Source organism: Phyllobates terribilis, unplaced genomic scaffold, assembly GCF_046119375.1.
Source record: "Phyllobates terribilis strain yellow unplaced genomic scaffold, ASM4611937v1 Scaffold_2__4_contigs__length_985480577, whole genome shotgun sequence".
Lineage (NCBI taxonomy): Eukaryota > Metazoa > Chordata > Amphibia > Anura > Dendrobatidae > Phyllobates > Phyllobates terribilis.
Window position 1 is genome coordinate 927,561,197 of NW_027362762.1, and position 144,179 is coordinate 927,705,375.

General features: G+C 45.2%; 2 protein-coding genes across 8 annotated transcripts; both read left to right on the plus strand.

Moving 5' to 3' along the window:
* The first annotated feature begins 34,823 nt into the window (after positions 1-34,823).
* SYNJ1 (synaptojanin 1) lies at positions 34,824-115,830 on the plus strand. Of its 7 annotated transcripts, none has more exons than XM_073668306.1 (32): positions 34,824-34,955; positions 38,327-38,476; positions 54,592-54,678; positions 55,947-56,214; positions 57,504-57,729; positions 59,155-59,238; positions 61,312-61,373; positions 61,823-61,919; positions 61,998-62,170; positions 62,603-62,684; positions 65,371-65,523; positions 73,621-73,786; positions 76,088-76,111; positions 76,376-76,567; positions 81,455-81,539; positions 82,404-82,544; positions 82,622-82,814; positions 82,912-83,070; positions 85,250-85,406; positions 85,637-85,754; positions 85,834-86,049; positions 87,290-87,368; positions 87,650-87,812; positions 88,481-88,696; positions 89,657-89,794; positions 91,160-91,198; positions 93,940-93,987; positions 99,024-99,088; positions 100,736-100,838; positions 102,465-102,691; positions 104,450-104,473; positions 110,315-110,450. In XM_073668306.1, exons 2-31 carry the CDS (start codon positions 38,353-38,355, stop codon positions 104,468-104,470), a joined length of 3,906 nt encoding a protein of 1,301 aa, XP_073524407.1. In that variant the 5' UTR covers positions 34,824-34,955; positions 38,327-38,352; the 3' UTR covers positions 104,471-104,473; positions 110,315-110,450. The 7 variants fall into 7 exon arrangements, with proteins under 7 accessions (XP_073524407.1, XP_073524408.1, XP_073524401.1 ...); XM_073668307.1 differs by having other exon boundaries at positions 104,453-104,473; XM_073668300.1 differs by lacking the exon at positions 104,450-104,473 and having other exon boundaries at positions 110,315-115,830.
* A 12,091-nt stretch (positions 115,831-127,921) lies between these two features.
* CFAP298 (cilia and flagella associated protein 298) lies at positions 127,922-140,824 on the plus strand. Its single transcript, XM_073670823.1, has 8 exons — positions 127,922-128,035; positions 128,979-129,125; positions 132,204-132,371; positions 136,176-136,243; positions 137,895-138,053; positions 138,280-138,411; positions 139,402-139,497; positions 140,639-140,824. Exons 1-8 carry the CDS (start codon positions 127,951-127,953, stop codon positions 140,747-140,749), a joined length of 966 nt encoding a protein of 321 aa, XP_073526924.1. The 5' UTR covers positions 127,922-127,950; the 3' UTR covers positions 140,750-140,824.
* The last annotated feature ends 3,355 nt before the right edge of the window (positions 140,825-144,179 follow it).

A 144,179-nucleotide genomic window follows, 5' to 3' on the forward strand; every position in this document is an offset into this window, starting at 1 on the left:
CATTTGTTGGCCCTTTTGCCTTCACTCTGCGGTCCAGCTCACCCCAAACCATCTCGATTGGGTTCAGGTCTGGTGACTGTGGAGGCCAGGTCATCTGGCGTAGCACCCCATCACACTCCTTCTTGGTCAAATAGCCCTTACACAGCCTGGAGGTGTGTTTGGGGTCATTGTCCTGTTGAAAAATAAATGATGGTCCAACTAAACGCAAACCGGATGGAGTAGCATGCCGCTGCAAGATGCTGTGGTAGCCATGCTGGTTCAGTATGCCTTCAATTTTGAATAAATCCCCAACAGTGTCACCAGCAAAGCACCCCCACACCATCACACCTCCTCCTCCATGCTTCACGGTGGGAACCAGGCATGTAGAGTCCATCCGTTCACCTTTTCTGCGTCGCACAAAGACACGGTGGTTGGAAACAAAGATCTCAAATGTGCACTCATCAGACCAAAGCACAAATTTCCACTGGTCTAATGTCCATTCCTTGTGTTCTTTAGCCCAAGCAAGTCTCTTCTGCTTGTTGCCTTTCCTTAGCACTGGTTTCCTAGCAGTTATTTTACCATGAAGGCCTGCTGCACAAAGTCTCCTCTTAACAGTTGTTGTAGAGATGTGTCTGCTGCTAGAACTCTGTGTGGCATTGACCTGGTCTCTAATCTGAGCTGCTGTTAACCTGCGATTTCTGAGGCTGGTGACTCGGATAAACTTATCCTCAGAAGCAAAGGTGACTCTTGGTCTTCCTTTCCTGGGGCGGTCCTCATGTGAGACAGTTTCTTTGTAGCGCTTAATGGTTTTTGCAACTGCACTTGGAGACACTTTCAAAGTTTTCCCAATTTTTCGCACTGACTGACCTTCATTTCTTAAAGTAATGATGGCCACTCATTTTTCTTTACTTAGCTGCTTTTTTCTTGCCATAATACAAATTCTTACAGTCTGTTCAGTAGGACTATCAGTTGTGTATCCACCAGACTTCTGCACAACACAACTGATGGTCCCAACCCCATTTATAAGGCAAGAAATCCCACTTATTAAACCTGACCGGGCACACCTGTGAAGTGAAAACCATTTCCAGTGACTACCTCTTGAAGCTCATCAAGAGAATGCCAAGAGTGTGCAAAGCAGTCATCAAAGCAAAAGGTGGCTACTTTGAAGAACCTAGAATATAAGACATATTTTCAGTTGTTTCACTCATTAAAAGCTACAGGAAGCGACTAGAGGCTGTTATTTTTGCAAAAGGAGGATCTACTAAATATTAATGTCACTTTTCTGGTGAGGTGCCCATACTTATGCACCTGTCAAATTTTGTTTGAATGCAGATTGCACATTTTCTGTTAGTACAATAAACCTCATTTCAAGGCAGAAACATTACTGTGTCCAACAGTTATTACATATATCAAACTGAAATAGCTGTTGCAAAAACACCAATTTTTATAAAACATTAAGCTTAAGATTAATAGGGGTGCCCAAACTTTTTCATATAACTGTATATATATATATATATATATATATATATATATATATATATATATTGTACCAATATATAAATAATCTTATGAAAAAAAAAAAATACACCAATAAAAGTACACATATTTGGTATCGCCGCGTCCGGAACGACCTGACCTATAAAACTGTCCCACTAGTTAACCCCTTTAGTGAACACGGTATAAAAAATAAATAAAAAAACGAAACATAAAACAATGTTTTATCATCATACCGCCAAACAATAAATGGAATAAAACACGATCAAAAAGACGAATGTAAATAAAAATGGTACCGCTGAAAACATCATCTTGTCCCGCAAAAAAAAAGCCACCATACAGCTACATCAGCCAAAAAATAAAAAAAATTATAGCTCTCAGAATAAAGCAATGCAAAAACAATTCTTTTTTCTATAAAATAGTTTTTATTGTGTAAAAGCGCCAAAATATTAAAAAAATATATATATATTATCGCTGTGAACGTACTGACCCGAAGAATAAAGCTGCCTTATCAATTTTACCACCCGCAGATCGGCATAAAAAAAGGCAAAAAAAAACAATTCCTGAATTGTTGTTTTTTGTTTATTCTGCCTTCTAAAAATCATAATAAAAAGCGATCAAAAAATGTTACGTGCCTGAAAATGGTACCAATAAAAAAGTCAACTTGTCCCACAAAAAACAAGCCGTCACATGACTCTGTCAGTCGAAATATGGAAAAGTTATAGCTCTCAAAATATGGCGATGCAAAAACTAGTCTTTGCAAAAAAATTTTTTTTTTAGTGTGTGACAGCTGTCAATCATAAAAACCCGATATGAATCTGGCATCACTGTAATTGCACCGACCCGAAGAATAAAGACGTCTAATCACTTATACCGCACGAGGAACGGCGTAAAAAATAAACTTTAGGGTTAGGGTTGTGCTAGGGTTAGGGTTGTGTTAGGGTTAAGGTTGCGTTAGGGTTAGGGTTGGGCTAGGGTTAGGGTAGGGTTGGGTTAGGGTTGGGCTAGGGTTAGGGTTGGGCTAGAGTTAGGGTTGGGCTAGGGTTAGGGTTGGGTTAGGGTTGGGCTAGGGTTAGACTAGGGTTAGGCTAGGGTTAGGTTAGGGTTAGGTTACGGTTAGAGTTGGACAAGGGTTGGGCTAGGGTTAGGGTTGGGCTAAGGTTAGGGTTGTGCTAGGGTTAGGGTTGTGATGCGCCCCTGGGCCTGCTGTGTCGTGCGGCATCGCGCGCACGGGGGCTTACCCGGAGCCGGATCAGATGGGGGTAGTAGTCTCGTGGCGGTGACCCGGTCCGTGCCCAGGGAGTCAAACTGAGCGGCAGTCTTTAGCAGTAGATGTTAGAATGTTCGACTACGCCACCCGTTGAATGCGGCTATGAAGCCGCCGCTGTAGGACAGTCCGCTGAGGCCGGTGGTACGGATGTGCAGCGTGGATGGTATAACCCCCAACGGGAGGGGTATGGCCTCAGGGCAGCAGAAGTGGATGATAGTGGTAGTGATGGTGCAGCAAGGAAGCTCAGAGGCGTGTGGTGCAGTTTCAAGGCTTTTACTCACAGGTGTTGCTCCGGTCACTTCGGCCAAGAGTGACCACCCGAGCCGTGCTGCGTCCACCAGGTGCGGGACTCGGCCAACTCCCAGGCAGTTCCAGAGCGTGGTCCTGAGCTCCCCTCTCTTCCTTCCTACTGGCCGTCCTCACCAGGGACCCACCTATGTCCGGCTTCCTCGGGCCTTATGGGGCAAAACCTCTCTCCGGTTTTCCTGACCCTATGTGGCGTGCCTTCCTGGTGGATGTGGCGAGGGGTCATGCCAAAGCTTGACCACGACCTCCGGTTCCTGGCTAAGGATGATTTGCCTCCACCAGCTTGGGATCCGGTACCCTTCTCTGCCAACCCTTCACCCGTTCTTGTTCTCTTGTGGGATCTCAGGGTTCCCTCTACTCATGCGTCTCTGGGCTTCTCTTGGTGTTCCTGTTCCTTCTTCTCCTTCCTCTCTCTGCCTCAGGCCTTCACTCCAGGCCTGGCTCTGGAGCTGGGCCCAGCCGGAGCCACAGCTCCCTGTCAGCCCTCTCTGGCTGAACTCTCTCTCAGAACCGACCCTGTCTCAAGATGGTGCCCACCTTATATACTCCCTCTGACACCCGAGCCCAGGTCACAATGCAACCAATGGGCTCCTCCTATGCCCAGAGTCCCTCCCCTGACTGCTCCTACACTACTGGGATGTTCCTACCCCCCTCCCACTCCAGCCAGGGACAGACGCTGTCGTACCTGCACATCTATCTGGTGGGAGTACCGTTGTTCTGTCCCCCGGAAATGGGATGAGTGTAGTGCATGCAACAAGCTGAGCTCAGTCCCACCCTCCATCCTTACCCGGGAGTGGAATACCACACCTCTGGTCTGAGGTGCAATACCCCTGTAGCAGCCGAGTCCTCGGGGTGCTACAGTTGTGCTAGGGTTAGGGTTGTGCTAGGGTTAGGGTTGTGTTAGGGTTAGGGTTGCGTTAGGGGTAGGGTTGGGTTAGGGTTGGGGTAAGGTTAGGGTTGTGCTAGGGTTAGACTAGGGTTAGGCTAAGTTTAGGGTTAGGTTAGGGTTAGGTTAGGGTTGGGCTAAGGTTAGGGTTGGGATTTTTTCAGAAGTAAAGAAAAATAAATGATGATATGGCGACTAATGTTGAGCGCAAATGCTCGCTACTTGAGTTTGCATCGGGTGCTCGGGTATGCACCGAGTATAGCGGGTGCTCGAGTAACATGCTCGAGTCTCCGCCCCAAATGTTTTGCAGCTGTTATACAGCCAAAAAAAACTTGCGGGGATTGCCTGCCATGCACGAGCGATCCCCACATGTTTTTTTTTGGGTGTCTAATAACCGTGAAACATGCGGGGCAGGGACTCGAGCATGTCACTTGAGCACCCGGGATACTTGGTGCATACCCGAGCACCCGATGCAAACTCAAATAGCGAGCACTTGCACTCAAGACTAATGACAACTTATTCAATATGATGACCTAATGTTATCAAATTCTGTGTCGTACCTCTGGGTTCAAAATGTTCACTATACTCCTTGATAAAATCTTGGAGGGGTGTAGTTTCCAAAATGGAGTCACTGGGGGGAAGGGGGGGTTGTTTCCACTATTTAGGCACATCAGGGGCTCTCCAAACGCAACATGGCGTCCGCTAATTATTCAAGCAAATTTTACATTCAAAAAGTCAAATGGTGCTCCTTCCCTTCCGAGCCCTGCCGTGCGCCCAAACAGTGGTTTTTCCTCACATATGGGATATCTGCGTGCTCAGGGGAAATTGCACAACAAATTTTTGGGTCCATTTTTTCCTATTAACCCTGCAAAAATAAAAAAAATTGGGTCTAAATAACATTTTTGTGAAAAAAAGTTAAATGTTCATTTTTTTCTTCCACATTCCAAAAATTCCTGTGAAGCACTTGAAGGCTTAATAAAGTTCTTGAATGTGGTTTTGAGCACCTTGAGGGGTGCAGTTTTTAGAATGGTGTCACTTTTGGGTATTTTCTGTCATAAAGGCCCCTCAAAGTCACGTCAAATGTGATGTGGTCCCTAAAAAAATGGTTTTGTAAATTTTGTTGTAAAAATGAGAAATCGCTGGTCAACTTTTAACCCTTATAGCTCCCTACTAAAAAAAAAATTTGGTTCCAAAATTGTGCTGATGTAAAGTAGACATGTGGGAAATGTTATTTATTAACTATTTTGTGTTATATATCTCTCTGATTTAAGGGCATAAAAATTAAAATTTTGAAAATTGCAAGATTTTCAAAATTTTTGCCAAATTTGCGTTTTTTTCACAAATAGACGCAAGTGATATCGAAGAAATTTTACTCTCAGAATCAGCGGGATCCATTGAAGCGTACCAGAGTAATTACCTCATAAAGTGACAGTGGTCAGAATTGTAAAAATTGGCCCGGTCATTAACGTGCAAACCACCCTCGGGGGTAAAGGGGTTAAAGTACACTCTGCACCCCATCTTGACTGAAAAAAAAACAGAAATGTAGAATTTTTTGCAAATTTATTAAAAAAGAAAAACTGAAATATCACATGGTCATAAGTATTCATACCCTTTGCTCAGACACTCATATTTAAGTCACATGCTGTCCATGTCCTTGTGATCCTCCTTGAGATGGTTCTACTCCTACATTGGAGTCCAGCTGTGTTTAATTAAACTGATAGGACTTAATTTGGAAAGGCCCACACCTGTCTATATAAGACCTCACAGCTCACAGTGCATGTCAGACCAAAAGAGAATCACGAGCTCAAAGGAACTGTCCAAGGAGCTCAGAGACAGAATTGTGGCAAGGCACAGATCTGGCCAAGGTTACAAAAGAATTTCTGCATTACTCAAGGTTCCTAAGAGCACAGTGGCCTCCATAATCCTTAAATGGAAGAAGTTTGGGACCACCAGAAGTCTTCCTAGACCTGGCCGTCCAGCCAAACTGAGCAATCGTGGGAGAAGAGGCTTGGTGAGAGAGGTAAAGAAGAACCCCAAGATTACTGTGGCTGAGCTCCAGAGATGCAGTAGGGAGATGGGAGAAAGTTCCACAAAGTCAACTATCACTGCAGCCCTACACCAGTCGGGCCTTTATGGCAGAGTGGCCCGACGAAAGCCTCTCCTCAGTGCAAGACATATGAAAGCCCGCATAGAGTTTGCTCAAAAACACATGAAGAACTTCCCGACTATGAGAAATAAGATTCTCTGGTCTGATGAGATGAAGATGGAACTTTTTGGTGATGATTCTAAGCAGTATGTGTGGAGAAAACCAGGCACTGCTCATCACCTGCCCAATACAATCCCAACAGTGAAACATGGTAGTGGCAGCATCATGCTATGGGGGTGTTTTTCAGCTGCAGGGACAGGACGACTGGTTGCAATTGAAGGAAACATGATTGCGGCCAAGTACAGAGATATCCTGGATGAAACCTCATACTTGACCGAAGGTTCACCTTCCAACAAGACAATGACCCTAAGCACACAGCTAAAATAACAAAGGAGTCGCTTTCAGAACAACTCTGTGACCATTCTTGACTGGCCCAGCCAGAGCCCTGACCTAAACCCAATTGAGCATCTCTGGAGAGACCTGAAAATGGCTGTCCACCAACGTTCACCATCCAACCTGACGGAACTGGAGAGGATCTGCATGGAAGAATGGCAGAGGATCCCCAAATCCAGGTGTGAAAAACTTGTTGCATCATTCCCAAGAAGACTCATGGCTGTACTAGCTCAAAAGGGTGCTTCTACTCAATACTGAGCAAAGGGTCTGAATACTTATGAAAAATTTCTACATTTCTGTTTTTTTCAGTAAAGATGGGTGTAATGCACATGCCCGGACTGACTGGCGTGTGCGTGTTTAGTGGTTCCACTGTGCCATGAACCGGAGAGTGCCTGGAGGGGCGTAACTAAGTATCTGCCTGATCCGACCAAGGTCGCACGACGGAATACGATGCCAGTGCACCAGGGAGGAGCCGAGAAGAGGAACCAGGGTCTACTCCAGGTCAGTCTCCGGACACGGCTGTTGCCCCACACCGGGGAATACAGGAACAGGCAGACTAGAGCGCAGGCTGGGTAGGGTCCAGTACAGACTGGGAGACAAATTCGAAGCCGCAGGTGCGGTAGTCAAGGCCGAGCACAGCAGAACCGCAGACGCGGTAGACAAAGCAGAGCAGAGCAGAACCGCAGACGCGGTAGACAAGGCCGAGCAGAGCGGAACCGCAGACGCGGCGGACAAAGCCGAGCAAAGCGAAACCGCAGACGCGGCGGACAGGGCTGAGCAAAGCGAAACCGCAGACGCGGTGGACAGGGCTGAGCAAAGCGAAACCGCAGACGCAGTGGACAGGGCTGAGCAAAGCGAAACCGCAGACGCGGTGGACAGGGCTGAGCAAAGCGAAACCGCAGACGCGGTGGACAGGGCTGAGCAAAGCGAAACCGCAGACGCGGTGGACAGGGCTGAGCAAAGCGAAACCGCAGACGCGGTGGACAGGGCTGCGCAAAGCGAAACCGCAGATGCGGTGGACAGGGCTGCGCAAAGCGAAACCGCAGATGCGGTGGACAGGGCTGAGCAAAGCGAAACCGCAGACGCGGTGGACAGGGCTGAGCAAAGCGAAACCGCAGACGCGGTGGACAGGGCTGAGCAAAGCGAAACCGCAGACGCGGTGGACAGGGCTGAGCAAAGCGAAACCGCAGACGCGGTGGACAGGGCTGAGCAAAGCGAAACGGCAGACGTGGTGGACAGGGCTGAGCAAAGCGAAACCGCAGACGCGGTGGACAGGGCTGAGCAAAGCGAAACCGCAGACGCGGTGGACATGGCTGAGCATAGCGAAACCGCAGACGCGGTGGACAGGGCTGAGCAAAGCGAAACCGCAGACGCGGTGGACAGGGCTGAGCAAAGCGAAACCGCAGACGCGGTGGACAGGGCTGAGCAAAGCGAAACCGCAGACGCGGTGGACAGGGCTGAGCAAAGCGAAACCGCAGACGCGGTGGACAGGGCTGAGCAAAGCGAAACCGCAGACGCGGTGGACAGGGCTGAGCAAAGCGAAACCGCACACGCGGTGGACAGGGCTGAGCAAAGCGAAACCGCAGACGCGGTGGACAGGGCTGAGCAAAGCGAAACCGCAGACGCGCTGGACAGGGCTGAGCAAAGCGAAACCGCAGACGCGGTGGACAGGGCTGAGCAAAGCGAAACCGCAGACGCGGTGGACAGGGCTGAGCAAAGCGAAACCGCAGACGCGGTGGACAGGGCTGAGCAAAGCGAAACCGCAGACGCGGTGGACAGGGCTGAGCAAAGCGAAACCGCAGATGCGGTGGACAGGGCTGAGCAGGCAAGAACCGCCAAAGCGGCAAGCAAGGCAGAGCGGAGTGGTCAGGGCTCTGTTCACACGGAACAGACTGGAAGGGAAAGGCAGAACCAGGTACACACAGGATACTTGCAATGAAGTAGCGAGTGGACTCTAAACTCACAAACGGGAGTACAGAGACAACGAGTAGGAGATAGGTAAGGGATCAGATTCTGCAAGAAAAGGGAAGGTACGGACATGGAGAAAAACAGGTAACAGGCTAGGAGAGTATACAGACAAGAACAGGCAAGATACAGGAACAGGTCTAGGTATGCGGCCCCTAGAAGGCAGAAAGAACAGGCTAGGAGCGTGTTCACACTGGCCTGGAAATACAGCCTCCAGGATAGGCAGAAGACAACAGGCTAGAGAGCGTGTACAGACTGCAGGTTAGAGTACACAGATAGGACACAATACAGACACGGGAACAGATACTGCAAGACAGGTAACATACACAGGACCTGGCATGTCAGAGACAAGAAGCCAACTGACAGGGCAAGATGCTCAGGCATGGGTTAATTGGAGCAGCTGGTTTAAATACCAGGTGACAGACAGCAATAGGCTGAGGACGCACAAGGGGTGTGCCTGCAGCAGGTACAAGAAACAGGAAGTGATCGGGCGCCGCCCTTAAGCCGCAAAAACAGAGGCAAACATACAGCATAGAGGGAAGCCAGAGAGACATTCTAGATTGGAGATCAAGTGTGCGCTCTTGCACAGTGGGAGATGGACCACTATGCAAGGACGCCGCCAGGTATGTTACAATGGGGTGCAGAGTGTACTTTAATGAGAAAAAAATATGGACTTTTTAGAATTTATCAAATGGCTGCAATGAAACAAAGAGTGAAACATTTAAAGGGGTCTGAATACTTTCCGCACCCACTGTATATATACACACATATAGGTATAAGGGGGTGAGTATGATCAGATGATTAACATCTTATTCTCCTGCAGGATTTCTACAAGATTGTTTCAGGAACATGTAGAAACTCCTGCAACATTGAGGGGCAAGATGCTCTCCTCTTTACTCATCTATTTCCTTTACATTTGAGTCCTTTATATAGAATGTTCCATACAACGCGCTAAGTGTAACGGTCACATGACCTCATCCTCCAATACACCGGACTAGTCACTTTGACGATGATGTCATATGACATCACATCATTGAGGCAAGGCCAGCAGTCGTTAGGCTCACATGGCGGGGTGGGTTCTCTAACCCCCGGGTCTGTATGGGCACATGGACCCCAGGCGTCAATGCAGCAAACAGGAAGGCAGGTGGGCAGAATAAGAGTCTCAATCCCAAGACACAGCTGTGTGACTAAATGGGTCTTAAACATATCCAGGAAGATGACATCATAGATCCCTACTGGGTAACCTGCAAAGCCGACATGGAGCACAGCAGAGGGCAGCGAACCAAGGGGAAGGGAGTGGAGCCCAGATACCCAGGACAGGGGTGTAACAGCAATACTGAATTGTTAATCACTATATATTGCTACTTAGCCATTTATTTCTATAAGCAGAACATTTCTAACTTAAAAAAATAAATCTTTGAACCCTTCACACTCCGTGATGTATATATCCATCATGAAGTGGGTGTGGGTTTAAAAAGCAAGCTCAGGAGCTGAGCGTGCACCACGCAGGGGTGGTGCCTCCGATCTCTGCTGTATTTAAGAGACACAACACCCGGGGGGGGTGGCGTCTGTCCTGTGGCACATTGATCCCAATTGCAGGGTGTAGGTGGACTAATATGGCAGCCAGGGGTCTGCGGAAAGCCCCCATTACTGCCATCTCCGTCCTCTTGTGAAGCTCAGCTACAGGTCGTAAGTAGCGTTGAGCATTCCGATACTGAAATATCGGGTATCGGCCGATATTCGCGGTATCGGAGTTCCGATACTTTTAGAATATTGAATACCGGAATCGGAAATTCCCATAATGCAATGAGCCAGTTTCATTTTATTCAGCCAATGAGGATCCTAAGAAGTGTGGGCACATCCTGTTAGGCATGTTAACTAATGGCATGGCTGTGATTGGCTGCTGAAATGATGTCATGATGCACTATAAAAGCCGCCGCCGCCATTTTGGGTTCACTCTGCTGTGAATTCAGTTGCGGACAGGACGCTGCTGTTCTGAGGGACAGTTTTAGCTACCTATTTGCTTTATTGTGCTTTACCCAGGCTACTTTATAAAGCTTTCTTTTGCCTTGCAGCGCTAGTGCACAGTTCTCTGCACTATTCACGGCTGTCTGCGAGGTCTCTGTGTGTGAGTGCAGCTCACCCTGTAGTGTGTTCTGCAGCCACGTCCGGTTGTAGTCCGCTCAGCGTGCGTCACTGCCTCATACATTGTGCTTTTTTGCATTAATCCTGCTCATTTTTCCTGATTTCTCCTATTAGTGTGGTTCCATCCGTATCCAGCTACATTGCTTCCAAACACACTATATAGGAGTAGATAGAGGAGCCTTTCTGCAGCCTTGTGCCCTGCAGCCCCAGCCAGATTAGTATTAGCCTATTTTTTGTAGCCTCATCTATTGCATTGTAGGTTACCTTCCTGCATTGTAATAGCTACAAAAAGTTTGTGATACTATCGGTATTACATCTTTGGGCACATCCAGTGTCTTTTTGTGACAAAAAAAAACTAAATAAAGTTGACCAAACACTCCACTTTACAGTTGTGTAGGCCACATTAGCTCATATTAAAGTCTAGTCCACACTTTATAAAATTAGTGTTTCTTATACCTGTTAGCAGCTGTTCAGGAATAAGCACACTAAGCCCTTAGTACTTTTCTGCCTATCTTTATCAGTCTACCAAGATGAAGAAGGCAGGGAGTAAGGCATGTGGTCGTGGGCGTGGGCGTGGGCGTGGAGTTTCTGCAGGGAGACGACGTGAGGATTCTGTGCCTGCAGGGAGAGGACGTGGGGATTCTGTGCCTGCTGCGGGCACCAGTGACTCAGCATCCCCCAGTTTTACCAGGGAATAGTCCTTTATGCGCAGCTTTGTAGGAGCTCGCCATACCCCACTGTTGCGGGAGGACCAAATTGAAGCCGTTGTCGGATGGATGGCAGCTAACGCATCAACTTCAATTAGTTCCAGATCCTCTCAGGTCCTGAGCACTGAAGAGCACCCATCTGTCTCTTCACCACCTGCCAAATTGCCCAGGCAGTAGGAGAGCCCTGGACCGGAGCCATTTCCCTCACTGCCCATTGGGTAAATGTTGTGGAGCCGGGTACAGATCTTGAGAGTGGCGCTGTACATGTTCTGCCAACTCCAAGGATTGCAGGAATCCAGTCTGTACACATTGACTCCTCTTCTTACTCCAGTTCCTCTGAATCAGCGCTGCAGGAGCCGTCATGGTCTTCCTCCACATCGACCCATGAACGGTTGATATGAGCACAGCCATGGCCAAACGTCTTGAAATTAATTTCTTTGGGTAATCGAAGCCACACAGCGCAGGAGCTCTGGAATGCCATCAAGCAGCAGAGCGACGTGTGGTTTGTGCCAGCGAATCTCCAGCCAGGCATGGTAGTGTGTGACAATGGCCGAAATCTGGTGGCAGCTCTGGGCCTAGGCAACCTCACTCACATCCCATGTCTGGCACATGTGCTCAACTTGGTCGTGCAGAGTTTTTTGAGGGACTATCCGGATCTTGATGCACTGCTGCACAAGGTCCGTATAGAGTGCGCTCACTTGCGGCGTTCCAGCATCGCAAGATCGCGCATTGCAGCTCTGCAGCGCCGATTACGCCTTCTGGAACATCGCATCATATGTGACCTACCCACCAGGTGGAATTCAACGTTACATATGTTGGAGAGGTTGTGTGAGCAGCAGGCAGCAGTAATGGAGTACCAGCTGCAGCAGGAGCAAACAAGACGCACTGCGCGCCGTTCACACTTCACCACCACTGAGTGGGCCTCTATGAAGGACATCTGCCACGTTTTGCGTGCCTTCGATCATTCCACGTGGATGGCGAGTGCAGATGATGCACTAGTCAGCATGACTATCCCCCTTATCTGCCTGCTTGAAAAAACACTGCAAGCACTAAGGGAGGAGGTTTTGGAAGAGGTGGAGGATGAGGAGTCACAAATGCCATCTGCTTCTGTACAGTCTGCGCAACGTGGTTCCTCACAAAGGCCTAGGCAGGGGACACTCTGACTCCTCCTCATCATCCTCACAATGGAGGAGGAAGACATCTGTCCAGAGGACAGTAGTCAGTATCTAGAGCGAGGGTGGGGTGATGCAGAGCAGGCAGAGATCACGCCTCAAGCAGGGGACAGCATTTCTTAGCCAGTTGGCAGTCTGCAGCACATGGTTGATTTCATGCTGCAGTGCCTGAGAAACGACCGCCGCATTGCCCACATTCTCAACACGGCTGATTATTGGGTGTCCACCCTCCTAGATCCTCGCTACCGGGACAACTTACAAACCCTCATAACACCGTTGAACCGGGAGCGTAAAATGCGGGAGTACCAAGACACACTGGTGCATTCCATCATGTTCTCCATTCCACCCGAGAGCACTGCTGCTAGTGCTTTACAAAACAGCTCAGTGCGTCGAGGCAGCTCTGCACAAAGAGGGAGCAGAAGCAGCGCCTCAGCACAAGGCAAGACCAGTATGGCCCAAATGTGGCAAAGTTTTGTGTCCCCGCCACAATGTCTGCACCATCACAGACGGCTCCAGTCAGCAGGAGGCAACGTTTCCGTCAGATGGTGACATACTACATGTCTTGCCCTGTCAGTGTACTCCCAGACGGCTCTTCCCCCTTTAAGTTTTGGGTTTCTAAGCTGGATACATGACCAGAGCTTAGCCAGTATGCATTGGAGGTGCTGGCTTGCCCTGCTGCTAGTGTATTATCGGAACCCGTCTGTAGTGCCGCAGGTGGTGTACTAACAGACCGTCGCATCCGACTATCCTCCGATAACGTTGACCGGCTTACTTTTCTGAAAATGAACAAGGCCTGGATCTCTCATGAATTTGCCAGTCCTCTTCCAGATTAAATAATTGGTGGCAACAGTATTCAGGTCTACTGTTGTGTTCATGTTTCTACCACCTGAACTGTAATCCCTGGGCTCCAACACCGCCAGTTGCTGCTCAGAAGTGCCGTCTGCACAGTCAACACTTGCTCCAGTGTTATTGGGGTTCAGTAACGTCAGCTGATCCCCTGCTGTGTGTCGGGCAATTTCTCCTGCTCTGTCCACATTCACACTACTACTGATTTTAAACTTGCTCCAATTAGGCCTCTGGCTCCTCTCTGTTTTCAGTATTTACCCTGGGCTCCAACACCGCCAGTTGCTGCTCAGAAGTGCCGTCTGCACAGTCAACACTTGCTCCAGTGTTGTTGGGGTTCAGTAACGTCAGCTGTTCCCCTGCTATGTGTCCGGCAATTTCTCCTGCTCTGTCCACATTCACACTACTACTGATTTTAAACTTGCTCCAATTAGGCCTCTGGCTCCACTCTGTTTTTAGTATTTACCCTGGGTTCCAGCACCGCCAGCTGTTTCCCAGCAGTGTCTTTGGCATGGGTACTCCCTCCTGCCCAGCCTGGTTCCAACACGCCAGCTGTTTCCGGGTAGTGTCAACGTCACTTTGCCTCCAATACGTTGTCCTGTCGTGTTGCGGTCGGGTTAGCCGACTCTATGGTGCCTGCAGTTTAGGTGACTCCTATATGTGCTGCGGGATCTGGCAATGAAGGCTGGTTCTATAGTGCCAATAGGACAAGCACCCCCTGTAGGACTGTGGGTTTCGGTAACTCCGGCCGGCTCGCGGCTTTGCAACTTTTTTTTTCATGTGTACCTTCTGCCACCCATCCGGGTTCCAGTACCGTCAGCTGGTTCTCGGCAGTGCCTTTAGCTTAGGTGCCTCCTTCTCGGTATCCGAGTTCCACCAACGTCTGCTGGTCCTTTGTAGTGCTTTCTGGCACAGGTACCTCCTGCTTAGTAACCGGGTTCCAGTACCATCAGCTGGTCCTCGGTAGTTCCATTGGCTCTTGTACCTTCTGCAACCCATCTGGGTTCCAGTACTGTCAGCTGGTTCTCGGCAGTGTTTTTGGCACGGGTACTCCCTCCAGCCCAGCCTGGTTCCAGCACGCCAGCTGTTTCCGGGTAGTGTCAACGTCACTTTGCCTCCAATACGTTGTCCTGTCGTGTTGCGGTCGGGTTAGCCGACTCTATGGTGCCTGCAGTTTAGGTGACTCCTATGTGGGCAGCGGGATCTGGCAATGAAGGCTGGTTCCATAGTGGCAATAGGACAAGCACCCCCTGTAGGACTGTGGGTTTCGGTAACTCCGGCCGGCTCACGGCCTTGCAACTTTTTTTTTCATGTGTACCTTCTGCTACCCATCTGGGTTCCAATACCGCCAGCTGGTTCTCAGCAGTGCCTTTGGCTTAGGTGCCTCCTTCTCGGTATCCGAGTTCCACCAACGTCTGCTGGTCCTTTGTAGTGCTTTCTGGCACAGGTACCTCCTGCTTAGTAACCGGGTTCCAGTACCATCAGTTGGTCCTCGGTAGTTGCATTGGCTCTTGTACCTTCTGCTACCCATCCGAGTTCCAGTACCGTCAGCTGGTTCTCGGCAGTGCCTTTGGCTTAGGTGCCTCCCTCTCGGTATCCGAGTTCCACCAACGTCTGCTGGTCCTTGGTAGTGCTTTCTGGCACAGGTACCTCCTGCTTAGTAACCAGGTTCCAGTACCATCAGCTGGTCCTCGGTAGTTCCATTGGCTCTTGTACCTTCTGCTACCCATCCAGGTTCCAGTACCGTCAGCTGGTTCTCGGCAGTGCCTTTGGCTTAGGTGCCTCCTTCTCGGTATCCGAGTTCCACCAACGTCTGCTGGTCCTTGGTAGTGCTTTCTGGCACAGGTACCTCCTGCTTAGTAACCGGGTTCCAGTACCATCAGCTGGTCCTCGGTAGTTCCATTAGCTCTTGTACCTTCTGCTACCCATCCGGGTTCCAGTATCGTCAGCTGGTTCTCGGCTGTGTCTTTGGCACAGGTACTCCCTCCTGCCCAGCCTGGTTCCAGCACGCCAGCTGTTTCCGGGTAGTGTCAACGTCACTTTGCCTCCAATACGTTGTCCTGTCGTGTTGCAGTCGGGTTAGCCGAGTCTATGGTGCCTACAGTTTAGGTGACTCCTATGTGGGCTGCGGGATCTGGCAATGAAGGCTGGTTCCATAGTGGCAATAGGACAAGCACCCCCTGTAGGACTGTGGGTTTTGGTAACTCCGGCCGGCTCGCGGCCTTGCAACTTTTTTTTTCATGTGTACCTTCTGCTACCCATCTGGGTTCCAGTACCGTCAGCTGGTTCTCGGCAGTGCCTTTGGCTTAGGTGCCTCCTTCTCGGTATCCGAGTTCCACCAACGTCTGCTGGTCCTTGGTAGTGCTTTCTGGCACAGGTACCTCCTGCTTAGTAACCGGGTTCCAGTACCATCAGCTGGTCCTCGGTAGTTCCATTGGCTCTTGTACCTTCTGCTACCCATCCGAGTTCCAGTACCGTCAGCTGGTTCTCGGCAGTGCCTTTGGCTTAGGTGCCTCCTTCTCGGTATCCGAGTTCCACCAACGTCTGCTGGTCCTTGGTAGTGCTTTCTGGCACAGGTACCTCCTGCTTAGTAACCGGGTTCCAGTACCATCAGCTGGTCCTCGGTAGTTCCATTGGCTCTTGTACCTTCTGCTACCCATCCGGGTTCCAGTACCGTCAGCTGGTTCTCGGCAGTGCCTTTAGCTTAGGTGCATCCTTCTCGGTATCCGAGTTCCACCAACGTCTGCTGCTCCTTGGTAGTGCTTTCTGGCACAGGTACCTCCTGCTTAGTAACCGGGTTCCAGTACCATCAGCTGGTCCTCGGTAGTTCCATTAGCTCTTTTAACTTCTGCTACCCATCCGGGTTCCAGTACAGTCAGCTGGTTCTCGGCTGTGTCTTTGGCACGGGTACTCCCTCCTGCCCAGCCTGGTTCCAGCACGCCAGCTGCTTCCGGGTAGTGTCAACGTCACTTTGCCTCCAATACGTTGTCCTGTCGTGTTGCGGTCGGGTTAGCCGACTCTATGGTGCCCACAGTTTAGGTGACTCCTATGTGGGCAGCGGGATCAGGCAATGAAGGCTGGTTCCATAGTGGCAATAGGACAAGCACCCCTTGTAGGACTGTGGGTTTTGGTAACTCCGGCCGGCTCGCGGCCTTGCAACTTTTTTTTTCATGTGTACCTTCTGCTACCCATCTGGGTTCCAGTACCGTCAGCTGGTTCTCGGCAGTGCCTTTGGCTTAGGTGCCTCCTTCTCGGTATCCGAGTTCCACCAACGTCTGCTGGTCCTTGGTAGTGCTTTCTGGCACAGGTACCTCCTGCTTAGTAACCGGGTTCCAGTACCATCAGTTGGTCCTCGGTAGTTCCATTGGCTCTTGTACCTTCTGCTACCCATCCGAGTTCCAGTACCGTCAGCTGGTTCTCGGCAGTGCCTTTGGCTTAGGTGCCTCCTTCTCGGTATCCGAGTTCCACCAACGTCTGCTGGTCCTTGGTAGTGCTTTCTGGCACAGGTACCTCCTGCTTAGTAACCGGGTTCCAGTACCATCAGCTGGTCCTCGGTAGTTCCATTGGCTCTTGTACCTTCTGCTAACCATGCGGGTTCCAGTACCGTCAGCTGGATCTCGGCAGTGCCTTTGGCTTATGCAATCATAGAATCATAGAATGGTAGAGTTGGAAGGGACCTCCTGGGTCATCTGGTCCAACCCCCTGCTCAAAGCAGGTTTCACTAGATCATCTCAGACAGATGTCTGTCCAGCCTCTGTTTGAAGACGTCCATTGAAGGAGAACTCACCACCTCTCGTGGCAGCCTGTTCCACTCATTAATCACCCTAACTGTCAAAAAGTTTTTTCTAATATCTAATCTGTGTCTCCTCCCATTTAGTTTCATCCCATTGCTTCTAGTCTTTCCTTGTGCAAATGAGAATAAAGATGATCCTTCTACAATGTGACAGCCCTTGACATATTTGTAGACAGCTATTAAGTCTCCTCTCAGTCTTCTTTTTTGCAAGCTAAACATTCCCAAATCCTGCAACCGTTCCTCATAGGACATGGTTTGCAGACCAGTCACCATTCTGGTCGCTCTTCTCTGAACTTGCTCCAGTTTGTCTATGTCTTTTTTAAAATGTGGTGCCCAAAACTGTACACAGTATTCCAGATGAGGTCTGACCAAAGAGGAGTAAAGACCGATAATGACTTCACGTGATCTAGACTGTATGCTTCTGTTAATACATCCCAGAATTGTATTTGCCTTTTTTGCTGCTGCATCACACTGTTGACTCATGTTCAGTCTATGATCTATTAGTATACCTGTCTTTTTCACATGTACTGTTGCTTAGCTCTATTCCTCCCATTCTGTATATGCTTTTTTCATTTTTATTGCCCAGATGTAGTACTTTGCATTTTTCCCTGTTAAAAACCATTCTGTTGGTTGCTGCCCACTGCTCCAGTTTATTTAGGTCTTTTTGAATCCTCTCTCTCTCTTCTCTAGTATTAGCTATCCCTCCTAGCTTTGTGTCATCAGCAAATTTAATCAGTTTACCCTCAATTCCTTCATCTAAATCATTGATAAAGATGTTGAACAATACAGGTCCCAGGACGGAGCCCTGTGGTACCCCACTTGAGACATTCATCCAGCTGGATGTGAAGCCATTTACAACCACCCTTTGAGTCCGATCACTAAGCCAGTTATGAATCCACCTAACAGTTGCCTGGTCCATTGCATACTTGGTCATTTTTTCAATAAGAATGGTGTGAGATACTTTGTCAAATGCTTTGCTGAAGTCAAGATATACTATATCTACAGCATTTCCCTGATCCACCCAGTCAGTGATTCTGTCATAGAAGGAAATTAAGTTAGTCTGACATGACTTGTTAGTTACAAACCCATGCTGACTCTGGTTAATCACTTCATTCTTATCCATGTACTTACATACATGTTGTTTAATAATTTGTTCAAATATCTTTCCTGGTATAGAAGTCAGACTCACCGGCCTATAGTTCCCTGGGTCCACCTTCTTCCCCTTTTTGAAGATAGGAACAACATTTGCTCTTCTCCAGTCTTCTGGGACTTCTCCTGTTCTCCAAGAATTTTCAAAGATTATGGAGAGTGGTTCTAAAATTTCTTCTACGATCTCCTTCAGTACTCTGGGGTGTAATTCATCTGGACCTGGAGACTTGAACTCATTTATGTTAGCTAAATATTCCCTCACAATCTTTCTGTTTACAGATAACTTGGATTCCTCTATTCCTTTAAAAGGACAGTGAAGATCAGTTGATGTTACATTTTCTTTCTGAGAGAAAACAGATGCAAAATAGGAATTAAAAAGTTCGGCCTTCTCAACATCCTCTCTTACCATTTCTCCATTTTCATCCTGTAAAAATCCTATAGCATCTTTGACTTTTCTTTTACTTTTGACATACCCCCAAAATCCATTTTTATTGCTTTTGACATCTCTTGCAAGCCTTAATTCATTGTCAGCTTTAGCTAACCTGATACGTGCCCTACAGGATCTGCAGACTGCATTATAATCTTCTTTAGATATGCCTCCCTCTTTCCATTTAATAAACATTTCTTTCTTTCTTTTTAGCATGTGTTTAAGTTCTGTGTTCATCCATCCTGGTTTCCTTAAATGCTTCCCATTCTTCCTACTTTTCGGGATTGTTAACGATTGTGCTTTGAGAATCTCATTTTTAAAAATTTCCCATCCTTCCTGGACATTTTTGTCCTTAAGGACATCCAGCCATTGGATCCCTCCTATTCTCTTTCTGAGTCTCTTAAAATCTGCCTTTCTAAAATCTAACCTTGAAGTCTGAGTCTTCACATGTCTTCCTCCTCTAGTTATCCAAAATTCTATAATAGCATGATCGCTGCCTCCTAGGGTCCCAACCACCTTTACCTCCTCAACCATTTCCTCCGTGTTTATAAGGATTAGATCCAAAGTAGCAGATCCCCTTGTTTTCTCCCCTACCTTTTGGAAGATAAAGTTGTCAGCAAGAGAGGATAAGAATTTGCTTGACCTGTTAGTTTTACTTGAGAGAGATTCCCAACAAATGTCTGGATAGTTGAAATCTCCCATGACCACTACGTCATATTTTTTTGGAGAACTTGGTCATTTGATACATAAAGAGTTCATCCATATCTTCAGCTTGCCCAGGTGGCCTGTAGTAAATGCCTACAATGGTGTCCTTTCCGTTGTTCTCTCCTTGTATTCTTACCCAAACAATTTCCACAGAACTCCCAGTCTCTGAAGCTTCAATCTCTGTGCAGATATACGCTTTTCTAACATACAATGCAACACCTCCTCCTCGTTTATCAAGTCTGTTTCTTGCAAATAAGTTGTATCCTTTTAGCCTTTTATTCCAATCATGTGTATCGTCCCACCAAGTTTCAGTGATTCCAATGACATCATATTCCTTTTCCTGCATTAGTAGTTCCAATTCTCCTTGTTTGTTGCCCATGCTTTGTGCATTTGTATAAAAACATTTTAGTTTGTGATTGGTTTCTCTTCCTCCCATATTTTTATTATTTAAATTGTTTTGTCTTTGTTCTTCCTTTCCACTTCCAGTAGCAGAGATCTCAATAGTATTTGTCAGCTGTATGGCTTTTTCTGGCCTTTTGCTTCCCTTCCCACATTGTTCTAGTTTAAAGCTCTTCTGATGAGTGTAGCAAGGCGACTTCCAAATACATGTTTTCCAGTCTTCGTAAGGTGCACCCCATCTCTAGCAAGTAGTCCATCATATAGGTAATTCATTCCGTGATCCAGAAATCCAAATCCTTGTTGACGGCACCATCGACGTAGCCAGTTGTTCACCTGTAGAATCTTATTCCACCTCATTGTTCCATGGCCATCCACTGGGAGGATGGATGAGAAGACCACCTGCGCTCCCAATTCTTTCACTTTCTTGCCTAAGTCTTCAAAGTCACTGCAGATGGTTTCCAGGTCCTTTCTTGCGGTGTCATTTGTCCCCACATGTATTAGCAGGAATGGGTAGTGATCTGTAGGTCTGAAGAGTCTTGATATCCTGTCAGACACATCTTTAATTTTTGCTCATGGAAGACAGCACATTTCTCTTGAGGTTATGTCTGGTCTGCAGATAGCGGCCTCTGTTCCTCTTAACAGGGAATCCCCCATGACCACCACTCTCCGTTTTTTCTTCACAACATTCTTCTTTCTCCATCCAGGAGGATTCTGAGGGCTTACAAGGTTATTCATTGCTGGCAAAGTCTTATTTTGCTGTATTTCTTCATGGTTCTCCTGCGTGAGAGCCTGGTACTGGTTCCTGAGCAGTATGGGTGCTGACTGCCTCTCGATCCTCCTGCTTCTGTGGGTCACAGGCTTCCATTCCTCTGTTTCGTCAGGTGCAGTTCGAATTTCTTCTCTTTCTGAATCATGAAGAGATAATTCTGCTCTGTCTAAGAACTCTTCACCTTCCTTAATGATTTTCAAGGTAGTTAACCTCTCTTCTAGATTTCGCAACTTTTCCTCCAACAGGGACACAAGCTTGCATTTCTGGCATGTGAAGTTTGGCTTTTCCACTGGCAAGTCTGTGAACATGTAGCAGGATATGCAGCTCACCAAATGGCTCCTGGACTCTTCCATGTTCTTATTGTTAATGTTCTGAAAACAGTGAAAAAAGCGTAAGAAAAAAAGCTTCAAAATGCGCGCGCCGGTAGGCGCGCGGTTTACCGATGTCCTCTTTTCAGCTCCAACAGCCAAACTCCAGTGTTCTTTGAGCTCGCGGAGACTCTTCACTTACCCCAAAATGCAGTGGGAATATGCAAATTATCTCCTCAGGACTCCTCCCCTGGTTTACCGATGTCCTCTTTTCAGCTCCAACAGCCAAAATCCAGTGTTCTTTGAGCTTGCGGAGACTCTTCACTTACCCCAAAATGCAGTGGGAATATGCAAATTATCTCCTCAGGACTCCTCCCCTGGTTTACCGATGTCCTCTTTTCAGCTCCAACAGCCAAACTCCAGTGTTCTTTGAGCTCGCGGAGACTCTTCACTTACCCCAAAATGCAGTGGGAATATGCAAATTATCTCCTCAGGACTCCTCCCCTGGTTTACCGATGTCCTCTTTTCAGCTCCAACAGCCAAACTCCAGTGTTCTTTGAGCTCGCGGAGACTCTTCACTTACCCCAAAATGCAGTGGGAATATGCAAATTATCTCCTCAGGACTCCTCCCCTGGTTTACCGATGTCCTCTTTTCAGCTCCAACAGCCAAAATCCAGTGTTCTTTGAGCTTGCGGAGACTCTTCACTTACCCCAAAATGCAGTGGGAATATGCAAATTATCTCCTCAGGACTCCTCCCCTGGTTTACCGATGTCCTCTTTTCAGCTCCAACAGCCAAACTCCAGTGTTCTTTGAGCTCGCGGAGACTCTTCACTTACCCCAAAATGCAGTGGGAATATGCAAATTATCTCCTCAGGACTCCTCCCCTGGTTTACCGATGTCCTCTTTTCAGCTCCAACAGCCAAACTCCAGTGTTCTTTGAGCTCGCGGAGACTCTTCACTTACCCCAAAATGCAGTGGGAATATGCAAATTATCTCCTCAGGACTCCTCCCCTGGTTTACCGATGTCCTCTTTTCAGCTCCAACAGCCAAACTCCAGTGTTCTTTGAGCTTGCGGAGACTCTTCACTTACCCCAAAATGCAGTGGGAATATGCAAATTATCTCCTCAGGACTCCTCCCCTGGTTTACCGATGTCCTCTTTTCAGCTCCAACAGCCAAACTCCAGTGTTCTTTGAGCTCGCGGAGACTCTTCACTTACCCCAAAATGCAGTGGGAATATGCAAATTATCTCCTCAGGACTCCTCCCCTGGTTTACCGATGTCCTCTTTTCAGCTCCAACAGCCAAACTCCAGTGTTCTTTGAGCTCGCGGAGACTCTTCACTTACCCCAAAATGCAGTGGGAATATGCAAATTATCTCCTCAGGACTCCTCCCCTGGTTTACCGATGTCCTCTTTTCAGCTCCAACAGCCAAACTCCAGTGTTCTTTGAGCTCGCGGAGACTCTTCACTTACCCCAAAATGCAGTGGGAATATGCAAATTATCTCCTCAGGACTCCTCCCCTGGTTTCCCGATGTCCTCTTTTCAGCTCCAACAGCCAAACTCCAGTGTTCTTTGAGCTCGCGGAGACTCTTCACTTACCCCAAAATGCAGTGGGAATATGCAAATTATCTCCTCAGGACTCCTCCCCTGGTTTCCCGATGTCCTCTTTTCAGCTCCAACAGCCAAACTCCAGTGTTCTTTGAGCTCGCGGAGACTCTTCACTTACCCCAAAATGCAGTGGGAATATGCAAATTATCTCCTCAGGACTCCTCCCCTGGTTTACCGATGTCCTCTTTTCAGCTCCAACAGCCAAACTCTAGTGTTCTTTGAGCTCGCGGAGACTCTTCACTTACCCCAAAATGCAGTGGGAATATGCAAATTATCTCCTCAGGACTCCTCCCCTGGTTTCCCGATGTCCTCTTTTCAGCTCCAACAGCCAAACTCCAGTGTTCTTTGAGCTCGCGGAGACTCTTCACTTACCCCAAAATGCAGTGGGAATATGCAAATTATCTCCTCAGGACTCCTCCCCCGGTTTCCCGATGTCCTCTTTTCAGCTCCAACAGCCAAACTCCAGTGTTCTTTGAGCTCGCGGAGACTCTTCACTTACCCCAAAATGCAGTGGGAATATGCAAATTATCTCCTCAGGACTCCTCCCCCGGTTTCCCGATGTCCTCTTTTCAGCTCCAACAGCCAAACTCCAGTGTTCTTTGAGCTCGCGGAGACTCTTCACTTACCCCAAAATGCAGTGGGAATATGCAAATTATCTCCTCAGGACTCCTCCCCTGGTTTACCGATGTCCTCTTTTCAGCTCCAACAGCCAAACTCCAGTGTTCTTTGAGCTCGCGGAGACTCTTCACTTACCCCAAAATGCAGTGGGAATATGCAAATTATCTCCTCAGGACTCCTCCCCTGGTTTCCCGATGTCCTCTTTTCAGCTCCAACAGCCAAACTCCAGTGTTCTTTGAGCTCGCGGAGACTCTTCACTTACCCCAAAATGCAGTGGGAATATGCAAATTATCTCCTCAGGACTCCTCCCCTGGTTTCCCAATGTCCTCTTTTTCAGCTCCAACAGCCAAACTCCAGTGTTCTTTGAGCTCGCGGAGACTCTTCACTTACCCCAAAATGCAGTGGGAATATGCAAATTATCTCCTCAGGACTCCTCCCCTGGTTTCCCGATGTCCTCTTTTCAGCTCCAACAGCCAAACTCCAGTGTTCTTTGAGCTCGCGGAGACTCTTCACTTACCCCAAAATGCAGTGGGAATATGCAAATTATCTCCTCAGGACTCCTCCCCTGGTTTCCCGATGTCCTCTTTTCAGCTCCAACAGCCAAACTCCAGTGTTCTTTGAGCTCGCGGAGACTCTTCACTTACCCCAAAATGCAGTGGGAATATGCAAATTATCTCCTCAGGACTCCTCCCCTGGTTTTGGTGCCTCCTTAGGTGCCTCCTTCTCGGTATCCGAGTTCCACCAACATCTGCTGGTCCTTGGTAGTGCTTTCTGGCACAGGTACTTCCTGCTTAGTAACCGGGTTCTAGTACCATCAGCTGGTCCTCGGTAGTTCCATTGGCTCTTGTACCTTCTGCTACCCCTCCGGGTTCCAGTACCGTCAGCTGGTTCTCGGCAGTGTCTTTGGCACGGGTACTCCATCCTGCCCAGCCTGGTTCCAGCATGCCAGCTGTTTCCGGGTAGTGTCAACGTCACTTTGCCTCCAATACGTTGTCCTGTCGTGTTGCGATCGGGTTAGCCGACTCTATGGTGCCTGCAGTTTAGGTGACTCCTATGTGGGCTGCGGGATCTGGCAATGAAGGCTGGTTCCATAGTGGCAATAGGACAAGCACCCCCTGTAGGACTGTGGGTTTCGGTAACTCCGGCCGGCTCGCGGCCTTGCAACTTTTTTTTTCATTGGCACCTTCTGCTACCCATCCGGGTTCCAGTACCGTCAGATGGTTATCGGCAGTGCCTTTGGCTTAGGTGCCTCCTTCTCGGTATCCGAGTTCCACCAACGTCTGCTGGTCCTTGGTAGTGCTTTCTGGCACAGGTACCTCCTGCTTAGTAACCGGGTTCCAGTACCATCAGCTGGTCCTCGGTAGTTCCATTAGCTCTTGTACCTTCTGCTACCCATCCGGGTTCCAGTACCGTCAGCTGGTTCTCGGCTGTGTCTTTGGCATGGGTACTCCCTCCTGCCCAGCCTGGTTCCAGCACGCCAGCTGTTTCCGGGTAGTGTCAACGTCACTTTGCCTCCAATACGTTGTACTGTCGTGTTGCGGTCGGGTTAGCCGACTCTATGGTGCCTGCAGTTTAGGTGACTCCTATGTGGGCAGCGGGATCTGGCAATGAAGGCTGGTTCCATAGTGGCAATAGGACAAGCACCCCCTGTAGGACTGTGGGTTTCGGTAACTCCGGCCGGCTCGCGGCCTTGCAACTTTTTTTTTCATGTGCACCTTCTGCTACCCATCCGGGTTCCAGTACCGTCAGCTGGTTCTCGGCAGTGCCTTTGGCTTAGGTGCCTCCTTCTCGGTATCCGAGTTCCACCAACGTCTGCTGGTCCTTGGTAGTGCTTTCTGGCACAGGTACCTCCTGCTTAGTAACCGGGTTCCAGTACCATCAGCTGATCCTCGGTAGTTCCATTGGCTCTTGTACCTTCTGCTACCCATCCGAGTTCCAGTACCGTCAGCTGGTTCTTGGCAGTGCCTTTGACTTAGGTGCCTCCCTCTCGGTATCCGAGTTCCACCAACGTCTGCTGGTCCTTGGTAGTGTTTTCTGGCACAGGTACCTCCTGCTTAGTAACCGGGTTCCAGTACCATCAGCTGGTCCTCGGTAGTTCCATTGGCTCCTGTACCTTCTGCTACCCATCCAGGTTCCAGTACCGTCAGCTGGTTCTCGGCAGTGCCTTTGGCTTAGGTGCCTCCTTCTCGGTATCCGAGTTCCACCAACGTCTGCTGGTCCTTGGTAGTGCTTTCTGGCACAGGTACCTCCTGCTTAGTAACCGGGTTCCAGTACCATCAGCTGGTCCTCGGTAGTTCCATTGGCTCTTGTACCTTCTGCTACCCATCCGAGTTCCAGTACCGTCAGCTGGTTCTTGGCAGTGCCTTTGGCTTAGGTGCCTCCCTCTCGGTATCCGAGTTCCACCAACGTCTGCTGGTCCTTGGTAGTGTTTTCTGGCACAGGTACCTCCTGCTTAGTAACCGGGTTCCAGTACCATCAGCTGGTCCTCGGTAGTTCCATTGGCTCCTGTACCTTCTGCTACCCATCCAGGTTCCAGTACCGTCAGCTGGTTCTCGGCAGTGCCTTTGGCTTAGGTGCCTCCTTCTCGGTATCCGAGTTCCACCAACGTCTGCTGGTCCTTGGTAGTGATTTCTGGCACAGGTACCTCCTGCTTAGTAACCGGGTTCCAGTTCCATCAGCTGGTCCTCGGTAGTTCCATTAGTTCTTGTACGTTCTGCTAACCATCCGGGTTCCAGTATCGTCAGCTGGTTCTCGGCTGTGTCTTTGGCACGGGTACTCCCTCCTGCCCAGCCTGGTTCCAGCACGCCAGCTGTTTCCGGGAAGTGTCAACGTCACTTTGCCTCCAATACGTTGTCCTGTCGTGTTGCGGTCGGGTTAGCCGAGTCTATGGTGCCTACAGTTTAGGTGACTCCTATGTGGGCTGCGGGATTTGGCAATGAAGTCTGGTTCCATAGTGGCAATAGGACAAGCACCCCCTGTAGGACTGTGGGTTTTGGTAACTCCGGCCGGCTCGCGGCCTTGCAACTTTTTTTTTCATGTGTACCTTCTGCTACCCATCTGGGTTCCAGTACCGTCAGCTGGTTCTCGGCAGTGCCTTTGGCTTAGGTGCCTCCTTCTCGGTATCCGAGTTCCACCAACGTCTGCTGGTCCTTGGTAGTGCTTTCTGGCACAGGTACCTCCTGCTTAGTAACCGGGTTCCAGTACCATCAGCTGGTCCTCGGTAGTTCCATTAGTTCTTGTACGTTCTGCTAACCATCCGGGTTCCAGTATCGTCAGCTGGTTCTCGGCTGTGTCTTTGGCACGGGTACTCCCTCCTGCCCAGCCTGGTTCCAGCACGCCAGCTGTTTCCGGGTAGTGTCAACGTCACTTTGCCTCCAATACGTTGTCCTGTCGTGTTGCGGTCGGGTTAGCCGAGTCTATGGTGCCTACAGTTTAGGTGACTCCTATGTGGGCTGCGGGATTTGGCAATGAAGTCTGGTTCCATAGTGGCAATAGGACAAGCACCCCCTGTAGGACTGTGGGTTTTGGTAACTCCGGCCGGCTCGCGGCCTTGCAACTTTTTTTTTCATGTGTACCTTCTGCTACCCATCTGGGTTCCAGTACCGTCAGCTGGTTCTCGGCAGTGCCTTTGGCTTAGGTGCCTCCTTCTCGGTATCCGAGTTCCACCAACGTCTGCTGGTCCTTGGTAGTGCTTTCTGGCACAGGTACCTCCTGCTTAGTAACCGGGTTCCAGTACCATCAGCTGGTCCTCGGTAGTTCCATTGTCTCTTGTACCTTCTGCTACCCATCCGAGTTCCAGTACTGTCAGCTGGTTCTCGGCAGTGCCTTTGGCTTAGGTGCCTCCCTCTCGGTATCCGAGTTCCACCAACGTCTGCTGGTCCTTGGTAGTGCTTTCTGGCACAGGTACCTCCTGCTTAGTAACCGGGTTCCAGTACCATCAGCTGGTCCTCGGTAGTTCCATTGGCTCTTGTACCTTCTGCTACCCATCCGGGTTCCAGTACCGTCAGATGGTTCTCGGCAGTGCCTTTGGCTTAGGTGCATCCTTCTCGGTATCCGAGTTCCACCAACGTCTGCTGGTCCTTGGTAGTGCTTTCTGGCACAGGTACCTCCTGCTTAGTAACCGGGTTCCAGTACCATCAGCTGGTCCTCGGTAGTTCCATTAGCTGTTGTACCTTCTGCTACCCATCCGGGTTCCAGTATCGTCAGCTGGTTCTCGGCTGTGTCTTTCCACGGGTACTCCCTCCTGCCCAGCCTGGTTCCAGCATGCCAGCTGTTTCCGGGTAGTGTCAACGTCACTTTGCCTCCAATACGTTGTCCTGTCGTGTTGCGGTCGGGTTAGCCGACTCTATGGTGCCTACAGTTTAGGTGACTCCTATGTGGGCAGCGGGATCAGGCAATGAAGGCTGGTTCCATAGTGGCAATAGGACAAGCACCCCCTGTAGGACTGTGGGTTTTGGTAACTCCGGCCGGCTCGCGGCCTTGCAACTTTTTTTTTCATGTGTACCTTCTGCTACCCATCTGGGTTCCAGTACCGTCAGCTGGTTCTCGGCAGTGCCTTTGGCTTAGGTGCCTCCCTCTCGGTATCCGAGTTCCACCAACGTCTGCTGGTCCTTGGTAGTGCTTTCTGGCACAGGTACCTCCTGCTTAGTAACCGGGTTACAGTACCATCAGCTGGTCCTCGGTAGTTCCCTTGGCTCTTGTACCTTCTGTTACCCATCCGAGTTCCAGTACCGTCAGCTGGTTCTCGGCAGTGCCTTTGGCTTAGGTGCCTCCTTCTCGGTATCCGAGTTCCACCAACGTCTGCTGGTCCTTGGTAGTGCTTTCTGGCACAGGTACCTCCTGCTTAGTAACCAGGTTCCAGTACCATCAGCTGGTCCTCGGTAGTTCCATTGGCTCTTGTACCTTCTGCTAACCATGCGGGTTCCAGTACCGTCAGCTGGTTCTCGGCAGTGCCTTTGGCTTAGGTGCCTCCTTCTCGGTATCCGAGTTCCACCAACGTCTGCTGGTCCTTGGTAGTGCTTTCTGGCACAGGTACCTCCTGCTTAGTAACCGGGTTCTAGTACCATCAGCTGGTCCTCGGTAGTTCCATTGGCTCTTGTACCTTCTGCTAACCATGCGGGTTCCAGTACCGTCAGCTGGTTCTCGGCAGTGCCTTTGGCTTAGGTGCCTCCTTCTCGGTATCCGAGTTCCACCAATGTCTGCTGGTCCTTGGTAGTGCTTTCTGGCACAGGTACCTCCTGCTTAGTAACCGGGTTCCAGTACCAACAGCTGGTCCTCGGTAGTTCCATTGGCTCTTGTACCTTCTGCTACCCCTCCGGGTTCCAGTACCATCAGCTGGTTCTCGGCAGTGTCTTTGGCACGGGTACTCCATCCTGCCCAGCCTCGTTCCAGCATGCCAGCTGTTTCCGGGTAGTGTCACCGTCACTTTGCCTCCAATACGTTGTCCTGTCGTGTTGCGGTCGGGTTAGCCGACTCTATGGTGCCTGCAGTTTAGGTGACTCCTATGTGGGCTGCGGGATCTGGCAATGAAGGCTGGTTCCATAGTGCAAATAGGACAAGCACCCCGTGTAGGACTGTGGGTTTCGGTAACTCCGGCCGGCTCGCGGCCTTGCAACTTTTTTTTTCATGTGTACCTTCTGCTACCCATCCGGGTTCCAGTACTGTCAGCTGGTTCTCGGCAGTGCCTTTGGCTTAGGTGGCTCCTTCTCGGTATCCGAGTTCCACCAACGTCTGCTGGTCCTTGGTAGTGCTTTCTGGCACAGGTACCTCCTGCTTAGTAACCGGGTTCCAGTACCATTAGCTGGTCCTCGGTAGTTCCATTGGCTTTTGTACCTTCTGCTACCCATCCGGGTTCCAGTACCGTCAGCTGGTTCTCGGCAGTGTCTTTGGCACGGGTACTCCCTCCTGCCCAGCCTGGTTCCAGCTGTTTCCTGGTAGTGTCAACGTCACTTTGCCTCCAATACGTTGTCCTGTCGTGTTGCGATCGGGTTAGCCGTCTCTATTGTGTCTGCAGTTTAGGTGACTCCTATGTGGACTGCGGGATCTGGCAATGAAGGCTGGTTCCATAGTGGCAATAGGACAAGCACCCCCTGTAGGACTGTGGGTTTCGGTAACTCCGGCCGGCTCGCGGCCTTGCAACTTTTTTTTTCATGTGCACCTTCTGCTACCCATCCGGGTTCCAGTACCGTCAGATGGTTATCGGCAGTGCCTTTGGCTTAGGTGCCTCCTTCTCGGTACCCGAGTTCCACCAACGTCTTCTGGTCCTTGGTAGTGCTTTCTGGCACAGGTACCTCCTGCTTAGTAACCGGGTTCCAGTACCATCAGCTGGTCCTCGGTAGTTCCATTGGCTCTTGTACCTTTTGCTACCCATCCGGGTTCCAGTAACGTCAGCTGGTTCTCGGCAGTTCCTCAGCCTTCTTGTAACTTCTGCTACATTTCCAAGTTCAAGCTTTTTGAAATGGTTTTTGGTAATCACTCTGGATCTCCCTGGCGACAACCCTGAAGACGACGACCCTGAAGACCACCCCGAAGAAGACGAGGACCCCGAAGATGACGACCCTGAAGTCTATCCCGAAGAAGACGAGGACCCCGAAGACGACGACCCTGAAGACGACGACCCTGAAGACCACCCCGAAGAAGACGAGGACCCCGAAGATGATGACCCTGAAGACGAAGACCACCCGAAGAAGACGAGGGCCCCGAAGACGACCCTGAAGACCACCCCGAAGAAGACGAGGACCCCGAAGACGAGGACCCCGAAGACCACACCGAAGAAGACGAGGCCCCACGAAGACGACGACCCTGAAGACGACGACCCTGAAGACCACCCCGAAGAAGACGACCCTGAAGACCACCCCAAAGAAGACCAAGAAGATGACCCAGAAGATGACCAAGAGGACAAAGAACAATAAGACAACCACCAAGATACAGAAGAACAAGAGACAGAAGACCAAGAAGCAGAAGAACAAGAAGCTGCAGAACAAAAAGCAGAAGAACATTAAGCATAAGACTAAAAATCAGAGCAAAAGATATTATCTAAATTCTAAGCAGAAGAAGACTAAGCAGTGTATGGGGGTGAGTCCGTTTCTCCTCGTGGTGCCCCTGAAAAATACCTCCCGCTGCTGCAGGCCAAACTGAACGCGGACAATTCCTGTTGTAAATCTTTTGTGATGGGCAGAACGAAAGGTGTAATCTTCAAACTTTTATAGATAACAACTACAGGAATGCCTGTCACAAATAAGAATATGATGAAGAAGAAGAATATGAAGAAGATGAAGAAGTAGAATATGAAGAAGAATAATAGTTGAATAAGAAGAATAGGAAGAATGTAAAAAAAAAGAATAATAGGAAGAAGGTGAAGAAGAAGAAGATGAATAAGGTGAAGAAGAAGTTGATGAAAAAGATGATGCTGCTGAGGATGATGAAGGAGAAAGTGTGGGAGAAGTAAAAAAGAAGGTGAAGAGCATGGAAGTAGTGAAACATAAATATCTGACCAAATATAAAAAAGCTTAACATAGTCAATATCTTTGGAACTCCAAACGTCTTAAAAAAAATATTAATTCCTGCTATTCCATTTGATTGGGCTAAACCTCTATGCCTTTATTGTCTCCCCCACCTCCCTCAATACATTCTACATTATTCTTAGTTGTTTTCCTTCATGTAGAATTAACCTACAAGGAAAGAAAGAGTTTATTTTCATTCCGATATTTCTGTCCCATTGACTTGCATTGGTTTCCGGTATCGGAATCGGCGATATCCGATATTTCTTGGGTATCGGTCCGATCCAATATTTCCCGATATCGGAAGGTATCGCCTAATCAACATTAACAGAAATAAACACTTGAAATAGATCCCTCTGCGTGTAATGACTCTATATAATAGATCCCTCTGCGTGTAATGACTCTATATAATAGATCCCTCTGTGTGTAATGACTCTATATAATAGATCCCTCTGCGTGTAATGACTCTATATAATAGATCCCTCTGCGTGTAATGACTCTATATAATAGATCCCTCTGTGTGTAATGACTCTATATAATAGATCCCTCTGCGTGTAATGACTCTATATAATAGATCCCTCTGTGTGCAATGACTCTATATAATAGATCCCTCTGTGTGTAATGACTCTATATAATAGATCCCTCTGTGTGTAATGACTCTATATAATAGATCCCTCTGCGTGTAATGACTCTATATAATAGATCCCTCTGCGTGTAATGACTCTATATAATAGATCCCTCTGCGTGTAATGACTCTATATAATAGATCCCTCTGTGTGTAATGACTCTATATAATAGATCCCTCTGCGTGTAATGACTCTATATAATAGATCCCTGTGTGTAATGACTCTATATAATAGATCCCTCTGCGTGTAATGACTCTATATAATAGATCCCTCTGTGTGTAATGACTCTATATAATAGATCCCTCTGTGTGTAATGACTCTATATAATAGATCCCTCTGTGTGTAATGACTCTATATAATAGATCCCTGTGTGTAATGACTCTATATAATAGATCCCTCTGCGTGTAATGACTCTATATAATAGATCCCTCTGCGTGTAATGACTCTATATAATAGATCCCTCTGCGTGTAATGACTCTATATAATAGATCCCTCTGCGTGTAATGACTCTATATAATAGATCCCTCTGTGTGTAATGACTCTATATAATAGATCCCTTTGTGTAATGACTCTATATAATAGATCCTTTTGTGTGTAATGACTCTATATAATAGATCCCTCTATGTGTAATGACTCTATATAATAGATCCCTCTGTGTGTAATGACTCTATATAATAGATCCCTCTGTGTGTAATGACTCTATATAATAGATCCCTTTGTGTGTAATGACTCTATATAATAGATCCCTCTATGTGTAATGACTATATAATAGATCACTCTGTGTGTAATGACTCTATATAATAGATCCCTCTGTGTGTAACGACTCTATAATAGATCCCTCTGTGTGTAATGACTCTATATAATAGATCCCTCTGTGTGTAATGACTCTATATAATAGATCCCTCTGCGTGTAATGACTCTATATAATAGATCCCTCTGCGTGTAATGACTCTATATAATAGATCCCTCTGTGTGTAATGACTCTATATAATAGATCCCTCTGTGTGTAATGACTCTATATAATAGATCCCTCTGCGTGTAATGACTCTATATAATAGATCCCTCTGCGTGTAATGACTCTATATAATAGATCCCTCTGCGTGTAATGACTCTATATAATAGATCCCTCTGTGTGTAATGACTCTATATAATAGATCCCTCTGCGTGTAATGACTCTATATAATAGATCCCTCTGTGTGTAATGACTCTATATAATAGATCCCTCTGAGTGTAATGACTCTATATAATAGATCCCTCTGTGTGTAATGACTCTATATAATAGATCCCTCTGTGTGTAATGACTCTATAAAATAGATCCCTCTGTGTGGAATGACTCTATATAATAGATCCCTCTGTGTGGAATGACTCTATATAATAGATCCCTCTGTGTGGAATGACTCTATATAATAGATCCCTCTGTGTGGAATGACTCTATATAATAGATCCCTCTGTATAATGACTCTATATAATAGATCACTCTGTGTGTAATGACTCTATATAATAGATCCCTCTGTGTGTAATGACTCTATATAATAGATCCCTCTGTGTGTAATGACTCTATATAATAGATCCCTCTGTGTGTAATGACTCTATATAATAGATCCCTTTGTGTGTAATGACTCTATATAATAGATCCCTCTATGTGTAATGACTATATAATAGATCACTCTGTGTGTAATGACTCTATATAATAGATCCCTCTATGTGTAACGACTCTATAATAGATCCCTCTGTGTGTAATGACTCTATATAATAGATCCCTCTGTGTGTAATGACTCTATATAATAGATCCCTCTGTGTGTAATGACTCTATATAATAGATCCCTCTGTGTGTAATGACTCTATATAATAGATCCCTCTGCGTGTAATGACTCTATATAATAGATCCCTCTGCGTGTAATGACTCTATAATAGATCCCTCTGTGTGTAATGACTCTATATAATAGATCCCTCTGTGTGTAATGACTCTATATAATAGATCCCTCTGCGTGTAATGACTCTATATAATAGATCCCTCTGCGTGTAATGACTCTATATAATAGATCCCTCTGTGTGTAATGACTCTATATAATAGATCCCTCTGCGTGTAATGACTCTATATAATAGATCCCTCTGTGTGTAATGACTCTATATAATAGATCCCTCTGCGTGTAATGACTCTATATAATAGATCCCTCTGCGTGTAATGACTCTAAATAATAGATCCCTCTGCGTGTAATGACTCTATATAATAGATCCCTCTGTGTGTAATGACTCTATATAATAGATCCCTCTGTGTGCAATGACTCCATATAATAGATCCCTCTGTGTGCAATGACTCTATATAATAGATCCCTCTGTGTGCAATGACTCCATATAATAGATCCCTCTGTGTGCAATGACTCTATATAATAGATCCCTCTGTGTGCAATGACTCCATATAATAGATCCCTCTGTGTGCAATGACTCCATATAATAGATCCCTCTGTGTGCAATGACTCCATATAATAGATCCCTCTGTGTGCAATGACTCCATATAATAGATCCCTCTGTGTGCAATGACTCTATATAATAGATCCCTCTGTGTGCAATGACTCTATATAATATAGGAGTTTCACATTTTGTATTGAAGAACTGAAATAAATTAACTTTTTATTGATATTCTAATTAAGTGAGAAACATCCGTAGAACAGCTCAGATGTCGCCCTATCTCTGCCCCGGTTGTGGAGCGCTGACCGCCGGCTGCTGCGCTGTGACCGCCGGCTGCTGTTCTGTGACCGCCGGCTGCTGCTCTGTGACCGCCGGCTGCTGCTCTGTGACCGCCGGCTGCTGCGCTGTGACCGCCGGCTGCTGTTCTGTGACCGCCGGCTGCTGCTCTGTGACCGCCGGCTGCTGCTCTGTGACCGCCGGCTGCTGCGCTGTGACCGCCGGCTGCTGTTCTGTGACCGCCGGCTGCTGCTCTGTGACCGCCGGCTGCTGCTCTGTGACCGCCGGCTGCTGCGCTGTGACCGCCGGCTGCTGCGCTGTGACCGCCGGCTGCTGTTCTGTGACCGCCGGCTGCTGCGCTGTGACCGCCGGCTGCTGCGCTGTGACCGCCGGCTGCTGTTCTGTGACCGCCGGCTGCTGCGCTGTGACCGCCGGCTGCTGCGCTGTGACCGCCGGCTGCTGCGCTGTGACCGCCGGCTGCTGCTCTGTGACCGCCGGCTGCTGTTCTGTGACCGCCGGCTGCTGCTCTGTGACCGCCGGCTGCTGCGCTGTGACCGCCGGCTGCTGCGCTGTGACCGCCGGCTGCTGTTCTGTGACCGCCGGCTGCTGCGCTGTGACCGCCGGCTGCTGCGCTGTGACCGCCGGCTGCTGCTCTGTGACCGCCGGCTGCTGCTCTGTGACCGCCGGCTGCTGCTCTGTGACCGCCGGCTGCTGCTCTGTGACCGCCGGCTGCTGCTCTGTGACCGCCGGCTGCTGCGCTGTGACTGGCCGGAGATATCCGCCTAGCGAGGACAGAACATGTGGTCCCCGATCCGGCAGCATTACTGCCCTTTTTAAAGATGGCGGCTCATGCTGCATGACGTCATTACGAACGTTTGCCTACACCGACACGTGGGGCGTGGTTACAGGACGTAGGTTGTCTGAAGGGGGCGTGTTTTTCGTTGGACGGGGGCGTGGTCAGGGCGGGGTAAGCGCGCCCGTGCGTCTGATACCTTGCGAGCGCAGGCCCGCGGCAGAGGAGCCGTCAGTACGCGGTGATCTCCGGCTGCGGAAGACGTCTCCGGTAGGTACCGAGCCGAGCGTCCCGCCCTCCCCGGTGTATCAGCACAGACATCCGCCGCCTTCCTTCCATTACACGTCTGACAGCTGTCAGCTCAGGACTAATGTGTAGCCGGAGCATTAGCAGGCCCCTTCACCCCGCTGTCACGACATCCTGACCTGTATCGTGACAGCCACAGCCGGGCTCTGCGCGCCTCCTGACCCGTCATCGTGATCATCACAGACGTGAGATAGATATTGGGCGATTTTGGTCGTTGACCGTTGCTGGGGGATCTCATTCACCATCTGCCCATTATTATTCTTGTATTATTCTCCTCCCGCCCCCTGCCTGTCACCATCACTGACTGCACCGCTCATCTGCAACCTGTGGTTCCTGATAGGGGAACACTACAGCTCCCAGCATGCCACAACAACAGCTGCTGCTGTAGTGCTGGCAGGAGCATGCTGGGAGTTGTAGTTTTGCAACTGTACAAGGTCACAGCTGTTTATGGGCCTCAGCTGTTGCAAAACTACATCTCCGAGCATGCTCCAATAGCCCTGAGCTGCCATGGCATGCTGGGAGTTGTAGTTTCTCCCCATCTGAAGAGCCGCAGGTGGCAGATCACTGGTGTACCGGGTTATAGCTGTGTGGCTGTCACCAGCCAGACAGTCCTGATCTAGCAGGCGGCTGATGTACGGTGTGATCGCAGGCGCTCCTGATATTTTAAGGAGAATGCAGCTGAGATGTATATTGTGGGGCTCTGCGGGCAGCCGACGCGCTTGTGGCGGGGGCTCTGCGGGCAGCCGACGCGCTTGTGGCGGGGGCTCTGCGGGCAGCCGACGCGCTTGTGGCGGGGGCTCTGCGGGCAGCCGACGCGCTTGTGGCGGGGGCTCTGCGGGCAGCTGTCGCGCTTGTGGCGGGGGCTCTGCGGGCAGCTGTCGCGCTTGTGGCGGGGGCTCTGCGGGCAGCCGTCGCGCTTGTGGCGGGGGCTCTGCGGGCAGCTGTCGCGCTTGTGGCGGGGGCTCTGCGGGCAGCCGTCGCGCTTGTGGCGGGGGCTCTGCGGGCAGCCGTCGCGCTTGTGGCGGGGGCTCTGCGGGCAGCCGTCGCGCTTGTGGCGGGGGCTCTGCGGGCAGCCGTCGCGCTTGTGGCGGGGGCTCTGCGGGCAGCCGACGCGCTTGTGGCGGGGGCTCTGCGGGCAGCCGACGCTGAGGTGTGTGACATGAGGTTCTGCAGCAGCTGATATACTACACACTGCAGCTGCTGAAGAACCTCCACATGCCAGATGATTGGTTCATACTGGAGATGTCCTGTGAGAGCTATGCGCGACCGACTACAGGAGATCTGGGCTGTGCGCGAGGCTCCCCCCGCTGTGCGCTTGTGGCCAGAACGTGGCTCTTGTACAGGTGTTGTATCCCCTGATACAGGCTGATCTCCAGCAATAATTGGGGGTCCCTGACAGGCAGAGCAGGGGGGGCTGGAAATGTATCAGCTGCTGATATTTTGCTGTTCTCATTGTTGCAAAGTGTCCGATGATTACAAGGAAGTGATCCCGGACCCACATATCCTGCTGGCAGCCGCTGCCTGTAAGAGGGCGATTCACTCTAAGCCAGCAGAGATCTAACAGGGTTGAATGTGCTAATTTAGCTGGATATCTTCTGCTTGTGCCTATTGCACCCCCTCCCATTTCTCCCTCTTCTCTCTATTCTGTGTGATGCTGATGGACGGATATATACAGTTGAAACCAGAAGTTTCCATACACTATATAAAAAGACACATCTGCATGTTTTTCTCAATATCTGACATGAAATCAGAATAAATCTTTCCAGTTTTAGGTCAATTAGGATTACCATAATTTTTAATATTTGCCAAGTGGCAGAATAATGAGAGAGATAATGTTTTAAGGCATTTTTATTACTTACTGCAGAGTCAAAAGTTTACATACACTAAGATTACTATGCATTTAAACAACCCTGGACTGCCCATATGATGTGTTTGGAAGCTTCTGAAAGTTGTTTTTTTTTACATCTGAGTTAGAGACACACCTGTGGATGTCTTTTAATGCACACCTGGAACACACTGCTCCTTTGTGTAGCATCATGGGAAAGTCTAAAGAAATCAGCCAAGATATCAGAAAGAGAATTGTGGACTTGCGCAAGCCTGGCTCATCCTTGGGCACAATTTCAAGATACCTGTATGTGCCTCGTTCATCTGTACAAACAATTATATGCAAGTACAAACAAGATGGGAATGTCCAGCCATCATACCGCTCAGGAAGGAGACGGGTTCTGTGCCCCAGAGATGAACGTGCTTTGGTCCGACATGTGCATATCAACCCAAGGACAAAAGCAAAAGACCTTGTGAAGATGATTGCGGAAGCTGGTAAGATCGTGTCAATATCCACAGTGAAACGAGTACTGTATCTACATGGGCTGAAAGGCCACTCTGCCAGGAAGAAGCCATTACTCTAAAGGAAACATAAAAAAGCCAGATTAATGTTTGCAAGTGCACACAGGAACAGAGAGCTTAATTTTTGGAGACATGTTCTGTGGTCTAATGAAACTAAAATTGAACTTTTTGGGCATAATGACCATCATTACGTTTGGAGGAAAAAGGAAGAAGCTTGGAAGCCTAAAAACACCATCCCAACTGTGAAACATGAGGGTGGCAGCATCATGCTGTGGGGTTGTTTTGCTGCAGGAGGGACTGGTGCCCTTCACAAAATAGATGGCATCATGAGAAAAGAAGATTGTGGCAATACTGAAGCAACATCTCAAGACATCAGCCAGGAAGTTAAAGCTTGGGCGGAAATGGGTCTTCCAAATGGACAACTACCCAAAGCATACTGCCAAAAATGGTGGTAAAGTGGCTGAAGGATAACAAAGTCAATGTTTTGGAGTGGCCCTCACAAAGCCCTGATCTCAATCCTATTGAAAATTTATGGGCAAAGCTGAAAAGGCTGTGAGCAAGGCGACCTACAAACCTGGATCAGTTATACCAGTTTTGTCAGGAGGAATGGGCCCAAATTTCGACCAACTATTGTGAGAAGCTTGTGGAAGGATATCCCAAATATTTGACTCAGTTTAAGGGCAATGGTACAAAATACTAATGAAATGTATGTAAACTTTTGACTTTGCAGTAAGTAATAAAAATGCCTTAAAACATTCTCTCTCTCATTATTCTGCCATTTGGCAAATATTAAAAATGATGGTAATCCTAATTGACCTAAAACGGGAAGGGTTTATTCTGATTTCATGTCAGATATTGAGATAAACATGCAGATGTGTCTTTATATATAGTGTATGTAAACTTCTGGTTTCACCTGTATATAATATTACTATTTTGTTCCCTTTAGTGTTCTTACAGCAGTGTGACTGACGTCTCGTTGTCTCCTTCAGGTCGTGTTTTCCCGTCTTGCAGAACCATGGCTTTCAGTAAAGGATATAGGATTTTCCACAAGCTGGACCCCCCTCCGTACAGCCTGATGGTTGAGGCTCGAAACAAGGAGGAATGTCTGATGTTCGAGTCCGGAGCGGTGGCCGTTCTCTGTGAGTCACCAGTCATAGATCATTGCAGATGCAGCAGAGTTTGTGGTTACATGCAATAGAGCAGAGTTGTGTGGTATCTCTGGTTTTACACAGGACTGCAGGTATGGATGAACACTTTGTTAGATGTGGAACTTGCCGTCCTGGAGATAAGGGGGTCTTGGATTCATTCATATGGTTCCTGCATCTCCAGGCTATTAGATCCTATAGTGCGATAAATGGACTGCAAATAACTTTATTTCTAAATTTACAATGTTTTAAAACACACACACACACACACACACACACACACACACACACACACACACACACACACACACACACACCAAAGTGCCAGCACTTCTCTGTAATTTGCTGTCAGGTGTTAGACCCAGAGACAGATTACAGAAATTGGAGGTAAAGTGGGGGCCAGTCCGGGTCTCGCAACAGGATACCGGGGGGCCAATCTTTGTATGTCTCTGCTGCTTTCTGTCTGACAACTGTACATGGTCATATCAGAGAGCTATTGGACAGTGACAGGCGCAGTGGTTGCTTAGATGGAAGGAAAAGGAAGTTCCAGCACCTATAATGCTGGCAGAATGCTGATGAAAATGGATGACAGTTCCTGGATACATTAGACTAGTGTGTGCATTAAAAGCAGATTTACCTTGTTGAGGATGAGGCCAGAAAGACGTCTGCGGGGTTAATGTTAATAAATCCAAGAAAAGGAAAGCAGATGAATCTTTATTGAAATCAATAAATAAAATAGAATCAATAAAAAAGGGGAAAGTGATGTCAGAGTAAAGCCTGGGCAGGTACAATATTTATAAGTAGATAGTGTAGATCACAGATAAGTACAAATACTCCGTGCCGGAACACAGGGACGTGTATAATGAGTCGCCCACAAAATATCTATGTATGTCTATGCACAATAATATCCAATAAAGCCATTTAGTGGGCACACTTCTCTTTAAGCAAGTTTATATACGTGATGCAGCCGCTGCTTTTACTCTTCAAGGCCGACAAAAGATATGCGCAACTGGGAATCCCACAAATATATATAAATAATATATATATAATAATATTTTATTTATTCAACACATGATCTAAACAAGCAACAGAAGCATATTAAAAAAACAATTAAAAGGACGCATGATTACAAAGCAGACTTCAATTGTAGCGTCATGGTAATACCGATACTAACACTGCTGATATCAAATGATTGTACATACAAAGAGCTCATAAACATGATATAGACACTATAATGGCTTCTTTCGTACAGTCAGGCCACCAGCTTGAACTTTGATCAGGGAAAGTTATCCTGTTGTACGGATAAGATGTTAAATACACCAAAATTAAAGTGCAAATGCATGTAAAGCTAATAATTAGTATACCTTAAATGCCAAGAACTAGTATCAAAAAGGCAAACTCGCCTATAGTACAAGCCATACGCTGAAGAAAAAGATGGTAAGCTTAGTGCAAAGAACAATAAAGGCAAATGCCATATAGAAAGGACCCATAATTCAAGAGATGCCAAAATGTATAAACATATGAACTTAAGTATCCATAGCGTGATGTCATACAGCACCTGCAGAATGATGGTAGGGAGGGTATTGGTAACCCCACGCGTATCGCTACAGCAAGTGTAGCTTCCTCAGGGGAAAAAGCACCAAGAGAGCCACAAAATCGCTAAACTCAACCTAAAATACATCCTCAAGGTTCACAAAATAGACGACACTCAGCCCCCATAGCCATCCAGTGTTATTACTGCTCTTGTGCTTTGCCAAACTTTGTACCTCTGACCTATTGTCTTATACCACTGAGCTTAAAGGGAATCAGTCACCCCCTGGCACTTATCTGACCTGTAATATGGGCCTACAGGTCATAGAAGTGTGAATCTATACTTACCTGTATGTCTCATATTAGAGGTCTTGTTGCTGTGAAATGTCTTTTTATTCCTACAAGTTTCTGATGCTTGCGGGCCAGGAGACGGGAAGAAATCCTGCCTCCTGTGGTAATTGTAATGTTTCCCCCCTCCCCTGCACGTCACAGTGCCCTGTGATGTGCAGGTGCAGCAGCCAAATCCTGGCACTGTGACATGCAGGGGAGGGGGGAAGCATTATAATTCACACAGAAGGCAGGGATTTCTTCCCATCCCCCGGCCTGCAAGCATCAGAAACTTGTAGGAATAAAAAGACATTTCACAGCAACAAGACCTCTAATATGAGGCATACAGGTAGGTATAGATTTACATTTCTGTCACCTGTAGGCCCATATTAGAGGTCTGATAAGTCCCAGGGGGTGACCGATTCCCTTTAATATTAGGCTGATACTTCTGTTATGTTAACGATCAATTTGTCTCATTATCATCACAGGCATTATGGAATGACTGATCACACCTCTATATACAGTAAATAACACAGGATCCACCATTCACTATAGATATCACAGCTCATCTCCTCCTCCTGTACAATGACTGATCACACCTCTATATACAGTAGATAACACAGGATCCACCATTTACAATAGGCGGTGTCACAGCTCACCTCCTCCCCCTTGTGAACAATAACCTCTGCACATATCACAGAGCATGCCCACAACACTCTCCCATAGAAGTGAATGGGTCCTCTCTGGCCTGTTGCTCTCTATGTAGCTGCAGTTGTACAGATGTGACACGTTGATCAGTTTTCTCCGATTGTTCCTGTTCCGGTGAATTATTACTGACACTTTCCCGTCCGCTGACGTTTTCTTTCTCTGCTTGGTGTGGACAGGACATTACACAATCGCCCTTCGCTGAATGATCATATGTCTGTGACTTTCCACAGAAACCTCTTACAGAGGACTGAAGTGCTGTGGGGTCTCCGATTCCTGCAGTAGATGTACGCTGGCGGCTGTCCTCCTCCTCCTGTGTCACTATGACAAGGTGGAGGTTTCTTTCCTATGTATACACACTGGCTGTTATATAATGCGAGACTCTTATAAAAAAAAATAATCCTCTCCGTTCTCAAGAGCAGGGCTGTGTTTTAATAATTTTTTACAGCTGGTTGCCAAGTTTACCGGCCACCGCTGCAGGAGATCAGAGGTAGCCGGTCTCCTTGGATGCAGTCGCACTCTTTGCCTTCAGGGTTCTCTGCTTGACGCAATGGAGAGTTTACAGTTCGGACCATTGGCTCCACCATCATCAGAAGCGCACCCAGTCCCAGCTAGGGAGAGGCTGGGGAGAAGTGCGCTCTTGAAGCACCATTTTGCTGGGACCCTCCTAACCAATACCAAGAGTGGGGTTCTGTGAATGAAGCAGTGGTGCAGACAGACCTCCAGCGATCGGATTGAATAAGCTTATAAATGATGCCGAACTTCAGAGCACATTAGTAATAGATGTATAGTTATATTTTAGTCAGTTTCCAACCCCTTACATTAGACTGGCTGCTTGCAATTCTATTTTCTCTCTGTAGTGGCCGCTGCGCAGGGAATATGCACCAGCTTGGAAGCCTGATCGGTGACGATCCCCTGATCGCTGTGATGGAACAAGAACTAGTCCCATTTGTCATGTACCGTGTGGACTTTAACCCTAGGAAATGTACACAGATGTGTTCAGACTTTCCAGGAACCTTATTGAGAATGACACGAACACCTGCCCCCAGAGCAGCGCTCGGCTCGGGCTGCTCTATACGGTGTATATGTTATTAGTGGGTATACACAAGGACCAGGGTTACGTCTCCTGTCGGCACTTACAATAATATTTCCATTGTAGGGATTAGCTGGTGACATATTCATGCCAGTCCTTACACGCACAGCAGCCTGGGGCTGGGGGGGGGGTGGCACAACAGCCTGGGGGGGGGGGCGGCACAGCAGCTGGGGGGGTGGCACAGCAGCCTGGGGCTGGGGGGGGGGGGGCGGCACAGCAGCGTCACCGGGAGCAGTGTCACAGAATCAATGTTGGACCTGGGGAGGGGGAGTAAAGTCAGGTTTATAAAAAAAAATTTTTTTTTGCAAACAGACTGCAGTCAGGGGACTGGGATTTACTGAAACTGGATTCTCCCTCCCCCATGTAAAGATCGGTATCATTAAAGGGAACGAAGCACAGTTGCAATACCACAAACAATCTGTAGACTTAATGTCACTTTTTTTCATGTATTTCTAATGATATAACAGCCCTTTTAAGACTCTTCTTTGGCTGGCAGATATTCCCCCCCCCCCCCCCCCAAGAAAAAAAGCCTCTGCCAGACCCATCTGGCTGCATCTTTCCACCTCGCTGTGCACAGAGGATCAGACATGTTGAAATCTAACATGCCTGATCCTTCTTTTGAATCCAACCATCTGCTGGTTGTGGGGAAAGGTTCGCTGGTTCGGACTATGTCCATCCAGCACAGATCGTCCACTTCTCGGCTCATGTCCATGATGGCGGGGACTATAATAATATAATTATAAACTATAAGCTATAATCATTAAGATGATGAGGAGTCGGCACACCTACACGGAGGGAAGTGAGTGGGAGGAAGCTCATTGAGCAGAGAGGCAATCACTTGTGGATATGGATCTTACTAATAGAAATAATTATTATTGCCTCCCGGAGACCCTCCATGGGAAGTGCATAACTATGCAGAGTGCCAGCTCCTCCAGAGCTGCGCTCGCCTGCTTTATATAAGATTATGTGCAGCCTGAGGCCAGGTGCAGAGCGCTCACCGCCATAATGGCTCGTAATAATGTAATGTGCTGTAATCACTCTGCAATTACTCATCATATCCAGCCGTTTCTACTGGAGACTTATTTACTGTACAGAATGGGAAAGGAGATCAGACCGCCAAACCCTCTCCCCCCGTCCACACAACCGCAGTGCTGACGCCCGGAAAATGCTGCCACAATGGAAAAAGCTTTGCCTCGGATATCCATTGGCGTGGAAGCGCAAACTCAACCTTCAGCCGAGCTTCATTGTATACTCCATACAGGGAAGGGAATAAGCGGCTGCCAAACGTCTGATCCTGCAGGAATAAAGGATCTTGCATATTACCATCCAACATGCCTGATCTTTATTTTTTGTCAATATCTGTCAATATCTTGTGTTATGAGAAATGTAGTGTAGGATCCATATCTAAATCAGGCTGGAAGTGCAGTAGGGGTGTGTCAGTAGAAGCAGCTCAAGTTCATGACACGCCCTTAGTGCGCTTTTAACCTGATTTGCATACGGCTTCTACACTAATTTTTCATATCTGGCTCATTGGATCACCACAAAAAAAAATAATAATAATGTGTTTTGGAGGAGAAGCACCTATACAAGCATACCAGTACTTCCATATGTAAAAACATGCTGATAGGTTCACTTTAATCACCACTGATTTATATAAAAACAACAAAAAACAAATTTTATTTTCCTCACTTAGGCTATGTTCACACGTTGCATTTTTGCTGCAAGCTAAAATCTACTTTTTACAGTACCAACAAAAACGAGATTTCAGAAATCTTATGCCTACACTTTTTTTTTTTCTCTGACTGAATTGAAAAACTGGTTTTTTTTTGTTTTTGTTTTGATTTTTACCCATAGAAAGCAATGAGTAAATGCAAAAATGTTGCCATCCGTTTTTGCAGCGTTTTTGGTGAGGAAAAAATTCAGGTACAGGAAGATGTGAAATCCATTTAGTTTTGTAATCCCCCCCCAAGTTTGAACCATAATGTCTTGGCATCCGTGGTCATGGTTGTTAGTATTAGTACAGTTTAATTAAATTAGTGATATGTGTGAAAGTAAGCAAAGCCCAACCAACTCCATGCCCTACCAATGTGTGAAAGTAAACCGTGCCCTACCAACTCAATGCTCTGCCAATGTCTTAGGTAAACTATTCCTGACCAATTCACCTTTTCCCCCGCTGTTTTTACATTTGCAATTGTGTATTTTTTCATGAGCTTTTTTTGTTCAGAATAGTGACTATTTTTTTCAGACATGAAAAATTTATTCCACTAAATAATTTGATCAAATTGTCCTTTTTTTTCAAATAGTTTTACAGTTTCACATACGTCTTGCATTGGTGGCTTGTATTGTTCATGCTTGCATGGTAGAAGCAAAGCTGAACTTTGGGATCCTGAAAAATGTACCGAAACTTCCCATCAAAACCTGCTTTTTGTCTGTCTGCAGCGTTTCTACTGCCAAGAGATCAGGTTTTGGCTACAGCAAAAAAGCAACGTGTGAATATAGCCTTATGCAGCCCTTTGCAGACACCATTGCTGTCCCCATCGGGGCTCACAATCTTCAAACTTCTATTTTCTGTTTTTTTTGTGTGTTTTTTATACTTTTGCAAACTTTTCACTTTCTTTGAGTTCCCCTAGGGAACTTGTACCTGCGATTGTTTGATAGCTTGTATTACATTTGTGCACACTGACATTGAGCCTCTTAAATGCTGCTGTCAGTGACTGACGGAGGTATTTATTTATCAGCTGCCTCTGATCGCTGCTGTCAGGGGCAGGTGCCGCCTGCAGTCTGCACCTGCTCTGTATGAAGGGGCACCGGCTCCCGAGCTCGACCCGTACACCCGCACCCACTCCATTGCATAAAAGAAGGCAGTAACTGGTTGAATGGGTTGTCTGACCACAACGTTTTCAGGAGAGGTAATAAGTTGCTGATTTCTGGGGGTCCCATCAATCACTAGAACGAGGGCCCTGTGTCCCTTGTTTGAATGAAAAGATGGCAGAGTATGAGTTTGGTCACCTTTGTCATCTTCACATACAATGAATGGAGAACAAAGGACCCCGGTGGTCAAGATGTTCCATCTATCCCATTAGAAACAATGGGATTAATTAATCCTGTCCAATATACAAGCAGTGTAAAGATGCACAGAATGTATCACCGGGGCTCCTATCATTTCTGGTCAGGAGTATGGAGTCGCACATGGAATAGGTCCTCCAGATTCATTAAGTGACGTGTGCCTTTTAATAAATTGGGCGCATCATACTCCAGTGTATGCTCCAACGGTCTTAAAATTTGGTCCCTATGTATATGGGATGTAAGGTATAGATGCCAGTTTTTTTTTTTCAGTTTGCTTGTAAATGTACTCCAATATTTCCAGTTAAAAATATGATGTCTCAGTTCACACAGGCACGATAAGGGAGCACATTGGGCGCCTATTGGTCCATAAAACAGCCTTAAAGAGGACCTGTCACTTGCCATAAATGTGTAATTTTTATTTATTTTTTTACCTGGTAAAAATCCCACTGTTCTCCTGAATCCGGCGATGTTTTTCTTTTGTTCCTGCTCCTCTCCGTTCCTGACATATGGTGCTTTCTTTCCTGTATGTAAATATAGTTGTTGTTTTTTTTGCCAGTTGGGCGTGGCCATTCTATATTGGCACCTTGAGGATGACACACCTAGTTGGCTAACAAGACTAAATTTATATACAGAGAAGAGGGGCCATATCTCCGAAACGGAGAGACTCATGAACAGAAGAAAGACATCGCCGGATTCAGGGGAACAGCGGCATTTACATATTTATGGCAAATGACTGGACCTCTTTAAAGATACTCCATATAGCACTCAACAGGGCCTGTGCATTGTAATATTGTCACATACAGTGGCATGTAAAAGTTCGGGCATCCCTGATCAAAATTACTGTTGTGAACAGTTAAACAAGTTGAAGGCGAAATGATCTCTGAAAGGCCTGAAGTTACAGATGACACATTTCCATTGTATTTTAGGCAAAAACAAAATATATATTTTCATCTTTTACATTTTAAAAACTGCAAAAAGGGAAATGGTCCAATGCAAAAGTTTGGACACCCTTGGAGATTTGTGTGCTCAGATAGCAAAGCGTTTTCAAGTTGCCCTTTCCTCAGTTTGAAATGTAATTAAGAAATGACAGTTACCAGGAACAGTGGAGGTCAAGATAAGGTTTGGAAGGCCAAGCAAAATTTGAGTGATAGCTGCTCATAGGATTGTTAGAGAGGCAAATCAGAACCCCTTCTTGACTGCAAAAGACCTTCAGAAAGATTTTGCAGACTCTGGAGTTGTGGTACATTGTTCTACTGTTCAGAGACACCTGCACAAATATGGCCTTCATGGAAGAGTCATCAGAAGAAAACCTCTCCTGCGTCCTCACCATAAACTTCAGCGTCAGAAGTCTGCTAAAGAACATCTACACAAGCTTGATGTGTTTTCGAAACAAGTACTGTGGACGAGGAGGTTAAAATAGAACTCTATGGCCACAATGATCACAGGTATGTGTGGAGAAAAAAAGGGCACAGGATTTCAGGAAAAGAACATCTCACCAACCATTAAGCATGGGGGTGGATCAATCATTCTTTGAGGTTGTGTTGCAGGCAGTGGCACGGGGAATATTTCACGGGTAGAGGAAAGAATGGATTCAATGAAATTTCAACAAATTCTTGATGCAAACATAACACCATCTGTAAATAAGCTGGAGTTGAAAAGAGGATGGCTTCTACAAATGGATAATGGTCCTAAACACACATCACAATCCACAATAGACTACCTCAAAAGGTGCAAGCTGAAGGTTTTACAATGCCCCTCACAGTCCCCTGATCTGAACATCATTGAAAATCGAGCATGCACGACGACCCAGGAATCTCACAGAACTGGAGGAATTCTCCAAGGAAGAATGGATGAAAATCCTTCAAACAAGAATTGAAAGACTCTTGGCTGGCTACAAAAAGCGTCCGGCTTGTCCTGTCCTGCATTATGGAGCCGCTGTATACGTGATATCTGCTCCGAGAATCACAGATCGTTGTACATCACCACTCAGGAGCAGATGGCGGAGAAGCAATGCCAGGCGCTGTATACCCACCCAGCGAGCTGCACTGTCTGCTGATCACCCGCCTGCACAGTCTCTGCTGCCAGTCTCTGCGTCATGTACTCTTGTCATCCCCAGACGGATACTGCGGGAATATTCCCCCTTGATATGTTGCTGGCCACAACATCACATGTGAACCACAACTAAGAGCATGTCCTGACAGCACGCTGCTATATTGTAAAGCATCATGCTATGGAAAACTTAGGGTACATTCTCTCTGCAGACTTTTTTTTTTTTTTTGTCGCCATTCTCTGTGTTCTTCGTGCAAAAAACACTTCAATAAATGACATGTGGCCTTTTGAAGAGGCTTTAAAATCCACAGCTGTCTGGACGGTCGCGCAGGTTCCCATCTGACATAATTGCAGGCTCTTTTCTCATTTGGATTTTGCAGGAGAAAACTCTGTGCCCCAAAGCCATCTTTTTATAGATTTATACAGAAAAAAACTGCTATGTAATGAATTCTTCTGCAAGTTTCTTATTTTCTTTGGGTTTCAGTTCCTTGTTTTTCTGTGATTTCTTTTTGCTGTTAGTGAATGGAAATATTACTATTTACAGGAAAAAGAAGAAAAAAACTTTTCCTGATCAGGTTGCACAGATGCGGGACTTGTTTGATTTGGGAATAACCCTATACATTTGTGAAATCACAAATCATCAAATGCCTCTTGGAGGGGGTCACATATATACAAAAGGGAGTCACATACACCGCGTGCAGAATTATTAGGCAAATGCGTATTTTGATCACATGATACTTCTTATACATGTCGTCCTACTCCAAGCTGCATAGGCTTGAGAGCCAACTACCAATTAAGTAAATCTGGTGATGTGCATCTCTGTAATGAGGAGGGGTGTTGACTAATGACATCAACACCCTATATAAGGTGTGCTTAATTATTAGGCAACTTCCTTTCCTTTGGCAAAATGGGTCAGAAGAGAGATTTGACGGGCTCTGAAAAGTCCAAAATTGTGAGATGTCTTGCAGAGGGATGCAGCAGTCTCGAACTTTCCAAACTTTTGAAGCTTCATCACCGAACAATCAAGCGTTTCATGGCAAATAGCCAACAGGATCGCAAGAAGCATGTTGGCCAAAAAAGGTGCAAAATAACTGCCCATGAATTGAGGAAAATCAAGCGTGAAGCTGCCAAGATGCCATTCGCCACCAGTTTTGCCATATTTCAGAGCTGCAACATTACTGGAGTATCAAAAAGCACAAGGTGTGCGATACTCAGGGACATGGCCAAGGTATGGAAGGCTGAAAAACGACCACCTTTGAACAAGAAACATAAGATAAAACGTCAAGAATGGGTCAAGAAATATCTTAAGACTGATTTTTCAAAGGTTTTATGGACTGATGAAATGAGAGTGACTCTTGATGGGCCAGATGGATGGGCCAGAGGCTGGATCAGTAAAGGGCAGAGAGCTCCACTCCGACTCAGACGCCAGCAAGGTGGAGGTGGGGTACTGGTATGGGCTGGTATCATCAAAGATGAACTTGTGGGACCTTTTCGGGTTGAGGATGGAGTGAAGCTCAACTCCCAGACCTACTGCCTGTCTCTGGAAGACAACTTCTTCAAGCAGTGGTACAGGAAGAAGTCGGTATCGTTCAAGAAAAACATGATTTTCATGCAGAACAATGCTCCATCACTTGCATCCAACTACTGCACAGCGTGGCTGGCTAGTAAAGGTCTAAAACAAGAAAAAATAATGACATGGCCCCCTTGTTCACCTGATCTGAACCCCATAGAGAACCTGTGGTCCATCATAAAATGTGAGTTCTACAGGGAGGGAAAACAGTACACCTCTCGGACAGTGTCTGGGAGGCTGTGATGGCTGCTGCACGCAATGTTGATCGAAAACAGATCAAGCAACTGAGAGAATCTATGGATGGAAGGCTGTTGAGTGTTATCATAAAGAAAGGTGGCTATATTGATCACTAATTTTTTTGTTTTTGCATGTCATAAATGTTTATTTCTACATTTTGTGCACTGATATTGGTTTACCTGGTGAAAATAAACATGTGAGATGGGATATTTGGTTTTTATTAAGTTGCCTAATAATTCTGCACAGTAATAGTTACCTGCACAAACAGATATCCTCCTAAGATAGCCTAATCTAGAAAAACCCCACTCCAACTTCCAAAAATATTAAGCTTGGATATTTGAGTCTTTTGGGTTGATTGAGAACATAGTTGTTGATCAATAATAAAAAATAATCCTCTAAAATATAACTTGCCTAATAATTCTGCACGCAGTGTACAGTGCATTGTGAAAGTATTTGGCCCCCTTGAACTTTTCTACCTTTTGCCACATTTCTTGCTTCAAACATAAAGATATCAAATTCTAATTTTTTTGAGGGGGAGAATCAACAAGTGGGACACAATCGTGAAGTGGAACAAAATTTATTGGATATTTTTAAACTTTTTTAACAAATTAAAAACTGAAAAGTGGGGCGTGGAATATTATTCGGCCCCCTTGAGTTAATATTTTGTAGCGCCACCTTTTGCTGCGATTATAGCGGAAAGTTGCTTGGGGTATGTCTCTATCAGTTTTGCACATCGAGAGGCTGAAATTCTTGCCCATTCTTCCTTGCAAAACAGCTCGAGCTCATTGAGGTTGGATGGAGGGCGTTTGTGAACAGTCGTTTTCAGCTCTTTCCACAGATTCTCGATTTGGATTCAGGTCTGGACTTTTATTTGGCCATTGTAACATCTGGATACGTTTATTTTTGAACCATTCCATTGTAGATTTTGCTTTAAGTTTGGGATCATTGTCTTGTTGGAAGATAAATCTCCGTCCCAGTCTCAGGTCTTTTGCAAACTCCAACAGGTTTTCTTCCAGAAAGGTCCTGTATTTGGCTCCGTCCATCTTCCCATCAATTTTAACCATCTTCCCTGTCCCTGTTGAAGAAAAGCAGGCCCAAACCATGATGCTGCCACCACCCTGTTTGACAGTGGGGATGGTGTTTTGAGGGTGATGAGCTGTGTTGCTTTTACGCTAAACATATTGTTTTGCATTGTGGCCAAAAAGTTCGATTTTTGTTTCATCTGACCAGAGCACCTTATTCCACATGTTTGGTGTGTCTCCCAGGTGGCTTGTGGCAAACTTCAAACGAGTCTTTTTATGGATATCTTTGAGAAATGGCTTTTATCTTGCCACTCTTCCATAAAGGCCAGATTTGTGCAGTGTACGACTGATTGTTGTCCTATGAGCAGACTCTCCCACCTCAGCTGTAGATCTCTGCAGTTCATCCAGAGTGATCATGGGCCTCTTGGCTGCATCTCTGATCAGTCTTCTCCTTGTTCGAGATGAAAGTTTAGAGGGACGGCCGGGTCTTGGTAGATTTGCAGTGGTCTGATACTCCTTCCATTTCAATATGATCGCTTGCACAGTGCTCCTTGAGATGTTTAAAACTTGGGAAATCTTTTTGTATCCAAATCCGGCTTTAAACTTCGCCACAACAGTATCTCGGACCTGCCTGGTGTGTTCCTTGGTCTTCATGATGCTCTCTGCACTTGAAACAGAACCCTAAGGCTGCGTGCCCACGTTGTGGATTACAAGCGTTTTTTATGCGGAATTTCCGCAGCGGAAACGCTTGTAAAACGCTTGGTAAGCCGCACCCCATGGTCCCCAATGAGAATCCGCAAGTTCTATGCCCGCAGTTTATGCTGCGTTCAAAAATCCGCAGTATGTTCATTAATTTTGCGTTTCTGCATGGGGAATTGCCTTATTTAATGCATGAAAAAACGCAAGGCAATTCCGCATGTCAAAAACGCGCGATAAACGCTTGCGGAATTCCGCATGCGTTTTTCCGGGAGAGGACATGCGGAAATGAAGCAGAAATTTTCTGCTTCATTTCCGCAACGTGGGCACATAGCCTTAGGCTATCACAGAGCAGGTGCATTTATATGAGACTTGATTACACACAGGTGGATTCTAGTTATCATTACCAGTCATTTAGGACAACATTGGATCATTCAGAGATCCTCACTGAACTTCTGCACTGAAAGTAAAGGGGCCGAATAATATTGCACGCCTCACTTTTCAGTTTTTAATTTGTTAAAGTTTAAAATATCCAATAAATTTGTTCCACTTCACGACTGTGTCCCACTTGTTGTTGATTCTTCCCAAAAAAATTAGAATTTTATATCTTTGTTTGAAGCCAGAAATGTGGCAAAAAGTAGAAAGTTCAAGGGGGCCAAATACTTTCCCAATGCACTGTATATATGAAAGGGACGCCAGTGGAGATCTCCGTGGCCGTCTCGCCTCCGTCATGCAGCTCCCAAGGGCAATCTGCTGATCTGGAAAGGGTTTTCCATTCGCTGACTGCAAGTACTAGTAATTGAAATACACAAATGGTAGAAAATTGCATAAATATCAATTCCTTAATGTCAGGGCAGATTCTGATCTGCAAGCAAAGATGTACACAAATGAGAGGTCATGTTGCTTCCTGCAGGACCTGTTCTGACACAGCCCGACTATTTGGTTGCTATTTCTTCTTTACATAAGTGTGTACAAGCGATATCTTGGCATTGCTTCGCTTGCAGTCTTGGCTGCCGTTCGGCTTTTATAGAAAGAACTGATGAGACCCTCACTAAGTGATTCGTATGTAGCAGCAAGGTCGCGGTGTAATCCCATATAAATGGCGGCACAGGTCGGGGACCGATCACCGCGCTCTGCCTTTCCCTTGAGGGTTTTCTTCAGAGGTTCTCCATAAATCTTATGAATTCCTTAGGTACGCACAGCTGCCATGCACCTCGCCTTACGTCCGGGATTATTTATTCTGCGCCACATACTCAAGGTCATGTCAACTTTTTTTTGCCTTCTAGAATTGGCACCAGCCTGGGTGTGTAAATGCACTTATGGTAGTCGGATACAACTGTAAGCAGTCGCCTAGTTGGTGCAGATCTCTAAACTAAAATCCACAGCATTTCTGCATCTAAAATCCGCACTTATTTTTTTCTCCATAATTATTATTTTTTTTTTTTTTATTCAATTGCCAAAATGCAACCCAAAAAAAAATAAATGCCTGGCCCGTTTTTAACCTATAGATTTATGGTCCCCATTGAGATGATTGGGTAAGATTCATACCAAAAAAAGGTGCGTTTTCAGATCACGTATTGTCGTGCTGTGGATTTAAAAACCTCAATAAAATTTTCACGCTGATTCTTCACCCCACAAAAAAAAAAAAAAAAAATTGCAGAATGTGTAATGAGAGTTAAACCTCATCCAATTTACTGGTAATGTAACATGTAGTGGGTTTTATGTGCAGAAAATCTGCGCCAAATACTTGACCCAGCGTAAGGGGGGGGATTCACACACTGCAGATTTTTTTGCAGAAATTTCAGAGAAAATAAATATAAAAAAAATCTAGACTCTTAAATCTTCCCTGCCTTTTACTAATAAGAAAATATTAAAATGTTAGAAAAATTATTTAATGTTTGGTTTTGTCGTTTAGATCTATTGGAACATAGAATTTAATTATAAAAAGGGAAAAAAATAAACCTTTTTAATTTACTTATGGTTTTTTTTTTGTTGTTTTTTGTATTAATTTCAGTGGTCGCAATTCATCCAGAAAAAGTATTGTCAATGCAAAGAAGTTCACCATTCATAATAATAAATGGCTTAATTGTGTATTTTTCACATCACTTGGAATTTTTTTTCCCCTGCTTTCAGTACATTTATATGGTAAAGTCAACGGTGTCATTCAGAACTACAACTTGTAACGCAGAAAGAAAAAAAAAAAGCCCTAATACAGCTATGTCTATAGAAAAATTAAAAAAGATAAGGCTCTGGGAAGAAGTGTAGGAAAAACAAAGTACAAAAACAAAAAATGACTGTGTAGATGGGGTTAAAGACACTTTCCAAAATGAAAGCGTCACCCTGATGAGAGTAGCTGTGTATAATAACCAGCACGCTTCTCCTGTGCCATTTTTGGTGAATCTCCTCCTTGTGGTCACCAGTATTTCCTATACGTACTCTTTGGCTCAGGACATTACTGCTCGGTTGCCATGGCAGCACAGGCCTCAGCTGCGGCCTAGCGCAACTCAGTGAAGCCTTTCAGATTTTAAGTAGTGACTGTCAAGATTTAGGACAGCGTCAATTGCAAAACTACTACTCCCAGCATGTCCTAATGGAGTTTGCAGTTATAGAGCGAGTAGTGTGTGTTTTACTGCAATGTCTTCTCCTAGACGTCAGAATGAATGTGTCATATCATCTATGTGCTTCCATGTTGTCCTGTCGGGAACAGTGATCTCCGACCTTTGGTGTAACCTGGATATACGTGTGCGAAGCTCCAAGGTGTAACACAACCCGCCAATAGATAATGTATTTAGGCTTCCCGGGTTACTTAACGCCGTTCCCACAGCGGACTGGAGCGTCTATCATTACCATTCTGCCAAATGCTCTTAGGAAGATGCATAAACTACATGCGTAAAATGGCCACTTACCCGCTGTTATTTTACAACAAATACATTTTTTCTGGCAGTGTTAGTAAAAGCTAGCTGAAGAAAGTGTAATAAAAGAAGTAAAATGTAGATGGGCGCCGATGGTGCATATGTCAGAATTCAAGCTGACGGTTCAATGTTCAGCAGACCCCTACGAATGTACATGTGAAACTATCCCTGGAGGAGCACCGGGCGTCTGACAGCCCCGTACCCTACGACATGCCCGGCTACTCCTGCGCTTATATTCTTCAAAAAGGACTTGTATGTAGGTTGCATAAAACAAAGCGTCATACAGCCGCATCAATGGGAAGAAAATAAAATAAGGCTGTCAACATACGGAATAAGGCAAAAACTGGGGAGGGGGGAGGAATTGGCTGGTTAGAATATTGTGCAAGAAATTGTATGACTGCAGATAATCAGACACTGGCCATTCGCAACTAATGTATAGCACGGTGCACATAATGCTGGCAGCGTACAGTGTCTTCCTATAATTATTTTCACAGCCGCCGTTGCATATTTGTAACAGTCCAGATTGATAATCGCGGCAGGGTGATCCTGGAAAATCCATGTGTTGTGTCTGCCCCGATAATAGTCATCTTCTGTCACCGGTAAGTAATTTTTAGTGTAACAGCGCAAACATCACATTGTGTATTTAGGTAAGAGCCGTGCGTTGGGTTTACGTTGTGGTCCTGTAGCATTCCTTCCCGTTCTGGAGGCAGAGGGCGATGTATATACAGGAGAGCCGGGTTACATTTGGCTCTGGGATTGTCATATGGCTGGAATAAAAGTGCTGTTGTGTGGAATTGCTATTCAAGCGATTCTCTGATGTATTCTGTAAGCCTTCTGTAGCAGTTTATTGGTTTCCTTTACACATTCTTAACTCCTTTGATTTCTATTCTTGACTTTTGCAGCCTCTGCAGAAAAGGAGGCCATTAAGAGCACGTACAGTAAAGTCATGGACGCGTACGGCCTCCTGGGAGTTCTTCGGTTAAATCTCGGTAAGAGATACTGGACTTGGCTTGAAGACTTTATTTCTGGCTCACATCTATGATAAAGCTATGCCTTTCTCCGTATAAGTGCTGTATTAACCACTTCCCAATTTTCGTTTTTGTTCTATTCTTCGCTTTTTCTAAGCGTCATAACTTTATTTTTCCATCTACCTAGTAGTTTTTTTTTTTATTTTCAGGATTAGCTCTAGTTTTGAAAACGACAAATTTCATTTTCCGATCTATTTTACTGTTAAAAAAAAGTTCCAAAACACAACTTTATTTTCTTTTTACATTTTTCCATTGATGTGTGAGGACTTGTTTTACTCTTGGCAAGGTATAGCTTTTGCAGAGATAGGTAACATTTTGATCGCTTTTTATTCTATTTTTTTTTTTCTGGGTGCAATGTGTCCAAAAAAATACCCATTCTTGCATTTAATTTTCTTTCTTTACAGCGTTTACCATAGGGCTGAATTAACTTTAAAAATTCATAGAACGGTGACGGACCGTTAAGGACACGACTTTATCAAATTTTGTTTTCTTAGCAGGGAGCTTGAATGTGTAATCCTGTGATCATATAATACACGACATTATTTCTGCATTGCTGGACCTAATAGGCATTTAAACATTTTGTTATACCCCCACCCTCCCCCGGGTGCTGATTGCATGATGAAGAGCTCACACCCTTTGTCTAATCTCTTACATGCTGCGGCCGGCATTGGCTTCTAAGGGGTTAAACTACTAGACTTAAAGGAGTATTCCCATCTCAAAGATCCTATCCCCAATATGTAGTATGTGTAATAATAATTATTAAATACCTCCATTTTAGAAAGGTTATCAGGATAACTATACTACATTTGTCGTTTACCCCATGTGCAGGGCATTGCGGTAACTTAGGTATTCATGGTTACGACCACTCATATAGTGACAGTTTGTTAGTTGCTAGTGGCTGTAACCATGGATACGTAAGCTACTGCAATGCCCTGGACATGAGATAAGCAACATAGGTTATCAGGATAATTATACTACATTTTTAATTGGAGGTATGTTATTATTACATTATTTATTATTACACATACTACATATTGGGATATGATCTTGGAGATGGGAATACTGCTTTAAACTACTAGAACCTGATATAAAGGGATTCCCTAGGCCTCAGAGGGTGGGATACGTTGCCCCACGAGTCCTTTTCTGGCCTGCAGGTAGTTCGGTGAGTGATGCCCCCAGCATAGCGACATCAGTACATGTTACTAACGAGTCCTTCTTGTCCCTTTCAGGGGAAACTATGTCCCATTACGTGGTGGTGGTCACCGGGTGCATGTCCGTAGGAAAGATTCAGGACTCGGAGGTGTTCCGGGTCACCTCCACTGAGTTCATCACATTAAGAATGGACCCAACAGATGAAGATCGAATATCAGAAGTCCGAAAGGTCCTAAACTCAGGCAGCTTCTACTTCGCATGGTCGTCCACTGGGGTCAGCATGGACCTTAGCCTCAATGCTCACCGGAGTACACAGGAGCAAAGAACGGACAACCGCTTTTTCTGGTGGGTCTGTCTTTATATGGGTGGGTGGGTGTGACCCTCACATTATACACCATACCAAGAAACCTGATAAGGAATTGTGTGTACTAAACATATCTATCCTGTAGATGGGTGATATACGTATATGATAGCTGGGGGTCCGGTTTCTGACGGTCATGAGAATTGGGTTCTCAAAATTCCCTGTGTGATTGGAGCAGTAATGAGCATGTGCGACCACCGCTCTTCTCATTTTGTATAGAAGTGAAGGTCGCACATGCTCACTATTACTTCATTCACCCCGGGGACTTTAGGACCCCTGCTCCCAGGATTGGTAGGGTTCGCAGCAGCTGTGGACCCCCAAGCGCTCATACATTTTTCCTGTCGATGTTATTTATGGGGCAAACTCTTTTAAAATATAGGAATCAAGCATGCACCTAGGTGGGCTGCAGGGGAATGTGTCCGGGGGTCACCAATAAGCCACACTGCGTATTCAGGAAGGCAGATGTTTTTTTTTCTCTGTCCCTTTAATGGCAGCAGGGGGATTTCTCACCGGTTGAACCAGTTTATTGCCGCCACTGGATGCGAGGATGTGTCCTCCTGTGTTACTGAGAGGAGATCCACTTACTATTCCCAGCGGAGCCCGAGGATATGAGCGGGGGAAGGTTATGTGCGGTGGTTCCTGCCGAGGGCCTGGATTTGGCTTGTGCTGTAAATTTGGCTCTTGCTGTCTCACAAAACAAAGGGGAAAAAAAGGGACACTGCTTGAGACGTCTTCAGAGGATTTTCAGTAATGGAAGCTTTTTTTTTTGGTATTTTTTTTTCCTTGTTAAAAAAATGAACACGGTGCCAAACTCATTCATTGGCTGTGTCTGGTGTTGCAAGTGCACTCTTATTATGTGAGCGGTGCAATATTAGGTACAGACAAGTGGCGTAACTAGAGTCAGATGCACCCTGGTGTAAGATTTAGACCTGGGCCCCCCCCTGTGCCACAATACACTTCTGCTGAATGTGTGTCCAAGGACGCTCATCCAGCTGAAGTGTGCGTTGGCATCGGCGAGCCCCTCACCCCCGCAGGCGATGCCTTGACCTCTGCGACTGTGATTGTTGCGCCCCTGCTAGAACCAATGTACAAGGATATGCCATCAATATATAAATAATGGTCAACCCCTTTAAGTGGCTTCCTATTAATATGTGTACCACAGTGTGGGATATGTTGACGCGATAGAAGGAAATAAGTAACGCCTGTTTGTAGGTTGCATTAGTGCTGGATGATACGGTTATGACCAACCAGGATTTCTTTCCTCCTTCCCCAGGAACCAGTCTCTGCACCTCCACCTGAAGCACTACGGGGTGAATTGCGACGACTGGCTGCTGCGTCTTATGTGCGGGGGAGTCGAGATTAGGACTATTTATGCCGCTCACAAGCAGGCCAAGGCTTGCATCATTTCTCGGCTCAGCTGCGAGCGAGCCGGGACCAGGTTTAATGTGCGCGGCACAAATGACAACGGCCAAGTGGCAAATTTTGTTGAAACTGAGCAGGTGAGTCAGATCTTGGATGTCCGTATCCGTACGGTATAGATGAAGCAGAGCTCAATTTGTAAACTACACTGTATTAGGGCTCAACTCTACTGTACCGTAATATGGCAACCATTAAAATCTGCGGCCCCACTGTTGTATCATCACTTATCCACAAGAAGAAAAAGTGCCCTGTTTTATCACATGCTGTATTCTGGAGATCATCTCCTCTAGGAGGGTGCGTCCTTTTAATGCCGCACCATATGGCGGCACATGAAGGGTTTCTATATGGGCTTTGTGCACGTAACCCTCAAACCTTAGTCTGTACCTGATACTGATGCAAAACAGATATGCCGGTGCAAACTCACTGTGACACCGTATGGGTGCTAAGATGTATGCAGACATTGAATCTATTAATCATTTTACTGCTGTATTAACGTACATAACGGATTTTAGTTTGGTTCTAGAGTAACTGAGGGGCGAATATTTTCTGATGCAAAATTGCGGAGACTATACAGATAATAGTTTGATCAAGAAAATAATGCACTGGATCCCCTTTCAATAGATGTCAATATGTTGTGGATGAAAGGGATCAGAGAAGGAAGTGAGGAATCGACCGGACACAATGCACAACTTGCCATTCCTTAGCACGGTGGGCTACACAGCAGAGGACGAGCCTTTCTGTCCCCTTTATACAGGAAGAACTGAACTGGGCAAAGAGCGCAAATCTAATGGGAGGGTCCAAATTTGGCACAAGCGGCATGAATCGATGAAGCCTTCCTGGTGGGCATCAGCAATTCAGGCTGGAGATGGTGGAGAAATGGTTTCGGGAATGTATGCATGGATGTCCAGACTGGAGGTTTTACCTGACCATTGTGGCTGACCAAGTTCTTTCATTCATGGCAGTTGTTAGCACTATGGCAGAATGACAAAGCACCATGACAGAAGGACAAAGCACCATGCCAGAAGGGTCATATAGTCATGGATTGCTTCCAAGAAAATCACAGCCAGTCTTCCTTGCTTCCCCATTCCCCAAATTTTTGGGATGGCGTAAAACGGGACTATTCAAAGCATGTCAGGACCTCCAGCTAAACTTTCGCATAGGCCAGTATTCCCACACAGCAATCTAAACAATGGAATGTAAGCCACGAGGAACCTCTATGAAGGCCTAAGATGCTAAGAGATGGGTGGCCATTAGGGTGTATAAGTAATGCAACTTACAATCCTTCATATATGACACCATTTCAGCAGTTTCTGTCTGGATGTTTATGGTTATTCAATAGTTGCTGATTTGTGATGTTTATTACCTATTAGTAGGGTACATTCAGCCCCCACAACCCTTCTCATTACCTGTATACCTTTTATTGCTTGCTCTGGAGGAGCGCTGTCAGCAGCTCGTTATATTCTAGTGTTAGTGATCGCGCTGACGGACGTCTTGTTCTTCCGCAGGTGATATACCTCGATGACTGCGTGTCGTCATTTATACAAATACGAGGGTCCATCCCACTGTTTTGGGAGCAGCCAGGTTTGCAGGTGAGTTTTTATCATATGCTCAGTTGCAGTCAAACCTTTAGGGTAATAATAACTTAGTAAGGCTGAGTTCACACGATGCGTTTTTCATGCGTTTCCGCGGCGTTTTTGCAGTTGCGTAAACGCCGCGGAAACGCATGAAAAACGCATGGTAGAAGGGCAGCAATGTTCCCCAATGGAAATCCGCATGTGCTGTGCCCATGATGCGGATTTTTCCGCAGCGTAAACGCTGCGGTCAAAAATCCGCAGCATGTCAATTAATTTTGCGGAAACGCTGCTCTTTTGCCGCCATTGACTTGCATTAGACCGCATGGAATCCGCATCACTGTATATGTTGATGCGCTTTTCATGCGGTCTAATGTGCGGATGGTACCCGGGTGTGGATGAGAGGACTCTCATCCAGACCTAGGTACCATTAAAAAAAAAAGAATAAAATAAAAAATATATATATTCTCACCTTCTGACGGCCCGCGCTGCGTCCTGCCGGCTTCCCGCGCACTTCGCGGTTGAATGAAGGACCTTCGCTGATGTCAGAGTCATGTGACGGGTCACGTGACGCTGACGTCGGAAGGTCCTACAGTCTTCACTGCCGGCAGCCGGGACCGATGAAGCAGGACACCGGGGGCCATCAGAGGGTAAAGTATAGATTTATTTTTTATTTTTTGACATTCACACACTATATAAATCCATGCCGGCTGCATGGATTTATATAGTGTGAAGTTGACAAGCACTTTCCAAGTGATGCTAAAATCGCTTGGGAAGCGCTTGTCAACCCGCATGCGGAAATGAAAGTGAAGACCGCTTCATTTCCGCATGTCCCTGGCAGGAAACCGCATGTACAATCCGCATGCGTTTTTTCCTGCCAGAGAGATGCAGAAACGCTCAGGAAAAAATCCTGAGCATTTCTGCATCGTGTGCACATACCCTAAATCTGTGAGTTTCTGTATAAGGCAGAGTACTAGTTTTCCAGTATTATTTAATGAGGACTTATTACTTCCAGGGGAAACTTCATACACATATTTAATCTGTAAAATTGTATTTTTCATTTTATAATTTTTTTTTTTTATTTCATAATTAGGAAAAGTAAAACAAAAAAATTTGCCTAATTTAGTGATGAAAGCTTTGGCCCCTTAAGAGGGCATGCTTGGAGTCAGCTACCTATTGACAGCTGCGTGAACCGCTTCTGAGCTGGGAGATACCACTGTGTGTGTGTTTTGGATAGAGACAGGGATTATGCAGCATGTAAACACAGCGGAGATCTGTGCTGCGTCTGTTTATGCTGAATGGTATTGTTAGAGAAGCCCCATTTACTCCAAATGATCCATATCACCAAAAAGAGCCAGATTGCCCATTACTAAGTCCCAGAGTCAGCATTTTTATTTTTTTATAGATGACATATTGTATCAAGCATAGATTATCAGATTAATGTATTAACTCTAAAGCCTGGCCATACACCTCATTCGGCTACCAGCCATCTCAGCTGGCTCTGCCATACACGGGAGCGCTTGTTCAGCCGAGTGCTTCTGTATTCTCTGAGAGAGCAATCACCAGACATGTCTGGTGGCTTCATATCTCTGGAAGACAATATGATCGGCAGTCCAAAATCGGACATGCTGGATCGATATTTCGCCTGACTTTAAACTGTCCTTGGCTCCCATACACATTAGACTGTCTGCCGAACCCTTCGATTTTCACTGACTTTAGCCTAACGTGTTTTGGGGGGGGACTTATCAGTATTATATAAGCAGTAATGTAAGATGGATTCCTGTGTATTGTTGACCAGGAGGAGTAGACTACAAATAGCAGGTCAAGTATATCCAGTCACATCCTGCTCTTCATTGTGGTTTTTGTTGACTCTGTCTGTATTCTCCTATGGGTAGGCTTTCTTGCTTTTGCAGATTCACTCTTTAGAAGCAGTTATGATCTCTTCTTGCAGATTAACCCTTTAGAAGCAGCTATGTTCACCGCCTTTACCTGGGCTGCATAATACACAGGGACCTCTTATCACAAGGCTGCTAAATATTTAGCGTGATTCCTTGAATAATGAAACTTAATCTAATAATCCTTTTCTGGAAGGTTGGGTCTCACCGGGTGAGGATGTCCAGAGGGTTTGAGGCCAACGCACCAGCGTTTGACAGGTAGGTGTAATCATTTGGCGATCTATTACCTTACTACGGACACTTTTGTCTCTTTTATTGTATTGTTTTATATTTATTCTAAAAGGTGTATGAACTTTGGCTACAAGCCACTGTTTGCATTATTTCATTCACTATATTCAAGATCTCTGTTTGGGGTCTGTGAATGCTACTATTTACATCCAGGGGCAGAAAAAAACGGGCTGCTTGAGTGAATTATCCCTAGCTGATACATTGTTGGTCTGTGCTGCTGCTCAAAGCCACCGAATTTTGGCCCCCATTCAATATACCATATAGTTGCATACAAAATCCATTTTCTTTCAAAAAGAGTACACTTAAATATAGATGTGCAAATGTATATACATGTTTGGTGTATGTGTAGGAAAGGATATAAAATGCACATTGGGGGTTTAAATCCCAAATTCCCCCCCCCCCCGGTATCTTCCTTCCAGGCATTTCCAGACACTGAAGAGACTTTATGGAAGACAAGTGGTTGTCAATCTTCTTGGGTCCAAGGAAGGAGAAGCAATGCTAAGCAAAGCCTTCCAGGTATGGGGGTAGCGCCTGGGGCATTTCTTTGATGATTTGAATGTGATTTTAATACTCTGCACACTGTCTTTTCCACAGAGTCACTTGAAGGCATCTGAGCATGTGTCTGATATCTTGATGGTGAATTTTGACTACCATCAGATGGTTCGAGGTGGCAAAGCTGAGAAACTCCTCAGCGTCCTGAAGCCTAAAGTAGTCAGTTTCTTGGAGGAATGCGGGTTCTTTTCCATGGATAAAGATGGAGTTCACAGGTCTGATCTCCCTCTCTACATGTGTTTTCTGCTTGTAAATTAGTTATTTCTGATGGCATGTCGCTAGGATCTTTGGGGGTTGATGTTGTGGACCCCCAATGATTCTGAGAACAATAGGCTTAGTTATTGGTGTAGTGCTGCACCCCCTACACTGATGGTCTCCAATCTGTGGCTTTCCAGCTGTTGCAAAACTACAACTCCTAGTATGCCCTTACTGTCGCAAGCATGCTGGAAGTCAGTTTTGCAACAGCTGTAGAGCCATAGGTTAAAGACTCTAGCTCTAAAGCAAGGGCCTCCCTGACATCTTTTATTTTTTTTATATTTATGGCCATGCCAGAGTTACACTACCACAGTTTCTCCAGCACTTTGTGTTGTCGGACCCCAGGATGATGAATTCTAATGACGTCTGTGCGTTTCTTCTTCTTGTCGTAGAGCACAGAGCGGCAGCATAAGGACCAACTGTTTAGACTGTCTGGACAGGACTAACAGCGTCCAGGCTTTCCTAGGACTTGAGGTGAGGAGAACCTCACACTTCACTTGGCTCAGGTTACTCCAGATGCTGAGGTGGGAGAAGAGCTAAAAAGTGATTTATCTGATCAGCTACATGATATAGCCCGCCAGGGTAGCATAATGTCAAGAGTGTGGGGTAATAATGTGTGAAGGGTGGGAATCAAGTTATGAGAAACGATGGGGTGTCTAAGAGCAAGAGTCAAATTATCAAATGTGAAAAGCCTGCCTAAATGGTTGTGTTTTATAGATGAAGCTTAAAAATGTGTGTTTTTGGAATTCATCTGATTATCCAGGTTAGTGCATTCCAGAGAACTGGTGCAGCACAAGAATAATCATGAGTAGTGGGTAGGGTGGTAGCCAAAGAGGAAGGAGATGTAAGGCAGTGCAGAAGAAAGTTAGGTTGGTGGACAGTGATGAGGGAGGAGATGTAAGGTGGTACAGTACTATGGAGAGCTTTGGGGGGGGGGGGGGGGGGGAGTCTGATAAATATATATTGTATTCTGTAGTGGATGGACAGCCAGTGCAGAGACTGGAGGGGGAGGCATCGGTGTAGCAGCTGGACAGGGAAAAGTAAGGTTAGTAGAGATGAGGGAGCAGATGTAAGATGTATTATGGAGAGCTTTGTGGGGGGAGTCTGATAAATATATATTGTATTCTGTAGTGGATGGACAGCCAGTGCAGAGACTGGAGGGGGGAGGCATCGGTGTAGCAGCTGGACAGAAATATGACCCTGGATGCTGCATTCGGGGTAGATCTGAGGCAGAGCAGCATCAGCAGCATTTCTGCCTTTCCCCTCTCTTTAGTTATTGAAGTCCTTCTTTTTGGTAACTGGAAAGGTTTCTGAATATATACTAAGAGCCTAAAGGAAGAAAAAGGGGGGGGGGGGGGAGTAAGATGACATCTTCTGCATCAGATATATTGCATCTCTTTCCCTATTCGCACATATCAATGATACATGCAAAATTAATTCTAATGATCGTTATGGTTGAAGTCCGAGCTACGGGAAAATCTCTGACCGTGACCAAACGTCCAGTGTAATCTGTCCAGACCTCCTCCTGCCCTACGCTCAGAGATCTGCAGGTAGGAGTCATGTTTTCCAGGACATCAGCATTAAGTACAGTAACAAGACGGAGGGGAATTAAAAGGAAGGCACTGAACATATATACGGGGTACACGGAGGAAGGACGCCACTGAATGAGACTGATTTAATATAGCTTGGATTAGAGGATGATTTACAGCCAACGTCCTGTGTCTAAAGCAGCTGCAGGTTGTAAAATATCACTAGTGTAAAGCAATTACCTCCAGTGTACAAAGCCAAGGCAAGGATTACTCCTGATCTAATGATCGGCATAATGAGATCCACTACTTTATTTGGCTTGAATGGGTTCTGTGTCTTCCACGTTTCCTGCATCATGGACCTATCACCATCACATAGAGAGGAACTATATCTTATCAGATAAATCTGTTGTTGAGCCACTTCTTCCCCTTAACCCCCGGCTTCCTGATCTCAAAATGTATTAAAAAACAAACGAAAAACATCCTGGTCAAAACAAGAGGACACCAGCTCTCTGGGAGATTGGGTTATAGCTGCTTATTGAAGTCCATGGAGAGGGGAGGGAGACAATGAGGTTGTGTTTCAGCTTTCTGGTATGCAAACTGTCTCTTCAGAGAGGAAGAGACACAATGTTTCGGGGTGTTGCCCCTCATCAGTGCAAAGTATGTGATCTGATTTGGATAGGTGAGGCTTTGGACTGGAGTCCTTGTGGAGAGTGACAAGCCAAGCCGAGTGAGGAGACTTATAAGCCATGCATGCTCCTCTGGGAAATTAAATATGCAAATTGTCCCTTCACCTAGCCGAATAAGATATCATACTTTGCACTGATGAGGGGCAACACCCCGAAACAGTGTCTGCAAATTCAGATTCTGATTTGGCTTTTATGCTAGGTCATATTGCAAGGCTCGTTAAAGAGTCGATATTGACTTTTAGGATTGCTACTTCCAATAGGTGGCGCTAGAGATCAAGTCTTCTTCCTCTCTAAAGAAGATGCATGGCGTAGAAGTCTCCTCACTCTGACATGCCAGGCCTTGCTTTTCACTCTCCACAAGGAGAAACGTTACCTGTTAGACCCCAGCTTTCTAGTATGTGTTTTATCTTCCCCCGGAGCTGGATGCCACTTCCATGCAGACAATTATTGGAGAGGTGGCAGCCTATTTACACGGATTTCTCCTTCCTTCGCTTCTTGTTTGGTGGTTTCTGTGACTCCCATAAAAGTGAATAGAGATCTGTGCAAATTTTTCTGCCACTTTTCCTTTAGTAAATTTTGTTCCTCGAGGGAAGCCGTCCTCAGGATGGAAATTTGAGCTGCGATGGTGCCGCGCGTGTTATTGTCATTGACGCTAATCTGCGTGCCGCTCACTGACACTTAATGAAGCAGTTTTACAAATCGCTGCAGAAAATTCTGTTTGGTAATGCGGATTTCCCATTGAGAACAATGGGAGGCTTTTAAGGCAGTTTTTCTTGTGGATTTGGGTGCAGAATTCACGCCAAAATATTCCTGATAAAAGAACTACGCATGTACCCTTTTTTCCTTAATTCATACAACCCTTTTACATTTTTTTGGAACCACTCCTCTGTCAAGTCTTTAATTTCCAAAATTGCTAAATGATTTATTGCTTCTCATTATTCTCAGATGCTGCTAAAACAGCTGGAAATCCTCGGCCTGGCAGAGAAGCCGCAGCTGGTCACCCGCTTCCAGGAAGTTTTCCGCTCCATGTGGTCCACAAATGGAGACTCCATTAGTAAAATCTACGCCGGCACTGGGGCTCTGGAGGGAAAAGCCAAGGTGAGGTACATAAGGAGGCGTTGGGGGGGATCCGATAAATTGCCCCCTTCTCCAGTCTACTAGGAAATGTTTCATTGGCTGCAATTCACAAGGGCAGGCTGCACGGTGGATTTACAGAATTTAGCTGGCTTGTATTCCTGTGATACTGTGATCCTTTGTTTTGCTATTTTGGAGATTCAAGCTGTAAAATATCTAATTGTAAACTTATTTCCAGATGGAGCCTCATCGTTCGAGTAGTTGTTCACGTTGCACACATTTAGCTCAGATTATACAGGATGGCTATCGCACCGCTAGGCAAAACCCAACCTTTCTATTTTCCACTGGCAGCACCTGAGACCAGGGTCATGTGTTAGAAAGATCATGTTGGCAATGGGGTTGGGTTGCAACCTACTGCTGCGTGACCTTCCCAAAAAAACGTTAGATTATATGTCGCAAGTCACTTGGAACTTTGCCTCCACAAACTTATATACAAGTGGGGCGTAAATAGTTCTAGTTGTGCTACTTTCCGTTCCTCACAGATAAGGGTCCCCCACAGGGGACCCCACTTGACTCCTTAAAATACATAAGCCTATGTGACCTTACATGACCAGAGCAGATTTTTAGCTTTTAAAAGAAAGCAACAAGGCTATGTTCACACATGTTGTTTTTTTCAGCGTTTTTTTGCTGCTGATTTTTATGCAAATTTTCAGCTGCGTTTTGCAGTACCAGCAAAGTCTATGAGAAACCAGAATTCTCTGTTCACACATATTGTTTTTTGTTTTTTTTTGCTGCGTATTTTGTGCCTTGTTTGGGTTTTTGGAAAATACAGCATGTCACTTCTTTCAGTTTTGAAAAAAAAAAAAACGCTGAAAAAAACATGATGTGTGAACATAGCTGTCATGTTTTGCTGTGTTTTTAGTGAAAATAAGTACAGCAGTATGTGAAACTCCATTTATTTTTACCATCTTGTCTTGGTCACTGAGATGGTTGTTTGTATTAGGAGAGTTTAATTAAATTAGTGATGTGTAAACATTGGCTGAGCTACATGTGAGATTGAACAATGCCTGTGGCCTAGAGAGGTGTGAAATTGAACAATACCTGTGCAACTGAATGGTAGTCCCCATAGTGTGAAAGTAAATAATGTTATACAAACTCAATGCACTGCCAGTGTCTAAACTATTCCTGAACAATTCACCCCCCCCACTCACTGAACTTTATGTACTTGGGTAAAGAGACAAAAGGACAGTGAAAAAAACGCCCACAAAATGCAGCAAAACCTGCGTTTTTGACACAGCTGATTTCCTGCCAGAGTTGGGTTTTGCTGCAGATTTGTGACACTGAAAAAACCTAACATGTGTGAACATAGCCTAAAAAAAGTTCCCAAATGAATGACAACAAGCAGAGGTCTTGAAAACCCTGAGGATTTAAAAAAAAAAAAAAAAAAGTGCATTGGAAAACTTTGTATATTCTCAGTGTAAAAGCTTATATTTGATTTTGCTAAAACTTGTTACCCCTGATAATATCTATTACCAAAACCTGAACAACAGGATGAAGAAGGTTAATAAATATCCAATAACTTTCTGACGTCATATTTTTTTTTGATTTAGTGATTGGTCTGTCTTGATATAATTTACAAAAATTGTGAGCAATATTCTCCAGATTTCCCGGTCTCTGGTATGTTTTATGCCCGGTGTATCCTTCATATCAGACACATCAGAACTGGCCATTCTCGGCTCAGGATGATGCCATGAACTTTTCTCTATCAGTCACATCGGCCCCAAAACATGGTCCTTTTTTTAGGCGCCTGAGTCTGCACGTTCCTGGAGTGTTCCTTGCTCTTCTTCCTAGCTTTTACCTAATGTTTAAAGGGGTTTTCTGGGTTCATCTACATTTTTGCAGTCAGCTTTTGTACCTGCAGATTGCCATAACCTGGCGGCCTGCAATGGGCACACTGTCAGGATTTCTATCTGTTTCCAGCTCGGACTATCGTCTTGTGACCGCGAGTATGCGATGTGCCGACTAGCCTTTCATCCTATTCTCTCAATATGACATTATTTAGTGTCATTTCTGTGATCATAACAATATTACATTGAGAGAATCGGGAACCGCTGCTAGTCTGCACGTGACCACCAATGTGCAAAATCTCTTCTTGCTGTGACACTAGAGAGAAATCCTTACTGTGTGCACATTGCTGACTTTGGCAATCTGCAGTCACTCTACCTAAATTTAAATGGAGCCTGGAAAACCCCTTTAAGGCTGACCAGCATTCATGTGGTGGGTTTACATCACCTCTACTAACCACTTAAAGGGACTCTCCACTTTTTGCTTTGGGTGTCCCCACTTGTTGGATGTGTGCGCACCCTGGACATTTGTTTGGGCAGCCCAGATTGCCCAGAATGAGCGCCATCTGTCATAATACAGGGAGGCAGCGAGGCATGCTAATTGAATGGGAGTGAATTCTTGAGTGCCTAACTCCAGTAGGTGACACAATGGAGGAAGCTTTTCTTCATCCGGCAGAGAGATCATTCATAGAGGGGAGAGAAGCCGGGGATGCCGGCAGGTAGGAGGACTTTCTCCAGGCTCCCAGCCCAATACTGACCTGCCGGCTGGACCTGCGTCCTGAGAATCCATTCGCTCATCCTTAATAAATTGCATATTTTGTTACCCATGGAACATTGCCCTTAAAGGGGTATTCCCATCAAGAAGATCCTATCCCAATATGTAGTAGGTGTAATAATAGCAAATACCTCCAATTAGAAATGTAGTATAGTTCTTCTGATTCACTTTGACCATTCACACACAGTTGACATGCGGGGGGAGATGCCTGCTCATCTCACTATGGAGGAATCTAAGGCACCATTCACACTGAAACATAATGGTGAATGAGAGTTCTTGAAAGATTATCGTGAAATGTAGTTTCAACATAATCTTCCAGTGTAAACAGGCTGCCGATCACCCAACGAACGAGCAAAAATGCTCACTCATCGGTGAAATGAACTTTTGTGCAGCACAGAACATGATCGTACTCGGCGGCACATTGTTCTGTCATGCTGCCGAGAATCATGACGGCCTACAGGAACTGTATTACAAATCGCTCACTACCATCTGCCTATCGGTAACTCTTTCCTGCTCGGCGGTGGTTTGGTGCCGCCAGCCGTTTGGTGAGCTCCTGACTGCTCATCTTTGCCTCCTGTACCTTCTGCTCCTCACTTTTACCTTTATACTAACATGATTTTTTTTTTCTTCTCCTTTCCGCTTATGCATCAGGTCTATGGCCACATTAACTCCTTGCATGCCACAGAAAAGATTTCTGATTTACATTTTTCTCTTCTCCTCATTGTAAAGTCCATGTTCCTATAGTCTAACTTCTCGCCTGCTTTTCTCCTGCTCCCTCTCGGTTCTTCACCTCCTGATTCTATCAATGAACGGTGAGTATTTCTTATAAGATAACACTCAGGTTTTGGGAAGTGTGATTAAGCTAAGGGGGTATCCCAAAGGCAATGTACAGTGCCTACAAGTAGTATTCAACCCTCTGCAGATTTAGCTGGTTTGATAAGATGCAAATAAGTTAGAGCCTTCAAACTGCAAACGAGAGTAGGTTTTATGAACAGAAGCATAAATCTTACAAACCAAAAAGTTATGTTGCTCAGTTGAATTTTATTAAATTTTAAACATAAAAGTGTGGGTCAATTATTATACAACCCCTATGTTTAATATTTTGTGGAATAACCCTTGTTTGCAATTACAGCTAATAATCGTCTTTTATAAGACCTGATCAGGCCGGCACAGGTCTGTTGAGTTATCTTGGCCCACTCCTCCATGCAGATCTTCTCCAAGTTATCTAGGTTCTTTGGGTGTCTCATGTGGACTTTATTCTTGAGCTCCTTCCACAAGTTTTCAATTGGGTTAAGGTCAGGAGACTGACTAGGCCACTCCAACACCTTGACTTTTTCCCTCTTGAACCAGGCCTTGGTTTTCTTGGCTGTGTGATTTGGGTCGTTGTCTTGTTGGAAGATGAAATTACGACCCATCTTAAGATCCTTGATGGAGGAGCGGAGGTTCTTGGCCAAAATCTCCAGGTAGGCCGTGCTATCCATCTTCCCATGGATGCGGACCAGATGGCCAGGCCCCTTGGCAGAGAAACAGCCCCACAGCATGATGCTGCCACCACCATGCTTGACTGTAGGGATGGTATTCTTGGGGTCGTATGCAGTGCCATCCAGTCTCCAAACGTCACGTGTGTGGTTGGCACCAAAGATCTCGATCTTGGTCTCATCAGACCATAGAACCTTGAACCAGTCTGTCTCAGAGTCCTCCAAGTGATCATGAGCAAACTGTAGACGAGCCTTGACATGACGCTTTGAAAGTAAAGGTACCTTACGGGCTCGTCTGGAACGGAGGCCATTGCGGTGGAGTACGTTACTTAATGTATTGACTGAAACCAATGTCCCCACTGCCATGAGATCTTCCCGGAGCTCCTTCCTTGTTGTCCTTGGGTTAGCCTTGACTCTTCGGACAAGCCTGGCCTTGGCACGGGAGGACACTTTCAAAGGCTGTCCTGGCCGTGGAAGGCTAACAGTAGTTCGATAAGCCTTCCACTTACGGATGATGCTCCCAACAGTGGAGACAGGTAGGCCCAACTCCTTGGAAAGGGTTTTGTACCTCTTGCCAGCCTTGTGACCCTCCACGATCTTGTCTCTGATGGCCTTGGAATGCTCCTTTGTCTTTCCCATGTTGACCATGTCTGAGTGCTGTTCAGAAGTTTGGGGAGGGTCTTAAATAGTCAGAAAAGGCTGGTAAAAGAGATCTTTAATCCACACATGTGAAGCTCATTATTCTTGGTGCCTGAACTACTTCTTAATACTTTTGGGGGACCAAACAGAATTCATGTGGTTTGAGGGGTTGAATAATAAATGACACTCTGAATTAACGTTTTTAAAAAAAAAAAAAAAAATTGCTGCAGTGCATTTCCCACTTCCAGGCTGATCTACAGTACAAATGTCACAATGCCAAGTTAATTCCACATGTGTCAACCAGCTAAATCTGCAGGGGGTTGAATACTACTTGTAGGCACTGTATATCTCATTTATCCGTAGAAGAACGGAGGTCCCAAAGTCCCCTGTGTGGGTGGAGCAGTAGTGAGCATGTGCGACCACTGCTTATGTCACAGTGGTCGCACATGCTCAGTACTGCTAAGTGGAAATCTACCCAGCCAGACCACCAGCGATCATCTGTCATCTCGTGGATAAGTGATATTATTAATGGGACAACCCCTCTAACTTACCGATCCCCAGTACTGATGCTGATGAGGGTGTAATACTACCTGGCCATGTGCCCGCCCTGTTCCAGCTGATGTAGCTTGCATGTTCAACTACTTGACTAGTTCCCTTTAATTAATGGTTCCTTGACCTGATGAGAATGGTGCATTTACTTTTTTAGGTCCTGTCAGAATTGCTGTATAATCCTCAAAGTAAATGAGCAAGCATTTTAGGAGTCCAGCTCGAGGTATACTAGAAAAGTTGCAAAATCTTGCAAAAGATCTTAAGATTATGTTAGGAAACGCCACACAGGAAACGAGTGACTTAACCTAATATAAGCAGCGTATATTGCATCCTGTCCCTGATTAGATCTACCCTATACACCCTCTTATAAGAACGAGGCTTTGCCTCTACTGAGAGTCTCCATACGGTCTTAGTTTTTCCACTATTTAATTAGATTTGTCAGTTTCACCATTAACTGTGTTATTTATCTGCACTGTGGAGAGGTCATCGGTGTTCTGGGCTCCGGGTAATGTATGTGGTTTAGTCTCCAGTCTGTCACGTATTCATTACACTTCTCAGGGAGTCTGTACATTGGCTCATGGCCTCAAATGGTACAAAGAGTACGTGACAGCTTGTGGATGTGGATTTTCAGCTAGAGATGAGGATAATTCGGTCACACGCAGGGAAGTATCTTTTTGGCTGGAAATTGAACTTTCTCTACAATGGAATATCCCTTTGAATCTTTTATAAGGCTGCTAGTGCCTGGAGGGGATGGTGGGCCAGTTCGAGGCTTGTGCCTCTTGGGGGATGGTTGGCCGGTTCGGGGCTGGTGCCTCTTGGGGGATGGTTGGCCGGTTCGGGGCTGGTGCCTCTTGGGGGATGGTTGGCCGGTTCGGGGCTGGTGCCTCTTGGGGGATGGTTGGCCGGTTCGGGGCTGGTGCCTCTTGGGGGATGGTTGGCCGGTTCGGGGCTGGTGCCTCTTGGGGGATGGTTGGCCGGTTCGGGGCTGGTGCCTCTTGGGGGATGGTTGGCCGGTTCGGGGCTGGTGCCTCTTGGGGGATGGTTGGCCGGTTCGGGGCTGGTGCCTCTTGGGGGATGGTTGGCCGGTTCGGGGCTGGTGCCTCTTGGGGGATGGTTGGCCGGTTCGGGGCTGGTGCCTCTTGGGGGATGGTTGGCCGGTTCGGGGCTGGTGCCTCTTGGGGGATGGTTGGCCGGTTCGGGGCTGGTGCCTCTTGGGGGATGGTTGGCCGGTTCGGGGCTGGTGCCTCTTGGGGGATGGTTGGCCGGTTCGGGGCTGGTGCCTCTTGGGGGATGGTTGGCCGGTTCGGGGCTGGTGCCTCTTGGGGGATGGTTGGCCGGTTCGGGGCTGGTGCCTCTTGGGGGATGGTTGGCCGGTTCGGGGCTGGTGCCTCTTGGGGGATGGTTGGCCGGTTCGGGGCTGGTGCCTCTTGGGGGATGGTTGGCCGGTTCGGGGCTGGTGCCTCTTGGGGGATGGTTGGCCGGTTCGGGGCTGGTGCCTCTTGGGGGATGGTTGGCCGGTTCGGGGCTGGTGCCTCTTGGGGGATGGTTGGCCGGTTCGGGGCTGGTGCCTCTTGGGGGATGGTTGGCCGGTTCGGGGCTGGTGCCTCTTGGGGGATGGTTGGCCGGTTCGGGGCTGGTGCCTCTTGGGGGATGGTTGGCCGGTTCGGGGCTGGTGCCTCTTGGGGGATGGTTGGCCGGTTTGGGGCTGGTGCCTCTTGGGGGATGGTTGGCCGGTTCGGGGCTGGTGCCTCTTGGGGGATGGTTGGCCGGTTCGGGGCTGGTGCCTCTTGGGGGATGGTCGGCCGGTTCGGGGCTGGTGCCTCTTGGGGGATGGTCGGCCGGTTCGGGGCTGGTGCCTCTTGGGGGATGGTCGGCCGGTTCGGGGCTGGTGCCTCTTGGGGGATGGTCGGCCGGTTCGGGGCTGGTGCCTCTTGGGGATGGGGGGAGGTGGGCCGGTTCAAGGCTGGTGCCTCTTGGGGGTGGGGGGAGGTGGGCCGGTTCAAGGCTGGTGCCTCTTGGGGGTGGGGGGAGGCGGGCCGGTTCAAGGCTGGTGCCTCTTGGGGGTGGGGGGAGGTTGGGTGGGGGGAGGTGGGCCGGTTCAAGGCTGGTGCCTCTTGGGGGTGGGGGGAGGCGGGCCGGTGCCTCTTGGGGGTGGGGGGAGGCGGGCCGGTGCCTCTTGGGGGTGGGGGGAGGCGGGCCGGTTCGGGGCTGGTGCCTCTTGGGGGTGGGGGGAGGCGGGCCGGTTCGGGGCTGGTGCCTCTTGGGGGTGGGGGGAGGCGGGCCGGTTCGGGGCTGGTGCCTCTTGGGGGTGGGGGGAGGCGGGCCGGTTCGGGGCTGGTGCCTCTTGGGGGTGGGGGGAGGTGGGGAGGCGGGCCGGTTCGGGGCTGGTGCCTCTTGGGAGTGGAGAGGCGGGCCTTCCTTAGCGCCACACCCATGCGCTTGATTCAGTAGTAAAATCAGGAATAAATCAAGTCCATAGGAGTAGCTTTGAGGGTGGGACAATACACAACTAGATCCCCCATCTGCCAGATTATTCCCATCCTCACCTTTTGTGACCAGTCAGGTCTGTGTGAAGTTATCTTCTGCCACCCTACCCAGCAATATGATTAATATGGTGACCCTAAAACTCCGGGCAGGTTCCCTTTAAGTAGGGGAAACCACAAGATGTCGCTCTGTGACTTTCTGGATTCCACTGATTACTTGGAGGTCCAACATTCTTTATAGATCACGTAGACCAAACCTTTTCATCTTGGTTAGACCGATACTTGTATTTAAAATAAAGTTTCTTTGATGTATAGAAAACCAGTCGGCATTATTAACGTAGTCATTTTTGCAGGGTGGGAAGTTGAAGGACGGTGCGCGGTCGGTGACTAGGACGATACAGAACAATTTTTTTGATGGCTCGAAACAAGAAGCAATTGATGTATTACTGCTGGGGAACACACTAAACAGTGACCTGGCTGATAAAGCGCGAGCTCTTCTGACCACTGGAAGTCTACATGGTAAGTATTACTAATCCGAAGGCAAAACGCCGACCAGGAACGTCACCTAGTATTTCTACATTGCAGACCTGATCTTGTTCTTGGCTGTTGGGCTGCAGTTCCCCTGCGCAGTAGGGGTCCGGGCACCTCTGTGCATGGAAACGCTGCAGCTGATCATAGTGATGGCACCTCCTAGTGCAGACTATGATGTAATGAAACATCTGAGGGTGATCTTGTCTGCACTAATCTTCTTAAGCTCTTAAGGACGCGATCAATTTTAATTTTTACTCTCACTTTTTATTAACTTTTATTCTAAGAGCCATAACTTTTTTTTATTCTTCCGTCGACATCGCCATACGGGGGGCTTATCTTTTACTGGGTGAATTATAGTTTTGATTGACACCATTTGTATACCATATAATGTATTGAAAAACAGGAAAAAATATTCCAATTGGTGCTTCAAAAATAAATAATATGAATAAATTGCAAAAGAAAAACCTCTGTAATGTCACCATTGTTTTTCAGCATTTTGCTGTAAAAATGATGTGTCTGTATGATTCACCAGGTCAGTGTGATTACAGCGATATCAAACATGTTGCTGTTGTCATTATTTATTATGTTTTTATTATTTAAAATTTTTATTTATTATTTTGTAGTATTTTTTAAATTTTATATTATCATTTTTATTTATTTATTTTTTTAAGTAGTGAAAAACAATCAGAAATTCATTTAATTCTTCAGCGATTTGCCGAGACCTGTGACTTTTTTTATTTTTTATTTTTCTATAGATTGAGCTATGCTAGTGTTTTTGTATTTTTCCGTGATAAGCTGACATTTTCATGGATACTATTTTGGGGTAAATATGATGTTTTAATAACTTTATTGCATTTTTGGCAGAGTTGCAGGGACGAAAAAAAACAATTTTTATTTTTTATATATTTTACTGTAAAGATTAATCTTTTATTTTGATCAGATTCTTACAGACATGCAGATACATTAATTGAGTTATTTTTTTTTATTCTTAAATTTCTTCATTTTTAACTGTAAAAAAAGAGGAAAGGTTGCACGACTCGTTGAAGGGTTGATTGTGACTTGTAGGATTGCTGCTTCCAATAGGTGGCGCTATAGAGTACAAGTCCTCTTTTTCTCTGAAAAGGCAATTTGCATACTTTTTTTTTATGTATTATGAGTCCAAGACCCAAGAGGTAAAAAGTGACATCTGTACTGGTGCGATTATATGGAGATCATAGTGGTTGTCTTTCTTCCTGCAGCACATGGAAGCCCCTAGCATAGGAGGTGGCTGTGGGCCCCCTAGCATAGGAGGTGGCTGTGGGCCCCCTAGCATAGGAGGTGGCTGTGGGCCCCCTAGCATAGGAGGTGGCTGCGGGCCCCCTAGCATAGGAGGTGGCTGCGGGCCCCCTAGCATAGGAGGTGGCTGCGGGCCCCCTAGCATAGGAGGTGGCTGTGGGCCCCCTAGCATAGGAGGTGGCTGTGGGCCCCCTAGCATAGGAGGTGGCTGTGGGCCCCCTAGCATAGGAGGTGGCTGTGGGCCCCCTAGCATAGGAGGTGGCTGTGGGCCCCCTAGCATAGGAGGTGGCTGTGGGCCCCCTAGCATAGGAGGTGGCTGTGGGCCCCCTAGCATAGGAGGTGGCTGTGGGCCCCCTAGCATAGGAGGTGGCTGCGGGCCCCCTAGCATAGGAGGTGGCTGCGGGCCCCCTAGCATAGGAGGTGGCTGCGGGCCCCCTAGCATAGGAGGTGGCTGCAGGCCCCCTAGCATAGGAGGTGGCTGCGGGCCCCCTAGCATAGGAGGTGGCTGCGGGCCCCCTAGCATAGGAGGTGGCTGCGGGCCCCCTAGCATAGGAGGTGGCTGCGGGCCCCCTAGCATAGGAGGTGGCTGCGGGCCCCCTAGCATAGGAGGTGGCTGCGGGCCCCCTAGCATAGGAGGTGGCTGTGGGCCCCCTAGCATAGGAGGTGGCTGTGGGCCCCCTAGCATAGGAGGTGGCTGTGGGCCCCCTAGCATAGGAGGTGGCTGTGGGCCCCCTAGCATAGGAGGTGGCTGCGGGCCCCCTAGCATAGGAGGTGGCTGCGGGCCCCCTAGCATAGGAGGTGGCTGCGGGCCCCCTAGCATAGGAGGTGGCTGCGGGCCCCCTAGCATAGGAGGTGGCAGCAGCCCCGACAGTCGACCTCCTCTGTCCAATTTCACTTATATTTAATCATGAAATTCTCATCTTCCTGAAACTTCTGGATGTTTTTGTCTTTTTTCCCCCTCCATTTTCTGCCATTAACCTGCTGTCTGTTCCTTCCCTCCTGCCGCACGCTCAGTATCTGAGCTCATGTTACAATCAGGTACGGTTATCTACATTGTCTATTGTGTTTCTCCCAAATTTCACTTAACAGATTTACTTGAAACATTGCAAAATTTAGGGCATTGAACAGAAATGTTTGTCCTTCTCTTTGGCATGATATACTACATCAATTTCTTCCTTTTGTAAATTAATTCACCTGGGGGGTGGGGTTGTAATACTTTTCAATTCTAGAGTCACCCCCCGCCCCTCCCCCAACCTTTTTCTATTGAGACTGACTGACTATATTTTGCCTTGTTTCTTGCAGCGTCACCGAGAGTATTACGGAGCATGTGTGAGAACTATTACAGGTACGCCAAGCCGAGAAAAATCCGCATCTGCGCAGGGACCTGGAACGTGAATGGCGGGAAGCAGTTCCGAAGCATCGCGTTTAAGAATCAGACGCTGACGGACTGGCTGCTCGATGCGCCCAAAATTGCCGGGATCCAGGAGTTCCAAGGTAACCAAGGTCTTGTACTGTGCAATGTCACCCGCATGGTCCGACTCTTACAGCCACATGTGATGGGTTCCCGCGACGTACATGCTCAGCAGAGCAGAGAGGAGTAAGCAGCTGCCCGACGTGTCTGGGGTCAGCCTTCTTCTTTAAAGGGTTATTCCCATCTCCACGATCCTATCCCAATATGTTGTAGATGTAATAATAATGTTCGTATATTCCTCCAATTAGAAATGTAGTATAGTTCTTCTGATTCGCTATGTTGCTTACCCCATGTGCTGGGCATTGCAGTGGCTTAGGTATCCATGGTTCTGATCACTCGTATAGTGACAGTTATCTAGTTGCTAGTGGTCGTAACCATGGATACCTAAACTACTGCAATGCCCTTCACATGAGGTAAGCGACATAGTGAATCAGAAGACTTTTATTTAATGTGTATGGAAATCTTAAAGGGTGGTTCCCAATATCTAAAGGTTATGTACTCCTTCGCACAGAATTTATTTTTATTCGTTGCCTTAATGCAAATTTAAGCAACTTTCTAAAGAGTCTACAGTAAAAATGATCTACTGTTCTGCCGTTGCAGAGTGTCTGTCTTTTATCTAGTCGAGTGTTGTGCGAAAAAAAAGAAAAAATGCAAATCTGTCAGGTGTGCTTCCAACAGCTCTGCTCTCCAGTAGCCCTCTCTGTGTTAATGGTAGTCAGAGGGAGAGGGGTATGGGTTGTACACAGATATGCAGTGGAGGGAGAGGAAAGGTTTATAAAGTTTTACAGAGAGCAGAGAAAAAAAAGGAGGAAATAAGTTCAGGATAGAAGCTGTGCTGATACATAATATCAAGCGAGACAGTAGCACCATAAATACATACAGAGTTCACATCCAGCCTATATTACTGGGAGAGACACTCTTGCGAGAGAAAAATCAGAAATTTAGATCCAGCTGCAAACTGCATATTAGAGGGACATGACCATATGAGGGCTTCTGCAGAACGAGTTGATGTTTTGAACGACATCATTCTTTTACAATTTAAAGTGATGAAAAAACAAAGTACAAAAAGTATGGTGAAAATATAAAACCTAATTCTACCATTTTTTCTTTTTTCACTTTTTTTTTAAAAAATGCGTCGTGTTCAATCTGATTCTTCTGGTCAGTATGATTACAGCCATACCAAACTTGTATAGGTTTTTTTTTTACCAGTAAAAATAACCCGTGTGTGTGTATATGGTATATAATTTTACTAGTAAAAAAGCCTAAGACTATACAAGTTTGGTATCGTTGTAATTGTATCGAAAAGAAGAAATAGATATAGATAGAGCATAGGTGCATCTCACAATATTAGAATATCATCAAAAAGTTAATTTATTTCAGTTCTTCAATACAAAAAGTGAAGCTCATATATTATATAGAGTCATTACAAACAGTGATCTATTTCACGTGTTTATTTCTGTTAATGTTGATGATTATGGCTTACAGCCAGTGAGAACACAAGAGTCATTATCTCAGTAAATTAAAATAATTAACAAAAAACACCTGCAAAGGCTTCCTAAGCGTTTAAAAAGGTCCCTTAGTCTGTTTCAGTAGGCTCCACAATCATGGGCAAGACTGCTGACTTAACAGATGTCCAGAAGGCAGTCATTGACACACTCCACAAGGTCCCAGAGTCTGGAGGAAGAGTGGAGAGGCCACAATCCAAGCTGCTTGAGGTATAGTGTGAAGTTTCCACAATCAGTGATGGTTTGGGGAGCCATGTCATCTGCTGGTGTAGGTCCACTGTGTTTTATCAAGACCAAAGTCAGCGCAGTCGTCTACCAGGACATTTTAGAGCACTTCATGCTTCCCTCTGCCAACAGGCTTTTTGGAGATGGAAATGTCATTCTCCAGCAGGACTTGGTCCCTGTCCACACTGCCAAAAGTACCAATACCTGGTTTACAAACAACAGTATCACTGTGCTTGATTGGCAGCAAACTCTCCTGACCTTAACCCCATAGAGAATCTATTATAGAGAATCTATGGGGTATTGTCAAGAGGAAGATGAGACACCAGACCCAACAATGCAGATGAGCTGAAGGCTGCTATCAAAGCAACCTGGGCTTCCAGAACACCTCAGCAGTGCCACAGGCTGATCGCCTCCATGCCACGCCGCATTGATGCAGTAATTGATGCAAAAAGAGCCCCGACCAAGTATTGAGGGCATTTACTGAACATACATTTCAGTAGGCCAACATTTTGGATTTTAAAAACATCTTTCAAGCTGTTATAAAGTATTCTAATTTACTGAGATAATGACTTTTGTGTTTTCATTGGCTGTAAGCCATAATCATCAACATTAACAGAAATAAACAGTTGAAATAGATCACTCTGTCTGTAATGACTCTATATAATATGAGTTTCACCTTTTGTATTGAAGAACTGAAATTAACTTTTTGATGATATTCTAACTTAGTGAGAAGTGTGTGTGTGTATATAGTACAGACTAAAAGTTTGGACACACCTTCTCATTTAAAGATTTTTCTGTATTTTCTTGACTATGAAAATTGTACATTCACACTGAAGGCATCAAAACTATGAATTAACACATGTGGAATTATATACTTAACAAAAAAGTGTGAAACAACTGAAAATATGTCTTATATTCTAGGTTCTTCAAAGTAGCCACCTTTTGCTTTGATGACTGCTTTGCACACTCTTTGCATTCTCTTGATGAGCTTCAAGAGGTAGTCACCGGAAATGGTTTTCACTTCACAGGTGTGCCCTGTCAGGTTTAATAAGTGGGATTTCTTGCCTTAGAAATGGGGTTGGGACCATCAGTTGTGTTGTGCAAAAGTCTGGTGGATACACAGCTGATAGTCCTACTGAATAGACTGTTAGAATTTGTATTATGGCAAGAAAAACAGCAGCTAAGTAAAGAAAAACGTGTGGCCATCATTACTTTAAGAAATGAAGGTCAGTAAGTGCGAAAAATTGGGAAAACTTTGAAAGTATCCCCAAGTGCAGTTGCAAAAACGATCAAGTGCTACAAAGAAACTGGCTCACATGAGGACCGCCCCAGAAAAGGAAGACCAAGAGTCACCTCTGCTTCTGAGGATAAGTTTATCCGAGTCACCAGGCTCAGAAATCGCAGGTTAACAGCAGCTCAGATTAGAGACCAGGTCAATGCCACACAGAGTTCTAGCTGCAGACACATCTCTTCAACAACTGTTAAGAGGAGACTTTGTGCAGCAGGCCTTCATGGCAAAATAGCTGCTAGGAAACCACTGCTAAGGACAGGCAACAAGCAGAAGAGACTTGTTTGGGCTAAAGAACACAAGGAATGGACATTAGACCAGTGGAAATCTGTGCTTTGGTCTGATGAGTCCAAATTTGAGATCTTTGGTTCCAACCACCGTGTCTTTGTGCGACGCAGAAAAGGTGAACGGATGGACTCTACATGCCTGGTTCCCACCGTGAAGCATGGAGGAGGAGGTGTGATGGTGTGGGGGGGCTTTGCTGGTGACACTGTCAGGGATTTATTCAAAATTGAAGGCATACTGAACCAGCATGGCTACCACAGCATCTTGCAGCGGCATGCTATTCCATCCGGTTTGCGTTTAGTTGGACCATCATTTATTTTTCAACAGGACAATGACCCCAAACACACCTCCAGGCTGTGTAAGGGCTATTTGACCAAGAGGGAGAGTGATGGGGTGCTACGCCAGATGACCTGGCCTCCACAGTCACCAGACCTGAACTCAATCGAGATAGTTTGGGGTGAGCTGGACCGCAGAGTGAAAGCAAAAGGGCCAACAAGTGCTAAGCATCTCTGGGAACTCCTTCAAGATTGTTGGAAGACCATTTCCGGTGACTACCTCTTGAAGCTCATCAAGAGAATGCCAAGAGTGTGCAAAGCAGTCATCAAAGCAAAAGGTGGCTACTTTGAAGAACCTAGAATATAAGACATATTTTCAGTTGTTTCACACTTTTTTGTAAAGTATATAATTCCACATGTGTTAATTCATAGTTTTGATGCCTTCAGTGTGAATGTACAATTTTCATAGTCATGAAAATACAGAAAAATCTTTAAATGAGAAGGTGTGTCCAAACTTTTGGTCTGTAGTGTGTGTGTGTGTGTGTATATATTATTTATTATAAATGGGTTCATTCCTTTATTTCCACAGAACTGAGTTTTTGTTTGTCTCATATCTGGAAAAATTCAATAATTTTGTTTTTTGGCCCAGCGTTTCTGTAGACTTTTGATGAGGTAATAATTCGGTGCTGTACTGAATGTTGTGTGAGATGTCTCATGTCCGGGGTCGTAGTACGCCCTTCTGATGACTTACTATCTGTGGCCAGTCCTGCAGTGTGTCTCAACATCCGATCTATTCCCTCATGGGGATTGTATTGGGAAAAAATAGTTTTATGGGGTTTCCCTGGCGTCTCCTCTTATGGCTGCTGGAACCTGCACTATTCTATACTGCCGAGGAGCTTTTTGCTTTGCCGACTTGCTCCTCATATCTTGAGCTTTAGCGTTGTCTGTTCAAAAATAGTGAGACCTAGCTATAAAGGAAGACACCCTTTTTTTTTTTTTCCTTCCCTTTTGTTATTGGCTACTGTAGCTTTAACCCCCCCACCCCCATGCTTTACACTGCTGCTCCTTGAGCTGTGTATCAGTACAAGATCTAGAAGTGAAAATCGTTCTGAAATTGGTGATAAATGTGAGGTGTAATAAGTATGTGTCGACATATACCTCGGATGCATGCCAGGGTATATCTATAAAGTGGAATCTCCATCCAGATATTTTGCGCCTTTTTGTTAGTTTTTTTTTGTGGTGGTCTCATGTTCAGCGAAGTAACAAAGCCGATCTGTCTGGTATGTATTGGCCTCATAATAACAGCAATTTTTATTTTCCTTCCCTGTTTAGATAGAAGAAGCAAGCCGACCGATATATTCGCCATCGGGTTTGAGGAGATGGTGGAATTGAATGCAGGAAACATTGTCAATGCCAGGTGAGGCCCAACCCTTGTACAGGAGCCTTATAGAAAGGCTGGACTTGTGCAGACGTGTGAAGTCCCTTTCATCAGGCACTTTATAACCCAGAAAAGTCTAATCTACTATTTTTTAATATTTTATTATATAATCTGGAACATGGGAACCAACTATTGGGGTTGGCCCAAGATCGACACTTGCATCACCTACTCTTTTTAGATAGGTTGTTTCTGATTGATTGCTGGGAGACTGACCCCTGGGGCCAGCGATCACCAACTTCCTGGCCCTCCCCCAGGCTCCAATCATTAAACACCCACCCCCCCCAGGACCAGCTATTGCCAACCCTTACACTTCCCCAGGGCCAGTGATCGCCAAACCTTCCCCCCACCACCAGAGCCATCAATCGCCAAACTTCCCTCCCCTACCCTCTGGGGCCAGTGATGGAAAACCTACCACCATCCTGGGGCCAGTGATTGCCAACCCTTCCAGTCCCCTGGGGCCAGCAATCGCCAACCCCTCCCCCAAGGCCAGCAATCGAAAAACTTAACCCCCCAACTCTCAGGACCAGTGATCAGTATCCCTTCCAGTCCCATAGGTCCTGCGATCACCGACCCTTTCCCCACCACCAGAACGAACAATCCCCAACCCTTCCCCCAAGGCTGGCAATCGAAAAACTACTCCTCCCCCCAACACTCAGGACCAGTGATTGCCAACCCTTCCACTTCGCCGGGGCCTGTGATTGCCAATACTTCCTCCCCACCCTCCCCTAGAGCTAACCATTCCCAACCCTCTTCCCCCCCCCCCCCACCATAACCCTTCCCCTCCATCCCCCCAGGGCAAGTGATCAGCAACTTCCAGGCCATTAACTACATATGTCTCTACAGCACAACCAACCAGAAGCTTTGGGCAGCGGAGCTTCAGAAGACCATCTCCAGGGACAATAAGTACGTCCTCTTGGCCTCAGAGCAGCTGGTCGGCGTCTGTCTCTTCGTATTCATAAGACCCCAACATGCCCCTTTTATCAGGTCAGTCACCATTTTCGGCATCACCTGTCAGTAGTCACCCACTTCTTCATTACTGAGTGTTTGTCTTTCTATTCCAGAGATGTAGCTGTAGATACGGTGAAGACCGGCATGGGGGGAGCCACTGGAAACAAAGGTGCAGTGGCCATCAGGATGCTGTTCCACACCACCAGCCTCTGCTTCGTCTGCAGTCACTTTGCTGCTGGGCAGTCCCAAGTAAAAGAGAGGAATGAGGATTATCATGAAATCGCCCGCAAGCTTAGCTTCCCCATGGTAAGAGGGCAGCATGGTTACCTTCTTCTTCTGAAGGTCCTATCCACACTGCTGAATATTTTGGGCTTGATTGGTGCTTTCTTGTGGTTTCCACCAGGGCAGGATGCTATTTTCTCACGACTACGTCTTCTGGTGTGGAGATTTTAACTATCGCATTGACATGGCTAATGAAGAAGTCAAAGAGCTGATCAGGAATCAGAACTGGGACTCTCTCATAGTGGGAGATCAGCTGATCAACCAGAAGAATGGTGGACAGGTATTATGGCCATTCAATAGGCTTAGATGGATGGTGCAGTATTGTAACGGGTGGTTGAATTCCCAGACAAGAAGCGGAGATCTCAAAAGTAGAAAAAAAATGTATAACACTTAAACCCGGGTTTATCTAAACGTTTTCGATACATCTCACTCCAACGCTGCCTTTCAAGAATATTGTGGTTCAAGACTCTTAATTGAGGCCATAATGAACGCAAAGATTACAGCATTACAGAACGCCTAAAAAAATTGCTAAGGGTCGGGCATCTGAAACCTGAGCGGGATGAAGTGATAATGGTGGTGATACTTGGCTGTGCTGAATCCTCCGACGCAGCAGCCACTCAGTACAGTGGCTAGGACCCCTCCGTCTTAGTCTATGAAGTCCTGAGGACTTTATTTCTCAGACTAATGGCATGTGTGTGCAGGTGCTTCCATACTGATTAAATGCATTTTGCAGTTTCTGAGAAATCCAGCGTTGAATCGGTCTGCTTATGGGCCTGACATACTCTGGGATGGGGCAATGCACTTGCAGCTCTCCATTTCCTGCTCCTCCTGACTTAGATCTAGCACAAGCGCAGTCAGCGCCTGGGCCGATGCACGCACAGTAAGGCTCATGATGTTGCCCCAGGCACTGACTGCGCTTGTGCAAGATATCGATCGGGAAGAGGGAGGTCACTGAATATAGAGCGACCCGTCATTCAGACACAGGAGGCAAGTGAGAAATAGGAAGGGAGGGCAGGGGAGCTGCAAGTGCAGTGCCACACCCCGAAGCGCTTGCAGACTATTTCATCACTTTATTTCACAAACCGCACATTTGATTTCTACAATGCAGGAATGGATTTTATCAGCCTCAAAGCGCCTGTAGATGATATAAAATCAGGATCCCTTTTTAAGTTTTAGTTCCGTATTTTGTATCTCATCATCTGATCTGTTCCCAGTATCCTTTAAGCTCAGCCCTATGTGCGTAGGACTCCTGACCTGTACATTATACGGACTGTGACCGATGTACCAGCAGCATCTGTCATCCATAGAATAGGATGAGATCTGCTTAGCGGAGGCCGCCGCTGAGTATCGTCTAACGGATCTATAACCCAATGAATAGATAATGAGAAGCTCACAACGCATCCATTTATTGGATGCCGTACAGTGACAATGGGCAGAAGTGCATCTGACATGTTTCTTCACTGGACCACATGGGATAAAACTGAGCAATTGACTAACTTTTTTAGGCCTATGGACAAGAGCACACTGAACATAATTAAAGGGATTGTCAAGTGGGGTCTGGGTGTTGGGTGCCGCACCGATAATGCAGAATGGGGCGGTACTGCGGATGCTCCACCTCCACTTCATTCCTTCCCTATGGGGGGCTGCCACTTACTGCGCTTGTGTTTTTTTTCGGGAGCCCCATAAAGAGTGAATAGATTGGGGATCGGGTGTGTGACCTGCCGCTCCAATTTGTGATGGGGTTTAAAGTTCCCCCGATCTCTCATTTGGTGCAGGTCCCAGGGGTTGGACCCCCACCGATCAGCAAGCTATCACCTATCCTGTGGATTGGCGATAACTTGTTTTAACTGGACAACCCCCTGTTAAATGGGTATTCCCATCTCCAAGATCCTTTCCCAATATGTAGTAAGTGCAATAACAATAATGTTAGAAAATACCTCCAATTAGAAATGTAGTGTAGTTCTTCTGATTAGCTATATCGCTTACTCCATGTGCAGGGCATTGCAGTAACTTAGGTACCCATGGTTCCGACCATTCATATAATGACAGTTAATTAGCGGTTAGTTTTTGTAACATAACCATGGATACCTAAGCTACTGTAATGCCCTGCACATGCGGTAAGCGACATAGTGAATCAGAAGAACTATACTACATTTCTAATTGGAGGTATTTGGTATTATTATTATTATTATTCCTACTACATATTAGGATAGGATCTTGGAGATGGGAATACCCCTTCAATGATTTGTACGGTGACTAACCCTGGTCCTTCATCTCGGACGTTATGGTAGGATGTCCATATGCTTACCTTGGGTGCACCCACTGTCTTCAGTCTACCGAATTGCTCAATTGTCTTTCTCAAGATGCTTTTTTAAAAAAAAAAAAAAAAAAAAAAAAAAAAAATCATATTTTTGGGTAAGTCTTGGCATATATCCTGTTGTTTTTTTCCCCACTCTCAGGTATTCCGGGGTTTCTTAGAAGGAAAAGTTAATTTTGCCCCCACCTATAAATATGACTTATTCTCTGACGATTATGACACAAGTGAAAAGTGTCGGACCCCCGCGTGGACTGATCGCATTCTCTGGAGGAGAAGAAAATGGCCGTTCGACAGATCAGGTATTATTAGTGCGTTTCTTCTATACGAACCGAAGCTTCTGCCCCTTTTCTCAGGAGATCCATGAGAGCAGCGGCTCAAAACTTTTAGTCGTGTCACTGTGACAAGTCAGAACTTTAGTAATGTGACGGTAGCCTTTAATTTGAATTATTTAGTTTTGCAAAATTTGCAATTTTTAGTTTTATAATAGTTTTTTTATTTCTAATTTTTTTATTTTCTTTATTTTTTCCAGCTGAAGATTTAGATCTCCTGAATTCAAGTTTACAAGAAGGTAGAAACATTCCTTATACCTGGAATCCAGGTTCATTGCTGCACTATGGCCGGGCGGAGCTGAAAACCTCCGATCACAGGTAATGGTTGGCGCGGATTATTAATATCCGGTATATGTGTATTATCGACACTGACGCACTTTGTATCCTCGTTATGAAGGCCGGTTGTTGCGCTGATCGATATAGATATATTTGAGACTGAGGCCGAAGAGAGACAGAAGATCTATAAAGAAGTGATCGCGACCCAGGGGCCGCCGGATGGGACCATCATGGTCTCCATACAAAGCATGTCACCGCAGGAGAACTATTTTGATGACTGTCTAATTGATGAATTGCTGCAGCAGTTTGCAGGCTACGGAGAGGTCATACTGATAAGGTTAGACTTCTCGCTTACACATAATTCAAGCCACAAAAAAGGGAAAAGTTCAGCTTTGATCGCCCACATTGGAAAATGTTTTTTTTGTCTCTGAGGTTTCTATAACCGAAAAGACCTGCTCCAGACTCCTACACCCGACATGTGGCAGATTCCTATCCTCTAAGACTTCCCCCGTTGTAGGAGATCAATGCAAATTTGTGCCAAGTATGGAGTTTCAGGTTGAAGTTGAATTTCCCCTAAACCACAGAGCTCAGATCATGAAGAAAAGATGGCCATATTAACCCATTAAAGGGTTTGTGACTTTAGCATCAGGAAGCACACATACCTGACAGGACAGGGCCACGTTTGCAGATGGTGCATGGTGGGCAATGGTCCGGGCAGGTATGTGTAGATATGACGCCATCTGTTCTGCTCCCATGGCGGAGTGGGAAAAAATGCAGTATCTGTATTGCTTTTTGCATGCGGTAAAAATATATTGGGTTATATTTCGAAACCAAATGTGAGTTTTGAAGATTTTTTTGGCCTTTGCCTGACAGGCAATGGAAACCCATTGAAGGAGTGAGGAACACTTGGTACAGTGAGAGACAGGCAGACACCAGCAGATTGAGCTGGACTTTTTTTTTTTTTTTTTTAACATATCAGTGCTGGTTTCACAGCCACGCTGCTCAGTAGTGCTGTAGAATATCCTCCATGCTGCTGCTTCTATCTCTGTGCTACATAGAGACAAGGGAGCAGGAATCCCTCATGTTTGTGTGCGGTGTATGACAGCCAGCTGCAATGGAAACCCATTGGAGGAGTGAGGATCACTCGATACAGTGAGGGACGGGCAGATTTAGCTGAACTTCTAGCAACTTTTTTTTTTTTTTTTTACATATCAGTGCTGGTTTCACAGCCACGCTGCTCAGTATTGCTGTAGAATATCCTCCATGCTGCTGCTTCTATCTCTGTGCTACATAGAGACAGGAGAGCAGGAATCCCTCATGTCTGTGTGCTGTGTATGAGAGACGACATAGCAGGTAGCCTAAACACAGTAGTTCAGAGACTGGAAATTAGAGCGAGATTCTGCAGAAGAGAAATTGCAGGATACAAGTCATATAATGGCCAGAAATGGGTTTATTCCTCATGATCGCACACTGGACAGAATGTACTGACAATAAATTATTTATTAAAATTTATAACTACTATAAATTCTCATATTTGGCCAGGATACATGGGGTAACTATTTTATTAATCCGTGCAGGTTTGTCGAGGATAAAATGTGGGTCACGTTCCTTGAAGGAAGTTCTGCTCTTGCTGCTCTAAGCCTTAATGGTGTGGAGGTAAGTGCAAGTTTTCTGTACTAAAAGTCACATACACATCATTTTTAATTTATTTCCAGCAGGATGATTAAATCGCAAGGTGCTAACACTCCATCACTGCGCCGCAATACTGAACATCTCCTTTGTCACGTCGAAGCAGTGATTACTTCCCGTAGCCGCGGGGAGAGTCCTCTACTATGGATAAGAAATGAGCCTCTAGCCATTGTAATAAGCTCTGAACCAAATGAAGATTTCTTCTTATAACTCCAGCTGTTATAGATGATTCCTTGTTGTACCTGCAGGTGTTGGGGAAGACTATGAATATTCAGCTGAAGAACCCGGACTGGATCGCTCAGGTGGAGGAGGAGATGAGTTTGGAGAGGATAACCGTAGCACTGCCATGTTCTACAAGCTCCACACTGCTGGGAGAAGATGCAGACGTTGCTGCCGACTTCGACATGGAAGGTGCTCGGTCAAAGATCACTGCAGCTTCAATTATCATATACCTCACTAGATGGGGTCTGACATCCATACCATTCTGCTATCACTAGGGGGAGATGTAGAGGCAGTGAGGCTGTGAAAAGGACGGGGTTCTGAGTGGGAGCTCCTAATTCTTTGAAGTTCAAATACCTGACATTCCTCTTAAAAGCCATGGACAGATTTGCACAGAAAGTTCTTTTGCTTCCTAAATGCTAAATTAGGCAACTAAACAGTCTAAAAACATTCTAGTATTCTGCTGTTGTAGAGTCTGTGTAACTGCTACATATCACTGGTTGTCCTGCTGAATCGACACCGATTTGACTAGTCAGCTCTTTCTGCTCTGCCACCTTTAATCTATCAGTTTGAGCGATAAGGATGTACAAAGCAGATCATAAATTAAACTGTGGGAAGCATCAAAAGTCTTCAGGGAGGACAATGACAGCCTTTATTTAGGGAGGAACGCACACAAGGCAGTTTGCAGGAGGGGGAAAGGTGAATTGAATAGACTTTGTACATATGTACAAAAATAAGATCACACACGGCAAACTGCAACCGGGAAATTGAATCAAGCTGCTTTATTTAACCCTTTTGTTGAAGTAACCCTATATTTTCAGACATGTGACCAGGTATCCATCCATCCATCCATCCCACAGGTGACGTGGATGACTATAGCGCGGAAGTAGAGGAAATCCTCCCTCAGCATTTACAGCCATCGTCATTCTCCACTATGGGGTCATCCCCGAGCTCTTCTCCTCGTTCAAGCCCATGTCCTTCACCCACCATGCCAGAGGGACCACCTCCTGCTCTACCTGTACGTCCAAGTCGTGCTCCTGCAAAGACCCCAGGACCCCCAGTAACTTCATCGCAAGGTACATACCCTCAATATCCACAACAGTTTGGTATTGTAAACCGACATATAATGTACCGCGACACAGCACGGGCTAATAACCAGCACACCGTACAGGTTACCCTATGCTATACTATCACTTCTAAAAACTTAAAGGGGTATCTGGATATATTTTTCATTATAAAAATGGTCCTATAGGGTTATTAAAACAAAAAGCAGCATGCTCTCTTCCCGCACTCCCCTGGCCTCCTGGCTTCCACTTCTTGACGGAGACATCTCATGACCGCTGAAGCCAAATAAGTCTCCTGGATCGGCGCCATCAATATGATATTCTGGGAATAGTCCATAAAGCACCGAGTGCTACAACACCTGCTCCTAAGTACAGAGTCTTGGAATTCATGTTCCAGGGAATCCAGCAAACCACGTGTAAAGGGGAACCTTGGGCAGTACTGGGATTAGCACAAAAGGTGGATATCCATGAGTTATTGGGTAGGAAGTCCCCCCTGAACAGCCATCCACGATAAGTTCTTGTGCCCATGTGTCTGTAGAGTCTATACATTGTTAGCATGGAGATCTTCAACTGACTCTATCAAGTCCTTGGCTCTCATGAGCTTATGGATCATCTTAGGGGCGGACTTGTAGAAACCTGTTTCGGATCACGTACAAATTTGGGCAGCCATCCCATACACCCAGTGATTGTGCCAATTTTACGGTAGGAGTTCTCACTTGTCCCAGCCAAGCCCCCGCCGTAGGTGTAGGAGAAAGAAACAAGATTGGGGATATGTTTCAGAGACTCCCTACACCATTTGGACTTTGTCATGTGCTGGTTACACGGATGCAGGGCTTGTTACAGTAGCAGTGCAGTTTGTAGTGTTGTGTCCTTTTACGAGCTAGTGACTACATCACCCAGCATGCTCTGCTCGTGAACAGTGTCTCCGTCTAGTGTAGCACATGATGCAGATCACTCCTATGTTTATTATAGGGTCTCCGGTGGACTTCCAGCCTGTAATACTAAAAGAAGCTCCATCTTTGACACTGGAACCTAAACGAGCACCGCCTCCAAGACCTGGTGCCCCACCAGCACGTCCAGCGCCCCCTCAGCGTCCTCCTCCTCCATCAGGTAAGCTAATAGAAGTACCTGTGAGATGTGCAATATGTCACTACAGTATTGATCATCCTGTTACTTAGCAGTGATAACGTGCTATGTACCCCAAAACATGATTTTACTAAAAATTCCTATACGCTCCTTCCTTTGTACTTGTGACTCCCTTGATTGGTCCCTGCCTTATGCAATTTTGTCTGCGGTCACACGGGACAAGACGTCATTGTAGGAGGCTGGGAATTTGCGGCTGGAGATCACACTTTGGTTTCTGGGGGAATTTTGGCACAAATAATACCTTTTCAGGTGAAGTACTGGTTCTCCATGGAGACCTGCTGAGTATGGAGTCTTACAGGCAAGACTTCATGGGAGTAAAGTGTGCGAAGTGGCTCTGCCGCAAAATGCAAAAAAAACGAATCTCACAAGTACCACCCATGAGAGGCAACCCTTTAAGTCAACTCTTTCACGAGACTTGCAACAAGACTCTATATTCAGCTGGTCTGTTCAAGGAGAAGCATTATTTCCTCCTCTTTGCTTCAAGAGTGTTTCATTCCACCAGCCAGAACTGTTTCAGGGTGTTTGCCCCTCATCAGTGTAAAATAGTGTAGAGTCTACACTACTCTACGCTGATGAGGGGCAAACACCCTGAAACAGTCTGTCTGTAAATTAGTTTTTGGCATTTCATTTATTCCTGGTCATGTGGCAAGGCTTGCTAACCTCTTCGCACATCTATTACCAGCTAGGAAATATTAAAATTTTCTTTTTTCTGATCAGTGAAAGTTCAATATATAAAATTATTTAAACTGTGCATTAAATTCTGGCAAAAAAATAAAAACACCCAGATTGTCATTTTTCAGTTGCTGCATTTTTTTTTTTTTTATAGATTTGATATCTCTGAAATTGTACTTATCTGGAGAATAGTGTCGCTAGGCCATTTTGTACCGTGAACTGAATGCCGCAAAAACTCAAAAATCAATGGCGGAATTGCATTTTTTATTTTTTTTTAACCATTTTTCCTAACTTTGAATTTCTTCCCTTTTTCTGTTGCATTATATGATAAAGTGAATGGGGTCAATCAAAACTACAACTTGACCCGCTAGAAAAAAATAAATAAATTTGGCCTCGAGTTAAATAAGAATGTCAAGAACGATCAGGCATATCGATCCTGTATATTGACTGATGCTTGGCAAGGAATGATCATTATGTGACATGTATGACGTGACTGGCGATGATTGTGTGCTCCGCGGGGTGTATCGCACACGGTGGGCAGATCGGTGTGTCTCCTATGCCCGCAGTGCTGCCAGATATACAACCCGCTGATCACTCTGCTGATTCACTCTCTATTCTGCTCCCTGCTGCTGCTGTTCTCCAATGCGCCATGTTAAGGTGCTAGAAGCCCTGCGCCCGCTAGGAAAGAGATCGGAGGTAATGGTGGCATCCCATTGTCTCCTGTGCTGAATGGAAATTGGGCAGCTGCCCGGTTTACGTTTCCACTCCCTTTCCTGCATCATTCATGTAGTGTTGTTACTGTGTGCCATCCACCATGTCTCGTCAGGTCTACAACACATATAGTCAGCGCTGTACACAACCCACAGCATTATGGATGACCTAGTCAATCTGGTATGCTATTAACATCATCATACCTCAAAATGCCGTGCAATGGTGATCTTACCCATCAAGCGGTGCTCCAGCTCCAATATCCTATCCAATATGTAGTGGAAGTAATAATAATGTTAGCAAATACCTCCAATTAGAAACGTAGTATAGTTCTTCTGATTAGCTATGTCACTTACCTCATGTGCAGGCATTGCAGTATTTTAGGTATCCATGGCTATGACCGCTTACTTACTGTCACTATATCAGTGGCCGTAACCATGGATACCTACAGTAAGCTACTGCAATGCCCTGCACATGGGATAAGCTACATAGCGAATCAGAAGAACTAGACTACATTTCTAATTGGAGGTATTTGCTATTATTATTTATTATTAATAATATTATTCCTAACTACATATTGGGATAGGATCATGAAGAGAATACACAAATTCAGTTGTTCCACAGCAAAATCCCCACATGAGTCCTAAGTGGCCAAGTTCACCCTCTATGCATTGAAAGGGGAAAAATATGCCATCAAAATCCACAGAATTTCCACAAGAGAATAAGCACGGCACAGATCTTTCCTTTCTGTACATGGACATCACATTGGCTCAGTGGTTAGCATGTTCTTCTTGCTGTCCTCTGTTCAACTCCAAAGTCAACACCTATACAGTGGAGATGTAAAGTCTACACACCCCTGTTAAAATGACAGTTTTTTGTCATGTAAATAAAAATCATAACAAGAGGAAACATTTCACGGCTTTTCCACATTTTAATGTTACCTAAAATCTGTACAAATACATTTAAAACTTTTCAGGACTAAAAATAAACTAAAATAATGTGGTTGCATAAATATGCACACCCTTAATCTAACAATTTGTTAAAGTTCCCTTTTAATATATGACATCATTCAGTGTTTTTGGGTAAGTCTATCAGCGTGGCACATCTAGAGTTGGTGATCTTTGCCCACTCTTCCTTCCAGTAGCTCCAAATCTGTCAGGTTACGGGAGCATCTCCTGTGTACAGCGCCCTCTTCAGGTCAACCACAGATTTTCAGTTGGATTCAGGTCTGGGTTTTTGTTGGGCCATTCCAACACTCTGAACTTTTTCTGGTGAATCCATTCTTTTGTTGGTTTGGAGGTCGTTGTCGTGCTAAAAGGGGAAATTCCTCTTTATCTTCAGCTTTTTAGCAGAGGCCCGAAGAATTTGTTGCAAAATTGACTGATATTTACAACTGTTCAGATATAAGTTCACCTTGACTAAAGCCCCAGTTCCAGCTGCTGAAAGACAGCCCCAAATCTGCCTCCGCCATGCTTCACTGTGGATATGGTGTTTTTTTTTGTGATGCGCGTATTGGTTTTGCACCATACATAACTTTTGGCATTTTTGGATGAAAAATTCAATATTGGCCTCCTGAGACCATAATGTGTTTTTCCACATGCTTTTGTCAGACTTCATGTAGGTTTTGGCAAAATCATAACTGTGCTTGGATGTTTTACAAAGACTTTTGTCTTGCCACCTTACCCCACAGGCCAGACATTTGCAGAATATGGGAGATTGTTGACACATGCAGTACACAACCAGTACTAGCCAAAGACGCCTTCCACGCCTTATGTTGCTGTAACCATTTTGGCAGCCTCCTGGCCAATTTTCTTATTGTCTTTACATCAATTTTTGAGGGACGTCCAGTTATAGGTAATGTCACTTCTGTGGCAAATTTGAGCAACTTCTTGATGATCATCTTCACAGCGTTCAATGGTATATCTCCTTGGAATTTTTTTTGTACCCTTGTCGTGACTGATCTCTTTTAACAATGGGATCCTTTTGCTGTGTTGTAAGCTGTGACGGATCATGGCTTTTGCTGTGTTGTCAACTGTTTACAGCTTTTGCTATAAAACGCAACTAAGAAAATGTCAGGAAAATCCTTATGGAAAAGTTAAACATAATATGGGGTTAATCAGAATCACTGTAAAGAATGGCATCTGTATACTGACTACTATGTAATGTGAGTGTAAATGTGATTGGCTAATTCTGAACACAAACACATCCCCAATTATAAGGGGGAGTTCACACTTATGCAACCACATTATTTTAGTTTTATGGTCTTCCTCAAAATTAATTACATTTTTCTCACTTGAATTGAACAGATTATGGGTGAAAGTAAAGGTGGAAAAAATGCCGATATAATTCTTCTTGGTGTGATTTTAGTTATTTTTTTTCGATCACAAAAACCTGGTATTTTAACAGGGGTGTGTAGACTTTTTAGATTTACAGTATATACAGTTTCTCATTTTTGGGCTGCTTTTGCAGAACATGTTGGCGCCATATACGCAACAAAAATAAATACTGTAATTTGCTGTTGATAATCTGCACATCTGGACTCGCCTCCCCCCATCCTAGGAATGACATACCGTCCCAATACACCGCACACAGTAGGACACTCCCATTAGGACTTTAGTTAATGTCTGTCTCTATGTGATGCCGTCTTTCCCTGTGACCTGTCTCTGTGACGCTCCAGATATTATGATCTGTCTCTAAAATCTTTAGTGTCTTTTCTCTCTTTTAACAAGGTGCGGGTGCTCCTCCCAGCCCGGGGGCAGCTCGCAGAGATGCAGAAGGTAACTGTGCCGCCATACTGTGAACCGCATGAGCGTGCCAAGCATGTGACATAGAAATGCTCTGCACTAATATTATTTAGATCGGAAGGGTTTTCCAGGCAAATGATGCTGATCATTTATCCTTTGGATAGGTCGTTGGCATCAGATCTGTGGGGGTCCTATTTGGTGGGTGTTGGACCCCGCATGGACCTGATACTGATAACCTAGCCATAGAAAGGTCATCAACATCATTATACCAGGCAACTAATAGTTTAGCTTAACAATAATTTACCCCCTAAAATAATAATTTCCTTATGAATCTGTGCATCTAAAATGCAAAAAATGTGTAACTTTTTCCTGCAGGCCTTGGCAAAAAAAAAAAAAAAAGTTCTGCCGTTTTGTGTCTGCAGCTCCATGCTCACAGACCACATAAAGCCTGTGTAATCCAGTCCTGCAGTCATACTATCAGTTTGCCGGTGAAGGGGTATATGATTACAGGATCAGACTACACAGTTTGTGTGTAGTCTGTTACCATGGAAACACAAAGTTGGCCTGGAGCAGCATACACAAAATGATAGCTTAGTTTTAAGCATGAATTACTGCATGATCGCTTAATGTCCATCTGAAATGCATTGATGGCATGGATCTATTTAAGTGGAAGTGTTTTATTATTTTACTTATTTGGCGCTATTTTCTCTTACTTTCTTCCATTGCTTAGTTACTTATTAATACTAGGATTCATGGCAGCAGGGAACCAATAATCCGATCTGCTGAGCACTGGTACCAGCTAGACCGCCAACGTAAATGTGCATTGGCATACAATACACTAATCACTAATTTTGGATACTCAGGAGAAGGCTAAAGGGTTATTGGCATTCTGTGCCTAGAAGAAAAATAAATTCTTACATGCACATTTCAATTATGTCAAAAATGGAGGGATGGACGTTGGCAGAAATCTCTGCAATATCTGAATAATTGGATCTGCTTGATCTCTTATGGCCTATAAAGGTTTGCGATGGAACAACTTGTTTAAAATGTGGCACAGCCTCATTTGTCAAAACTGTCTAATGGCGGGGGACTCTTTGGCTGCCCGGGGGTCTCTTTGGCTGCCCGGGGGTCTCTTTGGCTGCCCGGGCGTCTCTTTGGCTGCCCGGGCGTCTCTTTGGCTGCCCGGGGGTCTCTTTGGCTGCCCGGGGGTCTCTTTGGCTGCCCGGGGGTCTCTTTGGCTGCCCGGGGGTCTCTTTGGCTGCCCGGGGGTCTCTTTGGCTGCCCGGGGGTCTCTTTGGCTGCCCGGGGGTCTCTTTGGCTGCCCGGGAGTCTCTTTGGCTGCCCGGGAGTCTCTTTGGCTGCCCGGGAGTCTCTTTGGCTGCCCGGGAGTCTCTTTGGCTGCCCGGGAGTCTCTTTGGCTGCCCGGGAGTCTCTTTGGCTGCCCGGGAGTCTCTTTGGCTGCCCGGGAGTCTCTTTGGCTGCCCGGGAGTCTCTTTGGCTGCCCGGGAGTCTCTTTGGCTGCCCGGGAGTCTCTTTGGCTGCCCGGGAGTCTCTTTGGCTGCCCGGGAGTCTCTTTGGCTGCCCGGGAGTCTCTTTGGCTGCCCGGGAGTCTCTTTGGCTGCCCGGGAGTCTCTTTGGCTGCCCGGGAGTCTCTTTGGCTGCCCGGGAGTCTCTTTGGCTGCCCGGGAGTCTCTTTGGCTGCCCGGGAGTCTCTTTGGCTGCCCGGGAGTCTCCTTGCCATGTTATGGTATGTTGGGTCAATACTAGGAGGAAGAGAATTGACCGACGTAATATGTGGAATTCATTATTTTGTAGAATTTTATTGCAGATTCTGTTCATTGCGTTGCAGTGAATGGAATCGGTGGTGAAAGTCCGCAGCGTGTCTACAATCCATAGCAGAATTTTCTTTTATACTGTGAGCAGATAAGGGTTTACATTTTACTGTAGTTAGTTGAGCAATTTTAGTGTAAATTCCAAGAGCAAAATTCTGCAACAATTGTCCGCAAGAATAAAGCCTTAAAGGGTACCCATCTGTTTATTTAATATCTAGGGGTTAGTTTGTTTTTTCAAGAAGTGCAGCTGATCGTTGGGGGTCTGGTCCTAACATTGCTCAAATAAACCCTCTAGTCTGCAAGTCTGTACACAGATTGGAGCCCTTCTGCATGCTGAGCGACTAGTGATGAGCTAAGGACCTGGACTTGCGGTTCATGTTAGGAATGGACTAGATGTTAAATAGGAAGTGTATTTTCAACAAACTCTGCATAAATCAGTAGTGCAGGCGAATATAAGAAACTTTGTAATACAGGTGCATCTCACTAAATTATAATATCATCAAAAAGTTAATTTATTTCAGTTCTTAAATACAAAAAGTGGAACTCGTATATTATATAGAGTCATTATAAACAGAGTGATCTATTTCAAGTGTTTATTTCTGTTAATGTTGATTATAGTTTACAACCAAAGTAAACAAAAAGTCATTATCTCAGTAAATTAGAATAATTTATAACAAGAGCTTGAAAAATGTTCTTAAAATCCGAAATGTTGGCCTACTGAAATGTCTGTTCAGTAAATGTCCTCAATACTTGGTCGGGCTCCTTTTGCATCAATTACTGCATCAATGCGGCAATGTGGCATGGAGGCGATCAGCCTGTGGCACTGCTGAGGTGTTATGGAAGCCCAGGTTGCTTTGATGGCAGCCTTCAGCTCGTCTGCATTGTTGGGTCTGGTGTCACGCCAGGTGTGGGAAAGACTTAGCGCAACACAGAGGGAAAAGGGAAAGGGAGCACAGACACTAGGGGAAGTGGAGACCTCCTAGTCTGATCTGGCGTCACCCTGTCTCAACTATCGTCCCTATATTGCCTCTTCAGCAATCGCCGGACGCATGCCTAGCCCTACTTTCCCTGGCGTATGGCTACGGCTAGGAATGGGAGGAGATGGCAGTCAACCTCTGCTAAACTCTATAGACAACAAGGGTGGACAAAACAGAGGAAAAACGGCTTAGCTTTAGATGAACTCCAAATAAGCACTAGGCCTCAAGCTCCAGAGAGGACGAAGTACTGCTCCTGCTAAGCTTCACAAGTAGAAATGAGTATAACCGGCGACTCCCTCTCAGACACACCAGGTATATATACACCCAGGCCAGAGAGCTAATTAGCAAGGGAGAGGTAGCTGCTCGGTTCTAAAGACAGCCTCTTATCTAAGGAGCTGTCTGCAATGCCAAATGTAGAGATCTCCTGCAACCCACTGCAGGGCGATTGTCTGTCACCTGTGACACATCTGTGACATCTGGTGTCTCCTCTTCCTCTTGATAATACCTTATAAATCTATGGGGTTAAGGTCAGGCGGCGAGTTTGGTGGCCAATCAAGCACAGTGATACTGTTGTGTGTAAACCAGGTATTGGTACTTTTGGCAGTGTGGACAGATGCCCAGTCCTGCTGGTGAATGACATTTCCATCTCCAAAAAGCTTGTCGGCAGAGGGAAGCATGAAGTGCTCTAAACTGTCCTGGTAGACGGCTGCGCTCACTTTGTTCTTGATAAAACACAGTGGACCTACACCAGCAGATGACATGGCTCCCCAAACCATCACTGATTGTGGAAACTTCACACTAGACCTCCAGCAGCTTGGATTGTGGCCTCTCCGCTCTTCGCGACCTTGATTTCCAAATGAAGATTGGAACTCTGGGATCTTGTGGAGTGTGTCAGTGACTGCCTTCTGGACATCTGTCAAGTCAGCAGTCTTCCCCATGATTGTGGAGCCTACTGAAACAGACTAAGGGACCTTTTTAAATGCGTAGGAAGCCTTTGCAGGTGTTTTTTGTTAATTATTCTAATTTACTGAGATAATGACTTTTGTGTTTTCATTGGCTGTAAGCCATAATCATCAACATTAACAGAAATAAACACTTGAAATAGATCACTCTGTTTGTAATGACGCTAGATAATATAGGAGTTTCACTTTTTGTATTGAACTGAAATTAACTTTTTGATGATATTCTAATTTAGTGAGCTGCACGTGTATATCTTGGCAAAGAAATCAGCTTCTTTCTTCACTTTCCCATCCCACTGCCTCCTGAATATGTCACCTTGTCCACCAGATCACTGTGGTGTCAGTTAACCCCTTCTATTATACTGTATGAAGAGGGAAGGAGGAGGAGAAAAGAAGAGCATAGTGAGAACCTGCAGAGGCGGACACAAAGATCTGAGCTTTTACCTCACCCCAGAGCTAGATTCACATCTACACTGCTCAGGACTGCTGTATAAATTTTCTCCATGCAGCTGTTGCTTTTGTCTGTGTGCTGAATTTAAAGCAGAGTTACTTATTCTGCAGCTATGAATTCTGCTATATGCTATTATGCATTAACCGCCCAGATTTATGCACAGAATACCTATATTCATGAAAGGTATAAAATGAACAAACACTCCTTTTAAATATTGGAGATTGTTGGAAATCACAAACTCTGTATTTCTTATTCTCACTGGCCCGGAAACGTCTTGGTTGGAGTTAGGACTGCTCTAACACTCGTGTACACACATTGCAGATTATTCTGAAAAGTTTCTTTGAAAGCACAATTTCCTTTTAAATACATTTAAAAAAAGTTTTCTTTAAAGGGGTTGTCTTGTTTCATTGCATAACAAAGCGATGACGCCAAAGGCTGCAGCTTTGTCTACAAAGATCGGTGTCTTGGTCATAATCTGGGAAACAAAGAAACTGATGCAAACATCCCTGCATAAGATGAGGTTGTGTTTCCTGGGGAAGAAACGGTTACACAACCTCTGATTCTTACCAGTGTAGTGCAGTGGTAAAGCGAGGCCGTCATACACGCTGTATAGTGTCCCATGTGGCCTGCACATAATCCAGATCTAGCTTTGTAATAATGTCCATGGCGTCTATGCTGGCACCTGCAGTGTCTTACTATACATAAACTACTAATATAGTAACTTACCCAACTTTTATACTACTTTTGCATCATTAATGCCTTGTTGCTTCTTAGTCCCGTGCCATTAGTCTGTATACAGATATATTTACTTGTATGGAAGCTGATTTTGAGTTTTTGATTTGTCTTTCAGTTCGTGCACAACCTCCTCCCCAGTTTGGAGCCCCCACGGCTGCCGCCTGCTCTTCAGTGAGGCCGGTGAGCAACTTCTGACTGTTTCCTCTATTATTCACCAATGCAGTGGGTATACATGTATTTATACAGAACAGCGGTAAATGTGGTAGTATGAGATGGAAGCAGACGACATGTACATCACAATAAGGAGCTGTTCACATCGTGCTAATAGGTCAGAAAATCTCCACACACCAAACATAAATCATTGTCATATGCATCTGTGTGGCACACCCTTACACACATCCTCTATCGGGTGACAAATCTTATACAGCTGGAAAAAAAAAATAGCGATGTGTTCCTGCCTGATGGATAGCAGAAGGAGGCTGCTTTGGCATCCATCAGGTGTGTAGGAATCTAGGGACTCGTTCAGCATATACGTCATGAGCGGATAATGTTACATATATCACACGTATTGATAGGGTTAAGAAGCGCACCCAGCTAATATTTTTGCCTAATTCCATCTAAATCTGTGTATTGTACTACAAGTGCAATAAACACTTACCAATTGCTGCCTTCTTCAGTTGCCAGCGCTACTCCGTTCCTCCACTAGACAGATTGCCTCCTTCTCCTCCAGTTTCTAGCGCTGCTCTGTTCCTCTTCTAGATAGATTGCAGTCTTCTCCAGCTTCTAACGCTGCTCCATTCCTCTTCTAGATTACTGTCTTCTCCAGCTTCTAGCGCTGCTCCGTTCCTCTTCTAGATAGATTGCAGTCTTCTCCAGCTTCTAGCGCTGCTCCGTTCCTCTTCTAGATTGCAGTCTTCTCCAGCTTCTAGCGCTGCTCCGTTCCTCTTCTAGATTGCAGTCTTCTCCAGCTTCTAGCGCTGCTCCGTTCCTTTTCTAGATAGATTGCAGTCTTCTCCAGCTTCTAGCACTGCTCCGTTCCTCTTCTAGATTGCAGTCTTCTCCAGCTTCTAGCGCTGCTCCATTCCTCTTCTAGATTGCAGTCTTCTCCAGCTTCTAGCGCTGCTTCGTTCCTCTTCTAGATAGATTGCAGTCTTCTCCAGCTTCTAGCGCTGCTCCGTTCCTCTTCTAGATTGCAGTCTTCTCCAGCTTCTAGCGCTGCTCCGTTCCTTTTCTAGATAGATTGCAGTCTTCTCCAGCTTCTAGCGCTGCTTCGTTCCTCTTCTGGACCATGTGACCGCTCTGCAGCTTTGCCGTCTAACAGAGTATCTACTATTTGGAACCGTGCCACTTTTCCAAATGTTGGTCTTTGCAACTAAAAACGAGGATCCATAGACTTGCATTGATAAAGAGACCTCCAGTCCACACATAGACCCCTGTATGATCTCATTGATATGATTTGAGGTCACGTGCCTAGTAGCGGCGATGGAAACCGAGGACGACTGTGATTAGTAAGTATTTCAATGCTCTTAAACTACGTTACCTACAAATGTAGAAGGGATCAGGAAATAGTAATTTAGCTTGGCAAGCTTTTTTAAGAGGGCTAATGAGAACGGTGGGGAAGGGACCTATGTGGCGCAGTGGACACACACAATCGCTGATGCGTCATTCACCCTATGGGGTCCCCGTTCTTAGGATTAGTGAAGGTCAAGAGCAATCGCACATTTTATCGTTTATACTGTAGATACGTGATAAATGTTATATGCGGCATAACAGTTAGACGTGTGGCCTGTGTGAAGTTCACTGTATGACTGCTATTATTTCCCCTAGATCATACCTCCGCGTGCTGGAGTTATTAGTGTCCCCCAAACCCGACAAGCACAGACCAGACCAAATACTGAGGCGCCAGTGAAAGCTGCAGAACCAGCCAAAGGTACGTGTGTGCATCTGAGGAATGAAATGGTTCAGCTGTCCAAGTGTATTCAGGCTCCTCTGACAGACAGCTGCAGCTTGTACTGAACAGTGTGAAATTTTGGCAGCAGCGGAAAGGAGGGACACTGAGGAACTGTCAATCAGGCAAAGTGGGCAGAAATTAAGTTTACACTTTCAGAGAGGATTGTGCAGCCATTCTAACATAAATTTTCAAAGTAAGTATAGCAGCCCCATCAGGTCTAAAAGATCTGTTTATTAAAGCATGCAATTTGTATTGTGAAATATGGTGACAGATCTGCTTTAATGTTCTGGTTCATCAGGTTTTGGTTTTACCCTGATAACCAGGGAAGCGTAGTGCACTATTCTGCTTAGTGAAGAAATGGAAACCTTAGCGAACTCATAACTCCTAGGTGGAATTGGACGTAACTTTATGTCCACTCTTGGGTCCATTAGTATGGAACTCAGTAGCTGGGTAAGCTCCAAGCGCAGTAGTGCCGGTTGTGTTACACTGCCAGCATCTGTCTGTAACCGCAGCTCATATTGCGCCTGTTAACCATTTAGTTGCCGCTGTCAAACGCTGCATTTGGTTGGGCTTCATAGTGATAGGGCGGCAAGGTGGCGCAGTGGTTAGCACAGTACGGTGGCTCAGTGGTTAGCACTGCAGCCTTGCAGCGCTGGGGTCCTGGGTTCAAATCCCACCAAGGACAACATCTGCAAGGAGTTTGTATGTTCTCCCCTTGTTTGCGTGGATTTCCTCCGGGTTCTCCAGTTTCCTCCCACACTCCAAAGACATACTGATAGGGAATCTAGATTGTGAGCCCCGATGGGGACAGCGACGATAATGTATGTAAAGCGCTGCGGAATATGTTAGCGCTATATAAAAATAAAGATTATTATTATTATAGTAGAACATTTATACTTCAGTATTCCCGCATATAGGACAAGCGATCAAAGGATCATAGATTGAAGTCCCGTAAAGGGACTAAAAAATAAAATAAAAAAAGTTGTAAAAAATATTTAAAAAGTAGGAAAAAAAAAAAGTTTTGCCCCCTTTTTTCTTAAGAATAAAGAAAAAAATCCATGTCCGTAAAAGTCCGATCTATCAAAATATAAAAATAATCAACCTGTACGGTAAACATCATAAAGAGAGAAATAAGAAATGTTCTGCTTTTTTATTAACCGTTGTTGTTGTTGTTGTTTAAATAATAAAAAAGGATACAATTTTGATTTGTGCTGACCTGAAGAATCACACTGCCAGGTTCTTTTTACCATACAATGAATGCCTGAAAATCAAAACCCCAAAAAAGACAATGGATACAGCACATTATACCAAGAAGGGGACTAGGATGGGGGACATTATACCAAGAAGGGGACTAGGATGGGGGACATTATACCAAGAAGGGGACTAGGATGGGGGGACATTATACCAAGAAGGGGACTAGGATGGGGGGACATTATATCAAGAAGGGCCTCTCTTGTTATGTACCTGGCTGTCTGCGGTTAGTGTCCGCCCCTGATTTGGAGTTATCTTACAGATTGGAGAGCTGACGGGTTCTCTAGGAGCCACGTTGAGCAGGTTTACCAGAAGGGAACGGACTTGTGACGTTTTTGTGTTTTCTTCTCTTAGCGATTTCATCTCTTCCCGAGCCCTTGAAGCCCCAGCTTGCAGCCCCTCTCCAGCCTAGCCCAACTTCCCAGCCACCCTGCCAAAAACTGCCAGAGCCTCTGTTACCCACAGCGTTGCATCCTACTTCCCAAACACCCCCAGCGCAAAGCCTAGACCCTCCTCCACAACCACCGCCTCGTAGCCGCTCCGCCCAGAACCTGCCTTCAGAGGAAGCACCTTCTCAAGAGGTAGGTCACCTGCTCACCTTGACATAGCTATTACTTTTCTCTGTTATCACTTGTATTCTCTGTTATCAGCCTCAATTCATTTAGGCTGAGGCTGCCAATGTGTATGAGCTGAATGTGCGTCTCTCTTCTATTCTTCATGACTTATCATATACTTTGTATTCTGGGGTTCTGTAGGATCAGACAGCGCCTCTCGTGTTCTCAGGTTGTGTGTGGTATTACAGCTTTGCTCCATTCACTATAATAGGGCTAAGCTGCAATACTAAACGTAACTTGTGGACAAGAAGGAAGTAGCCATGTTTTTCTTATGCTGGAAAACCCCTTTAATTTATTAGTTTATCAATTTTAAGAGCTGGGGCTGGAACTGTACACGGGAAGAACACTTATAATAATAATGTCTGTAAAGCGCTGTGGAATAAATGGCGCTATATAAGTGAGTAAAATAAATAATGTACCAATTATGATACAGAAAGCAAGGAAACAAATACACCTAATATTTTCTAATTTAAAGCGGTTTTCCAGTTTCAGAAAATCCCTGTCTTCTGGTGCAGTGTGTTTTACCCTCCCCAGGTCCAGTGCGGAGTCTCCGTCGCTTCTCCCGGTGTCCACAGGTTGTCTTTAGCATTGCATCTTAGCCATTCACTTTGAGACAACGACTTCAGTTCTTCCATATGAGTCGTATACTGTAAGGAAACATGGCTGACAATAAAGAGACTATTGACCTTTTATTTTCAAGTAACGCAACTCAGCCCATTTGTCATTCCTGACAGTCTGGGTGCTTATGATAAACGCTGTTAGGCAATTTTTCCAATACGATGGATAGTGATGTCCTGCCTAACAACCAGGCTTGAGGGTCAAAACTAAGCCGTGCCTGTAGGGAGCCAACTATAAAGATGTTAGTTGTTTTCGCATCTGAATGAAAAAAAATATATATATCTTAAAGGGATATTCCCATCTCAAAGATCCTATCCCAATATGTAGTAGGTGTAATAATACTATTAGCAAATATCTCCAATTAGAAATGTAATCTAGTTCTTCTGATTTGCTATGTAGCTTACCCCATGTGCAGGGCATTGCAGTAGCTTAGGTATCCATGGTTACGACCACTAAGAGCTGTCTTAACTGTCACTGAGTGATCATAACCATGGATACCCAAGCTACTGCAATGCCCTGCACATGGGGTAAGAGACACAGCGAATCTGAAGAACTATACTGCATTTCTAATTGGAGATATTTGCTATTAATAATAATAATTACACCTACTAACTACTTGGATACGATCTTGAAGATGGGAATACTCCTTTAAGTATCTTTGCCAATATTATTAATAAAAAAATACATACCGTTTTATGTATGGAGCTTCTCCGAAAACCTATGTCTCCATGGCCTAAACCTACAGTGATATTCCTTCTAACCTGTCCTCTACTTCTCTTTAAAGTACATTTAGCTGCAGGATCTGACTACACTGGGTTTCTTTGTAGTCTGTTACCATGGAGACACATGGGTCTGAAGTAAAGCTGTATAGACAAAACGGTAGTCAGTTTTTTTTTTTTTTGTTGTTTGTTTTTTTTTTATCTAGAATTTTTAGAATTCCTTCAGTATGATTTTTAGATCCATCGGAGCAATGTATAAAGCGAGCGCACATAGGATTAAGGCTTTTTAGGAATTTCAGATCTGCATGTTGAGCTTATTACTCTGTGTATATCTGTATCTCTCTTTTCTCATCTTTTTTTCTTTAATATCTGTCTTTTTTATCACTAGCAGGAGCAGCCGTCAGGGTAACAGGTACCTCAGTAATTTACCCCTACTTCCCATACTCCACCTTTTAGCTTCATACGTCTCTCATGTAATAATCCGGATAGCCGTCATTACCTCTGCAGCTCGCCGTCATGATAAAGAAAGGACAATCTATTACTACTTGGTAATCTCTAAATTCTCCTCCAAGATCTGAGAGCTTTTCTTGGCAGCGAGATCTGTCGTTAGTTTGTGCTAGGATCAATGGCTCCTGAAGTCTGTACTAGGCGTGCCCCGCCATCAGCACGAATGGTGGACATGTGCCCGAGATGGCAGTGTATGAATGAGCCCAGTGTATTACATCTCTACTACGCAACGTCAGACTACTACCCGTGCTCTAAAGGTGTTTATTTTAAATAAAAAGATTCCCTAAAGTGGACAATCCCTTTAAATAGGCAAGATGTACAGCTTGCTCATATAATATGGTGCCTTAGTTCTGACAGATGTTTGATCTTGGACGCAGGAGGTCATCAGCGCTGTGTATGGGGGGGCCTAGCTATTGAGATGCACCAGTCGGCCCCCTAAGTACACAGTACTAGTCATGTGCCAATGCAAAAAATGATCTCCTGTGTCAGACTGCTGCTGATCTCTTCCGATCGGGCTACGTTTTGTAAATAAAGCATATAAGGTGGATCTAAAAAGTCTACACACCCCTGTTAAAGTGTCATGTATATAAAACCTACCAAGAATAATCATGTCAGGCCTTTTTCCACCTTTAATGTCATCTATAATCTGTACAAATATATTGAAAAACGAACTGAAATCTTTTCAGGTGGAAAAGCAAAAAGAAAGAACTATAATAATGTGGTTGCATAAATATGCACACCCTTACTCTTTTTTTTAATCCCCTTTTGAATTTATGGCAGCATTCGGCCTTTTGGGTAGGAGTCATGACAATCTTTGCCTACTCTTGCTTGCAGTAGCGCCACGTTTGTCAGATTTCAGGGGCATCTTCTGTGTACAGCGCCCTCCTCAGGTCACCCTCCAATTCATTTGGGTTCTGGCTGGGTCATTCCAAAATCTTCATCTTCCGGTGAAGTCATTCTGTTGATTTGGAGGTATGCATAGGGTCGTTCTTGTGCTGAAAGGTGAAATTCCTTTTCATCTTCAGCTTTTTAGCAGAAATCAGAATGTTTTGTTGCAAAATTGGCTGATATTTAGAACTGTTCATTATTCTCGCCTCCTTAACTAAAGCCCCAGTTCCAGGTGCCGAAAAACAGTCCCAAAGCATAATGCTGTCTCCACCCTCCTTCACTGTGGGTATGGTGTTCTCAAGGTGAAGCACAGTTTTGGCTTTACACCAAACATACCTTTTGGAATTATGGACAAAAAGTTCAATATTGGTCTCATCAGACCATAACACGTTTTCCCACATACTTTTGGCAGACTTGATGTAGGTTTTAGTAAAGCATAACCTCCACGCCCCCACCATGCTTCACTGTGGGTGTGGTGTTTTTCTTTTTGCTGTAAAAACCAGAGTGTTGGCAGGAAAAACACTGCATAAAATACTTGTTTTTACGTGCTTTTTTTACTGGCCTGTTTTTCCCATTCATTTAATTATATGAAAAAAAAAACGCTGAAAAAATTTACATGCTGCACATTTTAAAAAAAAAAATGCTTTGAATGTTCAAGTCTGCAAGGAAAAATAAGAAATGTGTGCTTGAGATTTCAGATTATTTATTCACTTTGCTGGTCCTGTAAAACACTGAGGGTTTTTTTGGCAGCAAAAACGCAACGTGTAAAAAAGTGCCTAAGGGTTAGGATGATATCTGTGCATATATTTAGACAAAAATTTTTACATCTCCTGTGTACCTTTTACTGGTGTCATTTATTGTGATTTATATGTACCCACGTCACTGGTAGTGTATCTCAGTGGTATTCGCATCCATGTACCCTCCCCATCTACCGCCTCCGTCTCTGATCCAGCTTGCTTGGCTAGTGTATCTAAATGGACATCTCATAGACAAATAGAGTGCTGGTGTAAAAGGCAATAGAGGTCCTGCACTCTTTATCAATAGAGGTCCTGCACTCTTTATCAATAGAGGTCCTGCACTCTTTATCATGACTTGTTGCCTGCTGTATCATATTAACCCTTACTGCTGCAGAAATCAGTACGTGCCTAACAAACAGCAGGTGATCGCCAGCTTTGTCATATCATATCCATGAATGAGCAAAAATGGTAAATTAACTGTCTTAATACAGTCATCAAATTCCAATTTCCATGTGGTTTTGTGTTTTTTACATTTAGCGAGTTGTTCCCAATATGAAAAGTCGCCCGCTCCAAAGAATCGGTGGTGCCTTGCTGATCTGACTACTCTGATCCCCAGCAAAGCAGAAAATGGGACTTTGCACAGCCATGTTGGATGACGTGCAGGTGGTCCTGCTCTGCCTCCGCTCCATTCATTGTCAATGGCACTGCTGTTGAAGCGGAGCGATATTTTCAGCAATCCCTTCAACAATGAATGGAGACAGAGCAATGCACACACACACCCCATTCAACACTGGGAGCACAGGGACAAGATATTCGCTGGGGGTCTCGGTGGTTTTACCCCAAGTGATCAGCAAGTTATGCCCTGTCCTATGTATAGGGGAAAACGTGTGATATTGGAACACCTCTTTAAAGGGGTTGTCCATTACTTTTTCTTAGTTTAGCAATGGACCTAAGGTGGTTCTTGCATTAAAAAAAAAACAAATAAATACTCTCCTACGTGACCATCACTGATCCTTCTTACTGCTGAAGGTGTCCTAGGCCGGTGTCCTGGCTTCCAGAAGACCAGGAGGTAACACGCGCAGTAGTATCAAGGAGCAGGGGAGTCCGGTAGGTGAATGTGTTTTTTCTTTATGAACAATTTGTGATCCTAAAAATAAAGTAATGGACTTCCAATTTAAGACTTTAATTTAGTTACACACTCAATACGGGGAAGACAAGGAGATTATTTCTTCCTTTTTGATGTCGTCTGGATCAACATGACATATAGCTGAAGTAATTTGAAAATCATACGCCAACTTACTAATTAGAAAAGCTAAATCCTGTGATTACAGCAGCATCCGCACTGATGGATGCATTGTCGGCGTGCCATGTAATGTCAGCTAGCAGGCTTGTAGTAACAGTGACCGTGACTGCACTGCAGCATTACTGCACCTGTCATGTGGCAGGCAAAACTGATGGGCACATGCCAAGCCTCTCCTTTCAACAAGGGTAAAAAAAAAAATGTTGAATCAGTTTTTTTGTTAGACACCCAGCAATAAAAATTGTTTGTTTTACCAATCAGTCTAAAATATTGATATCCTACTTTTCTCGCACTTCATTAAATCAGATTTAATATCCTGACATTTCCTCATTTCACTCATCTGCTTTACTGTGTAGCCTGGGACTGAATCTGCAGAGTGTAGGCGGGTTAATAACCGCTCTAGTGCACCGCTGAAGGCCGTGACGAGGAAGGATTGCGATGCTTTCTATACAGATCTTCTGTCACTGCCAGGTCATTTTCTATAGGTAGAGCGCGGGCATTAGGCCTACGGTGATGTCCAACTAGACTTTGTATCTGCTCATTCTCAAAATCTATGCTGTGAGTCGGTAGGAAAAAAAGATTTCTGTAAGAATCTCCAAATTGGTCACTGACATAGGTGTAGTTACTTTATTGTGCCCCATATCCTTTACACTCTCCTGTTCCTGTGCTTTGCTTGTGTTCATGGGGTGGACATCAACCCTCCCTCCGCCCCAGTCATTTTAGTACGAAATTATCCCATATAACATCGGCTCCATTCATGTTTTATATCATTGTCTACCGGCGTGATAATAAGACTTAGATGAAGGGAAGCAATCAAGCTGCATCGGTAAAGGTTAGTGACCCTTATATTTTCTATGGAAGAAGTCACTTCTCGTCTTTGCCGTATTGACTGTCGGACCACCCAAAGCTTTTTGGATTCTCATCCCCCAGTTCTTGCATGAATATTGCATGAGGCAGTCAAAGAACGTCAAAAACAAAGACCTGTCATGTGGGGTGGTAGATCTTTTTTCATTTCTGTAGCCAGTGAATGGTGGTATCTTGGTATTTCGGATGTTTTTTATTTTTTTGGATGACTGTTTTCCATCTTGCTCATGTCAGTGTTGGATATACAGTACAGGCCAAAAGTTTGGACACACCTAATTTAAAGATTTTTCTGTATTTTCATAACTATGAAAATTCTACATTCACACTGAAGGCATCAAAACTATGAATTAACACATGTGGAATTATATACTTAACAAAAAAGTGTGAAACAACTGAAAATATGTCTTATATTCTAGGTTCTTCAAAGTAGCCACCTTTTGCTTTGATGACTGCTTTGCACACTCTTGGCATTCTCTTGATGAGCTTCAAGAGGTAGTCACCGGAAATGGTCTTCAACAACCTTGAAGGAGTTCCCAGAGATGCTTAGCACTTGTTGGCCCTTTTGCCTTCACTCTGCGGTCCAGCTCACCTCAAACCATCTCGATTGGGTTCAGGTCTGGTGACTGTGGAGGCCAGGTCATCTGGCGTACCACCCCATCACTCTCCTTCTTGGTCAAATAGCCCTTACACAGCCTGGAGGTGTGTTTGGGGTCATTGTCCTGTTGAAAAATAAATGGTGGTCCAACTAAACGCAAACTGGATGGAATAGCATGCCGCTGCAAGATGCTGTGGTAGCCATGCTGGTTCAGTATGCCTTCAATTTTGAATAAATCCCCAACAGTGTCACCAGCAAAGCACCCCTACACCATCACACCTCCTCCTCCATGCTTCACGGTGGGAACCAGGCATGTAGAGTCCATCCGTTCACCTTTTCTGCATCGCACAAAGACACGGTTGTTGGATCCAAAGATCTCAAATTTGAACTCATCAGACCAAAGCACAGATTTGCACTGGTCTAATGTCCATTCATTGTGTTCTTTAGCCCAAACGAGTCTCTTCTGCTTGTTGCCTGTCCTTAGCAGTTGTTTCCTAGCAGCTATTTTACCATGAAGGTCTGCTGCACAAAGTCTCCTCTTAACAGTTGTTGTAGAGATGTGTCTGCTGCTAGAACTCTGTGTGGCATTGACCTGGTCTCTAATCTGAGCTGCTGTTAACCTGTCATTTCTGAGGCTTGTGACTCGGATAAACTTATCCTCAGAAGCAGAGGTGACTCTTGGTCTTCCTTTCCTGGGGCGGTCCTCATGTGAGCCAGTTTCTTTGCAGCGCTTGATGTTTTTTGCAACTGCACTTGGGGACACTTTCAAAGTTTGCCCAATTTTTCGGACTGACTGACCTTCATTTCTTAAAGTAATGATGGCCTCTCGTTTTTCTTTACATAGCTGCTTTTTTCTTACCATAATACAAATTCTCACAGTCTATTCAGTAGGACTATCAGCTGTGTATCCATCAGACTTCTGCACAGCACAACTGATGGTCCCAACCCCATTTATAAGGCAAGAAATCCCACTTATTAAACCTGACAGGGCACACCTGTGAAGTGAAAATCATTTCCGGTGACTACCTCTTGAAGCTCATCAAGAGAATGCCAAGAGTGTGCAAAGCAGTCATCAAAGCAAAAGGTGGCTACTTTGAAGAACCTAGAATATAAGACATAATTTTAGTTGTTTCACACTTTTTTGTTAAGTATATAATTCCACATGTGTTAATTCATAGTTTTGATGCCTTCAGTGTGAATGTACATTTTTCATAGTCATGAAAATACAGAAAAATCTTTAAATGAGAAGGTGTGTCCAAACTTTTGGTCTGTACTGTAGATGACGACATATTACATGTATATTTTATGCACTTTTTTTCGGTATCCTCTAATCACCATGCTTTTTGTTATTGTTTCTTACAGAACCGATCTAAGGAAGTCGGTGGCTTTAAAAGTCACTTTAACAATGATCCATTTGTGGACTTGGCATTCGAACATCCTCCCATTTCAAAGCTGCAGGCGCCCGTTCACATATCGTCATCATCATCATCAATCCCAAAGGAGACCATACTTTTACCACTTTTATCGGCAAATCACCTTCCCCTCCTGAATAATATGAATTGCATGCTTGCTGTTCCACCTCCGATCCCAGCCCGTGGTGGGTCTCTGGACAGTCTGAGGGTATCACCCAACCCATTTCTCAATAGCACCAACACTTCGAACGCAGCAAACCCATTCACAGAAAGGTCAGCAGAACCTGCAAATCCATTTACCACCACGGCAGCGTTTTTGCAAACTGGTACATTCGATCAGCCTCATTCTGTTAGCCAACCCGAGTTGCTTCAAAGCAAGCCAATGTTTACAGTGGGTCCAGCAGAAAAAAGTCTCTCCTTGCCTCACAACTTTTCCACGATGCCAGGCCCAAATCCTAAAGGTTGGGTAACTTTTGAAGACCCCAATTTTATTACAAACAGGTCATTGCCCAGCAATGGAGTGGAACTTGATGGACTCTCCTTACTAAACCCTTCCCAGAAGTCTGGATTCGACAGCAACTGGAACAATCTCCCAGCGGGATCTTCACTTACTATGTCTTTAAGAAAGCCGCCACCCCCTCCGCGCGTCCCGTCGAGGAAAAAAATCGAACCACCCTCTACCAAGTTGTCTGCAAACTTCTCCCAAAGTTTTGATTTTGCCGACCGATAACCAAGACTTTACTACTGACTTTTTCTCTGGTGTGCAATATGTTTACCTGATCGAAGAATTACGTGGCTACCTAATGTAAACTCGCCCCAAACCACTATTTAATATCTTATTTTCCCTTGTTTATCTGGACGACATTTCAAATGTGACTTTATTTTTTTGAACTTTTTTTTTATTGTAAATTTGCATGCTCTGTATAAAGCCTTTCAAATGGAACTGATCTGGATAGAACTCCTTTAGATTGGCTTACTTGTATGACACCCTATCAAAGTGGGTGCAAGGGTCCTCGAAAATGCCACTTAAGGGGGTCTTCTGATTCTTAAAATACAGCCTCTGGGAGTGTTGAGAGCAGAAAGTGAAAAGCATATGCTCTATACACTGTTTAGTCCATTTGAAAATGCTTTTAAGGGTACAGTTGTTGTATTGGGGGCTTGTCTAAGTTACAGGTTCCCTTGCTGTTTTTTCTTTTGTTTTTTAGTCGTAAACTATTATTATTATACGCTTTAAGTTTACTGCAGTTACAGGTAAACCACTTTATGGAATTGCCAGCAAAGAAAGGCAAACTTAAATAGGAACCAAATGTGTGGGAGACTTTACAGTAGTTTAGACGAACAGATGAGGTTTCAGAGGCTAGAATTATTGGTGAGTGATTTTTGAGCTATCGTAGTATAATGGGTCCAAGCATAGCATATCTGATATATCGTTTTCGGTGGTTTGTTTGTGATCCATCGAATGGTGCGCATGCACCACCACCTTAGAAATGTGCCCATGCACCACCACCTTAGAAATGTGCCCATGCACCACCACCCAATGGCTCTTCCAAGATACCCTTGCAGCATAAGGCTCCAAGTAAAGCTTGGAAGTGCTTTAAAAATATCAGATATTAATCCCACATTGCAATCACATTAAGGTTTCATTCCAACTAATGTCTGCACAACAATCTCTGACCAATGCAATTGTCCATACAGACCTATGGTGCAGCATGCGCTAGTCTTGTCTATTTATCATCCAAGTTAGTCATAGTTTTAAGGTCTGCCAGCACCCTTACCATCCCCATTGAGGCCTATTGCACAGACCCGGTGGTCTTGTCCTCCGTCGGGCGTGATCTCGGCCTCACATGTTTGTTAAGCTTTGGCATTCCACTCTATAATTTTGACAGTAGTTTAAAAGTCTGGTGGTTTATCTCCAGCTATAGCGGTTGATACATAGTATCTCCTTTGCTAGATTCTTATGGTAAAATAGCACAAAATTGGCAATTATTTGGCTTCTTCTTAACAAGCAGCCATGAATATAGTTAGATAACCCTCCTAAATTTACATCCGCACAATGCATATGTCAGGCTTAATGTTTGACATTGCCATATATAAAATTTGCAATATATTATAACATGACAGAGAATAGGTTTTGTGACTGGACACGTCATATACCTCTGGTATAATGAGCGTTGTAGTCAGAAATAAAATAATCTGTATTGCTCTGCAAATCAAACCTTTCATATACTATAAAAATTCCCATTGTCTGTATATGGCATATCGTACAGGAAAGGGCATGGGGGCGCTAGTGAGTCACACTGCAACATTTAATGGTTTTCCAAGGGCAGATTAATCAACACTGGCATTTGTACGTCACTGGAGGAAGTGTAAATTAAAGCAGAATTATTTTTCAAGCCTCTTGATGAATTAGGTGCAACCTTTATGCCAGGCACCTCCTGCTAAGCTTCTTCCAATTTTTCAAAAAGTTGGTGGAGCAAGGTTTATAAACATAATTTGCAAAATTTTCACCCTTGTTTTCTGGCACAATCTAATGAATCGGACATGAAATATTTGCAATGATCCAATATGGTGACTTAAAATTTAAAAAAAAAAAATTCTCCCCTTAACAGGAAACCTTGTACGGACCTGTAACGTCGGCTGAGAATATTTGGAGACTATTTAAAAACGGAAATCTAGCAAAGTGAATACATTTACTTTAGGACTGCACTCAGGGTTACCCATGCTGGCTCGATAGGCCATTGTATAAAATATTTTTATTTTCCAATGAACCATGGAGAAAAAAAAAAAAAAGGTTGGCCTCGGACTGGTTCACTTTTCCTTGGCATTCATTTATTACATCGGCCTTGTGTAAAAAGCACAAAAGGTCCAGAGAAAATATTGAGCAGTTGACCATAGGAACTAGTTTGGCGGAAATATGATCAACCGCTACAACAAGTGCATTACTATTTCTGCACAGTATATGGGGCACATTATGTATAACCGCTGCTGCTCTGCACTATTTTCTAGAGTCTACAAAATCCATCGCTTCTGGGAAACCATTACTAATCTCTTTGACCGTTTCCCATTTTACACTGCTTTACTTGTCTAGATAAAACTACTATTCACAGAATTGTCTCCCGGTGTTTCCACCTGCCATGTATGTATCGGGGCGCGGCGCACATATAAGTATAATGCACTTTAATTGTCTCATCACATTTCAAAACCTTTTCTCTTACTGAGCTTCAGTACCGTGCCTGACTCGTATAATCATCCGTAATTCCTATCTCGCGCTCATAAGCCTTCGCCAGCTGCGCAAATTTAGAAGCTAAGCCAATATTCACTGCGGACTGATTGCTTGGTTGGCCACAATATGGCTGCCTCTGGTGCAAGCTGAGTAAGTATATGCTTTTATAATACACGATCATCCCATGTAATATACATACGGCACTGTATATATACACTATGTATCCTAAACCTAGCCAGTAGTTTATATAAGTACACTGTATGGTTGTCTGGTCCAAATTCTGTGTTTTTTTGTTTTTTTCTTTTAGACTGTAGTAAATCCAATTTACAGGTATGAATGTGTAATATATTGCAAAATAATAATAATATGCTGTATTTATGGGGTTAGGGGTATATACATTCCTGCACTGTTTTCCTGTATAGGATGGTGCATATGTGATTAAAGAGCATTTCTACCCAATGTATAGGGTTAAATGAGGGGGAAGAAGTTTCCTTTTTTCAATTGTTAAAAGTTTTATCTGGTTCTTTCTATTTATGGGAAAGCTGCATGACAATATGAAAGTCACCAAAGCGCAATTTACATCAGCTATTGACACTTTGCTAAAACTGCTCAGTGTTATGGCGGCTGAGGGGTGTGGGAAAGCGCAGCGGCCATGCTATTTTAGTTGTTATCCACTTTTTAAGAAGTGGTTATAGGGGACAGCAATCTCCAGGTTTTTTTTTTTTTTTATCCCCTCTGAATTTTCATACATTGGCCATGGGTCTTCTAGCCCACCATATGGCCTCAAAGGTGTGTGTAATAAATATATATATATATATATATATATATATATATATATATATAAATTATGGATTCGTGATGAGTGAGTGTGCTCGCCACTCAAGTAACATTGGGGTGCGCAGGTGCTCGAGCCCCCGGGGATTGCCTGTCATACACGGCAATGTCAGGCAATCCCTGCATGTTTAATGGCTGTCTAACTGCTGCGAAACATGCGGGGTGGGGGCTCTGAGCATGGCGCTTGAGTGTCCGAGCACCCCAATGTCACTCGAGGGTTGAGCATGCTCGCTCATTACTAATATGGACAGATCCGGAGACCTTGCGGTCCATACCTGGTCTGTGAATATCTCATATGTTTGACCAGCTGTGGTTCTCTCGACTGAAACTTGATCGCCTCATAGCCATATATTCGGCTATCAAGTTCATGTCTGGAAACCCCCGGCTGGTCCGTGCTATAGGTTTACGGAGGCCTCATGCACCTTTTATGGCGGCCCTATTCAAAAAAAAAAAAAAAGTGAAAGCTGTTGTGGTAAATACTAGGTAGATTAGGGAAATGTGGGTGACACCAGTGGTGAATTATGACACAGGAATGGTCATCATTCAGCTTTTCCATATTGAGGAACAGCCCTTTATAGCATTTTTAACAATTGGACAGATATGGCCGATTTATTTTTTTAAGGGAGAAATGCTCGAATTAAAAATATATTGACTTGTCGCAACACGATCCTTTCTCTAAATTGTAAATGTGTAACCTCTAATAAGCTTCATGTAGAAAACAAAAAACTATAGGCCATATTAAATCTGGCATTGTTGCCCATAGCAGCCAATCAGAGCACAGCTTACATTCACTTACACTGCTCTGGAAGAATGAAAGCTGCACTCTGATTGGTTGCTAGGTTAAACTAGGCGATGAGTGAGGCCTACTGACTTCTAGGCCTATCCAGCACATTAGATTTGTTTTTTTAACGTATATATACATTACTAGCATGGAAGAAATATTTAATATATTCGCTAGATTTTTAAGGCCATATTTTGACTTCCAGATCATAGAATAAGGGAGGGAGGGGAAAATGTATTTTATATTGTGACTCTATCTTGTATATTTTCTAGAAAAGCAAATTGCATTGATGCTTCTAGAGAGCGGGGCTTCTATCTAGAATGACGTTCTGTAATCCTATGACTATTGTACATTATGTACGTATTTATTTAATATATATCGTTGTCGGTGTGTGAATGGCCGTATATGTATGTGTTACCCGACCTCTATAAACATTGGCATCAACGGTCCTGCTCCTATTGGATTGTTGGCCGTGCTTCTCGATTTTTAAAGGAATTGTCCAAGATAAGGAAAAAGAAAAACATGGCTGCTTTCTTAAACAGCGCCACACTTGTGTGCAGGATGTGGCTGGTGTTGCAGCTCGGTTATAATTTTTTTGAAGAGGGTTGAGCTGCAGTACCAGATATAGCCTGTAGACAGATAGGGGCGCTATTTTTTTGGGGGGGTAATTATTTTTTGTAACCCTTTTAATTAGGGATATAATTGAAAAAAAACAGATCTGCTGTGTGACAGTTCTCCTTTAAACCCGTACTAGACGCCCAATATCTTCCTTCTTTTGAGGGACTGCCGCTTTAGTGTGTATCGGAAATGGTTCCTGTGCTGATTTATGGTGTAAAAAAATTTTAAAAAATGTCTGCCTGCATTATACAGGTACGATTTGGCGTCTTTCCTCCCCATTCTGCCTTATCCATCGTACTATGGATATGTTACTGATCCAAACTCTATTCTCTACCGCAAAGGAAATTGGGAGTGTTGTGTTCTGAAACCTGTGGTACACGTGATGAATTTCATGTCAGAGTTACATGGCTTCTGTGGTCTGTGTATGAGATTATATACTGGCAGGATCTATCTGCAGTATTACATTATCAGTACAATGTAACCCGTGCACTGTCCTGTGAAATACGTGGAGTGATGTTGAAATAAAGAACAAAAAAAAAATGACTGATCAAAAACTGATTCTTTAATTATTTTCACTACCTAATAGGGTTTTAAGGGGTTCTCCAAAAACCAGTGAATAACGTCCGATTTTTACACACACACGTCAAAAGAACCAGGAAATTTCATCAGCCAAGTACATTAAGTTCACAGCCAAAATCTTCAGAATAGATGGATAAGAATAGATTGATATCCTTTCGATATAGAATTTCACAAGTCCCCCTACATATAATGAAGTTGCACTCTTTTTAGTGCCTTTCATATGGCACTAAAGGGTGTTTAGCTTTGTTTAAAAGTAATAAATAAAAAAAAATAAAAACGTGGGGTCCCCACTATTTTTGATAACCAGCAAAGGTAAAGCAGACAGCTGCGGGGTGATGTTATCAGGTTCGGAAGATCCATGGACATTAGGCCCTTCCCAGCTTAAAAGTACAAACTTGCAGTGGCGCATCACATTAGATGCGTAAATTCTGGCGCTTTGCCTTCGCTCTTCCCAATTGCTCTGGTGTGGTGGCAATTGGGGTAATGGTAGTTGGGTTGATGTCAGCTGTGAATTGTCAAAAATCACATCTGGCATCAACCCCTGGGGTTAGTAATAGAGACGTGTCTATCAGCCACCCTCATTACTAACCCAGTAATCAAAAATAAAAACATTTAAAAAATACTTTGCAAAAACTCACCCTGGTTCACCAATTTTATAAAAAAAAACAAAAAAAAAACATGCAGGTCTGACTTAGTCCACACATGGATACCTGAAAAACACCTAAAAAGAGAGAGGAAAAAAAAAAACCAAGACACCCTTATTCACCAATTTATTAGAAAAAAATGTTCCCACGCAGGTCCGATTTAGTCCAGCATTCCCCCCCAATCCGGCGAGTCTCCAATGGCAGGAGCAGTGCCCACTGTAACCCATCTGACCGCTCACGCCGGGGAGAATAACTCGCTCCGCTAGCGGGCCCCGGAGCTGCGCTTAGCGAGCGGTGTCCTGTCTCTCACTGAGCTCAGCACAGCTCCGGACCTCACTCACTGGAGCAAGTCATTCTCCCCGGCAAATCTGCGTGAACGATCAGGTGGATTACAGAGGGGAACATCTTCGGACAGGTGAGTATAAGGATCTTTTTTTTTTTATTCTTTTTACACCAGGACACAGCAAGAGCAGAATACTACTCATCATTGTCCTGATCGCAGCGCAAGCAGGGGACAGCGTTCAGCACCCGGTGCTTGGGAACAGCGCTAGCTGTACAATGATCCCCAGGCACTGGTATGTGTCACACTGATGTTAACATTATTTCTGTTAATGTTGATGATTATGGCTTACAGCCAATGAAAACACAAATCATTATCTCAGGAAATTAGAATACTTTATAACAGCTTGAAAGATGTTTTTAAAATCTGAAATGTTGGCCTACTGAAATGAATGTTCAGTAAATGCCCTCAATACTTGGTCGGGGCTCCTTTTGCATCAATTACTGCATCAATGCGGCATGGCATGGAGGCGATCAGCCTGTGGCACTGCTGTGTGTTATGGAAGCCCAGGTTGCTTTGATCGCAGCCTTCAGCTCGTCTGCATTGTTGTTTCTGGGGTCTCTCATCTTCCTCTTGACAATACCCCATAGATTCTCTATAATAGATTCTCTATGGGGTTAAGGTCAGGCGAGTTTGCTGCCAATCAAGCACAGTGATACTCTTGTTTTTAAACCAGGTATTGGTACTTTTGGCAGTGTAAACAGGGGCCAAGTCCTGCTGGAGAATGACATTTCCATCTCCAAAACGCTTGTCGGCAGAGGGAAGCATGAAGTGCTCTAAAATCTCCTGGTAGACTGCTGCGCTGACTTTGGTCTTGATAAAACACAGTGGACCTACACCAGCAGATGACATGGCTCCCCAAACCATCACTGATTGTGGAAACTTCACACTAGACCTCAAGCAGCTTGGATTGTGGCCTCTCCACTCTTCCTCCAGACTCTGGGACCTTTATTTCCAAATGAAATGCAAAGTTTACTTTCATCTAAAAACAGCACCTTGGACCACTGAGCAACAGTCCAGGTCTTTTTCTCATTGGCCCAGGTAAGACGCTTCTGGCATTGTCTATTGGTCATGAGTGGCTTGACACAAGGAATGCGACACTTGTACCCCCCTGGATACGTCTGTGTGTGGTGGCTCTTGAAGCAATGACTCCAGCAGCAGTCCACTCCTTGTGAATCTCCCCCAAATGTTTGAATGGCCTTTTCTTAACAATCCTTTCAAGGCTGCTGTTATCCCGGTTGCTTGTGCACCATTTTCTACCACACTTGTTCCTTCCACTAAACTTTCCATTAATATGCTTGGATACAGCACTCTGTGAGTAGCCAGCTTTTTTTGCAATGACCTTTTGTGGCTTACCCTGCTTGCGGAGTGTGTCAATGATTGAATGCCTTCTGGACATCTGTCAAGTCAGCAGTCTTCCCCATGATTGTGGAGCCTACTGAAACAGACCAAGGGACATTTTTAAACGCTTAAGAAACCTTTGCAGGTGTTTTTTGTTAATTATTCTAATTTACTGAGATAATGACTTTTGTGTTTTCATTGGCTGTAAGCCATAATCATTAACAGAAATTAACACGTGAAATAGATCACTCTGTCTGTAATGACTCTATATAATATGAGTTTCACTTATCATAGAATCATAGAATGGTAGAGTTGGAAGGGACCTCCTGGGTCATCTGGTCCAACCCCCTGCTCAAAGCAGGATTCACTAAATCATCTCAGACAGATGTCTGTCCAGCCTCTGTTTGAAGACTTCCATTGAAGGGGAACTCACCACCTCTCGTGGCCCCCTGTTCATCTCATTGATCACCCTAACTGTCAAAAAGTTTTTTCTAATATCTAATGTGTCTCCTCCCATTCAGTTTCATCCCATTGCTTCTAGTCTTTCCTTTTGCAAATGAGAATAAAGATGATCCTTCTGCAATGTGACAGCCCTTGAGATATTTGTAGACAGCTATTAAGTCTCCTCTCAGTCTTCTTTTTTGCAAGGTAAACCTTCCCAAATCCTGTAACCGTTTCTCATAGGACATGGTTTGCAGACCAGTCACCATTCTGGTCGCTCTTCTCTGAACTTGCTCCAGTTTGTCGATGTCTTTTTTAAAATGTGGTGCCCAAAACTGTACACAGTATTCCAGATGAGGTCTGACCAAAGAGGAGTAAAGACCGATAATGACTTCACGTGATCTAGACTATGTTTCTGTTAATACATCCCAGAATTGTATTTGCCTTTTTTGCTGCTGCATCACACTGTTGATTCATGTTCAGTCTATGATCTATTAGTATACCTAAGTCTTTTTCACATGTACTGTTGCTTAGCTCTATTCCTCCCATTTTGTATATGCTTTTTTCATTTTTATTGCCCAGATGTAGTACTTTGCATTTTTCCCTGTTAAAAACCATTCTGTTGGTTGCTGCCCACTGCTCCAGTTTATTTAGGTCTTTTTGAATCCTCTCTCTCTCTTCTCTAGTATTAGCTATCCCTCCTAGCTTTGTGTCATCAGCAAATTTAATCAGTTTACCCTCAATTCCTTCATCTAAATCATTGATAAAGATGTTGAACAATACAGGTCCCAGGACGGAGCCCTGTGGTACCCCACTTGAGACATTCATCCAGCTGGATGTGAAGCCATTTACGACCACCCTTTGAGTCCGATCACTAAGCCAGTTATGAATCCACCTAACAGTTGCCTTGTCCATTCCATACTTGGTCATTTTTTCAATAAGGATGGTGTGAGATACTTTGTCAAATGCTTTGCTGAAGTCAAGATATACTATATCTACAGCATTTCCCTGATCCACCCAGTCAGTGATTCTGTCATAGAAGGAAATTAAGTTAGTCTGACATGACTTGTTAGTTACAAACCCATGCTGACTCTGGTTAATCACTTCATTCTTATCCAGGTACTTACATACATGTTTAATAATTTGTTCAAAGATCTTTCCTGGTATAGAAGTCAGACTCACCGGCCTATAGTTCCCTGGGTCCACCTTCTTCCCCTTTTTGAAGATAGGAACAACATTTGCTCTTCTCCAGTCTTCTGGGACTTCTCCTGTTCTCCAACAATTTTCAAAGATTATGGAGAGTGGTTCTAAAATTTCTTCTACGATCTCCTTCAGTACTCTGGGGTGTAATTCATCTGGACCTGGAGACTTGAACTCATTTATGTTAGCTAAATATTCCCTCACAATCTCTCTGTTTACAGATAACCTGGATTCTTCTATTCCTTTAATAGGACAGTGAAGATCATTTGATGTTATATTTTCATTCTGAGAGAAAACTGATGCAAATTAGGAATTAAAAAGTTCGGCCTTCTCAACATCCTTTCTTACCATTTCACTATTTTCATCCTGTAAAAATCCTATAGCATCTTTGACTTTTCTTTTACTTTTGACATACCCCCAAAATCCTTTTTTATTGCTTTTGACCTCTCTTGCAAGCCTTAATTCATTGTCAGCTTTAGCTAACCTGATACGTGCCCTACAGGATCTGCAGACTGCATTATAATCTTCTTTAGATATGCCTCCCTCTTTCCATTTGATAAACATTTCTTTCTTTCTTTTTAGCATGTGTTTAAGTTCTGTGTTCATCCATCCTGGTTTCCTTAAATGCTTCCCATTCTTCCTACTTTTCGGGATTGTTAACGATTGTGCTTTGAGAATCTCATTTTTAAAAATTTCCAATCCTTCCTGGACATTTTTGTCCTTAAGGACATCCAGCCATTGGATCCCTCCTATTCTCTTTCTGAGTCGCTTAAAATCAGCCTTTCTGAAATCTAACCTTGAAGTTTGAGTCTTCACATGTCTTCCTCCTCTAGTTATCCAAAATTCTATAATAGCATGATCGCTGCCTCCTAGGGTTCCAGACATTTTTACCTCCTCAACCATTTCCTCCCTGTTTATAAGGATTAGATCCAAAGTAGCAGATCCCCTTGTTTTCTCCCCTACCTTTTGGAAGATAAAGTTGTCAGCAAGAGAGGATAAGAATTTGCTTGACCTGTTAGTTTTACTTGAGAGAGATTCCCAACAAATGTCTGGATAGTTGAAATCTCCCATGACCACTACGTCATATTTTTTGGAGAACTTGGTCATTTGATACATAAAGAGTTCATCCATATCTTCAGCTTGCCCAGGTGGCCTGTAGTAAATGCCTACAATGGTGTCCTTTCCGTTGTTCTCTCCTTGTATTCTTACCCAAACAATTTCCACAGAACTCCCAGTCTCTGAAGCTTCAATCTCTGTGCAGATATACGCTTTTCTAACATACAATGCGACACCTCCTCCTCGTTTATCAAGTCTGCTTCTTGCAAATAAGTTGTATCCTTCTAGCCTTTTATTCCAATCATGTGTATCGTCCCACCAAGTTTCAGTGATTCCAATGACATCATATTCCTTTTCCTGCATTAGTAGTTCCAATTCTCCTTGTTTGTTGCCCATGCTTTGTGCATTTGTATAAAAACATTTTAGTTTGTGATTGGTTTCTCTTCCTCCCATATTTTTATTATTTAAATTGTTTTGTCTTTGTTCTTCTTTTCCACTTCCAGTAGCAGAGATCTCAATAGTATTTGTCAGCTGTATGGCTTTTTCTGGCCTTTTGCTTCCCTTCCCACATTGTTCTAGTTTAAAGCTCTTCTGATGAGTGTAGCAAGGCGACTTCCAAATACATGTTTTCCAGTCTTCGTAAGGTGCACCCCATCTCTAGCAAGTAGTCCATCGTATAGGTAATTCATTCCGTGATCCAGAAATCCAAATCCTTGTTGACGGCACCATCGACGTAGCCAGTTGTTCACCTGTAGAATCTTATTCCACCTCATTGTTCCATGGCCATCCACTGGGAGAATGGATGAGAAGACCACCTGCGCCTCCAATTCTTTCACTTTCTTGCCTAAGTCTTCAAAGTCACTGCAGATGGTTTCCAGGTCCTTTCTTGCGGTGTCATTTGTCCCCACATGTATTAGCAGGAATGGGTAGTGATCTGTAGGTCTGAAGAGTCTTGATATCCTGTCAGACACATCTTTAATTTTTGCTCCTGGAAGACAGCACATTTCTCTTGAGGTTATATCTGGTCTGCAGATAGCGGCCTCTGTTCCTTCCAACAGAGAATCCCCCATGACCACCACTCTCCGTTTTTTCTTCACAACATTTTTCTTTCTCCATCCAGGAGGATTCTGAGGGCTTACAAGGTTCTTCGTTGTGGGTAAAGTTTTATCTTGCTGTATTTCTTCGTGGTTCTCCTTGGTTTTATATTGACGAACTGAAATTAACTTTTTGATAATATTCCAATTTAGTGAGCAGCACTTGTAGTATGTAAAAGATGTTGTATGACCCATATCATACGGGTGTTAAGTGATAATAAAATAAAAAAATCGCACACTCGCATTACACTCACATGACACCCGTACAACTGTTCGGGATGAACATGGGAGCGATTTATAATACTCTGTTGTGAGCGAACCCTAACTGTCTTGATCTGAGCTTGATTACAGCAGCTTCAACCTCGTAGAGGCTGCTGTCATTCCTCCTTTCCCTATAATTTATATAAAATACAAAATGTTTTTTTTTATCGCAACATGAGTAACTGTCTGACTTAATAAAATATGATATTTATGCTATATTGTAAATGCCGAAACGGGGGGGGGGGGGGTCGGAATGTCAAAATTGATATTTTTTTGGTCACTTCACCTCCTTCCAAAAATTGCAAAAATAGAAAAATAATATAAATCAGACCCTAAAATGTTAGTGATAAATATTACAGCTCACCTTGCAAAAATATATAGATTTAAAAAAAAAATAACTCTTGGAAGTTGAGGGGTAAGGGGGGGGGATTGAAAGTGAATAGGGATATACAGCATCCAGCGATGCTCTAGGAGTTCTGAACGCCTATGGAGGAAAACTCGCACACAAGAAAACTTTATCCACTATAAATTTATGTTAAAAACATATAACTCCGCACTTCACCTCGCCAAACAGACCTAGTTCACCACCCTGATCTCACTATCCAACAACCCCAAAAAACTCTTTGACACCTTTCACTCCCTCCTCAATCCTAAAGCCCAGGCCCCCATCACGGACATTTGTGCTGAGGACTTTCACAGAGAAAATAGACAGACACTATCTGTCAGGAAATCAGCTCCCAGCCACCAAGTGCCCTGACTCCCATCCCTCCCCACATCCCCTCTGGATCCCTCTCCACATTTGACCCAGTCACAGAAGACGAAGTCTCCAGGCTACTCTCTTCTTCTCATCCCACTACATGCACCACTGACCCCATCCCCTCACATCTACTCCAGTCTCTTTCTTCAGTCGTCACTACTCGCCTAACTAAAATCTTCAACCTCTCCCTCTCTTCTGGCATCTTCCCCTCCTCTTTCAAACACTCCATCATTACTCCATTATTAAAAGAACACCTTCCTTGACTCTTCCTGCACAAACAACTACAGACCAGTCTCCGATCTTCCCTTCATCTCTAAACTCTTGGAGCGCCTGGTCTACTCCCGCCTTACCAGCTACCTCTCCACTCACTCTCTTCTAGACCCATCACAGTCCGGCTTCCGCCCCCTACATTCTACAGAAACGGCACTCGTCAAAGTGACCAATGACCTTCTGACAGCAAAACGTAATTGTGGCTACTCTCTGCTCATTCTTCTTGACCTCTCTGCAGCTTTTGACACCGTTGACCACCACCTCCTACTCTATATGCTCCACTCAATCGGCATAAAGGACACTGCTTTTTCTTGGTTCTCCTCCTACCTATCTGACCGCTCTTTCAGTGTATCGTTCGCTGGCTCCACTTCTTCCCCCCTTCCTCTCACTATTGGGGTTCCTCAGGGTTCAGTCCTTGGCCCTCTTCTCTCTCTACACAGCCCCAATTGGACAGACCATCCGCAAATTTGGCTTTCAGTACCATCTTTATGCTGATGACACACAACTATACACCTCATCCCCTGACCTTACCCCCACTGTAATACAGAACGCCAGTGACTGTCTGGCCGCAGTTTCTAACATCATGTCCACTCTCTATCTGAAACGCAACCTCTCCAAAACTGAACTTCTGCTCCTGCCGTCTACTCACCTCTCTAAATCTGACATCTCTCTCTCCGTGTGTGGCACCACAATAATGCCGAGCCAGCAGGCGTGTTGTCTGGGCGTTGTTTGACACCAATCTTTCCTTCACCTTCCATATACAATCTCTTGCCCGCTCTTGTCGCTTGCACCTGAAGAACATCTCTAGAATCCGCCCCTTTCTCACCTTGGAACAACAAAAACCCTCACTGTTGCCCTGATCTACTCCCGCCTGGACTACTGTAACTCTCTATTAATTGGCCTCCCCCTCACTCGATTTCCCCCCCCCTCTAGTCCATCCTTAATGCTGCAGCCAGGGTCATCTATTTGGCTAACCGTTACTCAAACTCCTCCGCTCTGTGCCAGTCATTGCACTGGCTGCCCATGAATTATAGGATCCAATTTAAATTGCTTGTTTCAGCCATAAAGCCGTCCACAGTGCGGCGCCCCCCTACATCTCCTCCCTCATTTCTGCCTACCCGTTCTGTACGCTCTGCAAGTGACCTTCAACTAACATCTGCACTAATCCGTACCTCCCACTCCCGGCTTCAAGACTTCTCCCGGGCTGCACCTATTCTCTGGAATGCTCTACCCCAAGAAATTAGGACGAACCACAACTTACACAGTTTTAGGCGCTCCCTAAAAACACACCTGTTTAGGGCGGCCTATCACGTTCCCTAATCGAAGTCCTTTTATATTCTTATAGTACATCCCTTACTTCTCCAAACATAAATCTCCACCAAACCCAAAAGCACTACAGATACTGGCTGGTGATGAGCTCATGCAGCCTTTATCTATCCCTCATCCCCTCAAGATGGCCGGACCATCATTGTAAATAAGCCCCTGTACTTTGTGTCACCCCCACCTCATTGTAAGCTCTTATGAGCAGGGTCATCATTTTTTGCTTTAATTATTATATTCTTTAACTGTTACTTATGACTGTTGAATATGAACCTCTGAATTGTAAAGCGCTGCGGAATATGTTGGCGCTATATAAATAAAGATGATTATTATTCTAGGGACACACTGGGAATCTGTCGCCCGGAGGCCCGCATAGACATGGAGTCAGCAATGGTGCCTGGTCAGGTTTAGGGCTCCTTCAGATGCCCGTCTTTTTGCACACAAAGGGCTGTTTTTTTCACAGATAGCACTCATACCTATAATAGTGAACGGGCTTATTGACATGTCTGTGATTTTCTTTTTTTTGTGTGGACCGAGCAAAATTGTGGAGACCTGGGTTGATATTGGTTCGAGAGTTGGATCAAAAATGGCAATGCAAGTCTACGGGTCTGTGAAAAACTGCACTTGGATGCCATCGGAGTGCGGTCTGATGCTCATGAACCTTTTTTTTTTTTTTTTTTTTTTTTAATAATACGTATGAGAAAAACTGATTAAACTTGGACCAACTCTAATTAAGGCCACGACCCCGCTATCAGTATTTGGTCAGTATTTTTTCTCAGGAGTGGGAGACAAAACCAGGTGTGGGTGATGGACACAAGTCACCAATTCTGCATTTATCACCCATACCTGGTTTTGGCTCCCACTCCTGAGAAAAAATACTGATTGAGTACTGACCGAATACTGATAGTGGGCCGTGACCTTAAACTGGTGAAATTCGTACCATACCGAATAAGCTGTAACAGCAACTATATTGTATTGTGTGTCCCCCAATAACACAACCTAGAGACGGACACATCAACTACAGTATCATAATATTTAATAACAAATTTTATTGAGCCATAAAAATATATAAATATGGGGTAAAGGGAATAGGGGAAAGGGATGTCCAAAGAAAAAGGGGATACAAATAAAGTGCATAGTGCTATAATAGTAATGATGAGTGGAGGCGCACAGGGGGTCAGTATTGCATCTTACTTACCTTTTCTTATGTTGGTCTGCTCTGCTTACATGTCATGTATATTTATGCATTATATGGAATCTTGTCTTGATGTTTACTGGTGGTGATGCATAAAGGGGAATTTATTATAGCACTATGCGCTTTTTGTCCCCCTTAATCTACCCATGATGATTCATCAATAGCATTATCTCTTTCTCCATATTTATATTTATCAGGTGGTGCTGCTCAGTATTTATTGTTAATGATTCCATCTATGTATCCCCAATGTGCCCCCTTTTTCTTTGGACATCCCTTTCCCCTATTCCCTTTACCCCATATTTATATATTTTTCTGGCTCAATAAAACTTATTATTAAGTATTATGATACTCCAGTTGATGTGTCCTTCTCGAGGTTGTGTGGTGAAACTCGTACTTGAAGAAAACTGATGTGTGAATGATCCCTTACTGGAAGAAAACCTGAGCGCTTGTGTTCAGTCCGCCGGACACCGTTTTGGAGGCATGGATCATGGCAGCGGCATTCATCGTGGATTGCAGGACTGCAAAGAATATGACACCGTTGCTCTGATTTATGAAGACTGGCGTTTTGCATAAAATTTTGCCTCTTAATGAATTTGGCATATCTTACACTTTTGTCAGAAACGGTCCTCCAGGTATAGATTTCTGGCATATTATGATGAGTTTGTCAGTCAGACTTCACCTTGCCCTGTCCTACTCCAGCTCCGTCCTGCTTTGGAGTATCTTGTCGGGATTGGCTTAAAAACGCACAATTTTTGCACAAAAATTGTGACTTTTCAAGAAATGTTTACACCATGAAACTGTGGAAAAATATTTAATGAATCGGGGGCAAAAAAAAAAAGGATATATAGCCCAAAATAATAACAATAAAAACTCCAGCTCTCCCTCCGAAACACAAGAAAAAAAAAAAGTTTTTTACAATGCGGCAACACAAAGCCCCGCTTCCTAAGTGTTTCTATTGTGAAATAGTCCTAAACTAAACAAACATGGTTTTTATGTGGTTTTGGCTTACAAATACTGATGTAAAATACTGACCAAATACTGAAAGTGTGACCGTGGCCTTTTTTTTTTTTTTTTTTAACACTTGCATTTTTTTTTTCCACCATTTCAACTCGCTTGGAATTTTTCTTCCCCTCTTTCAGTGCATTGTTCAGTAAAATGAATGGTAAATTCTTTCTTTTGAGATATGCTTATTCTGTATTGTTTGTATAAGACCCCCCCCTAAAATTGTAACGTGCTGCGGAATATGTTGGCGCTATAAAAATAAAAATTACTATTATTATTATTATTCAATTCCAACAGACAAGTAAAGCAGTTCTTAGAAGGAGAGAAAAAGGAAAAGTGGCTGTGTAAAGTTTCATAGGTTTTGTAGCCCCAGGTGCCTCCATGTCTAGTAGCCACTGGCTGATAACAGAGAGCAACAGCCTGCGCTGAGTCACTGCAGAGTTTGTTGTGGCTATAAACAGCCTACAGGAAAGGTAAACCCTCCAGGGAGAGAGAGAGAGCGGGTGACGTCACACGTTCTGAACCAATCAGCTTCTATTTAAGCAAATGGGGAAAAAAGAACCATCCAATCAGCGACAAGAGGTGTGGCTTCTGTAACAGAGTCTGTTAGAAGTCCCTCCCCGGTGCCGGATGTTGATAGTCGTCTCCGTGGAAACAGGCACCGGAAGTTCAGTGTGTAGCAGTCCGCAGGACCGGCAGGAGCTCGGAGCTGCAGGTGAGCGCTACATGTATATTCTATATGTATGTGATAGAAGTCAGCCGCCATATTACTCTCCTCTTGTAGAACTATGAATCCTGTGGATGACAATGTGCTGCCGTCTCACCAGCTGATGGGAGTTGTAGTTCTCCTGTAATTGTAGGATATCTGATAATATGAAACATATGTGGTCCAGTAATTCTGAACCAAATGAATTTTCTGCTATAGTGTGAGGCCAGAGGTCACTAACTGACCGCGCTCCAGCTATTGTGGAACTACAACTCCCAGCATGCCCTGACAGCTGGAGTGTGTCAGCTTCCAGACCCCCTGGAGTCAGTGATCAGATTATTTATCATTTGTATCTTACTATAAAAGGCAGCCTGCATGGCATGCTGGGAGTTGTAGTTCCCCTGCAGCTGGAGAAGACACCGATATAGGGGATAATGACCCCTACTCTACATTAAAAGGGATTAGAAAAAAAAACAAACATGGCTGCGTTCTTTCATAAACAGCGCCAGCCCTGAACCAGGGTTGTGTCAGGTATTGTATTGAGCGGAGATGAGCTGCAATATCGCATACAACCCATGGTCAGGGGTGGTGCTGTTTCTGAAAGTAAGCAGCCATGTTTTGTTTTTTTTCTTTTCTAATCCTGGACAATCCCTTTAAGGGTGTTAGAAATCACCCAGTAGTCCTGCTGCTGCTGCAGAAGCTCTTTTTGATGTGTGAGATGGTGACTACTGCCCTCTATTGAATGATTGATGTAAATGCTTTTATACTCTTCATAAAGCGCTTCAGTCATTGGCTGCGAAGGAGAAGGAACTCCTTCCAGGATGATCCCTGACAGACAAGATGAGCTCTGAAGTCGAATTGTGCTGTTCTCACAAATATTATGAGCAGACCGGTCAATATAAGAGTCTAATGTGATGTTATGTGACTTATTATTATTATTATTATTTTTTAGCTGCGGAAATGGTGCGATTACATGTGAAACATGGTGACGAGAGCCAGTTCCTGTTTGACACGACCGTGGACGTTCCTGTAGATTTACTGGTGGAGCAGGTGACCTCCATATATAATGGACGACTGAAAGTCAGTAGGATCTGTGCTGGTGAGGAGACCGACGTGCATAGAAAATATTAGAAGGAAACCATGGAGCATCTGATTACAGTTATCCATTAAGGAAGAGAGAGGACCTGTTAGCACTACAGGAGGATTTTGGATTGTTACCTAAAGACGTGGCCATATGGGGGCTGATAGACGGCCTTATTTCTCGTGTGAAGGTGGCATTGCAGTGCATGGACTGGTCGGCACCTCTCCTGACCTGAGCATGACAGCGTGATGTATTACTGTGTAGCTGTCACGCTCAGGTCAGGAGAGCCGGCGGCCAGTCCAAAGATGGCAATGCGATCCTCACACGAGATATACGGCCGTCTGTCTGCCCCCTAATGGCAACTTGAAGTTGATTTAAATAATACTGTATGGTGCCAGTACAGCGGGGTTGGTCTTCTCCTACCAGTCTGCGTATTATCCACCCCCCTGCTTTCCTCTGATCTATGATTCATTGGTCAGTGACTTGCCTCCTCTCATTTTGGCAGGGTCATTGCCTGGGCTGTAACTTGCAAATTACACCATTGAGCTGAGAAAACAATCTGTGCATTCGCAGCCCCCGACACCTGAGCTACATTTCCGCCGGAGAAGGAAGGTCACTGAAAAAGTCGTGACTGGTTAGTCATAGACCAAAGGCAGGCGGGGGATGCAGATAATACTCAGACAGGCAGGAAAAGACCAAGTCCAGCATTCAGCCCCCACACACTTGCTCCTCACTAGTATAAAACTTCTACTGATTCCAGAAGAATGGTAAAATGGATTTCTTTATAAAAAAAATAAAAAAAGATAATTTTATTCAGCGTCAAAGTGCAATTACAGCCAAAATCCTGCTGACTGGTCCTCTTTAAGCACTGAGTGCCCTTTCAGGACATAGGTGAAGGGTCCGCAGCTCAGGACCCTCATCATTAGAACGTCAGTCACTGTGTTGAGCTTCTCTCCCTCTGCAGGGCCAGGCTCATCCATACTTTACACATTGCTGCACGGAAAATCGGAGGCTGATGTTTTTATACATTTTATTTCATATTTTATTGTTCTCTTTTTTTCTTTTTTTTGTTCTGGGAAAGCGGAGTGAAAACCAATATGGTCATTAGTTATGTATTGGTACTGACCCAATCTGGTATTGCTCCGGAGGTGGCAGTCCTGGCATTCAGGACTGGTGGTATATTTAGGGGCAATGTGAGTGGGTAACACCCTCATTTCTTTAAAAACAATTATAACTCAGAAATGGCCATATAAACTTTAAAGGGGTTGTCGATTTTTAAAATATTGATTACATTTCTTTTGGATCAGTCGTCAATATCAGATCGTTTGGGGTCAAGCAACTGGCATCCCCGCCCATTGCCCATTCCCAGGCGGAACTGCACATCTTCTTTCACTGTGTAGTCGCAGTTGCCAAGTACTGCAGATCATTTTCTGTACAATTAAACAGGAACTTAGCTGCAGTTCTTGGCAACGACCACTAGGTGGTGAATTGTTCCAGCAGGTGATGGCTGATCGGTGGAGGTCCGGGGTGTCAGACCCCTACTGATCTGATATTGATGACTAATCCAAAAGAGAGGTAATCCATATTATAAAGATGGACAACCCCTTGAAATAGGGGGATGACTACTGAGCTGTTAACACCTAAAACACCTGCCACAAATATAATATAAGGCCCACAATATTTGAGGTGTTCTTATTTCTGTCATCGTTACCTTTGTTACACGGCCCGAAAAGTACTCCTTCCCCGAAACTGTGTTGTGGGGGGGGGGGGGGGGCAATGGGTGGACAATGGAGGGGCAATGGAGAAAACCCCCATGCTTTTTAAAAAGCACTGACTTGACTGCAGCATTTGAGGAGTTAAACAGTCAAGATCGGGTGTCTCTTTAGCTTAAAGGGGATCTCTGAGAATGAGATAAGATGTCGTTGCTGGTAAAATTCAAACTGCGGCCCGTCCTAGTCACGTGTCAGTATGTGCTGAAGACATACAGCTCCTAAGACCTGCGTCTCAACTGACAGGAGCCGCATCAGACATACCTCAGTCGGCAGCCAGGAGCACGGCTGTCATAGGTCAAGAAATATATCTCTTCTTTGAGCACAAAGAGGGTTATCTCCAGCTTCATCCTCTTTGATGTTTATTTGTTTCCCAGTAGGGCGCAGTCATTCTCTGTGCACTGCTATAAATCAATCAGACTGTCGGAGGAGGAGGATAAAGCTGGAGATCTGGTCACCGAGCACAATGTGGTTTAAAACGTATTTCTTCACATACCACAGCCGTGCTGCTAACTGAGGAACTTGAGACGGCTCTTGTCAGTTGAGACGTTGGTCTCAGTAGCTGTATGTCTTCGGTCTGCAGCCTGTACTGGCACGTGTCTAGGATGGGCTGCAGACTGAGAAACTTGTGAAACGGCTCTCGTCAGTTGAGACGCAGGTCTCAGGAGCTGTATGTCTTCCATCTGCAGCCTGTACTGGCACGTGTCTAGGATGGGCTGCAGACTGAATAATATCAGGAACTTAATTTTATCTCATTCTTGGAGAACCCCTTTAAAGGCTTATTTCCATCTTCTTAAATGGACCTTTTTAGGTAGTAATTGTAAAAAGAAGCAGCTTTCTAATTTACTTAATGTCTAAATTCTCCCGTTCCCCCAATATTTGGCCTTTTCTATTTTTTTTTGCTTACTGCTCACTACGTATGGGACAGGCAACCACTCCTAGACCCCAGCGGTGGCCGTCCGGTCCTCTGAGCCGTAAATAAAATGCACAGTTGTTGCCAGGTCTTTCCTACTGCGGCTGGGCTGCACTCTCCGGGCCCATAGAACGGCTCCTGTGCAGACACACAGCCCGAGAGCCGTTATGTGGCTCTGCTCACCTCCTTCAGTCCAGGGAGATGGTGAATGCCATGCTTACCATAGCTGTCAGCCACGACCACTGCTGCAGAGGTAGACTTACAGAGCAGCTTGGGGAATGGGCACATAGAGGTCAGCGGTGCAGCGAACCTGCTGGTCTGAACGGTCGCTCAGGCAGGAACGAGGTGGAGAATATAGGGCAGAACTGATAGCGCATGTTCTCCACTGTCTTACACAACTCTTGCCATTCACAGAGATGGAAGAATTGGCTGAACACGGCATCACGCTGCCCCCCAACATGCAAGGGTTAACGGACGAGCAGATCGAGGAGCTGAGGCTGAAGGACGAATGGGAAACCAAATGTGTGCCCAGCGGAGGAAGCGTGCTCAAGAAGGACGAGATCGGGAGGCGGAACGGACACGGTAATGATGGCGCCAGCTGACCGGTAATGATGGCGCTGGCTGACTTCTAATGATGGCGCTGGCTGACCGGTCCTGCCCGTCGCGTTCAGGGAGCTGTATGACTCTTAGTGAGGGTTCATTTTTTTTTGCAGGAGATTGATTCTTTAATTAAAGAATCAATCTTGTAAAAGCAAAAAAAAATAGTAACCTAAACTAGAGAGTATTGTTTTGATTAGGCCTAAATCCTGAGGCTGCACTACTGAGACATTTCGATGACTTTGCTTCTTTTGATTTCTGTGAGGAGCCTTGTATGATTTTCCTAACAGAGATCGGAACAGGGAGTGTTGTCATGGGGTTCTTCAAGGGATCATTTCCACATAATAAATGCTAAAATGTTTGTTTTAACCCTTTAAACTAGCGTGATGTTAGGAGTGGGATTGTGGCTGCGATTGACAGCTCCATTCCTTCAGGGAGATCCTGACAGCCCTGTAACCTAATCAAGTCCCCCAGGCCTGTCTAGTCGGAGCGCCTATTGGGGTATATCTTGGGTAGACCCTAATTCGGTGGTCTCCAACCTTTCTTACATAGAGCGCCTCGTTCAGCTCTGATGGAGGGAATGAGGACCCTTCTTGTGGGTTGCGAGTCCCTACACTAAAGTCAAAAACAATTCACTGAAAAAAGGACATAAAATAATTTTAAAAAATCACAGAAGAAAAAGCAAAAACACAGCCATACTTACCAATACCGTGTCCAGACACAAGTGCACAACAGGGTGTAGCCGCCCCCATGATAAGTGCAGGGGCAAATACTAATGCAACAACCCACCACACATCAGGGGATGGCTGCCTAGTATTCACAATGCACACAGGCTTAGATAGGGCACCATTCACACCATCACAGGAGATGCACCTTTGTCCGGATAACAGCCTGTTACCAGCACCTCTACTATTAGATCTGGCAGGCTGTCCCATACCAGAAGTACACCCCACAAGACAGACACCCCAAATTACCCAGCCAGCACTGAAGGGTCCGGACTGCACCTTGTATGGAAAAATGTGCAAACACATGTATAAAATGCATGAGCTTTTGGTCAATATTTTGGCCAAAATACACAAGCTCGCAACCCCCGTCAGGGGTCATTAAATTAAATGGATATTAAAAAGTGTTTTTAGATTTAAAAAAAAAAAATAATAATTATATATATATATAGCCATAGCTTTTTTTTATTTTTCTGTCCACGTAGCTGTGTGAGGGTTTGTTTTTTGAGGGACGAGTTGTACGTTTGAATGACATCGTTCATGTGTGTTAAATGTCGCTGTCAGATATTTGACAGCGGGATTTAACAGGTTAAAAGCCGTGGGCGAAGCTCTGCTCCACCTGCGTCCGTTAGGCTAAGTGCCCATGATGCAGAAACGCTGCTGATTTTTTCCGCATCTCCCTGGCAGGAAAAACCCATGCGGATTTTACATGCGTTTTTCCCGCCAGGTAGAAGCATTTGTGAAGCATTTCTGCATGCGGGTTATCAAGTTCTTTTCCAAGAGATTTTAGCATCACTTGGAAAGTGCTTGACAACTTGGTCACACTATGACCAAGTAATAGTTAAAAAAAAGAATAAGGCTATGTGCCCACGTTGCGGACCTGAAGCATATTTTTTACGCTTCTCCCTGGCGGGAAAATCGCATGCGGATATTACATGCGGTTTTCCCGCCAGGTAGAAGCGTTTGTGAGGCGTCTTTGCATGCATTTCCGCATGCGGGTTATCAAGCACTTCTCCAAGCATCACTTGGAAAAGTGCTTGACAACTTGTTCAGAATGGTAAAAAATAAAAAAATAAACTTTATACTCATCTTCTGATGCATTCTCTGCCCCGTCCGGAGGCTTGAGCGGCTCACGCTGTTGTGTGCAGGACCTGCGGTGACGTCATTGAGTCATGTGGTGGGTCACATGACTCAATGACGTGGCAGGTCCTTCAGACAACAGCGCGACGGAGGGAAAACATCAGAAGATAAATATAAACTTTATTTTATTCTTTTTTTTACAGGTTCTTTGGTACCCAGGTAGCGTTTTTCAAGCGTATATGCTGCGGAATTTCCGCAGCGTAAACGCTTGAAAAACGCATGTAGATCCGCACCCCATGGTCCCCAATTGCATTCCGCAATGTCAATGCCCATGCTGCGGATTTTTCCGCAGCGTATATGCTGCAGTCAAAAATCCGCAGCATGTTCACTAATTTTGCGGAAGCGCAGCGGAATCAATGTGCGGATGGTACCCAAGTCTGGAGGAGAGGAGACTCTCATCCAGACCTGGGTACCAAAGAACTTGTAAAAAAAAGAATAAAATAAAGTTTATACTTATCTTCTGATGTTTTCCCTCCGTCGCGCTGTTGTCTGAAGGACCTGCCACGTCTTTGAGTCATATGACTCAATGACGTCACCGCAGGTCCTGCACACAACAGCGTGAGCCGCTCAAGCCTCCGGACGGGGCAGAGAATGCATCAGAAGGTGAGTATAAAGTTTATTTTTTTATTTTTTACCATTCTGAACAAGTTGTCAAGCACTTTTCCAAGTGATGCTTGGAGAAGTGCTTGATAACCCGCATGCGGAAATGCATGCAAAGACGCCTCACAAACTCTTCTACCTGGCGGGAAAACCGCATGTAATATCCGCATGCGATTTTCCCGCCAGGGAGAAGCGTAAAAAATATGCTTCAGGTCCGCAACGTGGGCACATAGCCTAAGAATGATAAAAAATAAATATTATTATACTTACCTTCCGATGGCCCCCGGTATTACAACAGACCAGACGGAGCGGAGAAAATACCGGGGGCCATCGGAAGGTAAGTATAATCTTAATTTTTTATTTTAAATTCTTTTTTTTTTTTTTTTTTACAGGTTCTATGGTACCCGAGTCTGGATGAGAGTCTCCTCTTCTCCAAACCCAGGTACCATCCCCACATTGAATCGCATAATATCCGTGTGCAAATGTGCTGACACGGATATTATGCGATTCAATGCAAGTCAATGGCGGCAATTACGCTGCGTGTCTGCAAAATTAATGGACATGTGGCGTATTTTTCCACAATGATAATTCGCAGCGGAAATTTCGGCAGCATGTGCACACAGCCCATGCGGATTATCATTGGGGACCATGGGGCACTTATTACTAAGCGTTTTTTAAGCGTTTTCGCTGAGGAAATTCCGCGGCAAAAAACGCTTGAAAAACGCATAGTGGGCACGCAGCTTTAAAGGTACATCCCCGGCAAACGATTGATGGCTGATTTTAAAGATACAGGCTCTGCGTCCGAACCCTCATCAAAGGCAGGGACACGACGTATGACATACATGTGTATTAAATGTGTGTATATGGCAGCTCTTCTTTAAGTGGTTATTTAGCAATAAAGGCCTTGTTTCAGTTTTTTTCTCATAGGCCTCTATTAATCTAAAGCCGTGGATTGAGACCACTTATTTTATTAGTGCAAATCTCTAATGTAATCCCCTAATCCGATCTGTTCGCTTTACACCTTAGAGCCGTTCCACTAAACGGGCAGCAGTGAGGAAACCATATTCCCAGCAGATGCTATCGGTATAATAAGGTGCCATCTTTGGTCGTCAGTATGGCATGTGGAGTCCATAGAGGTGGTTCTTGGTGCAGAATTGTTTTTTTTTCTGCTCTGTCATCACCGCTTGTAAAGCAAACAGATCCTCTTGGGATGGCCCTAGGGGGTCTTATTATTACCCTCCCCTATAAGTACAGGGGGAATAGCTTATTACATATATGTACAGTGTATAGGATTTCTTATCTTACTTCTGTGTATTTTTTTTTTCAGCACCAAATGAGAATATGAAGAAGGTTTTGCAGAAAACTGTGGAAGAAGCCAAAGCTTTAATATCAAAAGTATGTGGGGACGTCATGTCTAACAATGTGTGTATTATATTCATAGTCCTAACAAATACCGGCACTCACATCTTCTTAAAATAATTGCTTTATTGATCCAGTAGTATAGAAGGTACAAAAATGGTTGAACACAACAGCACAAAAATAAAAAAGGCAGAAAAGAAATATCCGCTGCGCTCCCAGGTAACATGTTACCTGGCAGCACATAGCAGGAAGGGGGCACAAGACAGGGGCAGCACGTAACGGGATGGGGGCAGCACAAATACCAGGATGGGGGCGCACATAACAGGATTGGGAAGCAGGATGGGGGGGCGCACATAACAGGATGGGAGACCATATACCAATAAAAATGCATATATATATATATATATATATATATATATATATATATATATATATTTTGCTCAAAATAATAAAGGGAACACTCAAATAACACATCCTAGATCTGAATGAATGAAATATTCTCATTGAATACTTTGTTCTGTACAAAGTTGAATGTGCTGACAACAAAATCACACAAAAATCATCAATGGAAATCAAATTTATTAATCAATGGAGGCCTGGATTTGGAGTCACCCCCAAAATTAAAGTGGAAAAACACACTACAGGCTGATCCAACTTTGATGTAATGTCCTTAAAACAAGTCAAAATGAGGCTCCGTATTGTGTGTGGCCTCCACGTGCCTGTATGACCTCCCTACAACGCCTGGGCATGCTCCTGATGAGGCTGAGTATTGTGTGTGGCCTCCACGTGCCTGTATGACCTCCCTACAATGCCTGGGCATGCTCCTGATGAGGCTGAGTATTGTGTGTGGCCTCCACGTGCCTGTATGACCTCCCTACAACGCCTGGGCATGCTCCTGATGAGGCTGAGTATTGTGTGTGGCCTCCACGTGCCTGTATGACCTCCCTACAACGCCTGGGCATGCTCCTGATGAGGTTGCGGATGGTCTCCTGTGGGATCTCCTCCCAGACCTGGACTAAAGCATCCGCCAACTCCTGGACAGTCTGTGGTGCAACGTGACGTTGGTGGATGGAGCGAGACATGATGTCCCAGATGTGCTCAATCGGATTCAGGTCTGGGGAACGGGCGGGCCAGTCCATAGCTTCAATGCCTTCATCTTGCAGGAACTGCTGACACACTCCAGCCACGCGAGGTCTGGCATTGTCCTGCATTAGGAGGAACCCAGGGCCAACCGCACCAGCATATGGTCTCACAAGGGGTCTGAGGATCTCATCTCTGTACCTAATGGCAGTCAGGCTACCTCTGGCAAGCACATGGAGGGCTGTGCGGCCCTCCAAAGAAATGCCACAGAACACCAGGTTTGGCAAAGTCGCCACTGGCGCCCTGTGCTCTTCACAGATGAAAGCAGGTTCACACTGAGCACATGTGACAGACGTGACAGAGTCTGGAGACGCCGTGGAGAGCGATCTGCTGCCTGCAACATCCTTCAGCATGACCGGTTTTGCAGTGGCTCAGTAATGGTGTGGGGTGGCATTTCTTTGGAAGTCCGCACAACCCTCCATTTTATATATATATATATATATATATATATAGTTTTTTGTTTTGTTTTTATAAACTGCAGCTTTATTGGGTTTATATGCTGAGAATCTAACAACTGCCTTTTCTTTGTCTCCTTTTTTTAATCTAGAAACAAGCAGAAGCTAATATTTGTGTCACAAAGGAGATGGTAAAAGATGCCTTGGATCAGCTCCGGGGGGCTGTCATGATTGTATATCCCATGGGGTTACCTCCTCACGACCCGATCCGCATGGAGTTTAAAAATAATGAAGATCTCTCGGGAACTCAGGTAAGATGGGACATCATTATCCTGGAATTCCCGTGGTGGAATCTGGGTCTGATCACATACGGTCTACGACTGGTTCTGATATTATTTTCTGTAGTGATCACGATCCTGTAATTAGAGGTTAAATTCTTCATTGTTTTCAGAGGATCACAGATAATTTTTCCTTGATTTTTAGGACAGGTATTTTTGATACTGTTCTATTAAATGGAGTTCCTGCATCTTGTTCCAGGCTGGCCAGATGGTCATTGAGGAAGCCGCTGCCCAGCTGTGGTGGGCTGGAAAGGAGCTGCTGAGGAAACAGAAACTCGCCGACTACGTGGGCAAAAATGAGAAAACTAAAATTATTGTGAAGATACAAAAGGTAACAAAAATCTGAAAAACCTTCTTTAATCCAGGTCACATTTTCTCCATTAGGAAGAAAACTGTCTATATAGCGCCACCTATTGGAAGTGGTGACCTTATAACGCAATACCTGACCCTATAACAAGCCTTGCCACATGATTTAGGATATATAACTAAACCAGGGTCTTCTCCAGAAGGAAAAGTCCCCCAACCACAGCTAATTTGTGTATATTTCCCCAGGGAGTACTGACTATTAGCAATGTCTTTGGGACTGCCATAATGTCGGGGGTGGAAATTGTACCCTGTTCTTGAATTTATAGGCCTAATTCTTATTTATTTCATCCATCAGAGCTGATATGCTTTTTGTTAGGGCTACAAAGTTATTATAGGTATTTTTACTACCAGATGAACCTTTTCCTGTCAACTGTTACCTGTAAGGGATGCTGACAGAAAGTGTTTAATTTCCATACAGCTCCCCCGCAGGAGAAATGAAGAATTACACCTTTCTTCATGAAATGAGTCCTCCAGGTCAAGAGACAAGATTTTGTGGTCAAATTTCTGTAATTCACATAATACCATTGATCACTATTGTATACTCAATTAAGTGATCTTGGGGCTGACTTAAAGGGGTTGTCCACTTTTTAGAAAACTTTTTCCTATTCCCCACAGGAAAAAAAAAACTTGGTTTACGTACCCGGGACTCAGCGCAATGTCTCAGCTGCTGCCCTAGTCTTCATTATTCGTCTGCAGTGGTGACGTTACATTAACATCGCTGCAGCCCATCACTGGCCAGTGAAGCAGCGGCGGCGCAGACATTGTGCTGGACCCCGGGAGGGCAAGTAAACCATAGTTTATTTTTTACAAAGGATGGTGCATGTAGGGAAAGGTTTTCTGGAAGGGGATAACCCCATAAAGGATAATTGTATTGCATTTTACTTCCATGTGGCATTTGCGTCGGTCACGGTGAATGTCGTCTATAATTACAATTTTGACTTCTGAATCCAACTAGAAAGGACACGGAGCTCCAGCGAGGGAGCCGGTGATCTCCGAGGAGGAACAGAAGAACATGATGATGTATTACCACCGACGCCAGGAAGAACTGAAGGTGACACTATTCTCTTCCCTCACATGAATTTCTTGTACATTTGAGAAAAGGACGTGCGAAAGTCTAATCCCTTCCCGACATGTGATGTACTCGTGTGTTTTATGTGTTGTGCGGATGTATGGAGTTCCCTATGAAATCTAAAACAACATGTATAAAATAGGTACCAAAAAACAATAAAAAAGAAATTGTAAATCTCCCAAAAAATACTTGCTATCGCTGCATCCTTAAGAGTCTCATCTGTCATGTAATAAAATGATTTACGTCCTCATACGGCTATGTTGATGAAAAATTTTAAAATGTAGTATTTTGACAGATCAGACTTTTACGGACGTGGAGTTACCAATCATAATTATTTTTCATTTCTTTATTTTAAAATTTGGAAAAGGAGGAGATTTAAATAAATATTCTTTTTAATTCATTATTTAAAAAAAAAAAATGTTTTTTTTTTTTTTTTTTTTAAGTTACCCTCACACCCCCCCCACCCAGGGGACTTTAACCTGTGATCGCTTATACTATATGCTGCAGTACCACAGTATTTCAATACATAGTATAAATTGTGGGGTCCATTGACTCTCGGCCTATAGCTGAGCTTCAAAGTAGCACCAGCAGTGATCGCAGCCGTTACAGGCAGATGTCGGCTAGTTATTACAGCCGGCATCAGCCCTGTATGGGGATGGGCACAGCTCCTGAGCATGACGTACATGTACAGTAGGGCGCGCAAAGGGAACGAATGGATAGGTGTTACATTTACGATCAGAGGGGAATAACTACTGGGAAACCTACCCCTGTAGTCCATTACGCAATTAAATTGAATTCAGGCTGCTATTTCCTCTCTGCTTCCGTACCGAGCTTATCTAGAAGGGCAGCGGTAGGATTGTTCTGTCCAACATGTAGTCCGTCATCTTAAAGGGGTTCTCCCATCTCAGACACTTATGGTGTATATGGTACGGTAGGACCAAGCCCCCTCTTACACCACTGTAAGGTGGGCGCATGTGCACACCACTTTCTATACGGTGTATGGGAGCATGTTTGCAAAGTCTAAGATGGGATTTACCCTTTTAAAGGAAAGTGAATACTTTTATTTCCTTTTCTGCCTTTTGCTGTGGACATAATTTAATATAAGAAGCCACTTTTATTGCAGAAACTGGATGAAGATGAGGATATATCGTACTTAAATGCGGAATGGGCGGACAGCAGCTCCCTGAAAAGACAATTCCAAGGTGTAAGAGACATTAAATGGAGACTAAAATGAAGATTTCTGCATAATTCCCAGTGCTTGTCCGGCCTGTCCTTTATATTATGTTAATAAATTCTCTTTATCTTGTTACCATTGTGTTCTGTTATCTTTGCCGCACTGATGTTTCTCTTTATTCTGTATTTGCGGCCGCCGGCCACTAGGTGTCTCCCTGTCATGTGTCCTGGGGAATTCTACAGACGTCACACACAGTCCGTACTGCGACACAGCTTCTGCTGCCCCATATTGTGCTGCTGTTCAGTGTCAGACTTTCTGAAAATGTTTACAATAGTCACATACAGTAAAGGGAGAAGCGTCCTCCAGGCATTACCTGGGTAGGAAAGTTACTTTGTGTCAGAGTTTTACCAATATGTTTCTCCAAATTACCGATCTCCAGGTGTCACAAGGACTCGACTGCGGGCAGAGCCGAAAGCATAAGAGCGCATGCGATCTACTGCGGGCAGAGCCGAAAGCATAAGAGCGCATGCGATCTACTGCGGGCAGAGCCGAAAGCATAAGAGCGCATGCGATCTACTGCAGGCAGAGCCTAAATCACGAGAGCGGATGTGATCTACTGCGGGCAGATCCTAAGTCATGAGAGCGGATGCGATCTACTGCGGGCAGAGCCGAAAGCATAAGAGCGCATGCGATCTACTGCCGGCAGATCCGAAAGCATAAGAGCGCATGCGATCTACTGCAGGCAGAGCCTAAATCACGAGAGCGGATGCGATCTACTGCGGGCAGAGCCTAAATCACGAGAGCGGATGCGATCTACTGCGGGCAGAGCCTAAATCATGAGAGCGGATGCGATCTACTGCGGGCAGAGCCTAAATCACGAGAGAGCATGCGATCTACAGGCAGAGCCTAAATCACGAGAGAGCATGCGATCTACAGGCAGAGCCGAAAGCATAAGAGCGGATGCGATCTACTGCGGGCAGAGCCGAAAGCATAAGAGCGCATGCGATCTACTGCGGGCAGAGCCGAAAGCATAAGAGCGCATGCGATCTACTGCGGGCAGAGCCGAAAGCATAAGAGCCCATGCGATCTACTGCGGGCAGAGCCGAAAGCATAAGAGCGCATGCGATCTACTGCGGGCAGAGCCGAAAGCATAAGAGCGGATGCGATCTACTGCGGGCAGAGCCGAAATCATGAGAGCGCATGCGATCTACTGCGGGCAGAGCCGAAACCATAAGAGCGCATGCGATCTACTGCGGGCAGAGCCTAAATCACGAGAGCGGATGCGATCTACTTCGGGCAGAGCCTAAATCACGAGAGCGGATGCGATCTACTTCGGGCAGAGCCTAAATCACGAGAGCGGATGAGATCTACTGCGGGCAGAGCCTAAATCACGAGAGAGCATGCAATCTACTGCGGGCAGAGCCTAAATCACGAGAGCGGATGCGATCTACTTCGGGCAGAGCCCAAAGCATAAGAGCGGATGCGATCTACTGCAGGCAGAACCTAAATCACGAGCGCGCATGCAATCTACTACAGGCAGAGCCGAAAGCATAAGAGCGGATGCGATCTACTGCGGGCAGAGCCGAAAGCATAAGAGCGTATGCGATCTACTGCGGGCAGAGCCGAAAGCATAAGAGCGCATGCGATCTACTGCGGGCAGAGCCGAAAGCATAAGAGCGGATGCGATCTACTGCGGGCAGAGCCGAAAGCATAAGAGCGCATGCGATCTACTGCGGGCAGAGCCGAAAGCATAAGAGCGGATGCGATCTGCTGCGGGCAGAGCCGAAAGCATAAGAGCGCATGCGATCTACTGCGGGCAGAGCCGAAAGCATAAGAGCGCATGCGATCTACTGCGGGCAGAGCCGAAAGCATAAGAGCGCATGCGATCTACTGCGGGCAGAGCCGAAAGCATAAGAGCGGATGCGATCTACTTCGGGCAGAGCCGAAACCATAGGAGCGCATGCGATCTACTACGGGCAGAGCCTAAATCACGAGAGCGGATGCGATCTACTTCGGGCAGAGCCTAAATCACGAGAGCGGATGAGATCTACTGCGGGCAGAGCCTAAATCACGAGAGAGCATGCAATCTACTGCGGGCAGAGCCTAAATCACGAGAGCGGATGCGATCTACTTCGGGCAGAGCCTAAATCACGAGCGCGCATGCAATCTACTGCGGGCAGAGCCTAAATCACGAGAGCGGATGAGATCTACTGCGGGCAGAGCCTAAATCACGAGAGCGGATGCGATCTACTGCGGGCAGAGCCTAAATCACGAGAGAGCATGCGATCTACTACAGGCAGAGCCGAAAGCATAAGAGCACATGTGATCTACTGCGGGCAGAGCCTAAATCACGAGATCGGATGCGATCTACTGCGGGCAGAGCCTAAATCACGAGAGCGGATGCGATCTACTGCGGGCAGAGCCTAAATCATGAGAGCGGATGCGATCTACTGCGGGCAGAGCCAAAAGCATAAAGCGCATGCGATCTACTGCGGGCTGAGCCTAAATCATGAGAGCGGATGTGATCTACTGCGGGCAGATCCTAAGTCATGAGAGCGGATGCGATCTACTGCGGGCAGAGCCTAAATCACGAGAGCGGATGCGATCTACTGCGGGCAGAGCCTAAATCACGAGAGCGGATGCGATCTACTGCGGGCAGAGCCTAAATCACGAGAGCGGATGCGATCTACTGCGGGCAGAGCCTAAATCACGAGAGAGCATGCGATCTACTACAGGCAGAGCCGAAAGCATAAGAGCACATGTGATCTACTGCGGGCAGAACCTAAATCACGAGAGCGGATGCGATCTACTGCGGGCAGAGCCTAAATCACGAGAGCAGATGCGATCTACTGCGGGCAGAGCTAAAGCATAAAGCACATGCGATCTACTGCGGGAAGATCCTAAGTCATGAGAGCGGATGCGATCTACTGCGGGCAGAGCCGAAAGCATAGGAGCGCATGCGATCTACTGCGGGCAGATTCTAAATCATGAGAGCGGATGCGATCTACTGCGGGCAGAGCCTAAATAATAAGAGCGCATGCGATCTACTGCGGGCAGAGCCTAAATCATGAGAGCGCATGTGATCTACTGCGGGCAGAGCCTAAATCATGAGAGCGCATGGGATCTACTGCGGGCAGAGACTAAATCATGAGAGCGCATGTGATCTACTGCGGGCAGAGCCTAAATCATGAGAGCGCATGCGATCTACTGCGGGCAGAGCCTAAATCATGAAGCGTATGCGATCTACTGCGGGCAGAGCCTAAATCATGAGAGTGCATGTGATCTACTGCGGGCAGAGCCTAAATCATGAGAGTGCATGTGATCTACCGCGGGCAGAGCCTAAATCATGAGAGCGCATGCGATCTACTGCGGGCAGAGCCTAAATCATGAGAGCGCATGTGATCTACTGCGGGCAGAGCCTAAATCATGAGAGCTCATGTGATCTACTGCGGGCAGAGCCTAAATCACGAGAATGCATGCGATCTACTGC

Bases quoted from the DNA above. Each gene is read 5' to 3' on its own strand.
- CFAP298 (XM_073670823.1), top strand. From the start codon at position 127,951: ATGTTGATAGTCGTCTCCGTGGAAACAGGCACCGGAAGTTCAGTGTGT. The intron at 132,372-136,175 runs GTAATGATGGCG...TTTTTTTTTCAG, and splicing joins CGGGAGGCGGAACGGACACG to CACCAAATGAGAATATGAAG. The intron at 138,054-138,279 runs GTAAGATGGGAC...ATCTTGTTCCAG, and splicing joins AAGATCTCTCGGGAACTCAG to GCTGGCCAGATGGTCATTGA.
- SYNJ1 (XM_073668300.1), top strand. From the start codon at position 38,353: ATGGCTTTCAGTAAAGGATATAGGATTTTCCACAAGCTGGACCCCCCT. The intron at 61,920-61,997 runs GTATGGGGGTAG...TCTTTTCCACAG, and splicing joins TGCTAAGCAAAGCCTTCCAG to AGTCACTTGAAGGCATCTGA. The intron at 99,089-100,735 runs GTGAGCAACTTC...TATTTCCCCTAG, and splicing joins CCTGCTCTTCAGTGAGGCCG to ATCATACCTCCGCGTGCTGG.